General features: G+C 40.6%; 3 protein-coding genes across 4 annotated transcripts; 1 reads left to right on the top strand and 2 right to left on the bottom strand.

Moving 5' to 3' along the window:
* Positions 1-43,241: 43,241 nt before the first annotated feature.
* On the top strand, positions 43,242-83,589 carry pard6a (par-6 family cell polarity regulator alpha). Of its 2 annotated transcripts, none has more exons than XM_083917121.1 (6): positions 43,242-43,580; positions 54,399-54,621; positions 71,356-71,642; positions 73,957-74,082; positions 74,705-74,904; positions 77,282-83,589. In XM_083917121.1, the coding sequence occupies exons 1-6, from the start codon at positions 43,464-43,466 to the stop codon at positions 77,598-77,600; spliced, it is 1,272 nt and encodes a 423-aa protein (XP_083773247.1). In that variant the 5' UTR covers positions 43,242-43,463; the 3' UTR covers positions 77,601-83,589. The 2 variants fall into 2 exon arrangements, with proteins under 2 accessions (XP_083773247.1, XP_083773248.1); XM_083917122.1 differs by having other exon boundaries at positions 71,353-71,642.
* Positions 83,590-87,260: 3,671 nt separating this feature from the next.
* On the bottom strand, positions 87,261-92,057 carry spx (spexin hormone; the record flags this gene model as incomplete). Its single annotated transcript, XM_083916942.1, has 5 exons — positions 87,261-87,352; positions 90,499-90,576; positions 91,724-91,772; positions 91,859-91,933; positions 92,034-92,057. 5 exons carry the CDS (start codon positions 92,055-92,057, stop codon positions 87,261-87,263), a joined length of 318 nt encoding a protein of 105 aa, XP_083773068.1.
* A 21,669-nt stretch (positions 92,058-113,726) lies between these two features.
* gal (galanin/GMAP prepropeptide) lies at positions 113,727-122,066 on the bottom strand (the record flags this gene model as incomplete). The annotated part of the gene is made up of 6 exons (XM_083917001.1): positions 113,727-113,788; positions 114,615-114,686; positions 115,018-115,104; positions 118,707-118,778; positions 121,049-121,103; positions 121,986-122,066. The coding sequence occupies 6 exons, from the start codon at positions 122,064-122,066 to the stop codon at positions 113,727-113,729; spliced, it is 429 nt and encodes a 142-aa protein (XP_083773127.1).
* Between the last annotated feature and the right edge of the window lie 22,113 nt (positions 122,067-144,179).

Below are 144,179 nucleotides of genomic sequence, written 5' to 3'. Positions count from 1 at the left end.
GACGCTAACACTGGTGAATTAGCCGTGTCCTCCTCTCCGCCCTAGTCACCCCGATCTCCTCGCTGTAAACACTGGGAGCTGCTGGTCGTCCAAATCAACATCAATGCTGGCAAAACATCCTGGAACATACATCAGTCCTTCACAATAAAATAACATGCTTTAACAGCTCCAAAATATACCGTAAGTCTTAAAGTTATTTTTAATGTAAACCACCACCTGAGCTGCTCAGGCTGAGCGTCGCCCAAACATTCTTACTGCTTTATCAATGTCACTTATGTTTACTAATCTGACATGTAAATACTCGTGCACAAATATGAAATTTCACTTTTAGATTCTTAGAGTGTGTAAATAAGTTCTACTTCCACTTCTGTGCAGATCACCGAGTAATTCAAGCCATTTACCCTGGTTAAATGACACAGAAGGGCTTGTTTACTAGTGCTGTTATCGGAGAACGCTTCTGCGTTTGCCACCTTGAAGAACCAATATTGTTGTTGTGATGTCATGGTGAATTTTCGTATAGTGAATGAAATGAACCACTACAAAATGGCGTACACACTATATAGTGCACTACGTATATAATAGGGAACGATTTTTTTTCTCTCTTTTGTAAACTTTATTGAAACACATTCACCTCTCTACTTCCAGTCCATGGGTTTGTTGTTGGTGATGTTGAGCAAAAAATCCCTAATTGTTTTTTTTCTTTTTGCCTCCTGCAGCCTTCTTTTTGTGTGTGTGTGTGTGCGTGTGTGTGTGTGTGGGGGGGGGGGGGGGGGGGGTTGTCCTCTCCTCTCCTCTTGTCACATGTGTTTTATGATTATCCCAATGATTTGCCAGGAAACAGAGCTATGATCTAAAATAGTCAGTCCCCACATGTCGGCATGCAACCCATTTCCATCCCAATTCGCTTTGTCAGGACCTGTTGGCATCAATTTTTAAGGCACTGGGTAGCCCTGCACATCATACACATGACGCTCCACTACAGTCGCTGTTTTTAAACACGGGGAACATATGACTAACTTTGGGGATCCAAACAAACTATGTGGGTAGGTCAGTGTAGGAAAAAAATGTGGGTGGGTTTAAAATAAGTGCATTTGTAACATAACAACAGTGATGCACGGGACACATAGGAAATGTAGGGGACACGTGGTGTGGTCTCCAATGTGAAAGTTTGGTGTTTGTCTGACCCATCCACCACTCAGACCTCCTCCCTACATGGACTTTGTCATGCTAATCCTTGAGCACTTCCTCTGAGTGTCTGATATTGCCCTGTGTGTCTTATACTAACGCTCAAGGGTGCCTTGTTCATCTGTATCAAACACCCAGGGCCATGACAAAAGGGTGCTGTTGACGCCCTGGGAATAAGACGGGGCTGCTGCACATGTTAAATATGCAAGATAGAAATCAAATCTGACAGTTTGGGAGTTGTTGTATTTTTCCTCTCGGAAAGCTAGGCTAGCTAGCGGACACACAGAGATGGAGCTGATATCTTCGATTTCACACTGGGGAACACAGCAAACGTCTACTTCCCAGAGTGGGACTGAATAAACTGATTTGCCTTTAGCTTCAGCCCATAACAACTGAGCAGTATTAACTCTGGCTGTGTCAATGCAGTGTCACGCTGCTCCTTTAAAAGGATCCAGATAGTCGGGAGTGAGATGAAGCTAGACACCCTCTCTGTTATCTGGTTAGCTTTCTTCATACTTTTAGCCCAAACAAACTTATTTATATCCAGCCTATTGGATTATTTCACTCTCTATCAGAGACCCCAAAGAGCCAGAAGGACAGATGAGTCCATCCATTTAGAAGGTAATGGCCTTATGCTTGTTATGATTTGTTCTAGCAAAATAATACACACACACACACACACACACACACACATACACACACACACATACACACACATAAGAACACCATTACTGACTGTGCTATGCCCCTGGCGGTAAAAGCCATCGGCCTTTAGCCATTAATAGAGTTTTTATGGACCAGACCACCAACCAGAGATCTCTACTGACAAAATAACACACACACACTTCTCCCTTCTTTGTTTTCTCGTCTTCTTCCTCTCCCAGCCTCCCGTCCTCTTCCGCATTATCATCATCATCTTCATCATCCAGATCTCTTAATACCTCTCTTCCTCTCCTCACAGACCACATCCATTCTTGTAATGGTTTTAATCTGCACCTAGTTGGTTTTCTTTTTTTCATCCTCATCCGTATCCCCCTCCAGCCTTGATCAGCTCCACTCATCTCTTCCTTCATCCTCTTCCTCTTCCTCTTTTTGCACTCTTCCCTCAGGCTGTTTCCGGCCATAACCCAAAAGAAGGCATTTCAATCACACAATAATTCATGAGAGGACAAACTATAGCCTGAGAGTTTGCTGTGCTGTGCAGTGCTGTGGTCAAAGGCTACATATATAGCAAAGGTTAGTGCGACAGGGCTGCATATGCTGAAAAGGTTTAATAATTAATTACACATAATCAGGCTGTGAGTCAGTTGGTTCTCTTTTGTTGCAGCTGCGAATTACAATATGTGACGCAAAAAGAAACAGATGTAAAAGTTTGAGATGTGGAAATTAATGAACAAAAAAATCAGCACAGAAAACCTTTACAGACATGCTAACATCTCATCTGATCTCCTACTAATGTTTATAATGTTTACCATGATCACAATCCTACTTTAGCATGTAAGCGGTAAACACAAAGAACAGCTGAGGTTGTTTGGTCATATACCAAATTAAATTAATGAATGAACTCAGGTTCAGGAGCAGGGCCACTTTAATCACCTGATAATCCATTATATACCCCCTCAGCCCATTTAGTGCTGTTTGGTTCCGATTTCTCAACCCACCGACCATTCCCTTTTGAACTTTCATCCCGTTAAATCCATCAACGCTTTCCCTCATTGTCTCTGGCATCCTTCATCCCTCAAACATCGACCCCTCGCCTCATTCCCTAACCCCTTTTTTCCCTTCAAAGTCTGGTGGAGTTTGACATACCGTACACTCGGGTAAGAAGGAACCGAGACAGGATCCCCACACAGGCTCTCAAATCACCCGCGCTCCAGATTATTCTCTTGGACCAGAGCTTCCAGGCCCATCCCATCCCTCTCACATCTCATCCATATCTATTCAACTGAATATAAATATCCACATCATCACATTTCAATAAATGTTTAAACAATTCATTGTTGTGGCGTTGTCCTTGCTAGTGGCACTGTAAAGTATTGTGTGCTATATTTACTTCTAATCCATCCAGCTGTTGTTGAGATGTTACTGAAAACAAATGTGAACATTATGGTGGTGATAGAGGAGACAGCATGATTCATCCTGAGTGGAACATGAATCATGAATGTCCAAAATGTCAAAGCCATTCATTCAATTAAGTTCAATTGTTGTTGCAATGTTTCAATCTTGACCAAGTTACTGAACAGACCAACAAACACTTGACATTTCCAAAAATCCTCCTCTATGTAATACTGTAGCCTTTACACAAGCAGTAATTGTACTTCTTTAATTCGGTATGACCCTCAGGTGACACAACATTAACAGCACTATTATTTGTCCCATCTCTTGGCTTCATCAGGTCTCTTAAAGTGAAATGCCGGCATAAAATCATCCCAGGGTGTTTTTTGGCAAATACAGTCAACAAATAATCTATTGAGATCATTTTTTTCATGTATGAACTTTTAACAGAGATATCCCGGAGAGTTGCTAACAGTCGCTAACAGCCAGCCATGGCTAACACTGATTAGCTCGGAGCAGCAAGGTGAACACATTAAAATGGCTTTTTTAAACCACAAAATAATACCAAACGTCTGCAGGAGCATTATAAGAGTCCCTAGACATAAAACGAAGCACCAACGTAGGAACTAGCAGGACGCAAAGCTTTATAATGCATTATTAGGGCATTTATTGTGCTAATTCGCAATTCGCATGAACACACGATCAATAACATTCTGGTGGCATTCATGTTGACGTTAGCACACTCATATGAACCTTCCGCCCATTGGCATGACAATGACAACCAAGGTGACAGCTGTTCGATCTCTAAGTCAAGGTATCAATGACATTATGAGACTCATAAAGAGTGACACAGTTGATGGACTTCCCAGAATCCTGCAGTCAAAAAAGCACATAGAACAGTTACTCTCATTTTTGAAAGCCTGCTCAAACAACCTTGACATTTCTGTGCCAAATATAATTTACATTGTAAATAACACTCTTATTTCAAATAAGCAGTTACCAGAATCTCTGCCAAACCCTGGTTCTCCATATATACAGACGTTTCCTGATCTGGCCATCTTCTGCCATAGTTACAATGTCACAGCCAACCTTCTCTAGTTACATGCCCGACTAACCTGGACATCTTCTGCAAGCAGTGTATTGGACAGAATCACCTGCGGCTGAACATCAACAAGACCAGAGAGATGGTGACAGATTTCAGTAAGAAGAGGAACACGGCTTTCCAACATCTGTGCATTCCGGGAAAGGATGTGGAGGCGGTGGAGGATTACAAGTACCTGGGTGTTACCATCAACCACAGACTGGACTGGAGATGTAACACTGAAGCTGTTTACAAGAAGGGGATGAGCAGACTTTACTTCCTGAGGAAGCTGAGATCATTCAATGTGTGCAGCAAGATGTGGAGATCTTTTATCATTCTGTGGTGGCCAGTGTACTTTTCTTTGCTGTGGTTTGTTGGGGAAGCAGCATCGGAGCCAGCGACACCAACAGACTCAACAAACTGATCAGGAAGGCTGGCGCTGTGATTGGCTGCAAACAGGACACTCTGGAGGCTGTGGTGAGGAGAGGAGGACACTGAAAAAACTGTTATCCATCATGAATAATCCTCTCCACCCTCTCCAACTCACACTGGTCAGACAGCGGAGCACCTTCTCCAGAAGGCTGCTTCAGCTTTGCTGTCGTAGCAACAGATTCAGGAAATCTTTCCTGCCACAATCCATCACTGTGTATAATAACTCTCTCACCTCTGCCTGACAGAGAACCCTGCTCTCTCTACAGTTTTTTTTTGTTTTGTATATATTATTATTGTTATAGTATATTTTGCATATTTTGTTGTATATATTATTATTGTTTATTGTTTATAGCACACTGTGCACTGTATATATACACTATGTATATATTGGATTCTATTTATGTTATGTACAAAGTGTTTATTTGCTGACCCACTACTGCTGTTACAAAATCATTTCCCATTCTGGGATCATTAAAGTAATTCTATTCTATTCTATTATTCTATTCTATTGTGCAACATCCTTTTTCGCAACCAATAGTTTCCTGGCATATAATATGTTCATTCAGTTCTTGGCTACTGGTATGCACGTGTCCTAGAACATGTTATTGTGATTCGCTCAAGTGGACAACTGTTCAGACAGACATCATGACCTTTTTCCATTGCTACAGAGATATATGTGACCATATCTGTATCTACATGTCTACATACTGATTATGTCCCTACACATTCTTGAAGTTGCAAAGTAAAAAACTAAGTAATTGAGATAGATAGACTTTCACCCAGCCAAGCACTAGCCCTGTGAGCTCAAGTTGCTGTTGCTTACCAGTGTAGACTTGGATCAGTGCCTTTTACCGTCATACTTGTTCCCAGGTTTAATACTAGGTTTACATATTTTCCAGTCTGTTTTAAAACAATAATATAATAATAATAGCTCACTTAAACCTTAACACATTTTACTCCTGTACATACTGGACATTAAGAGATCCTTTCAAACGGCTCAAATGTACCAAAGAGACGGATCACAAAATATGTACAGTATATACTTACTTATCATAATAATAAACATAGAAAACGAGGGTGTACACCTCACCTATTTTCCCATCTTTCTAAGATATGAACTTGATTTCTTATTTTTATAGCTATTTTTCCCATTCTATATATTTATTTACAAGTTCCTTCCCTCTGGAGTTAATTAAAAGTTGAATATGGAGAATGAGCAGAACACCGCCATTTTGTGTCTCAAGTTTGTAGTTGCAACAACAGAAAATAATTCCAGCACTTGGGTTGCCATGTTCATTGCCCAGTACAGGATACAGGAGTCACTTTGAGCCTTGTTTGAAACCATCCCCTTCGGCAAATCACACCATCAAAACATGCATTGTGTTACCGTGACATGAAGTAAACATGAAAGTTATCTCACCGATCGTGGAGAAACGTAGCCCTATGGGCGTGCGCTTTAATGCCGTTGAACTCCTTTATCTCGGTCCATCGAGTGAATGCTTGACCTATATTGACTCTCGTTTTTGCCCTCCTCCGGTCACTCAGCTGCAGGATTGGAAAACTCCATTTCACCCAGTGCCAGCCTACAGTAGCTGTGTAAGCAGAACATGACAGAAAGTCATTGTCAAACCCGTCAAAAATGTTTTGATGGAAAAGCAATACTTAATACTCAATTGTCTAAAATAAAATATTTGACAGTTCTCTATTTTTCGGTCCATGGATTACAGTCTGAATGCTCCCAGGGGTCCCATCTCAGTATTGACACGCAGGGCCTTTAGTATGGCTCTTAGATGACTATAAAGAGAGGTGGACCAATAATTCAAGCCCCAGAGGCATTAAACAGGACTCTTGCTGGAACTGAGTCTCATGCTTTTAGGCACCTTATCCTAAGAATACATAAATCAGCTAATTACAATCAGCTGACTATGGCTGGACACAGTTTTGATCAACTGGGACTCACTTCCAGGCTTCCTTGTGTTCTTCCACAGTCTTTTTTCATCTTCTGTATCGTATTCCCTTTTTCTAAACCCTCTGCATTATTCATTTTCTAAACTCTACTTCCATTCATTGCTTTTATGTGGGGTGCTATGTAATGGTATGGGGAAGTTCCCCTATGCACCACAGCATTCTGTATATAACACAGGAAGCTCTGCTTCTTACCTCCAAAAGGGTTGTTTGTTTATTTGGAAGGAAGTGTGAGAAAGAGGAGGGAGACAAGGTGAGAAAGACAGGCAGTAGCAGGGCAGACAGAGGGGTCAGGGACATGGACATTATGATGATGGATGGGTTTGGCTGCGGGTCAAGGAGAATACAGTCCTGCTGCTGGTCAATAAAATGGAGTCATATTAGTGGACAGATAAACTGGATGAATTAAACAGGTGATATATTAGAAGAAAATGATTGAGGGTGAAGTGACAGTCATGACAATAGTCATCCCATGCATTTCAACATATACCTTAAAACAGACTTTGATGAGATGCATTCTGAAATTGATAATTAGAAATAAATAAATTAATAATTTTCTCAAAAAATCGAAATATCCACTTTTACCCAATGAATCTTTCTTGGCTAACAAAAGAAACCTCCAGGCATCCATGCAATGAGATGCACTGCATCTCTTTTGAAATGGTAATGTGAATGTAATTAATCAGCAATAACATAGTCAGTGTACAATTGATTCACACCGCAAAACAGGTACTCAATCAAACTGTGTCATATCCATAGTGTCAGAGGTGAACCACACTGACTATATAAGTAATGTTTTTTTCATTAAAAGACATATAATGATGTTAAAATAATGAAATAAAGATATTATGGTGACATACTGTATACCATTTTGATTTTCTTACTACAGTATTTTACATTATTTTCATTTGGCAGACACTTTTGTCATGATTGCCTCACAATTAGTGTATTCATCTCCATAGGAACAAAACGTGCTTGAACGATCACACAACCCCCCTTCTGCAAGCTCTGGCCTCGGACAAATGAACACAACCAATAAGATCCCTCTTCGAAGCCAACATTAGTGTTCACCTCTGTAGAAAGAAACGACTGAAGCATGTATTTTGGCCATAACTTCTACAATCTGATTTTTTGTCAGAAAGCCCTGAAGGCAAACTTCCCCCATATCTGTTTATGAATCATAACAAGGCTAACATTAGCTAAACAGCCTCTCTGTCTATGTCTGTCATGTATATGCTGTATATTTACATCAATAGTCTTCCTCATGACTTGGCAGTCCTGACATACATGATGTGCATTTAGAGGGAAAAATCAACAAGACAACAGCGGGATCTGTGCGCTGCCATGGCAGGGCTTTAGTCTTCAAAACCATAAAGAGGATCCCCAATGCATTAGTAGCTCATTTAAATCTTACCACAGGCCCAGGAGATGAGAAGCAGTGTCTTTTACAGCCTAAAATGCCCCTTTGTGTAGATAGGGGAAATGAGAAGCTACACCTGGATCCTATTAGAGAGTCTGATCAACTGTACGGTGGACTGACGTTAGAGTTGGACCAGTTAACCCGAATACACAGAGAACAGTAGTCCGTGCCCAGATTCTAGCAGTTTAAGTTGACATCACCACAGTCCCTGTGCGTCGCCGATCCAGTTGCTATTTTTTCTGACGCCCATGGTAAAGCTATGGTCTGCGGTCTCTAAGACAGATTTGAAACGCATGGCAAACGTATGCTAACATGTGTTCACATAGCCGTTTATCAGACCGGGGATAACAACAGTCATAAGCCAGTATTAGCACAGAGTAATGGGGGCTATTTATATAACATCTACCACTATAAAATACAAAAATGACCAGCATCTCATTAGTAGCCAATTCTGGTGTAGCCTTCTCCACCCGTCAAAGGAATCCCCGATGTTGACTCGTCTATGGTTCCTCTGTAGGTCACGTTTCAGCCTTTTCCTCGGCCCCCTTACTTTTTCTCTAACCTTCGGCGTGGGGCGAGCAGAGGCCGGGATTACGCAGAGCAGGTGAGATGAGGGGAGAGGAGAAGATTGGATGGAGGGTAGCTTTGCAGACCGGGTGGCTCGCATTGGTCAATTTATATGCAGGCCTACAGCTGATAGACTAAATGGATTTCTTTTGGTTCTTTTTGCTATTCATATTGTGTAGATCGGACTACAGGACCATAATCGGTGTATAAACGTTGTTAATAATAATTACCAATATTCCAAATTGTAGACCATAGCTTTAACATGCGACTGTGTGTTGACTGTGAAACAGCTTGAGATTCAAGGCGTTCATTTCCTATTTATACTGCAACAATAATTTCACTATAGTTTTAATGTATAAGAAAAAGTAAAATATGTCACAGACATGAACAAAATAGTTATATGTACTCAAAACTCAACACATTCGGTTTGTGTTTCATCTCTGTGGGCAGAGTTTCAACCTACTCTGGTCAAAACAAATATAAATGCTATTTTATAACGAAATGCAACATTCTATTATTTATGGTCATTACCCTAGGCAAAGAAAGATTTAAATGTAGAAAGGCAGCCACTCAGAGCAGCAACTGATCGCATGTGTGCAAGCTGCAGCAGTTATAATGAGGCAGATGCCACAGAGTATAAGGGCAGAGGAGATGGAGTGTGCTCTACCAGAATGACCTCTGTCACTGCAAGGAGGGCTGTCTCCTTATAGTATAGTAGTCCATAGTTTTCACTGTGTCTGCTTTACACTATTTATATCATTAGGGTAGTAAGGAAATATTATAGTGTGAATACCTGGGGTTCCTAGATAGCGTACAGTGGGAAGAACTCTGCAAAGTCAAGTTTTTTTGGGAGCAGCTCAGTGTACCATCAGCAGGTGAGAGAAGTCACTCTGATTGACAGTTCAGTCAGTGCACGAGAAGAGAAATAGAAGTGAGGAAAGTAAATAGACGGCTAAAGTCAAGAGGCTGTGAGATGGAAACATTATATCCAGTAAGGTTATTTTTTAGCTATTGAGCTCAAACACTTGGGGTTGTGTTGTTAGGGATGGGCGAGGGATGGCGAAAGGGATGAGCGAGTATGGCATTATCTGTATCTGTGTCTGTTTACCATATGAATGAATGATCTGTATCCGTACTCAGAGGCCTAACCCAGACCCCCCGGACGGGGGTCTAACCGGTATTTTATTGCAATTGATATGGGTTGATCAGAAACAGTTATATTTATTGCTGATTAGAAAACCATTTACAGAACAGCATCAGCATTGAGCTTCAGAGCCGCTCAGCTCAGGCAGGATGTGTGGCTGCTCCAGAGGAAATAAATGCCACATGTTTGGTGACAAACACACACACAGACACACACATGCGCGCTGCTAACGCACTGTGGGGCCTTGTTCACTCTTCTGTGATGACTGAGGATAGAGTCTGGGGCTGTTTCTCAATCCCCAACACCTCTTTGAAGCCAGTAATTAAAAAGAGACCTGGCATGCCAACATCCATGTGCCCTATCATCGCACCGCTGCAAGGGATCTGCAGGTCAGTGATCAGAGCATGACACGTAGAATAGCAAAATATCAACAAAACTTTCATTGTAGCAATATATCCACTGTGAACTTTTAAGTGTGGAAACATCAATTTCCTTAAACCTGATGCGCTCAGCTATTTCTACAGTAAAAACAACTCAATCTTTCATGTTTCTAATGGACTTTCCCCTTATCTCAACACATTAATGGACAACTACTCCCTCATATCTAACCATTAATGTATTCAGTTTCTTGCTGATTTTCAAATATATTAGCAAGTAGCTTTTGCCTAATTTAAATTGATCTATTTTTTGCCTAATTTGACCAAAGTGCAGAGGAAGGCGTAAACCAATCCTGGACAACCTGATTATCTGTGGTCATTTTATCTTTTAAGTCATCAATACAGGGCATTTTATCCCTGCCGTTATTGGTTAGAACGAGACAGCATGTTATGTTGTTATGTTGATGTCTGCAGTCCTCCCTATGCCCCAGCAGAACACATACTCACACACACACACACACATATACAAATTTCATATTCTCCATTGTGCCATAACGTGCACACACAAATACAAGCAATCCCAAACCAACTTTATAACTTATCTCTCCCCATTCAGCCACGTTAATGGAAGCAGACCGCAGATCCAGCACTGTCTTAAATCCCACAGTTAAGTTCTAACTGTTCACTAATGCTTCCCCCCAATTTACTAATGCTCCTTTGCCACAAAAGCCCACGAGTCAGCAACCCTCAACAGCCCCTTCCTCACACAGACACAAACACACGCGCATACACACACACACACATACACAGACAAAGAGGCCGCTAAGGCCCATTAAATGGCATTAGAGCCTCTTTCTGGCAGGTTATTCTGACTTCATGGCACCGCAGTAGCATTCCACAGTCACCCTGTAAGACTCTAAGTCTCACCGCACATTTCACTTCACAAACCATTGCTAATGCACTGGTCACAATATTACAAAATACTGTAGTCCGTCACCAGGAACTTTCTATGGCTCCCTGAATTTGTAATTCTGTTTTATCAAATTGTTCTTGAGTGTGTCACTGTATCTTTGGGTTTCTGAAGGCTACCATCAGACTATATTCAAATAGATTGCTTTTGTGCAGAGACATGACACTCTAAAGCCCCACTTGGAGATCGAAGAAGCTGCATAGAGAATTGCTGGTAGTAGCACTGAAAAATCTGTCTATCAAACTCTCGCCGAAGTCATCAGGAGAAGAGAGAAAACAACTTTTCCTTTAAGAAGAGCCTTCGGTGCCATTCTCTTATTTCAGTGTACTCTCCAGTCCTGATACAACTAATGCTTTGCAGTCTGTTGAATGGCTGGCTCATTCACAGTTCACAAAAGGTTGTGTCTATTCCACATATTAAAATGAGTGACCTCCTCGTAGGATGGGTCGATGGGTCACAAAACACAGGACTTTCACCTAGGGGATCTATGTTTTTGTCCCGGTAGTACTAAGTCCAACAACAACTTTTTTTTTGTTTCTAATCCTAACCAAGTCTTCTTGATGCCTAACCCTAACCATCACCTTTTGTTTCCTAAGCGTACAAAACAAAACGCACACTCATTACTTGTTGCACGATATCCTTAAAACATTTTAGATTAGAATATATTATGCTATTGCAGCATCTGCTAACCTCTTTAGGAGCCACCATTGTTGTTTTGAACGAGCAGTCGCGCCCTGTCTTATCATCACCCCCAGCTCCCCGCACACCTCTCAACTGCCAGTAGCTCCTTATATTTTCCCTTCATTTTCTGTAGAGTAAAAAGTCAGCCATATGGTCCATATTGGTCCAAATGCACCAAACATTCTTACCACCCAAATGTGCTATTACAGAGGTGTGGTGAATGATGAATGCCACTTGATCATTATTGTTTATTAGGATAGTTAACGCTCTCGAAGCCACTATATCAGGACTGGTGTTGATGCCCAGAAAACTGAAGAGATACCACCAGTATAAACAACTTCGGCAGGAGTGACATTGATGTGTTAAATAAATAGAATCTAAAAATGTATGTAGAAAATGTATGTGCATCATGAGAAATAATAAATATATATGCACCAGTGGGGGCTGCTGGTCTTTCAAGGAGGGGAAGCTAATTTTTCCGTCCTGCATCATAAATGTGTTTGTTTATTTATATATAAAGTCTACCCTTCTTTCCTTTTCAGGAAAATTATCTGTGACCTCGTTGTGCCAACTCGGCGTCTTTTCCAGGGACTTGACCAGTGTCCTCTCAATGCCCAGCAGAGCTAGGCTGCTTAAACGGCCTTGGCCCAGCTGGAGCTGCTGCGCCAGGCTACTGTGAAGTGTGAGAAGTTGAGCCAGTTACCTGTGATAAGTAGCTGATTCTGAACAAAAGATGAAGGCTTTCTAGCACGTATTTAGTCAATGAAATGTACACACAGCAATACATATTTCATCTGTATTAGGGGAAGCTGAGCTTCCCTTGCAGTCTTAGAGCAATCGCCACTATGCACAGAGGTGTAAACAGATTGTATAAACAGTAAGTGTGTAAGGTAAAGTGAAAGTGTAATGTTTCCTTGCCTTGGACAAACTATTTGGGGACTATGAAAACAAGATGGTCTTCTCTTATGTTGGTAAGAGTGTTTTTGACTACTCATAAAATGTTCTCTTACCTCAGAGAAGAGCAAAAATAAGAAAACATCTGTGAAACCCAAACGCCAAAAGTTACTTACAAAAAAGATCGTACGATCAAAAATAAGAGTCCGTTTGTTCGTATAGCACTTCTTGCATGATATCCATTATATCTAAAACGAGTTTAATATTTCACTAATAATTAAATATTGAATTCAAAATGTCAATTAGCTGGGCATACTGGGCAAAAATGGACACACATCTCTCAGTAAATAATAACAATCAATAAACAGCATTTTACATTAAAAAAAGGTTTAAATGGAAACCTGTGGGAATAACACAGCTGTGTAATTTTTCCTTGACTACTTTGAAACATACAGCTACAGTCATATCCTATAGGCTTATGTTTACATTGTATCAAAGCTTGTTTTATAGTATTGTGAGGACTGGACTAATTAATAGTCAGCAGAGCAGGGTTATATGTTGTTATTTTCCACAATTTCTTTTATGTTATGTTAATGTTAGCCTAATATTTACTTCTATTCAATCAATATTGTTTGATTATATATTGTTCTGTTCTGTATAGGTCTACTTATTTTTAAGTCTGTCCATCTTAGATAAGGCGATGGATCAAACTGTTTTGTTTACATTCAATGTCAATAATGATATACTGTACTTGACTCGATTTGAGGAGCATCAAATGTGGCATGTTGTTGACCAAATAAGTTTCACAGCTGGCTGACAGCAGAACATAGAGCGGCAGCTGAAAGACTGCATGTTTCTTTCACTGAAGCTCAACTTTATCACCGTCAAAGCATCTGATAGTAATTTTTTTCACAGGCTAAAATTTTAGCTACAAGGCCAGGATGTGGTGTATATGCATTTCTTGACAACTTGTAAACATTATGTCAAGAAAACACAGTATCTTTAGGTCAGAATACACAAGAGATTAAAGAAGGTAAAGAAAACCCCAAAATAGCGGGCAAGGGAGATATGAAAGGAAAGCAGAGAAAGGGAGTGAAAGTGAAAGAGAGAAATATCTCAGGGCACAATGGATGAGGAGATAGACTAAATAAGAGGAGGAGAGAGATTTGAGATAAATTATAGCACTAAAGGCCACCCTCTCTCCCACATACATCACATTTGGTGTGTGTGTGTCTGTGTGTGCGTGTGTGCGTGTGTGCGTGTGTGTGTGTGTGTGTGTGTGTGTGTGCGTGTGTTTTAATGGATAGGCCACAGGGCTTTGTCCCTTATTAGAGTCATTACAAGGACATCTCCAACACAGCTCTCTACAGAAATCTAAGCACATTATTTGGAATACAAACACATACACACATTGGCCTCTTGTTCACTCTACTTACAGAAGACAAATTGCAGCAAACTGTGCTTGAGAGTAAGTGATACGAAAGCTCTTAAGTAAACACAACTGCTCCTATACTGAAACACAACACAACACATGCGATTTGCAGTGGCCTGCTAATTCTGTGCAACCTTTGCATTGTAAAGTGCTTTTCATGTCAGTGAAATTATCACATCCCCCAGGACAGGAACATGGTGCCCTCAGTATTGTATAAACTTATTGAGTATGGGGTAAATGGAAAATGTTGCTGGCATGATACTGGACCCCAAATGGCTCCTAAATACTCTGCCATCGGTTCGAAATGCTTAGATTTGTTATTGATGAGCAGATTGGTACCTTGCAGTGTGTGTGTGTGTGTGTGTGTGTGTGTGTGTGTGTGTGTGTGTTCATGTGGCATGAAGTGTAGAGAGCTCAAATATTTAATCTGTGTGCTAACATGGAAGTGAAATGATGAGCATTCTTTTGTATGCAGAGGACAGTTTTACTTCCATTGTCCGAAGCCAACTGCAGCAGATGCTGTCTGATACTGTGTTTGTTTATTAAAAGAAAGAAAAAAATCAGAAATACTTCACATAAAATTTGGAAAACACAAGCCAAACTATGCATATAAACATCTCCATTTCTATATTGATGAACATTTGGATTTCATTAATGGTGTCAAGGTTTTGGTTTATTTAGTGCATAGGAGAAATCATTGGTAAAAGCAAAAATTTTAAATTATATGAGTTCCCAAACATGTTCTAAACTGTTTCAAGCTTGTGTGTCCTGTACTTGTTTATACTGTGGGCGTTAGGGGCCTTAAAATATCTCTATGTCTGAATAGGTGCAAAGAAGTGTCAAATAATATTTTCTGGGTACGCACAAATAAGCACCAAAATAAGCTATAGTGGGTGCCATGTGTTGGGAATCATGTGAGGCATGTATAGCTCAGCTATGGAATTGTTTACACAATATGGAAAGTAGATTGAGGTGGCAAATATTTTTCTGGGATGAAAAAATTCTTGATTCTTGATATCTGCACATGTTGGAGACAATATGTTTTCTGGTCATCCGTCTGTTCGCCCTTCTGTCCCATTCTTGTGAACCCGATATCTCAGGAACCTCCTGGAGAGCTTTCTTCAAATTCGGCACAAATGTCCACCTGGAATCAAGGCTCAATTAATTAGATGTTGGAGGTAAAGGTCAAGGTCACTGTGACTTCTCAAAACACAGTTTTGTCCATAACTAAAGAATTCCTATGCTAATTATGACATATCACAAACACACACACACACACACGTCTAATAGCATAAAATGATTAATGAGATGACATTTTATATCTACAGAAGGGAAGACATTTGGCCAGATACTGAATTGGTGGCAGTCATCTTTAAACTGTGGAGATTGTTTAGATCTTCTGTGCTGCCAGGTTGAAGCTGTGTATAAAAATACACATAATACCTTTCTTTAAATTACTTCAGTCTTCACTACATACTGTATATTATGTAAGTCTGGACAGTTTGGATGTAAACTGGAACTTGACTGGTTGGCGGAGGCATACAACCGCAACGTTGAAAAGTTTTTAATAATGAAAAGCTCAGTAGTGGTTTGTTTGAAGAATCTGCATTTGCTAAGGACAAAGGGCAGTGGGCTAACAATATATAGACTATGCCAAATTGCGTATTTCAACAATGATAAAAATGAATATGGCACAGAGAATTATGTTATGTTGTAAATATGCATGATGGTCAAAGACTGAGACGGCTGTTCACATGTGAAACATTTAAGTTAACAGGTTTTCATGAGAAGGCCTGGGAGTGGAGAAAATAGCTCTGGACCAGCATTGGTTATTACACGGAAGGTGTAAATGGAGAAAAAACATTGCACAGGTGCGGACTCACAAATCAACAATTTCGTCTTGCACGTTGTGTTCCATGTGCTCCTCGCCGAAGCCCAACTGCCCAGACGCCCTACGGTCTACTTCTGCTGTCATGGCGTTGGCATCAAGTTGAGGCCGACTTCTGCTGTGCCTATATTGCACTCCTGTGGTGGAATTACTGTGTAATGTGTTTCCTCGACAATGTCACCTAGGTTTGTAAGAGCCTAGGAACTCTCAAAGGTTTAGTCCAGTAATAGATTTCAATTCTTAGGTCCACAAGGGACAGAAGTGTATAATGACCCAAGAACAGCGACTGGAGCAGAGTTGGGGGAGAAAAAAACAATTATTTTCTCTTCCCCAGGTAATCAAACAATAGAATAGTTTCGATAAAATGCCTCGAACCTGTGGGAATTAATTTATCGCAGACAGGCAAACAATACAATAGCAAGTAAAAAATATCTAAATTGAAAACTTCATGACCCTGCTGGAAGTTTTCTAACATTGAGGAAGCTGGGTTAATCATTCAATCCCTAAAGACTGATTCACTGAATCAGATGTTATTTTTATAGCGTAATGAAATCAGTTGGTTACCACGACAATCCAGTAACAACATGGCTCCATAGAAAATGTTCTTTGAATGGGTCTGCTTGTGCGCACCAGCCATTGTAATGCAAAAAGCAATTTCTTTCCAGTTCCATTTTCATTTGATTGTGTACTCAAGGGTAGTTAACGGAAGAAGAGATTGTGGAGTGGATGAATCATCTGGATAGTCGGAGATTGTTTTGAGTGTGAGAGGAAAATGCTCAAATTCAGAGATAGTGAATCAGAAACTGATGGCTAGAAGGGGCTTGAATACAAAAACATGAATATCAATGTCAGCCATTAAAACCCATGAACCAAACAGAGACACAGAGGGGAAACATTATTATCTACCAATGTTGAATTGTTAGGGATGTTACCTCTGCATTTGGACCTAACTTTCTGATAAGGTTATAGTCAGGCCATAAGAGAGTAGGAGTTAATAGATTTACATTAGATTGAAAAGCAAATTTCATACTGACAATTATACACCCATGCGATTCCAACTTATAGGTAGGTTAGGTGGTCGATTTTATATGATGATGATCAGTATGTTTCCAACAGCTTGTGCTCTGTCTCTGTCACAGAACTTAAATAAGAGCTCATTGCCCCAGGTTTGTGTTTGGGCTTGATTTCCCCACCAGAAAGTGACTTGGGTTTGATTCCTGTTCAGTACGTGATGTAAAGTTCACATCTTGGCCGGATTCAGAGCACCAACTGGGGCGGCTGTGGCTCAGAGGTAGAACGGGTCGTACTCTATTCGAGAGATTGGTGGTTCGATGGTATGTTTGAATGGATGAATGTCTGTGTGAATGGGTGTATGTGACAAGTAGTGTGAAAGCACCTTGAGTAGTCAGAAGACTGGAAAGGTGCTATATTGAGAATGAACGACACAGCGGCCGGCCCCCGATATCATGGTATACACCATTTTGGCAGGGTCCCGCCAAACGCATTCTTTGTTTTTGCTGGCAGAGGTGAACTTATTCACCTTGCATTCACAGTGTTAATGGCTTTTGCCTAACAAGAACATTTACATCTAGCTCTGTCTCACACTCAGGGTGAAAGTAAGCAGGTAGTGGTGGGAAAGAAAATGATACTGTCTCTTTAAAAATGCACTTTCAGGATGACAACACACCTGCTAACGTCAAATTACCAGAAGCAACATGTTTTACCCAGTTTACAGTGCATGTAACTTGTTCTAAACTATATCTGAATTGTGACTGAAACTTCAGTGCAACGTTTCACTCGACAGACAGCGAGCGAGATAGCATTCGTACAGCTTCCACCATCCTGCGCCAACGTGTGCAGCTGGTATCCAGACTGCTTTGGTAAACAGAAGTTTGTTGCAAAGTCTCCCAATTAAAACAACATATACATGTTGATGTTTCAATATTCTGTTTTTATGTGTGCAGTGTTTCGCTGGACAGACAACAAGCCAGCAGCATGCGTACTGCTTAACCAGCTTGTGCCAACGTTCGCAACTGGTAATCAAAGTGTTTTAGCAGACAGATGTTTGTGTCTGAGATTTTCACACTAGTAGTGTGATAAAAAGTGCTTCAAGTTGTGATTCAAACTCTGTACTGTAGCACTCTCTGGTGCAGTGTTGCCCTGGCAACCAGTAGCCAGGGGTTCCAACATGGTGGATGGGCTCAGACCCCTCCCAAATTGTCACGTGTCTGCTCATCCTCAATAAGTACAAGTCCAACTGCATGGCAAACTGCTCTTTCCTTCACAATAAAGTCACTTATTTGAATTGTGGCCCTGAAGTCTAGGTATATGCTGTGTACGCTGCTAATATCCTATTTTTATCCATCCGGCATATGTGGCTTCACTTTTGTACAGTGGGTGGAAGTGGAGATGCCTCATCCATCTTTATAGTACCATTATGCTGGTGCAGTCATAGTGGCATTGAACTAACATGTGCAGCTGTCAAGCCTACTGTGACAACCAAATGCATGAAAAGAAAACAATCTGAAAATATACAAAAATACAGAACATACTGTATTATTGTGCTTGCATAACGCTAATTGAGTGAGTTACTGTAATCAGAGCACAGTGCTCCCATTAACCGAAGGAGGATTCTGTGTTTCTTTTTCCCAGGGGATCTAGTGTCTCCATCTGGACAAACAGGCCACCGAACCATCTGCTGCTGCTGCTGACCTGGGCAACCTGCTCTGTTAAAGGTGCAATAAAGATGACTATTGTGTCCCCACAGGCTGGCATATACCTAAAGGGAGCTGAGCGTTGTGGATCAATACCAGTGATTTAGCAAGTATTCGTTTAACTGCAGAAATATATCCTTATCTGATGTTTTGATGATGCTGGAGAAGAGCACAGTCTAACTGTCTGCATGAGTAGTTTACTCTACTAGTTTAGTAGAGTTTTGCCTATGATAATGTCACTAAATAATATTGTTTCCTTTCATTATAAATTGTATTTATGTTTGTTAGACAGAAAAGGTTAGGATTCCACAAAAATGCTAGACGGTTTTTAATTTGATACATAGAAAGTGTTGGGTTCAATTATTTTCTTCATGTTTGTGACATATTATACATATAAACATATTGAAACTATAGAGAAACTGCTGTTATGATGTCAAAATGTCTATCAAATCGTCAGTTTAGTGTCTCTTTTTGCTGTAAAGGATGGGCATCACTCAGAAAAAACAGACAAGACTTCTAGATCTCTAGATGTTCTGCAGCCGAGCAGCTGCTCATGCAGACTGTGTGGCCCAGCCGTAACACATCCAAAATACATGACACCGTGGTCAGTTCTGGTGATATTAACATCTTTGCAACCTTTAACTGTGTGTAGGTCTAACTTTTAAATCACTCACTAGAATAATAATCGGTGAATATATCAGCTTTAGTTCAATGTTTGAGCCTTTGCTTCAGTCTGTTATAATCTGTGGTGTATATGGTCTTGTAAAAACACTGGTCAGAGATTCTACATTTCATTATATACTGTATATAGAATTAACAGTGGACCATAATCACTTTAAATGTCCTGCTGCCGCCTTTGCCTCCACACAATCACTTGGATTACTGAATGTTGGCAACAGCCCTGGAAACTACCTTGATCAACATAATCAGCAGAAAGAATTGCAGAAAGAACACCGATATTTCCAGATTTGTAATTGAGAGAAAACAAATACATTTAAAGAGAAAACCAATTCACTTGTTTGGGAGAAACCAAGTATTCTAGCAATAGTTTTGCTAAAAGTCATGTCGAGAGCATTGATGGTATTCATTAATGTTCATGAAAACATACAATGTTAAAAATAATAAGTGTAAAATGCCTTGTCTTGTTCTGCATATGTAACAATGCTAAAAATGAAAATCCTTAGCTGAAGGGCAATGAATGTGAAGTCACGGGTCACACTTAGCCAGGCACAGGTCCTGACAGCCACGACCTCTGGCATCTGCTGTTGCTGGCAGAGAGACACTGACACTGTTCAGATCACTAACAGAGCATCGGCTAACTAAAAGGCGCACCAGTGAGCTGCTTTCACATGGGAACCCTCAGCCCTTGACCTTCATCATCTGTCGGGGAGTTCTAGGTTTCAGCTATCCTGTTTCAATGATAATATCCACTGTTGAGCAACAGAGTGGACCACACTGAAGGTAGCATCGGGAGGGTTCATCATGAATGTATTATCAGTGCAGGCTAAAAGAGACATGTCATGTTAATGGTTGACTGACGCTGCCATGAAAGTTAAGAAGAAGAGGATTTACCACCTACTATCATTAAAAGCTATTCTTGACCTTTTTGTCATGGAAATTGGACTCTCTTATCATAATCTTTTCAGTATTACATCCACAAAAGAGTACCGTTTTCCTTTTTAGGGCAGTGGACCGATGCCTCTACTCTTTTAAGCTCTAAAAATTAGGGCGGCACTAAATTACAAATCAGCTGATCATTAAAAGTTTCTTTTCCTCAGGGAAAGAACTGGTGATTGTCATGGCAATCAACCATGATATTAATATATCACAACTTTATACCGCAATTTTAATCTGCTTTACACTAAAAAAGAACACAGCAAAACAGTTTCTAGGATCAGTTAGTAGGATCATTATGCAAGACCTCATGTGCTGTGTGAAATTTTGGTGTAATGACGACTCACAAGGAAAGCTCAGACCATCGCTGTCCAATGTGGAAGGAGCATCAGTAAACAGTAACTTTCATTTGATTTTTAATTGATTTCAACGTTTCCAAGATGTTTTAAGAATAGTAGAAGTAGCAAAGACTTTCAACCAATAATGAAAAACTTTATTTATATTAAATGTTACAAAGTGTTTGACATCATTGATTGGATTAAAACATTGCCTGACTGCAATGATGCAAATAAATCAGGCAATTGAAAAATAATACTAAAACACTAAACAAAAAATCTTCACCATAAGGCGTGTTTCCATTAGCCCTGTAAAATAAAATAATGATAATAATAATCACAGTCTGGATTGTTATTGTGCCTTTCAAGGAGCAAAGGATTTTTTACATGAATGCAGAACAAGTAACAGGTGGGTGTGTTTGCCAGAAATGACAGTCCATATGCTGCGGTGAACAATCTGGTTTTGAGGAGTTGCAAATATCCATGGATGTGATCCATGAAAGTTAACTGCAGGAAGAGAGTTCCAGAGGGAAACTGTCAATAAAAAACATTTTTTCTAAAATTGTGAATTACCGCAACCAAGAGAAGTCCTTGAGAAAACAGTCATGAATGTGCACAAGAAATATTAGGCTGATGGGTCTGGTAGTATGTGAGATAAGCTGCGCACACTTACAGTTGGAGGGAGATAAAACAGATAAGACATGTTGGAAATAAAACAGTGTGATAGCATTAATCAAAAGCTGTATTGTATTTTATATTCTGATTTATTTTACAGATTAAGCTCTTATCAAACATAAAATAAAAAGAGTTCATCCTGTGAATGAATGCACAGCATGGACGTGCATTCTCACAGTAGGCCCCACCACTAGTGAGGCAAAAGCTTAAATATTACTTTGCATTGCTTTAGAAGTTGGTATTGAAAGACCATGTTTTCATTTGCTCTGCAGTGATTTTTACTTCTATAGTATCCATCTTGTCTAATGCAACACCATCCATTTTGATCTGAAACATGAGCCCCAGTGACACAAGCACTTAGCAAGCAGTACTTATTTGGCAGTACATTGTCAAGCATTGCAGAGGTTGTGAGTTCAAACCTCATCTACGAAGCAGGATTTGTGTTTAGCGAGGTAACTTCAGGGTTAACCTGCTCTGAAACTGTGATGTTGTGCCACAGACTGTATTATTTTATTGGGCTTATGTTTACAGATATCCTCCTACAAGAGCCGGGTTGATGAACTAATACTTGTTATAAGTGTAAGCTATGAAAGTAAGCCGACATTATTTTCCCAAAATCCCCAGGGTTGCAGCTGAAAGATTATGGCTAACATTTCCATACATGCATGTATAAAACCCCCTCCATTATACTATCTATATCTAAGTAAGACATGAGTTATTTTTTCGCCTGAATTATGTGTTTCACTTATTAGTACTATATTAGTCTAATTAATTATAGTTTGCAGTTTGCAGTTTGCAGTTTGCAGTTTGCAGTTTGCAGTTTGCAGTTTGCGGTTTGCGGTCTGCTCCGCTTATGTCTACATTGACAAACCCTTATAGTGATAACCAAAATATATCCTGGGTATGTTAAACTTGCTTGGTAGTACAGGCCTCTGGAGAAGTGTTTCTGTCAATTCCCCTTTGCTATACAATAAAATAATTGAAAGGATTACCTCATATGTGGCTTTTGAATCTAGTCTTTAAGGAGCTATACTCAACCTGAAATACTGGGGGAAAAATGGGTTGGCGTTGCCTCCACAAGGCTCTTACTCCAATATGTGAAATAACAATGTTTTTTTTGATGGACGGGCTATCAAAACAAACAACAGAGAAGCTTGGATTACAACACACAAAGAGGGAAAGTCTTTATTACTTAGTAGATATTTTTTTGCTGCTATATTACTGTTCTGAATGTTGAAGCAGCTCCTTTAAGGTAATACAAATGAACAAAGATAGTAAAATGAAAGGAATATTTTAATCTTGGGTACTCCTCAATAAAGGAATGAAGACACTTCCAAATCCTACATTTTCTGTTCCAACTCTTTGAGCCTCCAGTAAACAGCAAACATGAAAATGGAGATGAATCAGTAAAAAAGAAAATCGTTGCAGCGTTCCAGTCAGGATCAATGAGGTTATGGCTTCTTTGGTATCAATTAGTCCACTTAGTCATGTGGGTGAAGGCCATATAATACTGAGGCTGTTGACCCTGTGACTGCATGACGTCTGCCCACCACCACTGTGTGTGTTTATGCTTGTCTATCTTTTTAACAGTGGACCTTGGTATGGTGACACATTCACCAAGAGTGGGCCGGGGAGTCAGTTGGACATTTTGAAAGTCCATAGTTGGTCACACTTTATATCAGGGGTGGGGAAACCATGATGCTGGAGAGCCACTGTCCTGCATGTTTTAGGTTTCTCCCTGCTCTAACGCACCTGAGTCTCATGATTATTAAACCCCTGACAAGCTTCAGCTGCTTGATAACAACAGAGCATTAGAATCAAGTGTGTTGGAGCAGCAGAGAGAAACCTAAAACATGCAGGACAGTGGCCCTCCAGGAGCAGGGTTCCCCACCCATCATGCCTAAAACTCTCCAGAGAATTCACTTCAGTTTTAGCCAAGAGTGAACCTGCAGATGTGTTAGAGTTCATACTCAGCACTGCCCCTGCAGGCTGGGGAAAGACATGATGTCTCAACAATGTTTATTCAATCTCCTACGTAGTGTGAATGGTTTGCAGACCCAAACAGGCTTTCAGCCTATCAGGGTGTATTTAATAGTTTCCTTCTATCCAACCAATTATAATAAAATACAAATGATTCATTCTTACAATGGAAATAATAATACAAATTTATGAATATAGATTTGATGTCATTACAACCAGTACGCATGCCACCTCGTCACATACAGCCGTTTTGTCAGGACTCTTTGGCAACACTTGTCAATGTCCTGAGTGTCAAATATTGCCGCAGAAGGGTTTACAGTGTGGTGTGTTTGAAACCAAGGCACCTTTGTGCAACAGAATGAGTACTTGACGCCCTGAATGAGAATAAGGTGGTCATTATAATTGTTTATTAAAAAAGGTTGGACTCATAGCATAAATGCATTAGGACATAAAATTTATTCTACTGTCCAATTATGCCTGAACCCAAATCCTGAGATCGCAAGCAAATATTTAGCATGCCTACTGTATGAAGCCCATAACGCGGAACTAGTGCTGATTATCCAGGTATTTTTTAGCTGCGGAAGTTGAACTTTTTTGGTTTCATGCGCCACTTAGCAGCTTTAATAGGAATGAACAGGGCTACATCTCGAACGCTTCTTAATACATCCTTGTGTACAGTCCATAGCTTAGTGTGACCTGCACATCTACTTTTCAGACATGTCAGCACTGACTCTCCTGCACTTTGCCTCACGGGTTATTTGTTTTTTTCATACTTCATATCCCAAATCGGCCTTGAGTTTCACATCCATAGTAGTAAATACACACACACACACATGCTCTCTCTTTTTTTTGCACATACACACACACAGAGCATGCACACCCATGCCCCTGCGCCCCATGTATCACTCACTGGAGGCCCTGGAGCCTTGCTACAACTGAACCACTATCCAAACTGTCAAGAGGATGTGCGTATGCGTCTGTGCGTGTGTGTGTGTGTGTGTGTGTGTGTGTGTGTGTGTATGTGTGTGTGTGTGTGTGTGTGTGTGTGTGTGTGTGTGTGTGTGTGTGTGTGTGTGTGTGTGTGCTTGTGTGTGGGGTAGGGCTTGAGGGGGTCATTCAATTTTAATTTGAAATGGGATTTCTCCCTGTCTGCTCAGCAAAACAAAAGCAACAGAACAGAAAAAAAGACCTCAACTCAATTATGCTTCCACGGTCTTTATCGGGGGAGGGGAGAGTTATCATATTTCTTTGTCTGAATTTCATGTTGACTTTCGCAACAAAACTTATAAAAGTCTCACAACAGGGTGACAGCGTAGTTATTGAAGCAGTCCCAGATGTGGTGTAACAAGGATATTTCTCCTGTTTTCGGGGCGAAAAATGCAGAAAACAGATACATCTTGATATGAAATAGAATGTGAATATAGATGGGTAAAGATAATTCAAATGGGCTCAGGTTTCCAATAGACAGCAGAGAAAAGTCCCCGAACATCTAAAACTCTCTTCTGTGTTTTGGGATTAAAATGAAAGTTGCTGTTTCAGTAAGATGATAAAACGCATCTCATTTACCATTTTTAGGACACAGCAAATAAGATGATTTTCAATCTCCAAATATTATTTTCAGGCTGCAATCATGCCTAATGTGAATGCTTATTGGTGTCAAAAAAGTCTAAGACAGGATTTAAACCTTACTTCTTCACAATACTACTATGCTAATGACAATTTAGCCCGTTAACACCAGTAGTGTGATGTTGGACTCCTATTGAGCTGAAAGAACACAGCTGAACACAAAGACAATATCTGAAAATACAAACAGAGAAATCCAAACCACAGAGATTCAGTTAAGCTACAAAAGTTCTGACAGCTGAACACAGAAACTTTAAAAAAACGTCTTTCTGTCTGCTCTCCTGCTGCACAGACAAGAGTTGAGTCACAAACACAGCTTTTTTGTGGGGGGAAGGGGGGTTGTCGTGGGAGCTGAGTGACAGACACGGTTACGGAAAGGACGGAAAGTGTGGATTGAATGATATAATGCTGGATCTGCCTTTAGTAATGCAAATTAACTGAATTGTGTACATTAAAATAGCCATTAACCTATTTTTAAGTGTTGTCTCAGTCTCAGGACGTTGATCCGCTCAGTGTGTTGTCAGTCCGTTAAAGTTCACTGTAAAATTTTGATCGCCTAAAAATGTCTCCTTCAGCATTCAGATGCACTTACTAACCAAGCTAACCTTGGCTAGCTAGCACTAGCATAAACTGGTAACTTAAGGGGAAGTTTTATCCGCCTGTGTCACTACGGCGCATTCAGTACATGCAGCGTCCTCTGTTCCCCTGCCAGTTAAAGCCTGCAGTATGACTCCCGTTCGCCAGTTGACAATCTGCAAAGTTTCCTTTAGCATTTACTGTGACTTTGCATGTGAAAGATGACTGTTACCATAATTAGTGTTTGTGATGGCTTTTTGTGCATACTGAATATATACATTACAAGTTCAACATAAAAAGGAACAATGAATTAATAAACTTAACTTAGTGCAGGGCGGCATGGTGGTGTGGTAGTAAGCACTGTCACCACACAGCAAGAGGGTTCCTGGTTCTGGCTGGGGCCCTTCTGTGTGGAGTTTTTATGTTTTCCCCGTGTCTGAGTGGGTTTTCTCCGGGTTCTGCGGCTTCCTCCCACAGACCACGATAGGGACAAGCGGTTGGAGATTGATGGATCGATGGAACTTAGTGCAGTGCCTATGAAATGACAACGCTCATCCACAACTCTGCACTCTCATCCTCTCCGGTTTCAAGAAAACAAGATGGCGATGGCCCACATGACAAACTCAAGGCTTCAAAACAGTAGCCTACGGTGATGTCACAGTGACAATGTCCACTTACAGTCTATGCTCGCAGCATGCATTTGATTCATTATTTAATATGAAACACTATTTCAGTTTTTTTTACTATCCATTATGTCTTCTTATTTCATCATGACATACGATGAATACTACTGTCTGAGAAATAGAGCTCTTCATCTTACACTGTGTGAGACATTTATTCATCCTGGTACTCACCTTATTAAGACATACGAGCATCCTGGCACATGCTGACAGAAACAGGACCCTCTCAGCCACTGTGGGACTCATAATTTTAGATCTCATCTCATCTTATGATACTAACAAGACAAAGACAAAGAAAATGAATCTGCGAGTGAACGCAATTAACAAAAGTTTAGAGTACTTAAAGGCACAGTGAACCGGTCCATCCAGATAAAGTGTCACCTTCAGTGGCTTCTGCTCTGCAAGTCCCACTGACCCTGGGAGATGTGTTTTCTGGAGCATTAGCCACTGCTCAATAGTTTCGGTGGCAGCAGCTTGTAAATGAGCTCACTGAGATCCTAGGCTGCTTTCATATGTACAGGGTTTATAGTGAAGTGCATCTAGACACACATAGCAGCAGAAATACTATGATGGAGTAAGCAATTTCACCACCTTCTGTACAACTTTCACAACTCACAACGTGATAATGTTTTCTGTTCCGTCAGTGCTTCGCTCTGACCATACCATTTAAAACTCATTGGTTCCTCCACAGCTATAATCTGGGTTCAGTACAACAAACGCCACACATGATGAACAGGAAAGATTCAGGGCTCTGCTGAAAATATTCCGGGCTCATAAGCCACCTGTGATGGCAAACCAGACTCTTCCTCAATAGATAGCATGATAATAATAACAACAATTTAATAATTTAATATGGATAATCCCATTACAAATATGCCAGGAAATACATTATTGGATCTATCTATAACAACCCCAAAAAAGTAAGTCCCCGGGAACAGATAGGATGCCAGGTGAATGTGCAGAGCAGATTAAAACATTTTTAGTCATTTAAGTCATAGAGACCCAAGAAAAACCTTAATTTCAGTTGACAAAGCAAGCTTACCTCAAGGCTTTGCAGATTTGTCCAATATTAGTCTGGCTTACTTAGGTCAGGAATAACACCTGACATCTGAAACACCATCACCCTTCTGCTATCTCTCTTTTTCTATCTCAGCAATGCACCATTGCTGCATCTGGGGCTTAACGCTGTCCAAAACAACTGTGTTTTAGAGAAATACAGCCTGAAGCGGTTTTTTTACCCCTATACGAGAGTGTTAACGTGACTCTCCTGTATGGTGGTGTAGTGGTTAGCACTCTCCCCTCACAGCAAGAGGGTTACTAGTTCCAATGCGGCCTGGGGCCCTTCTGTGTGGGTTCTCTGCGGGTTCTACAGCTCCCTCCCACAGTCCAAAGACATGCACTAATTGATGACTCTAAATTGGTGTGAATGTGAGTGTGTCTCTGTTTGTCTCTATATGCCCTGCGATAGATTGTCCTCCTGTCCAGGGTGTACCCCGCCTCACGCCCGATGTCAGCTGGGATCGGCTCCACAGGCGTTTTTGTGTTAGCCTTATGACATTTTACATATAAGCAATAACAATAAGTAAGTACAAGTCAATGTCTTTAGTTTTGCAGGTATTTGGACTTACAGGGATAGTTTAGGCTTTTTTGAAGTTGTGTGGTACGAAGTGCTCATTGATAGTCAGTGCATTAGCTACAGTCGATGACGGTTAGCATACCGCCAGTTTGGATAAGCAGACAGGAGTACAGACAGGGAAGCTAAGCAATGTACTGCTGATGTGGGCAGCACTCTAAAATTTAGTTTGGAAAAAGGCAAACCTACAAAAATCCATTTCAGTTTAAATGTACAATGCATTTTGGGTCTTTTCACTGCTTTACCTTGGCATCAGACAGCCTGTTCCTTTCCACAGAAGTTTCCCCTCTCTCTCCTTTTTGGTCATTGAGTCTTACTCTGCAAAAGTTCTTCTTCTGTATAATCCGGCTCATGTCTTCTTAAATTATTTTTTTATTTTCCTTGTTTATTCCATAAACAGTAAAAGTATTAGTGGATGGGCGTCATAATACAGTGTGAAGCACGGTTGAATAAGTGCCTCATACAACCCCAGTTAAAAAGGCCGAACTATCCCTTTAAACAATGTTGTATGTACAAAAGTTTGATAATCTAAGGCTCAGGGGGCAAAAGTTTTTACAAATTACTTCGAGGACAAGAGGGTTAATACCTTTCATGGTAATCCACTCAATGTTGTAAAAAATATATATATATATATATCAACCTCATGGTTGTACGAGAGGAAAACCAAAGTCAGTGGGATCCATAGACTGGAAGCCATGAATGTCTGTAAAAGATATCCTGGCTAACCTCTTTGTATGGTGAATGCACCAACAAAACTGGTTTTATACCTTATAGAGATCATTTTAAAAAGCATATTCTGATAATCATAATCATGAATAAATAGAATAAAGACTTGAGTTATTGGCGGAAAAGATGAATTGGATAAAAGGGAATCAGATATTAGGGCCAACAGGTTTTGCTAAATGTTTTCAACTTAAACCGAATTTAACAGTGGGACAGCTTTAATCCAGGGCAATTTGCTGAACCTGGAGTGTTCAGACTTCAACCCATTTAATTGATTCATTTTACAATATATTGAGGAATAAGTGCGTATACGATTGAGTGCACTCCAGATGTCACAGAGCAGCTGAGCAAAGAGAGGAAGTGATGCTTGGAGCTACAGGATTGTGGGAGCTTTAAACAGTAGTGCCATGCAGCTCAGCTCATGGCTACAGGCTAGTTGTGGAGGAGGTCTTGGCTTCCACCAATGCAGATTTATCTTTAGACCAAGGCTTTGAACATTCACTGCCCACATTGTTTCACCACTGATCTGGATTTTTTTTTGTGCTTTCAAGGGCTCTGTAGCACCATGCAAACCCACTGTTACTGTTATAGCTGACCAGAAAGGGCAGGTGTGGAGCAATGTGGTCCAATGAAACATGTAATTATAGAAGTCGGAAATACAAGGCATGCAGTGGACTGGAGAACAATGATTATGTCTCATTACATTTTTCTCTTAGCTGTGGCTAAGATTCTCAAGTCATTTAATCGACTGTGACTTAGTGGTAGAGCGGGTCGTCCGCCATTTCAGAGATCGGTGGTTCGATCCCCACATCCCCTGGTCCACATGTCAAAGTGTCCTTGGGCAAGACACTGAACCCTAAATTGCTCCCCGTGCTGCGCATGGGTGTGTATGATTAGATTAGATGGTATGTAGATGTCCACTGCCATCAGTGTGAATGTCTGTGTGAATGGGTGAATGTGACAAACACTGTGAAAGCTCCTTAAGTAGTCAGAAGACTAGAAAAGTGCTAAAGTAAAAGTCCATTTACCATTTAATCGCACATAAATCATATGGAGGTGTTGGAGTTGGCATACAATGCACAGATCTTTGACATCAGGCCAGGTGCTGCTTTTGTTTTTGTTTTGTTTTTTTGTTTTTTAATTAAACAGCCTGTCTCATATCACAGCTGAATTTTTCAATATCTAACCAAGCAACCCGATCACTAGAAAAGACGTTGGGGTTATATGTTTCTGCAAACCACACACACGTTGAATCTCAACATTTAATCAAATCTTAATGTTTCTTAGCCGCTGCAACCTGTTCTCATTCCCTACCCTGTCACATTCCAACACTTTATGATGACAACATTGTGAATTCACACAACTATTATCATCACCTAGGTTTAGGCCGCAAAACTGCTTATTTACTTACTTACTATAATTATTTAATTAGTATTATTTATGTCTACTCCATACTACATGTTAGCAAAGCGGTACCTCTACGACATTGCCATTGTCAGAAAGATAAACACTCAGGAGTGCTCTTAAATGAGAGCTGAGCATAGATTCTGTTCCTACCTAAAGAAAAATGAAAAACATTGGTGAATATCAGCATCTCTGTCGTAACTGCATAACTTGGTTTCAAGAGGATTTTGTTCCCATATTCTAAACTATTGTTTAGTTCAACTGCTTGAAGGTGATTCGTTTGTATTCAGCCTTGTTTTGATATAGTCCATACATTTCATTGTTGTTGTTTTTTTGATAAAACCAAACAAATCACCAAAACCCAAAGAAAATGATGTAAAATTAACAATGTTTCAAATGTCAGAAAGAAATGACATTTCATCATATGATAAAATGATGTTAATTTAATAAAATCATTGTAATATATAAAAACTTGAGATACAACAGTGGAAGCAACTAATTACACTGGAATTTTGCAGAATACATTTTCCCCCTTTATTATCTCATCTCCCCATGGATTTATTTTGTTGGATCATCACTATTTTGCAGTTGCAAAGTTGCAGTCTGCAGTTGCTGACAGAATTTGATGATTAATTGAAACTGTACATGATTGGGACAAAAGTTTGGCAAGGGAAAACAGAGCATCCTGTCACATGCTGACAGAAACAGGACCCTCTCAGCCACCATGGGACCCTCAATTTTAGTTCTCATCTAATGATACTAAAAAGACAAAGAAAATGAATCTGCCAGTGAACGCAATTCACAGAAGTTTATGAGTACTTAAAGGCACAGTGAACCGGTCCATCCAGATAAAGTGTCACCCTGCTCTGCAAGTCCCACTGACCCTGTGAGCTGTGTTTTCTGGAGCATTAGCCACTGCTCAATAGTTTCAGCTGTTTGTGTTGTTTCACCGTTCTTTTTCTATTGTATTTCTTACTGAAAACAGAACACAAGGTCACGCCTCCTGACAATTGCAGCCTGGATTCCTGTTTGCAGCGAGAGATTGGAGAGCTTTTAGTATTCAGCAAAGTAAAAGGCTGCTAAATCAGAATGACAAGATGATTTGGTCAACACCAGGGGCTGTCTGGGGAGGGTGAGGCGGGCGCGGGGGGGGGGGGGGGGGGGTTGTCCTCTTCAGAATCAGCAGTTTACTTGTCATTTATTCTGTAGGGTTTCATTTGCCTCACCAAACACCATAATATTATTATTATTATTATTATTATTACATAATTGTAGATGTACTATACAGACCTCATAGACAGAGGTGTGACATGAAAAACAGAGACACACCTACATTACAGAGCAGTTTCTTTCTTTCATTCCTGTTTGTCTCCTCATGGTGGCACTGATGCTACATCATTGGTCACTGTGGAGGAGCTCTGGGCGCATGCTGCTCAGTGCTGCTCGTCTGTGTGTTGCTGCTGCCACGATGTGGATCAAAACAGTTAAAGCATAGAAGAGATGAAGGTTGCAATGATAATGATAATGTTGATGATGATCATAGCCAAGGATGATAACTATTATGTTGATGTTTAGTGGTAGTAATGCTGCTGATTTTGCCTGTGACGAGGATGGTGGTTGTGGTGGTGATATGATGATGGTGACGGTTGATTATGAAGCTGATTACAATGACAATGGTATTGATGTTGATGAACAATTTGATCATGTTGATGAGAAGCAAAAGAGCAGTTGTGTAAAATGTAATGAAATGCATTAGCTACATCTATCTCACTGCAATGACACTCACATGGACCACACTGACCAGCAGGTGTTGCCACAGAGCAGGGTGCAGCATTCAGAGACAAAGGTGTGGCCCAGGTCCCTAGAAGGACACTGCACATACAAAAGGTTTCTCTAGAACAGGGGTGCCCAATGCCGTTACTCTGCACTACCCTTACACACCTGATTCTAACGACTATCAAACCCGTGACAAGCTTCAGCTGATAATGAGCAGATTATTAGAATCAGGTGTGTAAGAGTAGCGAGAAACCTAAAACATGCATGACAGTAGCCCTCCAGGAGCAGGGTTGTACACCGCAGCTATGAATCTTAGGAAACTAGGATCAGCTTGTTGTTCTTTGTGTTCTGTGTTATTGTATTATTATTTTGTGGTAAATATAAAAATGTGTGGTCTGAGTAGCACTCTAGCAGTAGTAATAGAAGTTTAACAGTTAGAGTGGAGCATTGCGTAACAGTGGTGCCCGGATGCTGACACCATTTACATGTATTCTGAAATCATCCACCAGCCACCCACCGAAATGAATTATTTCCTCTAATTTAGAGACTCACATGGACAGTCTAAGTCTAACTGACACGGACGCGAAAACTATAGCTGCAGCTCGCCTGTGGACGGCGTGCAGCCTGGGCTCCATGTTCAGCCATCCATCTATGGGGCTCCATCCCACCACAAGGCTCTGCGAAGGGGCTCCGCTGAGGATTCACAGTCATTATAACTATAAATAACCACAGTATTGTATTGTTGTAATAAGATATTTTGACATCATGAGGGTGCTGTTTATTCACATTTAAGTCAGGCTGAAGCAGTGGGCCTGCTGTTCCTCTTGACATTCTTCAACAAAGACAATCATATGTGCTGTTTTTGCATATTCATAGTTATCTTGTCCTATTTCCTGTTTCCCTTGGAGAGAAATGATGCTCGTGGTCCACTTTGGCAAACTTTTGTCCCAATTTTAATGGAGACATCCCCAAATCATGTGCAGTATCAAATAATCATCAAATTATTTTTGCAACTGCAGCAACACAGAAAGTAGCGATGATCCAATAAAATGAATCCATGGGGAGATGAGATAATTACGGGGGGTGTATTCTGCAAAATTCTAGTGTAATAACTTACTTCCACTGTTGCATTTCAGTATTTTTCTATTAAATTATTGTATTTATTTATTTATTTATTCATCCTACATTACATTTCCTTTGGGTTTTGTTGGTTTCTGTTTGGTTTTAGCAAAAAAGACATATATGGAGTATATCAATACAAGGCTAAATACAAATGACTGATTGAATGGCATGGACACAAATATGACTGTTGGATTCAAGTGAAAAGGACAGAAACATGAAACTAAACTGACCAAATGTTCTATTAGTAAAGGAATATGGACTTGGTGGTGGAGACATTCATATCAAGACCAAAATTGTTTTCGCATATGAACTCCAGACAGAGTCCAGCGAATCAGGTATGGACATCATCTTTTCACAAATGTAGAACACAAAAGGAGACCATTTCAAGTGGCGAAACATCATCAATGATCATTTATTATCTATACCGTTTATTAGCTGAAGTAAATGGACACGGAACGCAGTTGCTTTTGTAATTTATGTGCTCAAAACTATATCTTGCCAGATAAAAAAAATACATTTTTATAATTTTCTGTTTATATTTGTGTTCCTCTCGTATTCCGTATTGTAATTTGAAATGATTTTCATAAACGTTGTGCTACTTTCTAAGTTGATATTTGTAACACACGTCTGGTTTCATTCTACTTTGTTTCACTGTGTGGTCGTGGTAGCCTTTTTGCTACGGACAGAAAGTCAGACGAGCTTGTCAACATTCCTGACTCCATGTTGTGACTGAATGGAATGTATCTGGATCACATGACCAGCTGCTGTGCTCAGGTGTAAAACGTAAATTGATTCATCTTAATACCTGCTTCTCAAAAGTGTAGCCACTGTACTATAAAAGTTGTGTGTGTGTGTGTGCGTTTGTGTGTGTGTGTGGGTAAGTGTGGTCTTGTAGTTGTGGTCATTAAAAAAAGTAACTGACACCACTCTGACAGCACTCTGGTGAAAAAGGATGGATGATAAAGCATGTTTCTGTATACTGAGGTTAGGGCTGTGTCATTTTGATGAACTTGTATTGAAGGTATGTACCGTGCTTTACTTTAGATTATGAACATGGAGTTTAAATGTATCTTAAGGCTGTCACTGCAATCATTCAATCATTTGGTGCAGGCAGACACACTGGTATGCAGATCCTACTGTGACAAGCCGACAAGGGGCCTAATTCACATCCTATTGTACTTCCGAACGTATGTGTATGTGAGGTGTGTGTGTTTGTGTGTGTGTGAGAGAGAGGCAAAGAGAGAGGGAGAGAGAGATCCACCCTGTATTGTTACACTGGAGCCAGAAATGAAAGAAGCCACCTGACACAGATAAAAACCTGTCCTTCAACGCCACCACCTGTCACACCCCGACACACACAAAACAAACCTACACCGACTGGAGGCCAGGACATACCACACATAACAGACATAAATGAGCCGGACATGATTTAACACACCTTGCAGCGAGAGGCGTGTGACTCACAGGGACTAAATAAAGTCTTCATTGAGACTTGCCTCGCTCAAGTATGTCAGGTATGGTCTTTGTAATGGAATGGTGGTTTCCATTTTGAGCAGTGACTGTAAATACCAGCTTCAGGGTGAAGAATTGTTGCACGGGAATAAAAATGAGATCAAACACGTCATATGAAAACACAAAATTAAAATAGCAGAGGCCATACACTTTGTAAAGGTTGGAAGAGAAGAGAAAATATATCAAAAGTAAAAAAGGAAGTTACCAACAAAAGAAGAGAAACAATTGAAATGTAAATCTAAATGTGAATCGGATGCTAAGAAACGAGAAGTGAAAAGAAGGGAAGAAGTTAAGACATGAGAAAAGATAAATTAAACGTACACTATGTAGTTTTCTATGGGTCTCACTTTAAAAAAAATGAAATGAAAAGATCGTAGGAGTTGTCTTTTTCGTGGGGGTGGCGACGCTTGAAAAAATGTACCCAGGGGTTCTCAGTCCTCTCTTTGTCCATGGAAGTCTATGGGGAAAAGTATTTTGGGGCCAATAATGTGACTGTTTGGCCACTATGTCAAATTGACTTTAAAGCATGAAGCAACCCCAGGGGCCTGATGACATATCTATGGATATATGGGCGATGTTTCCTGTTTGGCTTTCTGATGGAGGCCCTGACAGCTCAGTTCTCTTGTGTGCGTGTTACGCTGGACGTTAGAGCAACAAGAGGGGTTAAAGGTTATATGACGCCACAGACAGGCGACGGACACGGTCCATGACTCTTAATACAATGACAAATCTCTCTGTGTGTGAATAGTGTTGTAAATATGGGGCATAATGTAAGTACAATATTAAACAAAATATATAACCTAGCATAGGTATAGTGGTTTTTAGACATTTGAATGTGGAAATGTTAAAAAGGACAGAAGGAAGTAGAAATTTAAAAGAGAGATTAAACATGATTCATGGAGAAAGACTGAAATGAGAAATGAAAAAGAGGGAGGAAATGAGAAATAGAAAGGAAAAGAGAAGAAAACAGATGTAGAAAGGAGCATCAGATTAAAAGCAGTAACAGGTTGGCTCAGTAACTTGACTGGTCCACATAGCTGACATTCCTGTTCACATACACACTTCTCTCTAACTTTGTTTTACCCTCTCACTCTTACACCCCCAGAGGAAGGAGCAGGAAAGCAGAGGGATAGAGTTCAGGTGTGCGTCAGGTTTGAGTTAGCTGCTTTCCTGGGTGTGGCTGCAGGTTAGTATCACATACAGTACCTCTTTGTGTCATCACACAGTATAGAGCCACGTATTGGTGCTAGCAGTTGCTGCAGTCTTTGTGATTTGAGGTAGTAAGAACAGTGGTTACTCTATTTTAGAGCTGGCGGTATTATACATTTAAGACTGGATTAGTCTGCAAAGGGCAAAACTTTATTTTTCCAGAGGCAAAAACAAACTGTGGGCCCCTGATGTCCCTATTCCTCCAGCTCTCTGTGCATTGAGCATGCAACTTTAAAGGGCACAATGCCAATGTCAGTTTACCAGACATAGAAAGTCCTACTCAGTGTGTGACAGCAGGTGTATGTCTTCAGAGGCTCTGGAGAACCTAGAAATAGCTCTGAAGATGATGTAGTGATGCCATGAAGGTTATCTTTGCAGAAAGCCTGAGTTACAAACTAGAGGCGTGGAGATTGAAAGACGTGGATACTGAGCAGCCCGGTATAGTCTAATGAAAACAGAGGCTTCTATGGGTGCATCACGGAAATGAATCAGTGAATAATTGACATGTTTACACCAGTCCATTTCACACAATATGGTTCATACAATCAATAACAAAAAAAATAATAGGCTGAAGGTCAAGGCGTGTTTCTTCCCATCCTTAAGGTGACCAGATGAGAATGGATGGACATTCAGGACAGGTGGGTTAGGGTTGGGTGTGGCCTCCAGTTCATTAAGTGTCAACAAACAGTAACAGTTAAAATCAGCTAAGGCATGAATCCCGAAACTCAACATTAAATGGATTCTTTTTGTCCATTAACATGTCTGTGATTAGGAAAAATGAAACCCAATGACTGTAAGAAACAGTGTATAAATCCCTATCTGTTACATGAAATTCATTTTATCTGTATTCATTCTATCCGTTTGTGCGTCGTATATGTCAAATGACTCCTTTCCCTAGCCTATTCAGCCTCTCAGCCTATGCTGCTTCAACTTTGACCGTTCTTTAATCTGTCTCTTGTGGGGAGTTCTGGATTATGTGCTAGAGCACCATAGAACTGCAACATCCCTGGTTCAGTTTCAGTCAGGGACTGTAGTGCATGCTGTCTTTCCCTCGCTCTCTCTCTCTCTCTCTCTCTCTCCCTCTCTCTCTCTCCCTCCCCCACCTCTGTCTCACTCTCTCTCCCTCTCTCTCTCTGTTCCTGAAAAGACATGGTGATTGTGTATCAGCGCTGTGGACACCACAATCAAAGTTCCATCCACCTCCATTGTATTAGGGTGGAGGCAGTGGTGGGAGGAAACCCACTAGGACAAGGGGAGAACATGTAAACTCCACACAGAAAGGCTATGCCTGAACCAGGGATGAACCAAGGGCCCCTCTGGTGATAGAGTCAGTCAGAGATCTCAACCATGTCTTGTCTAGCTGACATGTGTTGTGAATGTTCAGATGATTTGGTGATCCCCTGGCCTTACTTCAGACACCACCATCAGACCAAAATGTGTCTGTACTGAGAACAAGAATTAACAACATCGATCAAGCAGAATTTACTGGTTACATTTTCAACACCCGATGACCTTCCCTCTATTATCCACCCCAAGACAAAACGTGAACATAGCGTGACCTCCATGATCTCTTTGGACTTTTGATCTTATAATCTGATGTCAAATTTGCTGAGCGCACTCCTGCTCTCTTAATGTAGTTAATTTAACTGAGGTTCAGGAACAAGACCATACCCCTCTCCTTTCACTAATTCCACCACTCACTGCTCACATTCAAACAACCCGCGTCTCATTAAAGCAACACCTGTGTCTCATTAACTCAACTACCTGTGCAACCATATATATATATTCGTGTCTTACCCACTCTCTCTCTCTCTCTTTTGTCTCAGTTTTCAAAACCCTCACCCCCGGAAATCCCGTTCTACTCCTCTCTTCCCCCCTTTTTAAGACTGCATCTCAGTAGTCCACAGTACAATGAGAGGCTTCTGGACATGAACCCGGGGGGTTGATGAATCAGCACACATCAAGGCATAACCTCACTCTGAGCCACGCTCAGGTGTGACATCCATACACTCCTCAAACCGCTTCGCGTCATTCATCCCCAACAATCGATCTATGTCCTTCATCGCCGACTATCGATCTATGTCCTTCATCCCCGACGATCGACCTACGTCCTTCATCCCCGATGATCGGCCAACGTCCTTCATCCCGACGATCGACCCACGTCCTTCATCCCCGATGATCGGCCAACGTCCTTCATCCCGACGATCGACCCACGTCCTTCATCCCAGACGTTCGACCCACGTCCTTCATCCTGAAGATACACCCACCGCCTTCATCCCCGACGTTCGACCCTAGTCCTTCATCCCCGACGTTCGACCCACTTCCTTTATCCCCGACGATCGACCCACGTCCTTCATCCCGACGATCGACCCATGGCCTTCATGCCCGATGATCGACCCACGTCCTTCATCCCGAAGATCGACCCATGGCCTTCATGCCCAATGATCGACCCACGTCCTTCATCCCGACGATCGACCCACGTCCTTCATCCCGACTATCGACCAACATCCTTCATCCCCCACGATCGACCCACGTTCTTTATCCGGACGATCGACCCTCATCCATCCCTGGCGTTCAACTCCGTGCTTCATCCCTGTTGTCGACCCTCTCTTCATTCCCTTGACCCCACTCTTCATCCCACCTAAACGCACCCTCGCCCCACCTTCTTGCATTCCCCGGCTATTCCAATTAAACTTCTCCAACATCGTCATCCATTTTACTCACTGAGATAAAGAGAACATGGTAAATGGTAAGCATATTTAAGTTTTGTAGTGCTTTAGGGAGAAGGAACATGAGCTTCTAGTATTAGCATGATGCTAGCTCTAAACTGCTGGATGATACAAGTTTGTAGGAGGCAGTAGGGGGTAATTTGAGCCAAAAGGCCTGGGCTGGTTGAGCCAATAATACTATTATTGGTATTATTTTACATAATTCTACATGGCATTCTTACATTTTATCACCAAGATGATGTTACATTTTTAATTTTAGACCAAAAACCATCATGCAAGCTGGTTAGTCACAGTGTGAATTGATAAAAAATAGGGAATATTAATCAGTATTTTCCCAAAATGCTATCATCACCTTGCATAGCATATAGAGAAGTGCCTACAAAATGCCTTTGACTTTAACTGACTAGCTTCAAACTACTTTAAGCTTCCCTGGCACAGTTAACTATGTGGTTCAACTTATCATCTTCCAAAACTCACCTCACCCCTGAGTGGGGGCAAGTTAAGCCAAAAGACCACTTTTTCGGATAAGGCTAACTTATTTACTTAAACAGTTTATTTTAGCGCAAAAGTAATGATTCTCTAGCCTCTTGATACCATCCTGATCTCGCAAGCTCCAATGTATTTTCAGGTGAACAATCAGTGTTGGTTTTCAGGCGAGTTTAAGTGTGACGCAACGCATTTTTAGACAGTGGTAGCTCTAACTCTGTCAACATGTAGATACTTTAGTTGGAGATGTAAAAACTGGCTCAACTCCGCTCTCCCCTACACCACTACTCTAAGACAATATCTCAAACTATCAGTAGCATCTTTATATCATCTGAGATATTTCATTTTCATATTAATGTGCAAAAACTACAAATGTCCAAATGAGGAGAAACATTCCCTCCCGTTTTCTTCAGATTCCAGCTGTCAGAGGAATATCCAGACATCACAGTAAAAACCATGTGACTCAATACTGAGCCTGAGTCATCTTTTTTGTCATTTCTAATTTTGCACATGTGCACTCCCACACACACACACACATATATACATGCCGTGTGTGTATGTGTGTAAGCATCAAAGTTTTGGCTGGCTGAATGAGATCACGCTGTCAATCCAAGTCCTCCCTTTTCCCACTCTCTTCACATTCCTACATTCCACCATCACCGAGAGAGGAGGAGAAGGAGGAGGAGGAAGGGTTAGAGGAGGATAGGAAAGGGGTAGCAGAGACATACGAGGAGTGGAGGGAGAGCAAAGAAAAGAAGAGGGAAAGAGTGTTAAGAAGAGAAGATGTGCAGGCAGAAAGGGGAAGGAGTTCAATAGAAGACCTGAGAGTGTGTGATTTAAAAAAAAAAACATTTTAAGGTTCTGCTCTCTCTCTCTCTCTCTCTCTCCCATTTTCTATGGAATGCATCCTTATCTGGAAGGCTTACATGTTGTTGGTAATTACAGCTCTTACATAAGAATGAAGGGGTCCATGGTACACTCACACACACACACACACACACTGGCCCCAGTACGGGCTGGTACTGAAAATGATTAGGACGGGTTTGTACAGGGTATAAATCTGGAGGAGTGGGGGAGGAGTAAAAACTGAGCAGGAGAAAGAAAAGAGAGGTGAAAAGCTCAAATCAGAAACACACGACCGAAACTGTGTTCCGTCCTAAAGCGTTTCCACACATCATGGTGAATCTTCTTCACATTAAATTCTTATAACGCGAGTGCAGATGATAGCAGTCTGACGTGATCTGAAGATATCCTTTCATCAGTGTGCTACAGAGAGGGAGAAATGTTAGTTTGTTCAGTGCGATCGATTGTGATTTCCCCACGCCTTGTGGAGAACAGTAGAGCATTGTTCGTCATTTCATATTTGACTAAAGCAGTATGTGTCCCATCTGACAGTTTGCCGTCTCTGTTATCGCACTGACGAAATCTGAGAGAGCAGGAAGACGTGACATGAGCCAGAGGACCAAGGCGATGGCATGTATCACCGCCCTGCATGCCATCAGAAGACAACAGCTGTGTAACACCACTTGGAATAGCATGAATGTAACTATAGGCTAGTACAACAGGCCACTTGAGTTAAGCCTTTCACAGAGGACTAGTATTAACCGTGCTCCTGTGATTTGCTGTAATTGCAGAGGTTGTCTGTGGTCTTAATCCTGTGTATATCAGCAAGAATTCCTTCACTTAACTTCTGTGGAGTGTAAGGGCTGCTGTGGGAATGATGACTATTTCTGTCGGTAAAAAAACAACACTCAGAAAGTGAGGCAGATGTTTTGATTCAGTTGTCTCGGGAGACAATCTTTGGGATTTGGTGAATACATTTGACCAAAAGACAGACATATTGGCTTAATTCCTCGGCCTCAAGGTAATTCTAGTCAAATGAGACGTAGACTTTAAAGCAAAGGTTCAACATGTTGGGAAATATGCATACTCACTTTGTTTCAGAAAGTGAGATGTTCAGATAAAAATTTGTCTCATGTCTTTTGTGTGTTAAGTACTGATATGGAGTCAGGACCTAGTTAGCCTAGCTTAGCATAAAGACTGGACATGGGGTACAGAAGCAGGTCAATAAGTGAGCTTTAAGCTAGCCTAAAGATCACTATTTGACCAGATGCATCTTATTTATTTACTTTTAACAGAGAAAAAATGTTGCGTCATGGTGTGAATATTTATTGGCGGATAACAGCTGGGCACTGTGAATGTGTGCAGCTTCCTGGAGTTAGCTCACCAGCAGGTTTGGTACCATTGTGTCTTTGCAGTAAACAGCCATGTTGGAAGACACTGAGGTCAAGACCTTTGTAATTTTCCCAAGAAAATTACTGCATTCCCCATGCTTGGGATTGTCCCATTTCCCGAGGTGGGAAATTGTTCTTCTGGCCTTTTCTCTATGTGCATGAGCTTTACGTCATAATGTGGAAACAGCACGGAAGCTACAAGGTATACGTGTTGTATTTTATTGCTCAGAACATTTAAACATATTAGTGATTTTGTCACAGACTTGTTGCGACACCTGTACATTCCCTCAAACCGCTAACATATTAATTTACCTGACTAATTATCAGGGTTAATGCTAAATGACTTTACTAACTAATCTAGTCAGTCTTGACTTTGTGGATGGTAAAAAATAGTCACGACCTATTACCAAATCACAAATAACATGAGAAGACACTTATATGCAACATATGAATTTTTTAAAAAGTTTATAAGCATGTAAAACACACTAACTTGGTAAGCCGTGACCAAAGCACAAAGTAACCAAGTTGTTAAAGCCCCTAGACACCCACACAGGTGTTTTCAGTTAACTGGTTGATTAGACCTCTTCTCAGGACTGTGTGGGTGTGTCTACTGGGAATGATTGACATCTTCCTGAGTCTCCTGTTAGGTTTGTTTCACCTGTTAAGGCGGGACAAAGTACACCTTTATCATTCTTTACACAATTACATTTATGACTTCATAAATCCCCACCAAATTCTCATCAAAGCCCTGCCCACCTTCAACTAATCAGCCAGAATAACTGAAAACACCTGTGTGGGTGTTCAGGGGGTTTAAGACTTGTGGGGCACAACATTTTCCAATTATTCTGACATCACATGAATGCAGCAAATTTCATTGAAGTGCACAGAATCAGAATCAGGTTTATTGCCAAGTAATTTGCATTACAAGAAATGTTCCTTGATTTGACGGTGCTTACAAGGAAACAGACATAAACATAGGCATAAAAATAAACCTAAGCATAATAAACTATTAACCATAAAAATAAAAAGTATATACACATGTATTTAATCAAGTAGTGCATGAGGTGGTGTGCAGTTACAGTGTCCAGTGATGGCAACGCATATGTGAGTTGTAGGTCCATAAGTTCCGACTATCACGATGCACTCATGACAAGTTTATTTGCATAGTCCAATATTATATATGTTGTGTCCAACTATGTCAAAATCAACCCGGCCAGCTCTCTCAGAAGACAAAAAACAATCATCATGAGGTCGAAGTTGGCCGGTATGTGGGGTAAGGGTCAGGAGAAAGGTCAGGGGAGCCAGAGCAGTCAGCATCACAGGAGATGGTGCACTGCACAAAGGAAGAATGCTGTCGGTGGGATCCATGTACATAATGGCTTTAGTATAGAGCATTTGCCCCGCTTCACTACTGTTGTCCTGCTCAAGTAGCCACCATCACCTGAAACCAAAACCGAAGTGCTTTAAGATGCAGCGTAGGCTACTAAAAAGGCTGTTTGACATCAGACTGTGGCGACCATTGTTTTCATAACTGAACTGGGTGTGAACTTTACAGGATTACGCACCACAATGACGGTGACAACTAGGTGCAGTGGAGTGACACAAACACAGACACAGATGTTTGAGGATGAAATGTATGTTGCAGTACATTACAGAAAGAGAGCAGAGGAAGTAGGCTATGTTTACTCTTGCTAATGTAACAAAGTTTTAGTAAAATATAGTAGTAGGCTAGTCTTGCCATCCGTGTGAATGGAAACTATGTGAACAGAAATGGGTGGATTGCTGTTTTGTTCAGTTATGGCTATGGTTGTAAAATTCTGCTCGGGACCTGTGAAACGCAGAGGACGGCCCTAGGCTATTAGAAGTAGCATTAGCATTACCAATGTAAACAGTATCACCGTGTGTCCAAGAGTACCACAGAGGGGTGTATGCTGGTGGTAGTGGCGGCGTCACAACAGCAGCCTGTTGTGCTGACATTACTCCAGCAGCGTCACGTCCCGCCCCCTCTGTTGTGTCCTCCTGTGCAGTCAGGTTGGAGGAGGAGGACGGGTTACACTGGCACCGCCACACATCCCATTCTGGATTTACCGGACTCCACCTGTCGCGAGCGCTGTGTTTGCTTTTTTCTGTCCGTGTCGTAGGAGAATAACAACAGCGCGCTGTGACACCGGACGGCACGAGGCACAGACAGGAGCGAGCCCCGGCTGTTGTTTAGGAATATAGGGGAACTGACAATTAACAAACAGGTGAAATGACCGCTACGGCTCTCCTCGCCTGCTTTGTGTCGTGAATGATTTTGTCGCGTACCCGGGGACGGAGGAGGAAACAACAACCGTAAATCCGGTGGATGGTTTTATCCGCAGTGCCTCAGCCAACCAGCCAACCGGGGAGCAGAATGTCAAGGCACCAGCAGCACCGGACGCCGTTAAAACTCACCGACAACGTGGTGGAGGTCAAGAGCAAAGTGAGTGGGGGGCTAATGTGGATGTTTGACCGGTAATGTCAGAGGCAATGAGAGGGTCCGGGGTCTGGTTTACGCTACCGCTCTGCCGGTGCACTGACAACACCGACATAACCTTCTGCTGTCGGTCAGATAACACGATACGTGATGTTCCCGTTCGTTCTCCAACACACAGGCTACGTTTCACCGTTCAGCAACTGTTAAATCCGGGGGACATTTTCTGTGGGCTATAGGCTACACGAAAAGCGAATATGGTGCAGCTGACAGGCGGCCTGGGTGAGCCTACGGCCGCTCCGTTTATTCCGCATTTATCCCGTCGTGTCCCCCCTCTGTGTCAAAGCACCGACTGTTGTATTCAGCCTCCGCAGTCTCCTCCTCTCTACACTGTTTCAGTGCCCCTCTGTCTGTCTCTCCAGTTCTATTCAATTAGTTCACTTGTCATTAGTCACTCCCAATAGCTGCTGTACCGGGCTACTTTTAGTGGGCTAACATTAAGTTTATGCTATACTTTTGTAATCATCATTTTGTAGTCTGTTTTGTCCAAGCCAGTTGTCATCACCATTATAGGTTTGAAAACGGAATCATGCACATTACTTGAATCCACGGGAGACAATTTAAAAAAAAAAAAAAAAAACTTGCAACTTTGCACATTGTCTCCGCTGTAGTTTGAGGTTTGTCAGCCCTCGGGGCCCCACTGGCCTGGGGCCTCGATTGTATCCCCGCCCTGCCTGCTGGCAAGCTGCGCCTCTGATTGTAGCTACAATCAGGCGATGGTTTTGGAGTAGGCTAATGGGAGGCTATTCAATTATTTCCATTTGGGATTATTTTAATTTACCACTATTTGAGAAAATAAGTGGTATCTTTTAACTTGTAAGATGCATTTGTAACATTTAAAACATGGATAAGTATAAAAGATAACTGTGTTATCATTAACATAGTTTACGTTTACATATAATATCAAAGTGATTCTCACTTAAATCATGATAGGCAAAATGTTATCCGCAGTCAGCATTGGGAATCTTTATCTCAGTAATTTTATTTTCATTTGTTCTGATGTGCCTTGGAGATCCACAGAGTCACACAGTCAATGGCCCTCATTTATCAAACGAACGTACGGCAGAAAAACGTGCGTATGACCATTTCCTGGCAAACGTCGGCATTTATCAATTTGGACGTGAGCGGGAGCTATGATCAAATCTCACGTCAGGTCTGAGATCTTGTACGCAAATTTGAGCCTGTGTATTTGCGGTGCAGCACAGCAAAATCTGGCTGAAAATAATGAACAAACCTCAGCTGTCATTAAGCATAAGCAGTCACATATTAAGAACAGTTAAAAACAGATTCTTAAAACAAATGAAAAAATTAAATAAAGCAATTGATTCTACTCATGTGCGTCTGAAGGCACCATCCATGAATGATTACGCATTCATCAATCGCAAAAACTACCACTCGATAAATGTACAGGTGATTTGTGATGCCAAGCTATCAAGATTGATAAATGAGGCCCATTGTGTCCATATGTTTTTTGGCAATACCCCCCCCCCTCTTGAGACCACCTACCAGCAATAAGTACAGTATATAGAGTACTTAGAGCAGCAGCATTAAAATACTTGTTACAGACACATGCATTAATAATGTGTGGGAGGAATCACAACAAGCAGGCCTTACTGTAACTTTTGAGTCAGTCAATGACTTTTCCACTACTGTTAATGGACGTGAATAAATATGGTCAGCAAGTGTGCAGGATTTGTAGTTAGGAAGCTCAAACTTTAACTATATAGGAAGGCTATATTTAGAACATTTTAATCTGAAAACCGAAGTGTGGCTTAAAATCACATTTGTTATTTCTGTGGTGATATATAAAAGATGGAAGAGGCTCCTCATTTAAGCCCAAAATAATGATCAAACTTGTACTTAGATGTAACTCTGTGTAGCTGCCGTCTCTAAACAAGAATACATTCATATGTGGCTGTCAAGAGACAACCCACATGACGGAAGAGTGGATAATTTCTCTGTCATTGACATTCTCTCAATGTATTGCTCTTGCCATGTGCCATATTGAAAGTGAAGTGGTGGTAGGGCTGGGAGTGTCTCTTAGGTCTGTAGGATCACAAATTAGTTTCAGCCAAAAGTAATGGAGGCCTTTGTTTACATTGTCATACAGCTGTTGTACTATTCTTAATAGATATGTAAATTTCCAGAAATCATGCAGACGACAGTGATTGTGAAACAAATCAATGATCTGATTCAGATTCTCAACACTTGGATGATTGCCATTCGAGTGCAAAATTGTCAGGATTTAAAGGGAATTTCTTCCTCAGTAACCACTTCACTAAGCCATGGAGTGACAGCAGGAACATGCAAACATAACACACACACAAACGTTCACACAGTCAGACCTTCACACACAGTCTGTTAGGGTCCCTCTCAAATGTGTGTAGAATCTGAATTGCCAACGTTCTCCCTCTCTCTCTCTTAAGCCATATCTAAATCTGCGTTCTTGCGTTCTGTGTTCTGGTGGACTTGTGAAATGTCATCAGTCGCAGCCCAAGTACTGCTCCAAGTCAGTAGTCCGCATCTCACCAAGTACAGTCCAAGTGCCCGGATGTGACTTGCTCCGCCCCATTTGTCGAGGATGCATCAGAGGTGACTTGTCTGGACTTCAGACAGCCAGGTATCCCAGAATGCATTTCACATTAATGGCCGCACGGCATCCTCTTGTCCTCTAAAGAGTGGACTTTCGAGTCGAACTTGCCAAGTCTGAACTACTAAGCCTACAAGTCCGAACTTGGAATACTTGGTTTTGAGAAACGGCTTTAGTCTCTCTTCCGTTCTCTCGCACACTCTCACTCTCTCACTCTCTCTTTCTTTCTGTCAAATACATCACATGACTGGGCTGGTTCTTTATCAGAAACAGTATTGGCAAAGTTAAATATATATGGTACAATATATGGTACATTTTCACGTCCAACAAACAAATACAGATAGTGCTGCGACCAGCTAGGAGGACTATGCACATCTGCACGCTTTGGATCTGCTGGGTAACAAACATTAGCTGCCTGTCCATGGAGCTAACGTTAGCGATCTGAAACTAAGTTATAGTTTGGGCATCCTGAACCAGGTGTCAGTCAGATCCAGACTCAGATGAGGAATATGCTGTGCACTAAAATCAGTGTCTAGCAGACGTATCAGAATGGTAAGTGTAGTTAGCATCTTTTACTAGTTTTTGTTGTTTGTTAGAGGCCATAAACAGAAGATTTAGCATTCCATCTGGTTTGTTGTAGCCATTACAGAACAAGTAAAATACGCCCAGATCCGCCCGATACCCATCCTTGGGATTCGTCTCTGCTTATTTTGTTTTATATTGTGAATGTGTCCAATGACATTTAAGATAGAAGAAACCTATTCACTGGAATATGGTCTGGCTGCCCGGGTTAACACTCTGGGATAGGGGCAAAACACCCTGTGCTGTTTGTATTTCTGCAAACCAATCACAATCATCTTAAAACATGAAATACATGAAAAAAGATCTTAGACTTTAGAACACGCTATACAAACATTTTGAACCGTGGTAAGGATATTATATTGCAAGAGACAGTAGTAAGTTGTGTTTGTTTGTTTGACTAATACTGTAAAAAAAATGTGCACAATGCACTCACCCTTTGAGAAGTGTCCTGTCTCAGTTTCTGTTTGTGGGTGTTTGGTGTGTTTCATATGTGTGTCAGCATGGATGCAGTTATAAGGCTGAACACTGTTATAATTATTTTATTATTATATTCCTCCACCATTTTCAAGCCAATTTTGAGTTGTCATGAAATTATGTGATTGAAAGAGAGCATGTCTTTGGTGAAAATAGCTTTCCTGCAGCACACAGTCATAGTTACAGTGTTGAACATAAAAACCTATTTCACTCATTGTTAGGCAACAAGTCAGGCTGTCATGTGCCTGATTATTTTCACTGCTTGAGGTTGTATGTTATTATAGCAGCATCTTACACTAGTGATTCATATGAATGTTTTTATCATAATCTGAATTATAAAGGTTGCTACTGTTCCATTGTGGTATTTATAATGGCTCCATTCACTCGTGTACACTAAGGCACATAAACACTGTGACTTAAGGCAATCGTTCTGTTAAGCCATTTACATAATTACATAAACCCTGTAATAATCCATTCACCCTTAGAGTGAAGTATTTCTGGAGTTTTAAATACCAGTATTCATCCCCAAAAACAACATGTTTTCTCTGTGGTACAATCACACCTTGCCAAAGCAGTTATGAGCATGTATCTGCGCTAATATCAAATCGTGTTGTCGATCCCCAAAGGCCTCTCATCACTTTTTAATAATTAACTAACAAACAATTTCTACAGTAACTGCTAATAAACAAGTCCTCCAATGGATGGATCCCACTTTCTATCTAGGCATTTCTGGATGAGGATTGATGAGGTTTGGTTTGGCAGAGATCAGTGTTTTAGACTGAAGCGGTTTAAAATGGAGCTGTGTAAGTCACATATCCATGATGTACCTTTAAGAATGTTGTGTATTTTAAAGAGCATGATGCACGAGAATGGATCACTATTGAGGCATGTGAAAATGTTAAACACTTTAAGGGTGCTGTAAGTTGTAGGTTGTATGTGGAGAACACACACTGTCTCCAAACACCAGACATTTCATCAGCTGAAAGGACGAACCAGCAAACGTCTCAGACCTGGGGGTGAAGTTACACTTTTAAGTGTTTTTCACAAAGCATTACATTAGTTCACGCAGAGCATGGAGGCATAAGTGATGAGCATCAGCTGTTTGATTCATGCTTCACAATCAGTAGCTCTTTCGTCAGCTGCTTGGCGTACGAGCTGACTGTCAGATCCAATCATATAAATACAGGTGCAGAGTGTGGCCATTATAACCTGACACCTCTTATTGTTACCGTTTGGGACTACAGCTCCACCCACCACCACAGCCTCTCCCTTATGTGACCAGCATTGGTTTTTTTTTTATTTAACCAAGCTGAACCTTTTCCACCAAATATAATTGTAACCATTTGGGATTAGTCAACTATTTGATTGACTGTAAGTGCATTTAACCTGTTAAGCTCTCGCCATATTTTCAGGGAAAAAACATCCAAAAAGACATACCCAAAGTTAATGAAGGATTGCTCCACAAGAATAAGGTTCATATGCATGTTCTTGGTGTCTAGGCGCATCTAGGGAGTTCAGAGAATACACCCCCAGTGTCAAAAATAATCTTTCTGTTTACATGTCTGAGTAAATTGGAATAAACCAAAGGAGAAATGTGAAATTTCTATCATCGCCAGTATATTTTCCTTTTTTGATTGAGGATAACACCATGCTAACAATGATTCTGCTGAAATCTCCACCGTGTCCTTCTCAGCATGGTGAATTTTCTTTGCCAAGGTGGAAAGAAACACCGACTAACACACTCTAACACTCACTAATACTCTGTAGCACTCACTAAAACTTACTGACAACAACAACAGACCTATGTGCACCTTTCTTTCACTGCTCGTAAAAGCTGCCTGCCATGTGATTGGGTAAGGGTCTAAGTATGGATTTGACCTCAGCTGGGTATTGTAGTCTTCATAATGTTTGGTATCATTCGACTCAGTTGCTTCTCCCCTTTCATGGGACTACAAACATGGCTGAGCCACTGCTGGATTAACAATAGTCATTAGAGTCACAATCATTAATTTCTTTGTGTCCCACCTTTTAAGTGCATTTATGGTTAGAAATCTGTTGAAATTTGTTTATAAGCAAGTATACTTGAGACCCTAATGTCATGATCTACTGTATTGTCACAAGTATTCCAACATAATTACATCCAAATGAGGTATGCAACAAGGCTCACCTACATCATATTAATTCTCTGTACCAGTCTCGTAAAACTGCATGCTGACGCAGCACTGGAGTATGGTCTGACTGCGTGAGTTAACTTTTGGGGATAGGGGGAAAACGCTCAGGGATGTTTGTTATTCTTCCACTCACAATCATCTTGGGTGGCGCTAAGCCCCGTATGCAGTGACAGTGCCCTTGTAAAATAGATAGTGGTAGGGAATGTCGCCACAGACAAGGATATTGTAATACTGGGCAAAAAGGCAAGTAAAAGTTCTTTAATTTGTGGGTCTGATGATCAATCACCATTGTTTTAACTCACTCTTTAAAAGATAGTTACTTAGTAGACAATTAACTAGATGAAAATCATACACAGTACAATGAAAGAAAGTGTGAGGCTTGGCTCAGACTGGCCCTAAAATGCCCTGAGTGAGTCCATCAGTGCATGCTTCAGTAAAGCATGTACTTTTCTTTTTTAGAAAGACATACAAGTTCTTAGAGATGTACCCTACTCACATTGTAAAGTAACTGTTGAGACAAACTGTATTTGATTTTGTGAAGTAGTATTAAATTGAAAATGTCATGGGCAAGATGAATTATCAGTCCCATGCTTTTGGATCAGCCATTCGTATCAGTGTTCTCTCAATGTTGTTGTAAAGTGTTGTGAAACTATGGGCCCTAGAGGCCTGTAAGTGAGCAGGGTCTCATCCAGCCCAATACTGCAACAGGTGGTTTCATGGATGGAACATGTTCAACCAGAGAGGAAGGCCTAACCAGTGAGTTCACTATATTCTTTGTAGACTCTCACAGCTGATTTTCCACCGCTGCTTTTGAACAGTCCCTTGCACGCTGCCTTACATTGTCAGTGATGTCTGTCAAAATGTTAGAACATTATAAATAGTTTCTCAACAATTAGTCATTTATCAACAAAAAAGAAAATCTATACTGATAATGGATTAATCATAATGCCAAACAACCTCTGGGTAATGCTTTGCAAATGTCAGGACTTGTCGTCTTATTATAGTATTGGGCTGCAGAGAATTATATCAGGCATTATTCAGTATTTTCTGACATTTAAAGACAAAACAATAAATCAGGATAATATGGATATGGATGCATTTAATGAATACATATCATTTCAATATAATGCATTGATAATGAAAATGCAGCCCTATTTCATAAATATGATTCCAATATGGGTTTTTTTAACCTTTCTTCTCACTTTGTCATGGTATTGGAATTTGGTTCAGTTGTTTCCTGTTTTATTTTGTAGTTCTCTGCTCTTGTGCCATGTCCTGTTTCACTTCCTGTGGTCCTGTTTGTCTTCCCTTCTACACCTGTTTTGTATATACCTTCGTCAGCGTGCCTGTTGCCTGTCCTTCTGTGATCAGTCCCATCTCTATATGCACACCCTTTGCCCATTTTGTACCTTGACAGCTTGTCATCAATGTATCCCATGTTGAAGCTTTACTTGATCCTTGTGCATGTATCACGCTAGAAGTGTTTCATATCGGTCGACCTATTGAAAATAAGCACCAGGAGAAAAACCTTTTAAATTTAATTTTTTTTTTATTTTAAACTTAACCTTCCTCTGATTTTAATCACCTCAGTTTTCAAGTAAGAAATGTCAGCACAACCATGGAAAACGCTCAAATATATAAATGTAAACAATGAAAATTAAAATCACAATTCACACTTAATTATCTCTTTACATTAAGGTGCAAAAATAAAGAATATGTAACAAATGCTAGACAATGGTTGATAAGTGTTATAAAAATGTGCAAAGTGTTAAATGTAAACATAGAGACACCTGAGACCTGAGCAGAGCTATTTGGTGGATTCTTGACTGTATTGATTGTTGTAGGAGATTGTTATGGGGAGGGAAGGATTGAATCATGACAGGGTTCACAAGTTCACAAGCTGATTGATCTTCTGGTGCATAAAATGTTTTGCCCAGTGGTAGAGGTCTGCATCTTGGTCTGCTCCCTCAGCAGGCCCTGCTTGTGACTGGCCTTGGTCCTCATACATGATCTCAGACACTGCTCTCATTTTAATGGCCCCTACCTTCTATGGTCTGATGTATTAGACTTTGATCCTAGGGTCCATGAAGGTAGTCATGTCAAGAAGGCAAGGATTTGTGTCATTCACAGCATATTTCTCATCAAGATAGGTATTTTCCTATTCAGCTCTTTTGTGAGTCCCTCACCTAATTTCCCCTCGGGGATAAATAAAGTTATCTATCTATCTTTATCTTAAGCAAATTATAGCGGGAAAGGTGGAGCACAGGCTCAATGCAAGAGGCCATCACATATGACTCCGCAGAAGGGGAGTCTGGGAACTCCAGGGGTCTCATTTATAAAGCTTGCTGCGCACAAAAACCTTGCGTAGTCAGGCAGAAATGTGTGGTAAAATGTGCGGTGGAAAACGTTGGTATTTATAGAAAAATGATTTGCAGAGAAGCGTGCGCATCTATCACCTGTGCATAGAGCCACGCAAATTTTTTCTAACTTGGGAATCAGCGACACTCGATGGAAACACCATGAAATACAACGAGAGTCAACAGAGAAAAACACACACATTAACTTTAAAATAATTGGCAGCAAATGTATTTCACACTGTATAAAGCCTAAGAGAAAGAAGATAAAGAAGTTGAGGTTGTGGATAGGCTATACTAATATAGGACTATACTGTTGGCACGCAGTTAAGATGCAGTTTGAATTAATTATTATTATGTAATTAATTATTATATATTATCAAGTCTGCATGTTTTTAATAACATGTTTAATTGCATTTTATAATTGCATATGTCGGCAGGTGTGTCAGTTTGGCCGAAGTTGTGAAAAAGTTTTGTGCAAAGTTATGGCTTACAATTATGAATAGAAAATGTATTTCATTAGATACAATACTTTTTTTTAATTTAGGAAATGATTAAATTCATCATGAAATTAAAAATTTGATCATGCTGAGATAGAAAGTAGTTGATGTGCGGAACTCGTGTCGCAAATAATGCTCTTGAATATCAACCTTTATTTCTTTTATCACTTTATATATACTGTATAAACACATTAAGCTCTGCGATATTATTCCCATTTTTTAAATAGTTTATGCTAAACTTCCTTACAGATAATAACGGTGGAGTTAACTTGATTCACAGCTGCGGTTACATGTTGCCACTCGCTTGGTTTATATTTATTTGAAATGCCTCTACTGAGGCTTCCAAACAACAGCTTTTTGTGGTGCCCAACCCCCGTAAAGCATCTCCATTTCCTTAAAGAAGCTTGCCTTTTCCGCCTTCTTCTGTGTCATTTTCCTCACGTCAGTCAATGTAACGTCCTCATTAAGATAGCTCCATATTCATGAGCTATTTAGCATATGCCATTTATGGTAGAGAGTGGGAGAAAAAGTGGGCGGAGATCACTCCCGCACAAATCACAGCAGGTGGGAATTTATTGGTATTTACAGTATAAAGGAACTATTGCGTGAAAACGTGCGCTGCACAGTTTTATAAATTAAAAAGAGACAAATTTTGCACTGCACATTCATGGTTTTGTGGTAACGCAATGTTTTGGGGAGGATTCTACAAACAGTTTTATAAATGATGCCCTAGAAGAGGAGTTAAGGACTCATTGCACTGACTCAAGGAGGTCAATGTCCTGCCATGATGGGATCAGGTGCCTGTTGTTTTTGTTAGAAGACAGAACTTTACTGATGGCCCTTTGTTGCTCTAGGACCCTTGCCACCATCTTTTGTCTTGAGCCCCACCTGGTTAGTGATTCTGTGAGCAGCTGGTGTGTGGGAAGATGGAGATGTGCCTGTGCTTTAGAGAGGTCACTCTATTTTTTTCCACGAGTAAGAAAAGACAGAAACCACTTTCTTACATGCACCAACGGCCCTGTCCACTCTACCCTTTACTATGGCACCTGCAGAAAAACAACACCAGCGTAAAAAACTGCTAATAGATAAGGTTGAGTCATGTCAGTGTGTAAATCTGCTTTAATAGATAATGATAACAATAATTATATAATCTTACAAATTATTGGCTTAATAAATCAACATAGGAACAAACATGGATGACAAGCATTAAAATAACAGTGCCACACCAGTAGCAGAGTGCAAACAAAGGCCAAAACACTGCAGCCGTGTCCAGTTGTTTAGTGAACTCGCCTTCATTACATTTGGCCCACTGTCTGTGGTGATGCACACCATTTTGTCTTCAATCAGACTCCAGGACAACAGTGCTTCCTTCAAGCCTTCTGCTATTACTTCATCTGGTTTTCAAAGCTCATTCATGGTCTATGAAAGAACGGTCAAGCTAATGTATGGCTCAGAAGTACACGGGGGTTGTTGCAAAGACAATATTTCCCGTTGCACAGATTCTTTGCACATCAAGTACAGCTTGGGAATGGCGGTCTTAGGAAAGGTTTCTTTCAGCCTGGAAGACCATAGCATGGGTCAAGCACGTGGATGGGATGGTTATAACCAGGCTTCTCAAGAGTGCTGAGCGGAAGCTTGTCATTAGCTATGTGATATGCCACTGCCTCAGTTATGAATTTGTATCGTTGAGTTGCTTTGTCGTAAGGCACTGATGCCGAGTGCCTCTACATGGTGGTCTGCTGCTTGTGCGGTATTGCAGCTCCAGATGTTGTTGGACTTTGTTGACGGATATGGCTGTACTAAGTTTGTTGTATTACCAGTCTTGTTGAGGACGGCAGCCTTGCATAGTTTGCAGACAACAATGGCCGGACTAAGGTCAGACTTAAAAAAATCCAAAATACTGCCATACTTCTTCGATGTTAGTTAGTGGTGGTAGCAGCCAGACACACATTTAGAACATCATGATTAAATGTACACTGTAAACAGTGATTGCAATGTGGTTTGTTTCAGCTGTGAGTGTATTAAATTACCATCCTTAACTGAGAAATATCTGCAGGGGAAACTCATTTGATGTTTGTATTCATTGTCTCCTTCAGTTTGAGGCAGAATACCGTCGCTTCGCTCTAAAGAGGAATGGCCCTGGTGGCTTTCAGGAGTTCTACCGCCTCCTCCAGACCATCCATCGCATCCCTGGTGTCGATGTGCTGCTGGGATACGCCGACGTCCACGGAGACCTCCTTCCAATTAACAATGACGACAACTTCCACAAAGCTGTCTCGTTAGCCATTCCGCTGCTCCGCATTATTATCACCAAGAAAGGTAAGATGACCGGGGACAGACTGAGCGATAGCGAGGACTTTTATCATGAGAATGAAAGGTGGGAGAAAGTTGGTGCCTCTCTGTTTCAGTCTTAACCCGTACATCTCTTTTCTCTTTACCACTCACTGGAACTCATAGAACAGCTTGGGGGGATGAAAACACAATTTTCTCAATGCTAGGCAGCTCTACTTGTTGGCTAGCTTGCTTTGAAAAATTGTCTGCCTGTGTGTGTATGTGTGTGTGCGCGTTTGTGTGTTTGTGTGTGTGTACGAGAGGCTGTGCACAGCTGCAGGTCCTTGTTCTCCACATCAAACGTGTTTTATTCTTTAAACACAACACCACCTGATGATTGTCTGCCCTCCTGTTTTCATGCAGCTCTCCCTGTGGGCAGATTCTGTTGTCTCTTTTTTCTTTCTGGAGCATGTCTACTTCATTAGACACTGCTGTCAAGGCTGAGGTTTGATCGAGACACTGTCAGACATTGCAAACGCATGACTTAAGAGCTTGTCATATCTAGTGTTGCAGAAGACAGTCAGAGGGATAAATCCTTATTCTGTTGCCCAGTTGAGACAGGACTGCAGAAACCGTTATTTTGTGAACTTATTGGCTTAAAATACATCGGCTTAAAAATTGTGCTTGACAGCTCATTGTTGACATCAATCTGCTGATGAAGACTGTGATGGTTGAAATTCAGCAAATAAATGGACCCTGAGTCTTCTCTTAAATGGTACAGTACCCAGTAAGACACGCAGAAACCAGAAAATGAATTAGTAACAGAAGATTAACCGTGTTTCTTTTCAAACCACACTTCATAGTGGTCTGTGCTAACTGACACCGTGGCTTGTGGTTATGATTTTACGCTAAGTGAATGCTGATCGGGGATAGTGTGGTAGTTTACATAATGAGGAAAGGAAACTTTCTGAATGTGCCAGTCTCAAGCCGTGTCTTGACCATTGACGTCACGCTCACAGGCCAAAAGTGTTTATACGCTTCAGCTTGTATTTACAAGACACAACTGAAATGCGAGCCTGACGGAGCTAGTGCAGACAACTGAGATATTAAAATGAGAGTGTATCTGTTGTGTTAGGCGTGAAGAAAAATGCTTCTGAGATGCCTGTTGTTCAAGACACTAAGTTAGATTTAGATAGAATGTGAAATTTCTTTTGGTCTCAGATCTGTGCATCAGAACCAAAGTAAAGGTTAATCTCTAAAGCCCTATTCGGATGGGATAAGTTTTACATGAGGACGTGAGGTATGGTAAGTTTTATCCCAGGTTTAGTGCTGTCCAAATGCGTCATGTCAGTGATTATTCTGGAGAATGTCAGTAAAAGTTATGCCGATTTTTACCTTAGGTCAAACGGTCCGGAAAAAATACCTCAGGTGAAACTAAATCCCGTCCGAATACGATCCCCTGTAAACTGTATGCAGATATTCCGTCATATCCTGTTTTTTTATTTAGCACGGAGGCGCTTGAAGAAGCACTCAGTCTCATCTGCAGTCAAAATAGAATATCATATATTACCATTTTGCGACCGTTACCAACCATGGCAATAATAAATTGATTGACATATTCCAATATAAACAGTGTCTATTAAAAAAAATCATTCATGAAGCATTGTTCATTGTTGTTGTTGTTGTTGTTGTAGTTGTTGTTGTTGTTGTTGTTATAAAGAAATAGGCCCTCCTGGCCGGTGGAACGTTGCTATGGAACGTACTATCTTGATGTGATTTAGCCTGTTGCTGCATTGTTAGCTTAGCTGAGCATAGCCTAGCGTTAGCATAGCTTGTAGACATCGTGAAGCTTCTTCAACTGAATAAAGAGCACGGAGAAACACTAAATTGCATTGCTAGCTCAATCATGTTCTTACTAAGGTAGCTGCAGATTAATTTTTTTTTTTCTGTGGACAGATTTAGCTACTGCGTCCATGAACATGATGTGTTAGCTTAAGCTAAAGATAACACTCTGTCAACGCTGTGTCAGCGACGCACCGGCAAAGCTGATTGACATTTCCGATAACAGAGATCATTTTTAGAAATAAGGCAAGGCAAGGCAGCTTTATTTGTATAGCACTTTTCATACACAAGGCAGACTCAAAGTGCTTCACAGCACAACATGTCATGAATTAAAATGCATTACAGAAAGACAAAGAGAGACAATAATAAAAACAGTGCGGACGTTAAAAGTGCAAAGGTTTAGCAGAAAGCTAAGGTGAACATAAAAGTTTTAATAAGTATAACCAATCACTTAAAAATATGTTGAAATCTTCTGCAAGTTTAAGTTAAAGTCCCTATACTGTATAAAAAGATAAAAGAGGAGTGATATAGAATTGTGGCAAGGAATTGGACATCACAGCCGTGGTATACAGGAATTATTCCGCAGCTAACAACCATTCAGATTGCTTGATTTGAGACATTATTTTATAAAATATATTAGAAATCAGGGAGCAACGTAGTACGCACAGGGAGCTACGTATGGAACATAGGTTTAGTTAAATAATCCTGCTATTATTTAGCACTCAGAAATACTGAGTTGGATTTAATAAATTAAATAAATTAAATAATTCATAATCACAAATGAGTTCTGTGGCACTTCAAGGATGTTTCTCTTAGCTGGGAAAAAACAAACTTCTCTTCCAATCTTCCTATCATACTTAGTCCTTCCATCATGTAATATTTGATTTGTTGTGCTGATGCATTGTTGTCCCTCAGCACACCTTCTCTTGCTGTGTGTCTGTATCTTGCATAATTCATGATGTAATGGCGCTAATCTGCTGTTTAGCAGGCCGCTATTGTTGCTACAGAATCACAGACAGCTGCTGGTTTAATCAGATTAACTCAGTGGTCTGGGAGAGAGAGGAAGAGAACTAGAGAAACCAAGATGTTTAAGATAAAGAGACTGAGGACAGAGAACAGGAGGAAATCAACATTTGCACATTTGCTTTAACATCAGGGCCTTTCATTTTATGTTGCAAGCTCAACAGCTAAAAACATGGAGAAATGCTTTAGAAGTCCATCAAATCTTAAACGGTACAATCTCATGAACACACACACACACACATACACACACACACACACACACACACACACACACACACACACACACACACACAATCACACACACAGTTCTATTAGGAATAATGGAATAATTTAATCTCCATTGTGCTTCAGGAGCTAGCCTGCACCTCATTTGAAAGGATTAGGTCATTAGTTAGCAAACTAAAAACTGACGCAATCACTTTATCTTTCATCCCTAAAGTGTAATCCTGTTCATACGCCACATCCACGTGATTGGAGAGACCCATGCAGCTGAAGAATATAACTCATGCAGCAGGATGTTCTCTCTTGGTCACTGGTGTTTCAGCCAACGTGAAGAGATTGATGTAGTGTGATAAATGATGATACCAGTTTGAAAGTTAACAGCTTTTAGATCGACCTCTGTCATCGTAAATTATTCATAGAAGAATTATAATATCTTTATTATATAGTGTCTCTGTTATGATATTGCACAGTGTTTCCCCTAGGATGGAGATAAAGCGCTTGTGCGGGGGAAAAAAAACGTGGGCCTGCAGGGCGCGCCTACAAGGAAAGACTCTTTTGACATAAGTACATACAGTACTTTTGTGCACCCTGGAAAGTAAAACATGTGACTTGACAAACAAGCGGTTATGCGTGACCCTTATCACCCAGTGTTAATTTTGACAGTCATTTTAAATTTAGTCATAATCTCTTAGATGGAAAAAAAAAAAAAAACAGGTACTTCAACAAACTCTTATTTAAGTGTTTTTTATCAGCATTAGTTCAAATATTTTAGTTTGCTGTTACGTTACTGTGCGATACAGCAGCCAGAGCACCATGTCCTAAGAGCACCTGGCGAGTGTCAGCGGTAAAATAAGTTTGAGTACATTGTTTTGGATTTTACTAACTGGCAGCGAGCGACGCAGTTGAAGTGTTATTCCCATAGTGTGTGTTGAAAGCACTGCAATAGATGCAGAACAGCTGATTCATTAAGTTGAAATGATGAATTTTACTCTAAAACCTGAATAAATGTTGTAGCTCAACAGGCCTGACATAGGCTCGGAGGAAATGAGTGTCACTGTCTGCGTGTGTCTGATTGGGAGCTTTGGACAGACGACGGCCCTTTGAAGTGAGGGCGCTGCGTAGGAGTCCGCCGTGCATGAGACATGAACCTGTTACCTATGAATAAGTGTGGTCAGAACATCATAGAGATGCGATAGATTGTTTGCTGTTAGGGCAAAGATGGTACCAAGTTCCTCCTGTAAAAAATATTTTTTTAAATTGATAAATAATAATGATGGGGCTACACGGTGGTGTAGTGGTTAGCACTGTCGCCTCACAGCAAGAAGGTCACAGGTTCGCATCCCGACCTCGGCCTTTCTGTGCGGAGTTTGCATGTTCTCCCCGTGTCTGCGTGGGTTTTCTCCGGGTACTCCGGTTTCCTCCCACAATCCAAAGACATGCATGTGTTAGGTTAATTGATGCGTCTGAAATTGCCCGTAGGTGTGAATGGTTGTCTGTCTCTGTTCGTCTCTATGTGCCCTGTGATAGACTGGCGTCCTGTCCAGGGTGTACCCCGCCTTACGCCCGATGTCAGCTGGGATCGGCTCCAGCACCCCCGCGACCCCGACCCCGGGATAAGCGGTTGAAGATGAATGAATGAATGAATAAATAATCATTTACAATTAAAATCATTCAACAGTGGCAATCAAATTCCTGGAGAGGCGCACCTCCGCTGCTGGATGCATTTGGGGGAAACACTGGCACTGTTTTAGGACTTCATCCTGTGTTAAGTACTGTATATGTAGATTTATGAGGTTATGAAAGCTTACTGACTGCAACTCCATTATCCTTTGTGCCTCCTTGTAAAGCAGTACACTGGGTTTATTTTTTATTCTTCTTTCAATGTGTGGCCCTATCCCTTCCTCCGTCTTTAAATTCACATTACTTTCCTTCATTCGCTGTAACCTATACGCAGGTTGTCTTTTGTTTTTTGCACTTATTTTTTGCACTTGTTTTTTGTGTGTGTGTGTGTGTGTGTGTGTGTGTGTGTGTGTGTGTGTGTGTGTGTGTGTGTGTGTGTGTGTGTGTGTGTGTGTGTGTGTGTGTGTGTGTGTGTGTGTGTGTGTGTGTGTGTGTGTGTGTGTGTGTGTGTGTGTGTGTGTGTGTGTGTGTGTGTGTGTGTGTGTGTGTGTGTGTGTGTGTGTGTGTGTGTGTGTGTGTGGTAGAGGCCCATCTGGTGTTGTAAGCCATTAGCCACTGAGTGGGATTATCTTACTCTAAAAGACTTCATCAATCATATCAGCTCCACTCACTGCCACCACTGTGTGTGTGTGTGCGTGCATGTGTGTTTATGCGCTCAATGTAAAAAGGTCTGAAAGGATTACATAGAGGAGGTTGACGTCTAATTCAGTATGTGAATTACATCCATCTGCATCAGTACTGCAGTGGTAGCCCGTACACAGCCTCATCCTGTATTACAGTGGTAGCCATGGTAACAATTCTGCAAGAGTGCCACAGTTATAGTTGTGATATCAGCTCCAGATTAGCATTACAGTGGAAGCCAGGGCTACAGCTTGCAGGAGTAACACAACAGTGGTAGTTTTGCAAGTAGATATTGGGGTAACAGTCCAATAATCCATAAAAATATTACAGTTGTAGTACTCCTGCAGAACTGTTACCATGGTTACCGCTGTATGGTAACAATACAGTTTGAACATTACAGCTATAACAATGGTAACAGTCCAGCAGTCGTACTTCTGTGGTACTTTAGCAGGTGGAATTGCAATATCTAGAACCCCAAATATGAATTTGAAAACACAGGCCATGGCTCTCAGCAGGAAACCGGTGGATGGCTTACTCCAGGTAGGGAATGAGTCCTTACCCCAAGTGAAGGAGTTCAAGTACCTCGGGATCATGTTCACGATTGAGGGGACGATGGAACGTGAGTTTGGCCAGAGAGTCGGAGCAGCTGCGGCGGTGTTGCAGTTGCTCTACCGCACCGTTGTGATGAAAAGAAAGCCGAGCCAGAAGGCAAAGCTCTCGATCTACTGGTCAATCTTCGTTCCTACCCTCACCTATAATCATGAAAGCTGGGTCATGACCGAAAGAACGGTCGCGGGTACTAGAGCCGCTGCTCCTTTGCGTTGAAAGGAGCCAGTTGAGGTGGTTCTGGCATTTGGTAAGGATGCCCCCTGGGCGCCTCCCTAGAGAGGTGTTCCAGACACGTCCAGCTGGGAGGAGACCTCTGGGAAGACCCAGTTAGAGCTGGTTAATGTGGCCCAGGAAAGGGAAGTTTGGGGTCCCCTGCTAGAGCTGCTGCCCCCGCGACCCGACCCCGGATAAGCGGCTGAAGATGAGATGAGATGAGATAATACTTATCAGTTACATTTTGATGCAACTTTCCTTCTGACTGACTGAGTAGCAAGATTACTAAGGGCAGTGGTAGTTAGCATTAACTTATGGTTTATCTTGCTGATATAATTGTTTATGTGATTTATTTATGAAGTCAATAAGTGAAACAACTTTCCTGGATATCCCCGTTATAGTCTGTTTGTAAGGCTGAAGATGAATCTGCATACTCAAACTAATGTCTGGTGAAATAATCCATGACATGATGTTGAAGCTGCTAAAGTATTTTTAGTCAGAACAGTTCTCAGCAGGTGAGCCAATGGCAGGCTAATGCGGCATCCTGTTGGGGAAAGGTACAGAGTGTGTGTGTGTGTGTGTGTGTGTGTGTGTGTGTGTGTGTGTGTGTGTGTGTGTGTGTGTGTGTGTGTGTGTGTGTGTGTGTGTGTGTGTGTGTGTGTGTGTGTGTGTGTGTGTGTGTGTGTGTGTGTGTGTGTGTGTGTGTGTGTGTGTGTGTGTGTGTGTGTGTGTGTGTGTGTGTGTGTGTGTGTGTGTGTGTGTGTGTGTGTGTGTGTGTGTGTGTGTGCGCGTGCGAAGGAAATGAAAGATTAAGAAAAGGGAGAAATTGGAAAAGAGCAGGTGTAGAGAGAGAACTAAAAAAAAGAGAAAAGGATGACGAAAAGGGGAGTCGGCGGGGGGGGGGGGGTTATCTTCTTCTTGCCAGAGGGCGCCACATAAATGACTTTCCAGAAATAACACCAACACAGACACACACAAATACACACACAGGATGCTGCCACAGTTGCTGACGTGTGTATCTATAAATGTATATAGGAATGTATTTCTATAATATTCCAACTGTAAGTGGCAAAGCTCCTCTGACTGAAATCTCAAAGCCATAGACGGAGGGGTGGCTATAGACGGCTGAAAATATCTATGTACTACATGATGAGAGGAAGAGGGAATCAAATATTTATACACAAGCAGCGAGATGCAGGGATGGAGGGAAGAAGAGAGAAAGACAGAGAGAGTCTGAGAGCTGGAGAGGAAGAGGTTTTCTCTGCCTTCTGTCTTGAATCCCTGCCATCACAATTATCCATCTAATGAGCTGAAATTAGTCAAATTGGAATGAAGCGATACAGTAGGACTTGGGACATAAGGAAGGAGGGTAAATGTTTGTGGTTGCTCTGCCACAGAATATGCACACTGCTCAGACTGGAAAAGCAGGAAAGAGATCGCTATGTAGTGGAGGAACTGATGCTGAACGCAAGCCTGAACTAAAGTGGAAGAGAAATTCTACTTCAGTTACGCACCAGTCTTCCTAAAATGCAAAGCGTGGGGAATATTTATGCATGTAACTGCAATGCATAATTAATAAACTGAGGTATTCTTGAAAGAACTACTTAAAGTAACACTTAACTTACTGTAATTAAAATAACAGCAACACTAATGTAATGTATAAGGCAACTAGAGAATCATTAATCCATTTTAAGTTAGGAATAATACCTGTTAGGGCTGCAAATAATGATAATAATTAGTATTATATTATTATTATAGATTCTATATATTATTTGACCAACAGTCCAAAATTCAAATATATTCTGTTAACTGTAATACTCAACAATAGACATGCATCAGATCCTGATATTTGAGAAGTTGGAAACAGAAAATAACCAGTCCAGTTGTTTTTGACTGAAATTGCTTTGCGGATAACGATGACCTGGACGAATGAGAACATTCACAGGCTGAAACAGAAAATGTTGAATTAATCGAAATGGTTGCTTATTAACTGATCAATTAATTGATTAATCCATGCAGCTCTAATACCTGATGGATTCTACGTCATATCAGGTTCATTTGTACCTTTTCCTCTCTGATTCCATGGCGCATTACAGTCATACATCAATGAACACCAATAGAGATCTATGGCATCTGTGAAAAACATCCATGGTTGTTTAGTGATTTGATATTTTGAGTTGAGATACTAATTGATGTATTATTGAATGATACAATGAATCCAAATATATACCACAAAAAATAAATGAAAGCAGAAGGATTCACCCCAACAAGTCAGTTTTGGCAGCAGTCTAAGCATTGAGTCGTCATGCGTAGATCACTATCATATCTGTGCATCTGTACACATTAATGTTACTATGAACAAAAATCACTGCAAAAGTGGATCATAATGCCCTCATACAATTGTGCCTCATCCTTCATATTTCAATCAAGAATAGTTTCCTTTTCTAGGAAGAATTAGGTATGTTATATATTATTAAATATTATGTATATGTAGTTTTAATTACGTTTATGTGAAACTGGGATGAGGTTTTATAGCTGACAGGGGAAAATGTGTCACAGAGATAACATATTTCTTTGGTAACAGTAGAGACTGTAGTGTTTTACATGAATGAGTGATACCAGCTGTTTTTTAAGTATTGATGCCATCATCTGACTGTCATACTGACTGTAGTGGAGTCCAAAGACAGAGAATGAAGTAAAAAGGCAGGACGCTCACTGTTCTTCTTGTTGCAGAGCCCAAAGAGAAGCTAGTGAAGGGTCATATTACCATAGTTCTCCCCGTACAGCAGAGAGAAGCCGTCAGTTGGCAACTGTATTATCTGCGGTTCACGCAGATAATACAGGTTGCTGAAGGAGAATTAAAAAGCTCTCTGTCCTGGTTCTCACGGTGGAGAACTCACACCACAAGACGTGTGGCTCATATCAAGCAATCGTATTGGTTCATGGTTAATAGCATGGTTAATTGAGAAAAAAACGAACCAACGGACTGATAGCCAAACAAAGTTCGCTAGTTAGCTAAAAACACGCTAACATTACAAAATGGATCCATTTAAGGTTAACTTCGACCTTCTTGGTGGATTAACTATGGAGGAGCGGATTGAGCAGTGCCCATCACCTTAAAAAAAAATCAACATCAACTTAAGTGTGTATATAGAATATTTTCACCTCTACACCTTTCCGTCGGACAGCCTACTACGACGGAGATTTGACGCAATTTTCTATCTCAATCGGTTAGTTTGTTTGTGTTATTGTGTGACTCTGGTGAATCCAAACGCTTAGAGCAAAACACAAAGCCCTGCAGCACAAGGATGATCAAGCTTGAGATTTTTTTTGAAGAGGGGTATGCAAAGGATTAAATGACATACTGTATGTCCTTTACCCTTTCCATGTAAAGGGAAGCTTGACATTGCTACAGTTGTTGCTGTCATTGTGAGTAAGTGGTAAAGGTTAATACGTTGTACCTCGCCCTTGGAGCATGGTGTGTTTTCTTTGTTTCATGCCGTGCCCTCTCTGTCTTTCTCCATTGTACACACACCCATTGTAGACTTTCACTGGATTAAGCCATATGGTAGCCTATTGGGCTCCAGATGGTGGCCACTACAGAGTGAGGCCAGTGTTACACACGCACGCACACACGCACACACGCACACACACGCACACACGCACACACACGCACACACAGACATCGACACAGATACAGACATACAAGCTTATGACAGCTGCAGGTCACAGACACATGATGCATCTGGGACAAATATAAGACAGACAAACACAGAGACTGATGATAACATGATAACGTCCAAATAATATTTTGTGAATGTTATTAGTTTATCATCCATTGTGTAAGTCACTCTTTAAATATCTTTCTTAACTGAAGCTACTTAGACATTTGAGCCATTTAGTCCAGGAGTCAACTTCACTAATGTTAAGAGCACCTGGATAATATAGTTCTCTTTTTTTTAAGATAACCACCGGTCGCCCCAATATAGTTCATTTTAAGTCATTTCCCTGCTTTCTCCTATAATAATAAGCTGTGTGATGAATGGTCACAGCGTACAATCCAGTGAGACAGTCAGTGGATAAGTCAGTCAGTGAATCAGCCTAACAGTTAAGTCACTGACCTTTGATGTGAACTGGCCCTTTGCAGGTGAGTCTACAATTATTTTGAAATACAGGTCAGACAGTCAGTCAGTCATCAAACTAGTGAGTAAAGCAGTCAGTCAGTATATAGAGTACAACACAATATATTCCAGGCACTAGTTTCTAGGTATTTATTGTTCTCAATGTCTACCAGGGAACAGTCTTCATATCAATAAACTGAGCCCCAACAGTGTAACAAAGAACCATTTCATTATGTTTACTTTAATATTCTTTGAGCTTATGAAATAGAGATCTTTATTAACATTATAAATATAAATGATCAAACTGTTTGGGTCCACAGTGCATAAATATACAACTGAATGTGGGGCTACACACATGCATGCACAAACACACACCTTCTAATATTTGTATCTTTATGAAAGTGATCCATTGTTAGTAATCATAAGCTGAACGTAACAACTCTACCTTATTTATTTTAGCCCTTACTACAACCTAATTTAAAACGCAATTTATTATCAACACAGCAGCTCCTTGAATATTCGAAGACCAGCAAGATTGACTTTACTCCAAGAACTCAACTGTGAAGGTTCAAACCCATGTATGTATACTGTACATCTATAAAATCTTATTTAATTGCATTTTACTCTGTAAACATACAGTATTGAGTTTCAGATAAAACACATGGATTTGACCGTACACTACATGGAAAGACATACAAATCTTATAGGTCCATGTACTGAATAATGCTCATGTTATAGTCTTTACACATTTAGTAATACCCCATCCCTTATCTTTGCCAGCTTATACTTTCCAAGGATTGCAGGCGGCTGGAGTCGATGCAATTGGGCGAGAGGCGGTGTACACCCTGAACAGATCACAGGGCTGACACACTGAAACAGACAACCCTTCAAACTCCCATTCACAATCACATTCATACATTAACCTTGAGAAAGAAAAAATGTTTTGTTTTAGACTACACCTTTGTCATAAACCTTTCCCAGATTAGACCAGCGTACAGTTCAACAATACTTTAGGATTTACAGGATTATAATATTCATCAGATATCAGATATCGCTGCATATAAGACAGGGCTGGTCTCATATTGGGAAAGAAAGCCTATAATATGGCTCTGTCAATCTGTGGGTGTGTGTGTGTGTGTGTGTGTGCGTGAGAAAGAGAGAGTTTAGAGGGGGCTTAGCAGTGTCTGTGCCTCCAGGCTTTAGTCTGGTCCTTTCTGCTGAGGTTCTGTGTCTTTGTCTGTCTCCCTTGTCAGGAAACACACACAATCTCTCAATGGAGACAGTGTGTGTGTGCGTGTGTGTGTGCGTGTGTGTGTGCACGCATGTGTGTTCATTAGCGTGTTCGCTCTTACATTAATGTTGCTCTATGTCGGTCGATACTGCCTCTCAGAGAGAAACCTAATGGAGGTACGCACAAATGTGCAGTGAAAGAAACAGTTTGTGTTTGTGTGTGTGTGTGTGAAAGAATGTTGTATGAGGAATGCAGCAGATCAGGTATTTGTCTCCAGCAGAGAGGCTGCCTCCACTTTCTTTGCTCGTCTTCTTTTCCAACTTAATAAAAGCCCAGTATGAGACTTTGCAATTAATTTGTGTGTGTCTGTGTGTCTGTATGTCTGTGTGTCTGTGTCTGTGTCTGTGTGTCTGTTTGTTTTAGCTTTATTAACATGTTTTTTATTGACCTTTCTCATTTATTGTGACAACGACCCAACAAACTGTGGAGAGCCACACAAAGGACAGAAACATACATATTCCTGAGCATGATGTCACAGAAAGCCATAAATGGATAAAGCCCCAAATCAAAGATTGCTTATATTAAGGCCTCTGTCTGCTTCACAAGTCTAACAGCAAAGAAGTGCAATTTCTCCAAATCCAGGCCCTATAGAGGAGCCATCCTTATGTACATTAGTGTCATGTTGCCCATCGTGTCAAAATGAAACTATTATTAGCTATACACAATATATATAATTGAACTATTATTGGCGGAGATATTGTTTGTCAAATGTCAGAAAGGAGATCTGTAATAAGTTTATAGTACTCATATCAAAAGAGAGTTTACCAAGTGAGTCACAGATCACATAACAAAGTACAAAAAGACCAACAGCAAACACTGAGCACACAAAAGACATCGAAATAGAATGTATAAGGACTTTTCTTTTGCACAATTGAAATTGCTAGATGTCTGTTTTAGTCTCATGTATGACATGTGAGTCTGATCCTTAGTAAATAGATGATGTAATGACATGTTCTTAATCTTCCCTTCAGCATTCTAAAAATGCGGTCGTACAAGTGCTGATAGAATGTAGCCCAGCTTGCCACATTGCTGGCGTACTGTAATTAAGAGCCCTCTGTTCAAGTGTCAGGAACACAGCACAAACACCACAGACTCTCTCAGTTAGGTATTCCCACTGTTTTCAATGAAGACCATACAGTTTGACTCTTGGTGGGGGTCAAAGGGTGAAACATTTAGATCCTCAACATACTTTACTACTGCAATCCAAGCATGTCTTGTATTTTTATATTTGAAATATCTCCCGTGTTCAGGATGCTTGGTAGTTTTGTGTCTCCTTGTCGTTTGTTATTCCAATAGTAATCTTTTTAGATTTATTTTCCTCTGTAAACTGTTCTTCAAAATGTTTAATCAGGTTATTTGTTAACGGGGAGACCTGCTCCTGATTCTTGAGTAACAAATGCCCAGAATAAAAAAACAAAAACAAAACAGGCAATGCAAACCTGGAGGGACCCTGGATGTTCCCTCTCTCACAGCAGTCAGTGTTCATCTAAAGGCTAGATGAACAGTGACTCACCTGAGGGAGCAAACATCTCCTTCAGTGCTTTTCATGAGCAGAAAGTAGGCATCCTGCACTTTTGGTCACACCCCAATCAATGACAACACAGCAGGTCTTCTCCCTCAGCTGGCACAGGCAGATGGTATGCAAATAGTTTGCAAAGGTTTGCAAAGGCTGAAAAGCAGGCTAATAACTGACAGGTTGGTTTGTTTGGGTCGGGATTCATAGCAACACAGGAAAACAGCCGACAGATCTGTCCGCGCTGTTGTTGATGCCTAATAAAAATAGTGTCATTGCCTATTTTAAGCATGCAATGACAATGAGTGTTAGATCTTGGGCACACACTGTTAAGTTTTAACAGTCAATTAATACGAGGATGATGATAGAAACAATTCAGTGGAAAAAAGTATCGCACAGTCATTTAAATGTACGCTATTTCAGTCAAAGTCTGATTGTATTTCATGCTGCAAAAGGTTGCACCCACAGGGTTTATACCTGGTCTTGAGATAAGTCAGTTGTAACTTGGAATAGTTAGCAGCATACAGACTGTCACTTTGGTCAGTTCAGACGCTCGTGTGCTCCTTACTCTTTAATATCGTTAAAATTGCTAACAATACACTGTCCGTACTTGAGTTATAAGCTACTGCCAAGTTTGTGTCACTTTTTCTCTCCTTTTACGTTAACTGTGGAGCTCCACCTACCCGCTGCTGTCAATCAAACACAATGTTTGTGAAATATCCATTTTTTTTCTCTGGTTCTCCATTATAGCATTGCCGCAAAATTATAAATGATTAGTGACATAATAATGTATCAACATAGTCATGCTGTCGTTCAAACCGTAGTTTGTTGGTTGTAAGTTGGGTGTAACCGACGTAAAGTCCATTCCAAAGACTGGTCATAACAAAGATCAACTTAGCACTTAGTACCAGGCTTAGTAAAGACCAGCTGGTCCATCCGACTCCAGGTTTGTCCCAAACTTCAATATGTTTTGATGATGTGATAACGGGGCTGTTTACGCCTGCCTCTGTTTAGATGGTCTTTGCCTTTAGATGTGTATGTTGCCTTTTGAGAAACACAAGAAGGGTTGACTTTTTCAGAAACCAAAGCATGTGCAAAGATTGGTTATCACAACAGCCACATAAAGTAAGGTGTAGTTCCACCATGAGCTTTAGCTAAAAATCATCATCTTTGTGCAGAGAATGTCATGTGATGGTACATGTGTCTGTATGCACTCAGCAATTAGTAACCAGTGCAGTTTCCCCGTCAAAATCCTCTTTTCAACCCTGCGTGCGTCAAATGTAACATGCATGTACAGCCAGATATCAGTGTATGATTGGATCACATCTGAGTAACTTCGAATGGAATAACCCTTTAACCCTTTCAATCTGACCCCTATCATCCCTGTCAATTGAGCACACAGCAGTGCTTAAAGATGATCCCAGAACAGTAAAGGCTGTCACTCGTGGTTCCCTGCTAGTAATAATCCACAGTAGGTCCGCCTGTGTATGATGAATGCACACACAGCGATAGAGGCAAGCAGATACCTCATCTAAGGAGACCAAAGAATTGTCTGCTGCTGAACAACAACCATGGGATTATGGATTGAGATACAATCTGTTAGTGTTTAATCTGCTTCAGGAGTCTAAACCCCTCCACAGTTCGCTCAGACACAAAGATTTCTTGAAATCTTCTGCAATCCTTAGAGGAGGAAAGTTTGTGAGGACTGCAGTCTTAGTTAAAGTCCCAGCACAGGGAGGGTGACACAAAAACCCAATTCTAATAGTGTCGTGAAAATATAATTGAAGGTTTTTTATGTGAATCAACGACTAACATACAATAGTTTGATTTATTTTTCCCTTGTCATAATATACATTGAATCCTCTGCCCGAACAGTCAAAAACCCAAAGGAAACCAAATATTTACAGCCTTTATTGACCTCAACTACAGAGAACAGAAGGCCTTTATTTGAAACATGCATATTTAAGAGAGTTAAGTTATATGTTTTCTGATCTGCTTCTGATTCATTTTGCTGTCTTTTTTTACTTCCTTGTTTTGATCAATTCAGTTCAATTTCCACCGAGTCAAGTCCTACATCAATCTGTTTTTAGTCAACAATTTCTTTCCAATCGCTTCCACTTTGGCTTTTTATTTTCCGGTAGCTAATGTCAATTAAAGTGAACACACCCTGTAGAGCTGTTCCACATTGAAAGCCTTCCAGCGGCTTTTCATTTGAACCAAAAAGGGAAGGGAATATTAAGCATCACTGACTCATTGGTTAGTAGTAGGAGCAACTTGAACTAATAAGTGAACAGAGACAGTATTTCTGTTAGAAATGTTCGAGCAGACTGAGAAAAACATCACTCTTTTGTTGTGCTGATTAAATTAGTGCGGTTGAAATGTTCCTTACCATGTGAGTCATGAGAGAACAGACAACCCCACCCCAATTTAATGTTATTTTATCAGTTATTACTTATTGATTTTGTTTTGTATTTATTTCTGGTAATTTGTTCTTGAATGTGGCTATTAGTATACAAAGTGATTCATGCTTTTATCAAAAATAATCCATGGATTAGTACTGAAAAAACAAAAGTCACTTATTAGTATTATACTTATATTAATATTAGTAAGCAGCATTGATACAAGTACAAAATGTAAGTTTGATGTATCTGAATGACTAGTTTTACTCAATGTAGTTTCACTCTTAGTTATGTTTTAAAACAGCGTAAGTTTTTAGCAGTAATTGTAGTAGTAGTAATAGTTTTACTGATGAAGTGATTTTTACTGATGAAATTTGAGCAGTAGTCACTAAAGTGTTTTTAGAAGTTGGAGTTGGGGATTTTGTGTTAGGGGAAGAAGTCAGGAAGATTCACATATTGAATATCCTATCCTTCTGGTCATCTAATATGTTTTCAGTGAAGTCATGCTGTCAGCTGGTCACTGGTGAAGCTGCGCAGGCAGGGATATGGAAAAATAAACCAAAGAAAGAAAAAGGAAAGAAATGTACGCGCATGGTGAAGTGTGAAATTTGAAAATGATGTAAATATATAAATATCCGCTGGCACATACGCTAAGAGTAATGGATCCAGATATGAAATTTGACACAGAGAATAATATTTTTGGATGGAATGTTGTTAATGTTTCTCCAAACAAAAATGAAGAAAAACATTCAAGTGGTCTGTTTGACTTGATTAGATTAGGTAGATAAACCTGTGATGTGTGTGAATGAGTCCAGGCTCTCTTTACTGCTCCTCATGTCCACCTCTCCCACACCTCCATATGAACGGGCCCAGGACTCACCCAATCTGCAGCTGCCCACAGCCACAGAGCTCATTCTCATCAGCACTTCCACTACCACCGTTTCTTTAGTTGAACTTTTACTGCAATACGTTTCAACTACTGTATGTTATTCTAGATTTGTGCAGCTCAAACACTGTGGTCATCATCATGACTAAATATGAATGTAAGATAGCATAGGTTCAAGATTCTAGTGTCTCATTTTTCACTACTCTATAAAACTATATTTACTATCTACTACCTCTTCCATGGGCACTGAATTGTGGCATTTACAGTTGAAATGTTCCTTTAAATTCAATGTAAAATTGTAAATGGTTTAATATATATGATTAAATGTTCTCTCCTTCTTTCTGTGTGTCTTCCTTTAGAAGATGAACCTGTAGTTTTTGCCACCAACTCCCTCCAGAGGCGTAAAAAGGGGATGGGCTTGACGGGACTGCGCACCGCCAGCTTAGGCTCCACCCACTCGAAGAACAAACCGGGCCTTATGATCGGCCTGCCGCAGAACTTCAGGCAGATCTCATCCATCATTGATGTGGACATCTTACCTGAGACACACCGACGCGTACGACTCCACAAGCACGGTACCCACAAACCCCTGGGCTTTTACATCCGTGACGGGGTGAGCGTGCGGGTGACACCCCAGGGCGTAGAGAAGGTGAGATCAGCTATTCCATTTTATTTCGATAGCCTGCCACCTTTCTTGTTATATTTCAGCCAATAACATACGAAATAAACAATTTGCACTTTAAGAAGAGAACAGGGAAGAGCAGCATATGTAGTTTTCATCTTGTCATCTTTTTAATGGAGGAGGATTTTTGAAGGCATTTTATTTTATGGATGTCATTGGAGAAGATTGTCTGTCTTGAATCACACCACTGACCCTGATACTAGAACTGATTTACTGAACACATTTTAAGGCTGTATTCAGTTAAAAGTGGTCTTTGTCTTACCTACACCATACATACATAAATTGGACGGTCAAATAAGCGCAGTTTTTCATTTAAGGCAGCTGTCACTTTGAGACTGTAATCCATGCCTTCATCACGTCTCAGCTGGATTACTATAACGCACTTTATTTTGGAGTTTGCTAATTTTCCCCTGCATGTCTCCAGTTGGTTTAGAACGCCGCTGCTCGCTTTTTAACTGGAACACGTCAGAGTGAACACATAACACCCGTTCTGGCCTCCCTCCACTGGCTGCCTGTGCACCTTAGAGTTCATTTTTCTCGCCCCACCTTTCTTCTCTCAGCTGCTTCATCCCCACGCTCCTGCTCGGTGCCTCGGGTCAGCTGATCCGCTGCTCCTGGAGGTACCGACGTCTAAGCGAAAGCTCAGAGGGGACAGAGCCTTCTCTCTTTCCCTACCTTTGCAAATTAGACAAACCCCTTGACTGTCCATTATTTAAAACTAGTCTGAAAACTCTGGTCTAATCTTGGCTCTCGACCCTGCATGATACTCCTGTTTCAGTGTTTTTATTTATTTTTTTATTGTTTTCACTGTCTTTTCCACTGTTTTTATTGTTTTTTTTTTCGTGTTTTCTGCTTATGATTATTCATGTACAGCACTTTGTTTCAGCAGTGGTTGTTTTTAAAGTGCTAGAATTAGGATTAAAATCAACTCCTGTGCTATAAATATGCTGTCAGTTACAATTTCATCCTGACATTCATACATATTTTAATACTGCCATAAAGACCACATGACATGAGCATTGTTGTCCGAAGCATTGTGGAGACATCTCTGAGCAGGGGAAGGGAATGAACTGTCACAGTGGGCGGGCGCCATCATTTTGAAATGGAAACTTAAAGACTGGACGTAGAGCAGGGCATCCAGCCAAATTTAACTGGGTAAGAAGGTCAAGGTGCTGACCAAGAAATGATACATCTCTTAAGAAGAGTTCCTCTGTCTCTTCTGCCTTTACTGCAAACAACATGAAGCAGTTCATTTTGGTGCATCAGAAAACAAGATTAACAATAACTGTTATTAAACTAATAATTGCTTAATAATTCACCACAATATAATGATCAATAAGGCCGTGCCAGGCATGTGTTTTTCTCCACAGTGTATGTTCATACAGTATATGTAATGATCGAGCCCTTTACTGGAGTTATATTTGATTATTTCAAGTCCTTGAAAGAGACTCGATTGATGTGAAAATGCTGAAAGTGAAGCTCAATCCACGATCCTGTTTATTCTTTTATTGGTTTATTGGACAGTGCATACAGTATGCAAGTGTTCAATTATTGAGACTGGAACTTTAAAAGGGATTGTAATCGTGAATAAGCATGCAGGAAAATATCAATCACATCTTTCTCCTACATCCTAAGGTAATTATCACATGCCACACAGAAGCATAAAGACAGCATGTTAAGCAATAAATGGGGGATAATAATAATATAAGAAATATGTCATCATCAATTATGACTCATTGACAAAACACCATAGACTAGATTAGCTCATACCTCTAAAAGTTTTTTAAATGAACATGATGAAAGTAATAAATGTGCATTTGTGGGCAGCTGTGGCTTAGTGGTAGAGTGGGTTGTCCTCCATTCGAGAGATTGGCAGTTCGATCCCTAGCTCCCCCGGTCCACATGTCGAAGTGTCCTTGGGCAAGACACTGAACCCCGAATTGCTCCCCGTGCTGCGCATGGGTGTGTAAATGTGGTGTGAATGGTTAGATTAGATGGTTTGTAGATGTCCACTGCCATCAGTGTGAATGTCTGTGTGAACGGGTGAATGTGGCAAGTAGTGTGAAAGCACCTTGAGTAGTCAGAAGACTAGAAAGGTGCTATATAAGTACAAGTCCATTTACCATTTGTATACCAGACAAAATATATTTTTTAAAAGTTCATGATCGTCATCATATAATAATATGACACGTATTTGGACCCGTTGTCTGCTGTGTGTGTCATAGATTTGCTGTAGATATATGGATGTAACATTCAGTGTTTCTCCTCCGTCCTCCTGCAGGTCCCAGGGGTGTTCATCTCCCGTCTGGTACGTGGAGGGCTAGCAGAAAGCACGGGGCTGCTGGGAGTTAATGACGAGATCCTCGAGGTCAACGGCATCGACGTAGCAGGGAAATCTTTGGATCAGGTAAATGAATCCTTGCGGAGGCCTGCAGAGACATTTGAGAGGATTCTTTTTTTGTTTTTCCTCAAGATTACCAAAAGCTGATCTATTCTTGTGAAACCAGCTCAGCTCAGTATACAGCAATACATCGTTTTTTCGTTATCAGTCCAGTTACTTTAAACCTAAGCTGAAAAAAGGTTTTGTTTCATAATTTAACAATTCAAAAAAACCTTCAGCATTGACCCAAAGCTGATTTAATGATGATCCTAAGAAAAGGGATTTCAAACACTTATTAAAGCTAATCCCAACTGTATTTTCCTTGTAAATTACGACGGTAGATTTACTCGATTTTATGTTCAAATCCTAGATTTTTGACATAAAATGTGGTGGATTGGAGGTGCAGTAATGTTTGTGAGTGAGACTAGCGCCATTACCCCAACGCTTTCGATGCCATCTCTGATTTTTCATATCAGTTACAGCATTGTGACGAAATTATTGAAACGGGTGGAAACCAGTGGAATTGTTTTTGCTGCATAGTTTATATAAGGGTTCTGTGATCTCAATACAATATCAGAAACACATAAACATATAAGAACAGACTGTGTTTCTCTTACGTCAGAGCTAAGACGTCCATCTGTCATTTCAGGTTACAGACATGATGGTGGCCAACAGTCACAACCTCATTGTGACTGTCAAACCAGCTAACCAGAGGAACAACGTGGTGCACCGCGGCAGTAAAACCTCAATGGGCAACTTTGGCTCTGTGGGCTCAGCCGGATCTGCAGGCTCCGCTCTGTCACATGACTCACCAAGCCCCGCTTCTCAGAGCAACCCCATTACTGCGAGGTATGACATGGACATAAGCAAAGGGCCTGCTTTTTGCACTGAAGCTGCTGATTTAAAAATACTGTGTGTTGTACGAGGATCAAAACATCGTCATGGAGATAATGTGTGTTTAGCATTTTAATGAACCTTCCACGGTTCAGGAATGACAAAGTGTCCCCATTGTTCCACTTTAATTTCAACTATGTACCTTATTCCCACCACAGCTGATGAATATTTGGTACAAAAGATGAGCATCAGACTTTGCATTCATAAGCAGCTGTTCATTAGTTTCTAGATAGGGGCTACAACTAAAAACAGTGTGGCTCATGACAACCAATCAGAATGGATGATGGAGCGGTTGTGTTGGCTCAGTCTTTGTGTAAAAAGCTTTGGTTGGTTTGGTAAATATCATCTTTAGTGAAGAATGAAAAGAAGGTCTCTGCATTCAGTATTTGAATGCATCAGTTCAAGTTGTGGCAATATAACGAGGCTGGGACATTTTAACTGACAACTGGCATAAAGCAACACAATACTTTAAATCAATCAATCGAATTTAAACCTATACAAACACTAGATCAAAGGGAAATCACACATTACAACTAAGTGTACTGTGAAAGGCAGTTGGAAGATGACTTGAGCTGGGAGGTGGTGCCATTAATTATGCAAAAACATTACACGTGACCTTATTCAATAACCATGACTGCCATTCCCCAGCGTGAATTTAGCTCACTGGCACACACTCACGTCCGCCAACTTTATAACCAGAAACAGCAACTAAAGTGTCATTTTAACATGAAGAACATCCTCCATTGTAGGAACATGGATTGTGCAGGCATAGCATGATTTTCTTTGGATTTAAGAGTGTCCATTGACATTTTATCAATATCCACCTGCCCTGAGTGCAATAATTTGAAGTCAAAACTTGGCCTACTGCTACAATGTTGCAATCGAACACCACAAGCTGACGAAGGAGAATGGATCGAGAGAGTTATTGTTTACTCGCACAGGAAGGGAGATGAACATTATAGACAAGTGGAGGGGCTTGACTTGGGTGAAGCTAGACCTCCTCCAGTGTATTTGACACTTCCTATTCTCTCCCTCTCCCTTATATGTTTATAGTGGGAGGTCAGGGTTACAGCTTTAGGTCATAAGGTGTTTTATCAAATGCATTCTGCACATTCCCACTGATATAAAGGTGAATGTGATGCAACAAAACAAAGCAACGACTCTTGATCGACTCACTCAATCAATGGCTGCAAACATGTGGGTGTATTTGGAGTGTCAGCAGAAAGATATTGGAATACAGACACATTTGATACAGTTGAGTCAGCATTAACACAAGTTGTAATGAATTGAGGAGCAGTGTTCCCAATTAAACCAACTGAAATCTCCTTGGAAACACTTCCAGGTAACTATTAGGCTTCACAATCCTCCAGCTGTTGGTCCTCTGTGATATTAGACTAGGCTACACCATTCAGACACTCCTAATGACATCTGCGGATATAGGGACTGATGGTAACAAACTGTTTTGTTACTGGCCAGAACACATCATTGTAGCACATGAACTAAACTGATTGTAGGCTATCTTGAGAGTAAACATTTTGACATTTAAAAATTGTTAATGATCAGGCCCAGGCACTGTGTGGGGTTTCTCTTTCCCACATGTAGCGCCCAAGGTAGCGGCGCGCACCGCTCAGATTTGCCTCTCTGCCACTGCGCTCAAAGTTCAAATCAGTTGAACATTGACCTTGTTGCCCGCTGACCTTTCAAAAGCGCAACCAACGAGATAGAAGCTTCGAGTGTGACGTTGACGTATCCTAGGCAACCAGAGAGCGACATCAGGCCGGTTAGAAAGATGAAGGAAAAACGTACTGTTGGTGTGTCCAAGTTTCCCGAACAATTTAACGTTACATTAAAGTCGTATCACGATCTGGGAAGAAAACGTAATGATGGAGGTTTATAAGCATCACACCAGGTTTGTGAATAGGCAGTTCACGGTTGTTTTAATGCTAACGTTGGTTTAGCCATTTACTGGGTCTCTGCGCCCAACCTCGCGGTGAGCCCAGCACAAAACGGTTATCATGTGAAGGCCCCTTTAGACATTTCTGAGATGAAATGGTCTTTGTTCTAAGAGGCTGGCAGGATAAACTCCGTTTGATGCCCGGTCCGATCGAATAAGACATTAGCGCTCTCACTTACAGCTCCTCTGGGTAATGCCTAGATCATTTCAGGTTTGCAGTGCATGTATGAAAGGGGCTTTAGAGACCAGCTGGTGAACATAGTGGAGCATTTGGCAGCTAAAGAGACAGCCATGAGTTATCAGAGAGAGAATATTGGATTGACATTCAACAAACTTTTCTATAATCATTATTTGCCATGTCATTTGTTGTTACCACAGCAACAGCATTGCGGAGGGCGACAGCGATGAAGACGATGACGATGGCGACCTCATTCTGGAGAATGACTGCCTAACACCCTACGACTCCAACCGGGTAACCAACAGTAACAATACTAACCTCAACAGAGACTCACCTAGCAACAGGTCGCACAACTCTACCGTGGTTAGGCCCCTCCCACAGAGCATCTCATTGCCCAATAGCGTCGGAGCATCCCTGAATGACAGCTCCATGATGTCAAATCACAACGGAAACCCCGCCCACACATCAAGTAGCAGTCAAGAGAGCATGAGAGAGGACGGCAACATAATAACACTGTAACCCGGACAACACTTACAGTCAGGACTATGGAATGGTACAACCACTGAATGCTGTAACTATGACAACTAGAGATGACTGTGCTCCCAGAAGCACCTTTTCTTTTAAAGGGTTGTCCCGTCGATTCATTGATAGTTTCTCTCCTTAAAGCGGACGGACCTCTGAAAGCAGGGCAGACGCTTCTGCTAGCTTCTGCTAGCTTCTGCTAGCTTCTGCTCCAGCCTCGGTGGATTGTGGGTTGTTTACAATCTACAGGCATACCAACACTGGCTTTTTCCATGTCCGCCATGAGGCCGAGGTAATGCATAGAGCTGAACTGTCAGGCTCAAAACAATAATGTATAGTCTCCTGGGGAAAAAGGATTTAACTGCTCAATGTAGACTTAGAGGGAGCAACAAGGTGGAGAAATAATTGTAAATGCTCCCGTAAAAGCCATAAGTCAGTTTGATGTCAACAATGTTAAAGAAATCATTTCTAAAACAAAATTGCTTGTGAAGTACTACCAAACCTACAAACCATCAGTTGGACCGATCAGAAACATCACTATTAAATGCAGGATAGCCGACTTGTTCACTACGCAAAGACAACGACAGAACAAGTGAAACACTAAGGGCTCTATTTTCTTGGCAGCACAACGACCAGTGCAAGCAGCGCTCTTTGCCCACGTCTGTTACCAGAGCAAAGTCACTCTGCTGCCAGTCTGGGGGGTTTTCATCAACAACAGCAAAGTGAATACACACTAGTAATGGAATTATCTTTTAAAACTCTTAACTACTCCTTGATTTCCAACCAGTCGATGCATTTATATTAAACTGTAAAAATGAATGTGCGATGTGGTTAAAGCAGGAATGTCAGTAAATCCATCTGCATGGATCTAGAAATAAATATGAGTGATTCTCTTACTTCTTCAGTACGACTTGTCCACAGCGTTCTTTCTTCAGGTCGTTAAATCCCTGCAGACACGTGAAGGCAGCAGGACACACGTTGGAGTGTAACTCAGACTGTTTCAGACTGTATGTAATTGGCTCAGAGCATATTTTTTAATCAGCACATGCTCTAATCTATATTCCACTTCAGCCATCCTGTTTGCACTTTGTGCTGCTAGTGCTGCACACACATAAACCAAAACGCACAGTCTGAGCGCCCAACTCCTACAGCTCTGCACTGGTTGTTGCACTTGCAGCATTAGAATAATGCCCTAATTGTATTTACACAAAATACAGTCAAGACAGAATAAACTGGTTGGAACTACGTAGTTAAAAGTGAGATGACTGGGATCTGATGATATCTGCAATACTTTTTACATTTTTATTTTTCAGTTTATTTTTTTTCCCCCACTAAATCAGTTATACATAATCATGATTCATCTCATTGGTTTAATGCAAGGCTTACATGTTTATATATATATATATTTTGAAATGTGTAAAAATAAAATAAACTCTCATTACTTTTGAAAGTGGTCAGTACTAGGATATTGTTAGGTGCCTTTACAGTCTGGCATCACTAATATGGAAAACATAACTACTGTGAATCCTATATACTGTATCATTATTCTGATTATTCAAATCATTTTAACAGTTCTCCTGAAAACAGGGAGGAGATTGAAAGGTGTGTTAAATGGGTGGTGTAGGTACACGGGGACTGTTTGGTGGGATTTTCATTCTGAATTTAAGTATTGAAGGAGCAGAGACATCAGCTCCCTCAAACTATACTCAACTCACTCAAACTATAATCACACATACACATGCGTATGAACGCAAAGACACTATTAACCATGAGAGTTCCAAATGAAGAAATTCCTGTCATGTTTGAACAGTCAGAAGGCTGCACGAGTTATACTGGGTCATATAAACCTGTGTGGTGTGTGTGTGTGTGTGTGTGTGTGGTGTGAGGCCCTATCTTTGTTGTTGGAGCTCTGGGGGTATTGCCTTACAGTGAGCAATGTTGGCCGGCTCTTTCTTTACTGTCTCACATTCTGCTTCTAATTACACCATAATATTTTTGGCCTGACTGTCAAACTGAATCGATGTCACAATTATGTTTACAAAATAATATCAGCCATATAATGTGCAACAGAGGATGTGCAAATGATCAGAAACCCTCTCTCCGTCATCGTGGCCGTTGTTTTTTCCAGCGTGTTTACAACAAGCTTACGGTTGTTTGCTTTAGTTTTCTATTCAACATGAATAAAAGTCACAACACACTGATGGCAGTATGCAGTATCCTGCTCAGAACAGTCCCTGCTGTCTGCAGCAGGAAGAGGAAACCCTGTTTTTGGTCTATTTTGAGTTTGAGTCAATAAAAACCTTTTGGACATAGAAGTCATTGAATACACTGACAGAAGTGAGACTTTAAACCAGTTCAAATTCTTCAGCTAAAGTGGGATTTGTCATTTTAAAGTCATAGCATTTTTTATTTTTACGTACATTTAAGTACAGACTAACTTACCAGTTTGAGAAACAACTGACCAATCAGAGATTTGTCGGAGAGATTACATCATCAGACAACAAATGAATCGTGCGAAAACATCTGCACACTCATTTGTATCCGACAAAATATGACATTCTGTTTAACAGTGACCAGCTGGTGACCATGGCGGTCAAGTTTAGGCAACAAAAGATGACGGAGAAGATTATTAAAAAACGTAATCTTCGTACCTCTGGGACCAGAACATCAGTCCATCGGGTGAAAATGCAGAGTTTTCAGACCCAAGAACCACCCGACCCTCCTCCCTATGAGGATTTTGACGCTCTAATACTACATCCTGTTTCCTTCTTGGCTCCAAAAGTAATTTCTACAGTAAAAATATATGTGGAATACATAGGAAATACGGTGCATTATTGTTTCAGAGGTATACGTACAAACCGCGAATGAGGACAGCCTGGACATACAGACAGGAAAACGGCAACAAAAATGTGAAGGCATCGAAAAGATGAGGATCAGCGCATTTCTGTAATCGTTGGTTGGCTTGTGAGGGTGTGAAGCAGTTTGTGAGATGCTGATCCAAAGCGATCCACAACACCTACAGGAAAAAAAGACCTGATTTCATATAAGAAATAGGAGCTACAACCTTTCGTGAGTTTCATGATGCCCAAAATTTACCCTCTACTCTCCAACCTTTGTCTCGCAGGGGCTGATGTGTGGAGGACTTGGGTCTAGTGAGTACACGGTCAACCCCAATATGTGACAGCTGCCACTGTTTAGTTCCCGGTTGTCACACATTCCCCATATATTTCATGGCTAAACCATAAAATGACACATAAATGCATTGCCAATTGATTGTGTATTGTCCTGTAGCAGACAGAGGATTTCTGTGCGTACAGCGACTCCCGCTGCGGCATCGCTCAGTTCAAATTACAATAAAAATGTAGATGCAGCTCCCCTGGAAAGCAGAAGTAGATGTAGCATCTCCAAGCAAGCCCTTGCTCATTATCATTGAAATGAGGTACTGAGGTAGGAAAGTAAACCGTTAACACTAAGTTCATTATTATTATTATTATTATTATTATTATTATTTGGTCAGTTTGATACACACTGTCCTGCTGAACATGTGCTGCGAGCAAACAGCTGGGGGATGTATCGTCCGGGTCAACGGATGTCTTTTTGCTGACCTGGATGTATTTTGTCAAAAGTTTGATGTCAACAACTCCACCCACGCAAAACACAGTCGCATTGTTTTTCATTCGAATGTGTGTCACTGTAAAATGTAAATGTAAATGTAAGATTATGAAACAAGGGCGATTTTCATTACCTGGGAGAAGTTTTTATGGAAGAGAACATTTTATAATATGTATAAAATATGGAGAGTATTTTTCTTATTCTTGTACTTTAAAATTGTATATGAGAGGAGACGGGGGACTGAGATGACCTGTGTGCGTGTGTGCATGTGTGTGTGTGTGTGTGCGTGTGTGTGTGTGTGGCAGGTGGTTGTTGAACGTGTTGCATGCACACAGTGCTCTAGCTTAATAAAAGATGAAGGAGGACAGGTGTTTCCATGTTTAGGTTCAACTTCATTAGTAATGGACGCATGCCTAAATGTCCCATGTTAGTGAAGGAAATCCTGGAATCTCCCCTAAAATGAAGAACCATTTTCACTTTCCAGTTCCTGTTAGGTGCTCATCATGGTGTATCCTCGCTGATGTACCATCGACAGTTTGTGTCCTTACCAACAAGCACTGGGTTTGAAATCATGGAGAGGAGCGCTGAGCTCCCACTGGTGATCGAAGGGCGAATACTGAGCAACCGAAACAGAAACTAAGGGGGCGAACAGGACCTGACCCACTGTGTGGCAGTGTTCAAGGTCAATGTGTTTGGTAACGTGCACCACTAATGTACAATATGAACTGACATGACCGTCGTTACCTGTAATGTTTCAGTTGATATGGTGCTAACATGATGCTCTTTATCTAACCTGTGTGTAGTGAGGTAATCTAACTTGCGGAGGGAGGTATACAGTAGGTCTCCACGGATCTTCTTTTTTTTCGAGCAGGCTAATGGGGACAATAGTCTTACCCAGAGTCAGCTGAAACATCAGTGTATCACGTCTGTTTGTTCTAGCTTGGCGCAAAGAATAGAAGCAGGTAGAAACTGTTAGCGTAGCCTAGCTTCTACTCTGTCTCACTCCAGAACTGTCAGATTTATACATATTTACTTTTCTGAATAAAGATAGGAATCTATAACAAAAAAAAAGGTTCAGGAGTCGTTAGTTCTGAGCTTTTTCTAAACCAACCACAGTCGTGTTTCTAAAAGCACAATATTGTGAGATTTGTACTCAAAGGAACTTATTTTTTGGTTGTTATGACATAGTTTCAGTTTCCACACTAGTCCAATATATATGTCTGATTTGGAAGCAGCTTAATTATTGATTGAAAAATTGAATGTCAAGAATATATTGTGGAAAACTGACCGTGGATCTGCCATAAATGATCCAATCGTGTCGAGAGCCCCTCAGCCTTTCGTCAACTCTTTGGGGCAACTTTGATTTGGTGACTGGTACAGGAATCTACCCGTAACCTATTTGCTAACACATGGATTTATTCTTTCAGGGTGCCCTGCACACTGTTTTTAAATATTCAGTGGTTTGCCCAGATATTCCTGGTGTTTTAAACGATCCAAAAATGTGTGGTTTGGTAAGAACCTGCAAAGGCAACAAACCTAATAGGAAGTTTTAGGGATCTAGGCTAGCAGTTTGCCCCTGCTTCCAGTCTTTGTGCTAAGCTAGGCTAAACACATCCCGGACGTATCTCTGTACTGGAGGAGCAGCAACAGAGTCGCCAGACAAAAACATTGGCATTGTACCAACACTTTAAACACACGATTAACATTGTGAATTCAAACTGTAACGATTAATGTTACTCAGGCCTAGACATGAAAACTATCACCTGACTTCCAGAGCACTTGCTGTCAGTTGAAAGCCCGGTGCGTGTCATACAGACGCTAGAAGTGTGCAGAAACGTGCAATGCCAACAGTTTTTTGCGGTTGTGACAGAGACTCCTCTGACTCTGTGGAAGAAAGATCCAAGTGCAGTATGGAGCTCCAGCCAATGTGCCAATGTCTCCCTCCGAAACTACACTGGACGGGCGTGTGACTCAGCAGAAAACAGCCAATCTGTGCTTGTGTTAGTCATGTCGCAAAACCCTTCGATGTCACTGTTTAACTCTGTGTGTAGCCCGTTTAAGATCATGATGATGATGATGATGATGGTCGTGTGGTTAGCCAACAACAACAACAAAAAAAAAAAAGGATGTCCTCCCCTGACTGTCCGAGCTTTTGGAAACCAAAGGAAGTGCCTTTCTGAGTAAGGATCCTTGTGTGTCATGTGTGTGCTGCTCAGTGCGCAGGTGAAGCCCCGCGCCGCAGCAGCGTGTGTCAGAGGACGGAGGACAGCAGGATGTACCTGCCCGATAACAGACACGTGCGTGGTAACGTGTAAGCGGCGCTGAACACACAGCTGGTTTCTATAGGAGTCTGTAACTAAACTGTGAATGTCATTTGGAGATCAAATATGATGATTATCAAAAATAAAGTATTATTAAAAGGCATTACGTGTTCACTTCCTCTTTTCTTTTGACTTAAGCAGAGCTTTTTTTTTCCTTTTTTCTTTCATCCGGTAACATTCTTTCCATCCTTTCTTTTGGTTTTTCTTTCTCTCTCTCATTCCTATCTTCTCGTTTCCTTACTTTTCTCTCTCATCATCCCTCCATCTGTCTTTCTGATTATGTATAACCTCTGCTTAAATTCCTCCTTTGTCTTTCACTCCTGTTCTGTCTTTCACCCTTTTGTCTTGAGTTTTGGATCTTCCCTTCTTTTATTTCTATAACTTAATCCCCTCCTGTTTTTTCTTCTATTTATCCCCTTTTAACCAGTGTCATTTATTCCCTACCATCCTTCCCTTTTCCCCTCATCCCTCCTTTCTTACATTCATTTCACCTCTCGTTTCGTTAATTTCCTCTCCATTCTCTTTATGGCAATTATATCTTTCTTTTTCTTTCTTTCTTTCTTCTTTGGATGCCTTTCCTCCATTTTTCTTGCTTTCCATCCATTCTTTCATGCTGTCCTCTGTCGACAGAGGAAGTATCGGCACTTCTTCTCCTTACAAAAACACGACAGGACACTACACAGGTACAAAGTAGCATCACATCTGTGTGCGGTCACACGTGCATTGGGGGTGAAACAGATGTTCATGTACATCCCTGTAACCAGAAAGCAGCACAGCAGCACAAATGTGGTGTATGTTTGTCCCTAAGGGCATACAGTCAGTGCTCAGGGTAAACGTAGTGTAAAGTTCACACCTCGCTCTCCCTCTCAGTGAAAAAAGGAAGAAATGTCTAAACTGATTCCAGCAGCGGCACGGTGAAATGTGCGGGGTTGGTGTGTGCGGAAATGGGATCCGTCTAAACAGAGGTGATATCCATTACAGGATTAACTTAACCAAGCACCGCTGCTGTTGGTTTAACTGAGGCTAATAGAGGCTGTTTATATGGCTGGAGGAAATGGGCCTTTGAGTGGTGGAGGTTGTGGAGAGGACAGAGAGAGAAACAGAGAGGCCGCGGTGTTCAGGTGGAGGTTCTCTGGCTCCAGTCGGAGCAGCTTATCAAGCTACAGCTGCAAAATGGATTCATTCATACAGGAAGGAGTTCACCACCAAGTGGATTTTACCGCTCTTTAACTACAACTCCCCATTTGCTTCATTGCTCCTTAAATTCTGCAGTCATAAATATGTGTATTACAAAGTACATACACTACACTTTATGTAGAAACTGTGAATGAGAAGAGCCTTGCTTTGGTTTCCACCAGCTCCTCAGGGTATTAGCTGCCGTTTAATGTCCGTCACATTTAGTTATTGTTTGATTTATTTGATGTTAGCTTTATTTTGATTTGATTTATGTTTCAATGCTTATTGTCACTCTGATCCTTCCCCATCTTTGTATTGAAACTGTTGCACAATAATTTCCCTCGGGATAAATAAAGCTCCTTGAATCTTGAATCTTGAATTAATGCTCCTACACTACTGTGTGTTCACCAGCTGGTCATCACAACGAGCGACACCTTTCACATTAGTTAGTTGATCCATAGTTATATTCCGTTTTTGGGGGGGCTTTTATTTCCTTTTTATTAGAGCAGCTGAAGAGTGAGAGGAAAGGGTGGAGAGAGAGAGGGGCCCAGTAAAATAGAGGCAGGGCGCCCGATCCACTGCCGTAAGTGCAGCCTTAACTGGAAGTGGTAATGCCACACTGTGCAGGAGATGTCCTGCATTCACGAAACAAAAGTGCACTTTGATGATAAAGTAAAACATAAAATGTACTCAAGGTATCAAAAATAAAAGCGCTCATCACAATCAGGGGTATAAGCAAATGGGTTTTCACACAAAGGACCTGGACTCGGTGTTTGGTGCAGAACGGTCACAATAAAGAAGATTTTTCAGTACATAACAGAAATGTATTCATGCTAAAAAAAATGTATTTCAAAAGGAAAATAGCTGTACAGTGTAACAAAAATGATGATGATAATGATGAGTGTTCACAGTATAAAGAACATAAGGAAGTGGTGCAATACGGATTTTAAATCATATTTCATTATTAGGCCACTTTCCTTACTATCCATATGAATATCAGAACTGCAAGACAGCGTGTAAGCAGAATATTTGCATTTCGGAGTAAAATGCGTGTGAGCTGGAAGCTGCTGCTGCTGCTGCCACAACCACACCACCTACAGGTTAACTTGTGACATGCTACAGACTTGTTCCGCATCTCATCATCTGTACATCTGCTGAGTTTGATTACCATCAAAATGTTATGTTGAGGAGTATGGTGGTGCTTCACTAGCTGGCCACTAGGTGGAGCTATTGGTTCCATGTTTGTTTATGCTATGAATGCTGAGAGAACTTGTTTACCGAGTTTATTTTTATTAAAGTCAACAGAAATATCATGTTTTAATGATATTGTAGCGCCCCCTGTGGGTAGAAATGCATGACAAAAGTTATGGCCCATTTCAGGCATTCAAAAATATGGTGAAAATGTACAAACAGTAAGTGCTAAATAAACCATGTCTGGTGAAAATGAGGTAAAATATCTGCTAAAAGAAGCAAAACTACAGATATCAGTTAAATGTGGAGTAAAAAGTAGATTTGCCCCAGAGTGTGAAGTGTAAAGTATGAAATGTAAATATTTAAGTACCTGAAACTATAATGAAGTACAGATGAGTAAATGTACTTATTTGCAGTAAACCACTGTTTGTATGTCCTTGTGTTCCTCTGCTCTGTTGAGGCTCCATCTGGGATTTAATCAGAAGTGCTTTGTGTCAATCATCAAAGGGACAAAGAACTGACAGGAACCTTGGATTTGTTTACAATAACATTCAGATTATATTCATCAGTTTGCCTTTAGCACTGACAGCCACAGTATAGTATACCAATCTGTGTGCCTTCACATCACACAAATCCTGGAAACTACACTAATATTTATCAATCATTTCAACATTAGTTTTCATTTTCCAAATGATATATGTTGTATATGTTATATTTTAATATATGTTTAGGCATTTTTAAAATATTTCTCATTTATAAAAAGCTTTTCATTGTGTCATTTATCACACTTACCGCATAATCACATCTGGTTGATTACTCTTTCGAATGATTTACTGCACTGATTAAATATTGTTTTCTCATGCAACACTCTGCTCAGTCAGCAGTCCCACACAGTATGAGTATGATTATAAGAGCATCTGCCTTTTCCATGAAATCCAACATTTACTATGGACTGCTGCCCTCTGGTGGCCAAGAGGACACACTGCATCCAGAAAGATCAAGACACAAAAGATGTGAAGACCATCTTCCATCATTTATTCAGAGCATTTGATCTTTTTCTGTTGCTTTATATACAGCTAGACGAGTGTACACATATATGTTATTCATGCATGACAAATACAAACACAACACTTCACTGAGGAAACGTGAGGAAAGCTGAGAGAAATATTGAAATATTCCTATACTATTACACCATAACCAGAGCTTCCGTGAACACGTGCTGAGGGTCTGGTTGGGTTGTAGTATCACTTGTGTCCCTGCCACTCAATAGAAAGTGGACTGCTGTGATATAAACTGTGTTATTGTGGACATGTTTTCAGTGATCTGTCCGTTTATGTGTGGAACGTCTCAGTGTGTCTCATCTCTCCTGGAGGTAGTGGATGAGGACTTTCTCTGAGCTCACAATGTGACCGGATTTACTGAAGTCCTGGGACTGCTGCCTCTGGATGCCTGCACATGCATACACACACGCACGCACACACACACACACACACACACACACACACACACACACAGACACACACACACACACACACGCACACAAGAGGGAGTTCCATATCAACAATAAAGCACAAACCTGATATTATCATTCCCATCAGTTTACTCTTTTTAAATGAAATGTACATACCACAAACTGATATTTGGAATTTGTAAATATAAATACATACGTGGTTTTTCATACATTCATCTTCAACCACTTCTCCGGGTCGCGGGGGCAGCAGCTTTAGCAGGGGACCCCAAACTTCCCTTTCCCGGGCCACATTAACCAGCTCTAACTGGGGGATCCCGAGGTGTTCCCAGGCCAGTGTGGAGATATAATCTCTCCACCTAGTCCTGGGTCTTCCTCGAGGCCTCCTCCCAGCTGGACGTACCTGGAACACCTCCCTAGGGAGGCGCCCAGGGGGCATCCTTACTAGGTGCCAAAAACCACCTACACTGGCTCCTTTCAACGAAAAGAAGCAGCGGCTCTACTCCGAGTTCCTCATTGATGGCTAAACTTCTCACCCTATCTCTAAGGGAGACTCCAGCCACCCTCCTGAGGAAACCCATTTCGGCCGCTTGTACCCGCAACCTCGTTCTTTGGGTCATAGGTGAGGGTAGGAACGAAGATTGACAGGTAGATCCAGAGCTTTGCCTTCCGGCTCAGGTCTCTTTTCGTCACAACGGTGCGGTAGAGCGACTGCAACACCGCCCCGCTGCTCTGATGTTCCGGCCAAACTCACGTTCCAATGTCCCCTCAATCGTGAACAAGACCCCGAGGTACTTGAACTCCTTCACTTGAGGTAAGGACTCATTCTCTACCTGGAGTAAGCAATCCATCGGTTTCCTACTGAGAGCCATGGCCTCAGATTTAGAGATGCTGATCCTCATCCCAGCCGTTTCACACTCGGCTGCGAACTGATCCAGCGAGTGCTGAAGGTCACTGACCGATGATGCCATCAGGACCACGTCATCTGTAAGAAGAAAAGATGAGATCCCCAGTCCACCAAACTGCAACCCCTCCCCACCACGACTACAACTCTGTATCTTGTCCATGAAAATCACAAACAGGATTGGTGACAAAGCGCACCGCTGGTGAGGGCCAACCCCCACCGGGAACCAATCCGACTTGCTGCAGAGGATCTGTACAAAGCTCTCAATTTGGGTGTACAGAGATTGGATGGCCCACAGAAGTGACCCCCTTACTCCATACACCTGCAGCACCTCCCACAGTATCTCCCGAGGGACCCGGTCATATGCCTTCTCCAGATCCACAAAACACATGTGGACTGGATGGGCATACTCCCAGGCCCCCTCCAGGATCCTTGCGAGAGTGAAGAGCAGGTCCATTGTTCAACGTCCAGGACGGAATCCGCATTTTTTTTCTTCAATCTGAGTTTCACTACAGGGCGTACTCTCCTTTCCAGCACCTTGGAGTAGACTTTACCAGGCTCACACCCTCTGGTCTGCCACTCCTTTGGCTCTGTCCCAGACTTCCATGCAATGTTGAAGAGACTTGTTCACCAAGACAGCCCCTCACAGACCAAAGCATTCAGCATTTATGGACGAATCTCATCAATTCCCTTGGGCTTTGCCACTGTGGAGTTGTTTGACTACCTCATTGACAATGATCCCCCATCAGCCTCCAGCTCTGCCTCTACCATAGAGGGCATGTTAGTCAGATGGAGATCCTCAAAGGGCTCCTTCCAACGCCCGATTACCTCATCAGTTGAGGACAGTAGCATCCCCTGCTTACTGTAAACAGCTTGGACAGTTCCCCATTTTCCCCTCCTGAGGTGCCAAATGATTTTCCAGAAACACCTTGGTGCCGCCCGAAAGTCCTTCTCCATGACTTCTCCGAACGGCAAAGGCTGTAGCCCTTCTGGCCTGTCAGGCAGAGTCCTGAAGGAGTCCTTCCGGGATAACATATCCCAGAATTGGACAGCTTCCCTGACCATCAGTGTCCACCACGGTGTTCGAGGGTAACAGCCCTTTGAGGCACCTAAGAGCTTGAGGCCACAGCTCACCGCTGCAGCTTCAGCAATGGAAGCTTTGAACATTTCCCACTCAGGTTCAATGCCCCCAATCTTCACAGAGATGCCAGAAAAGCTCCGCCGAAGGTGTGAAGATCTGTCGGACAGGGGCCTCCTCCAGATGTTCCGAGTTCACCTTCATGGGCTTACCATTTGGGCTTACCAGGTCTGTCCTGAATCTTCCCCCCTCCTCATCACCAGATGGTGATCAGTTGACAGCTCTGCTCCTCTCTTCACCCGAGTGTCCAAAACATATGGCCTCAGATCAGATGACATGATCACTAAATCGATCATTGACCTTTGGCCTACGGTGCTTTGGAACCATGTATACGTATAAGCACCCTTATGTTTGAACAAGGTGTGTGTTATAGATCATTCATGACTAGCACATAGATCTAATAACAGACCACCACTCAGATTTAGAACAGGGAGGCCGTTCCTCCCAATCACTCCTCTCCAGGTGTCTCCATCGTTGCTCACGTGGGTGTTGAAGTCTCCTAGCAGAACTACGGAGTCCCCTACTGGAGGCCCATGCAAGGGTTAGAGGGTTACCATATTAAACTACCTGCATCAATAATCTTTGTCCACTAGGGGTGAAATGACTTTAAAACAGACAGACTAACAAGTATTTATCAAACATATTCAACTACCAGCAGAAACATGAATCTGATTCATCTGATGAATATCATTCTCTCTTTCAACTCTGTTTTTGGTCTCCACCAGCTCCTGAGGGAAATCTCTGTCTCTTTAGCTGCTAAATGCTCCCCTATGTTCACCAGCTAGTCTCTGACTGTGTCTGTGTGCTCTTTGCTGCATAGCAGGTAATGTAGAGTGAGTTAAAAAAAGCTTTTTCACTGAAAACACCTGCTAGTGCTGCTGCTAGTGAGTGCTGAGACTGAATCGAACAGTAAATGTGTTGCAAAATCAGACAGTGAGCTAAAATATAGCTGCAGAGTTTGATACTAACTCTCTGTGGGTTTGTCCCCAGTAGCTTAATTTGTAATGTGAAAAAAGAAATACAGCTATTAGGAAACAATTGGAGTGTGAAATGATGGGCTGAGATGACGTAAAGTGGTACTTTACCTCTGAGCACGGCGTACCAGCCCTGCAGACCCTGTTTCAGAACACTGTTGTCATCCTCCAACACAAACCTCCTGCCATCTGAAGTCAACAGGAGCAGAAACAGGGTTAAAGTAATATGTCACTGTGCTGACATTGCATTGATATTAAATTGTACTTTTATTGACTTATCTGAAACACTAATCCTGTTAGTGATTTGTTTGTTACCATCACAGTTTGTGATACACCTGATCAATTCTTCTGGTTTCAATGACACATGTTTTAGGGTTCCAGAGAGGGCGAAGCAATATAGTGCTATTGTTGCATAATTACAAATAAATAAGCAAGAAACCAACCACTCAGCCACCAGCCCCCCTATGGGGAGACCATTTTAACAGCTTCTATAACAGTAGTATTCGCTCTTTTTAGTTTTAATTAAAGTCTGGAGTCCCCCAAGGAATTATGTTAAGCCCCTTGTTGTTTCTGGTCTACATAAATGACATGAAAGAGGCATGTAAATGTGACCTGTTCCTACACACAGATGACTCAGCTCTGGGGGTTGTTGACAAAAACTTGGCCCAGCTCCAGGAATGGCTCAGCAAACAGCAGACTAACATCAGTGTTTGTCTGTCTGATAATAAGCTCTCATTACACCTTGGGAAAACAATCAATCCTGTTTGGCTCTAAACTCAGATTAAACAAAGCTAAGGATTTCAAACATGAAACATCTGTCAATTACTTGAATTGTACACTTGACAGCACTGCAGAGGGGTGCAGGTATGTCCCTGAAAGTGGTAGGTAAAGTGGACCATGAACAAAATTCGTGGCTAGAAAGTGTTTTCAGATAGGGAAAGTCTGAAACTTGTGGCATTCAACATAATTCAATACCAACTGTTTTTGGAGATGTAATGCGTTAATGCCTAATGTGAATACACACACACACACACACACACACACACACACACACACACACACACACACACACACACACACACACACACACACACACACACACACACACACACACACACACACACACACACACACACACACACACACACACACACACACACATCTTTGACATCTAACTACAAGGACCACACTAAACTTTTTTATTTTTATACTTGATGTTCTTTTACAATGTGCATGCACACTGGTGTTGCAATCATTTAATATCTATGTTTCAATCAATTGTCAAATAAATCAAATTTTAAAAAAAATTAAAAAGTGACTTTGTGGTTAAACTCACGTTTGCCCTTTAAGTACATCATGGACTGAGGACCCCAGTGGATGTTCAGCTGAGGGGATCGAAAGAATGCTCTGGTTAAAGTGTGTGATGCAGGAAACCAATGGAAAACGTGAGTGGACAACTGTTGAGTTTTACCTTTTGTGCATGACAGGACTCTACGAACAGGGAGATGACTAATGTACATGTCCAGACAACTGTGGCGTTTATCTTCTGGAACAAGAACAAGCAAACAACACAAATCATCTTGGTCACACTCTCCCCTGCTCTGGCTCCACTGTGGTGGAATGAGCCGAGTCATGACATATCCTACCCACCTCTTCAGACTACAGTACATCTCAACAACCCTGGCTGCTGCCTACTTTTGTCTCATGTCTTAAACAAAAGAAGAATCTCTAAGCCCTTGAACTGTGGCAGTGAACATACTTTTACTTGTTTGTTTTGAAGGCATACACTGGTTTTAGATTATAATGAGCTCCTGCTCCTAAAACCATTATTGTAAGTCACAAAAGTAAAGAAAGAAGAAATATAAGAAGAAATATACAGCAGCTGCATCTGACAGTACATGCACACAGCATGTGGATGTGCACATAGACTGAGAACAGAACAAGATAGCATAAGAATCAGTAAGAATGAGAAGAATTATTAAAAGAACTGATGTTCCAACTGGACATATACAGTATATACTATAAAGCTGTATTTCTTGAATAACACAGCTGAATTATATATTTTATAATAGTGTCCAAACCTATTTAAATAACATACTGTAAGTAGACAAAATATTAGTATAACACAACACCAACTCGAACCGTGTTTTATATTAAGGCCTGACCGATATAGTCACTATGCCGACATAGTGAATTTCGATCTGAAGTGAAAATAGACCTTTTCGATGTGGATTTGACACCGATTTTGCACAGATATGAGATTTGTTCAGGAAAGCAGCCTTCTGAGTACAAGTACGATTCCCATTTTACAGTACATTATGTGACCAATTATACAGAAAATGAACAATAACTAAATATACATTAAAAAGCTACTGTGTGTTCAGTTTTAGGCAATTGTTGACCATTTTAATGAAGAAAAAAGAAAAAAATAGCGATATGACACTATTTCAAAATCACCTAAAGCATTATTTTCTGAATAGAAAACATAATTGCTGATACAACTGATATTGATATGTCTGTGACAAGCCAATAATGGCCAGTGATATCAGTAAAGTGATAAATCAGCCTGGCTCAAGTTTTAATAGATTAAAAAATGATGTTACTAAGGACACAACATGATGATAACTGGTGTCTATTTACTGCTCACTATAGAGTGAACTATAGTGTCAATCATATTGGAAGTAGCTAGTGTGTGTAGATGCCTCTAAATCAACATTAATAATAAAGTGCCTGTTATAAGCCAACTGATCTGACCTCAAATCTATTTTTGGTTTGTTTATCTATCTTGTTGCATTACTTTGTTTAGTTAAGTCATTCACAAAAAAATATATTTTATTTATTTTATTTTCTCACGTTTGAAATAAAAAAAACCTAACCAAACCTATTTTACTGCCATCATGTACATGTTTACAACTGGGACAATGATGGTGTTTTTCTTTATGCTTATAATAATAATTGTTGTTGTAGTTATCATTATTATGGTATTTTAATTTCTTCTTTTTTTTATTTCACTAAATATATCTTAAAATGTCAGATTCTGTTTAAATTGCCTTGTATTTCTTTACTGTTTTGAAAAGCACTTGTTGCATCACACCAGTGTGAAAACATTAGTTTCTTTCGACTGTTTCTCAGGGAAGTTTGTAGCTATCTATATTACATGTAAAAATAATGAATCAATAAAGAAATGATAGATTCATTACTAAATGACTTGAGTTACTGTGTGTAAGAGGGAAAAAGGGCAAATTCAAGTTAAGTTGAACATTTTAGGAGTATTAGTATCAGTATTTTAGTCACTGATTTGTTTACAAATACATTTATTTATCTCTGTAATAAGTGTGTCATGAGTAGTTATTAAGGATCAATAACTGAACAAATATTCATCCTTTTCTACAGCAAAGTGGTCACTTTTACAAATTCAACCAAAGATTGTCATATCATTCCATGAAAATAACTACAAAACTGCAATAAAAGTTAGAAAAAGCCAAAACCCACTTACCATATCTGCTGCAGCAGCCGGTCCAGTCCCAGCATGTGTGTGTGATTCAGACCAGTGTTCCAGGCTGCTTATATCCCCAATCAGCAGCAGCAGCAGCGGGTTCGATCCTGCTCCCTGTGAGGCCTGGCAGGACTCCTGTTTACTAGAACTTAAAAAACAGCACAAAATAACAGGCTGACGTCACGACCGTGATCTGAAGTGAGGAACATCAATAGTATGGACCTGCTGTGTGATTCCTACAAGTGCTTGGTTTTGTGTTTGTGTGAGTGATGTTGTCCCAGTGAGTAACAAACAGAGGTATTTCATGTTTCGGCTGTTTTTATTTCCATTAGTGGTTTCCCAGTATCAGGAACTGACCTCATTTCTGACAGCTCTTACAGCTGAGCATCACTTATTATCTTCAAAACAGCCATCATCATCCACTCTCTCTATATATATTCTAATAAACTGGACTTGGTACATAGATGGGTTATTTAAGGGATCTCTGTCTGTCCATATTTCTCTCTTGCATATCTTGAGAACGATCTGATACTTCACGCTTGGCGGGTTTATTGGTACCCAAGGATGTCGTGACAAATTTGGTGCAGTTTCACCAGATGGTGGCACTATAACAACAAACTTTTACAAAAATATGTTTCTTTCCTGGATTCTGTGGGTCCAGACAAATCTACCCATTAAAGCCACACACACATTTACCTCAGAAGCAATTATCTGCCTTTTGCATTGTTTACCAATCTGGTTTTTTAGTACTACTCCTAGAATTTTGAGCAACCAATCACCAAATATTTTCTCTTAACCAAAACAAAAATTGGGGATTTTTGATCTTTCATACAGTTATGGTATAGCTGGTCCTCAAAGTTTTCTCCAATGCTGTGGGCGGGGCTGACAAAAAATGTCATATCTCCTGAACGTTCTGTGCTATTACAACCACATTTGGTGGACACGTCACACATATGTTGTCTGAGTGGCCAGACACATCTGGTAGTGTGGCTGATAGGTGGCATCATCATACCATGTACTGTATGTACACATGGCTGTCCCAGGAAGAATTCATCCAACGGACTTCACACTTGGCTGGTGCATTGCTGAGGACACAAAGAAGTGCGATGTCGACTGTGAAGTCGATCAGATGAGTGGTTCTGGAGAATACTGCAATCAGCCATGCTTCGACTGGGCACGCGCTCCCAACAGGCACGCCAATTCGACAACCCTGCTATCAGCAATACTGCGGGCCAAGCAATCGGCCCACTCCGAATTGCCACTGCACTAGTATTTGAATGAATTCACATTGCTGGATCCATTAGTGGGCATTGGAACAAATATTTGCTGCTGGACCCATATTAATCCAAGGAATATTCACCTTGTGAGCATAATAAACTCTCATAATTAAGGCTTTAAAGCCAGATTTTGATATGGGACCAGCTACCACAGAGAACTCCAGGAACACTTACAGTCGCCACTTCTTCCCACTTTACAAAAGTTAAGCCAAAATATCCCGGATACGGACTGAGCAGGACTTCTTAAGATAAGCAAACATAGGTGGAACTCAACAGTGTGCGCATGCTGCTGCAGTGAGTCTGAATTCATCCACTGTAAATATTAACATAGGATTTAGTGATGAAAAATGAGTGGACCTAACTCAGTTTTTATCAACCTGTTATTAACACTAATTGTTGGGTACTTTGGGGTACTCCTTCTGTTGCACAGCTGAGCTGAGAGCTGACATTTGCCTTGACAGAACCAGTTAGTGGAGGTCTGAGTGACACGATCACTGTCTTCAGTGTCTTGGTGAATAAACATAGATGAAGTTACCATTGAGGGCACTGAGGTAATGACATCTCAAAGATTTTCAACCTTTACAATTCCAAACAATCAAAAACACTTGGTTGACATTTAATAGGCTGATTGCAGTATAGAGTCTTTAAAAGAGACCTTCATGTTGAGAAATAAAATGAATGCAAGATAAAACTGAATTAATACAATATGAAACATCCAAACAATTAAATGATATTCTTGTTGTCAGGTCAGGTTTTCTGATAGAAGACTTGAACTTATGACATTAGAAGTTCTAAAATTTGACCCCAATCAGATGAGTCAGATGTGCTGATCACACACATGGAGTTGCCTATCCCACCTCAGCTCTATGAAATATCCTCTTTAAATTAAGATTCTCTACCTCCCGTACCCTTAAAGACAGTGGCCAGTGAAACACCTGTTGTCTTTTACATTGATTTTATTTTGAATCCTGTTCAGCCTATGAATATTTATTTTTTTCAAAGCTCATTCAAAAGTAAATAAATAAATAAATAAACTTTACAATCCACAATTGGACAACACGTAACAATTGCAACAACAGTAGATTTGACTACTGACTAAATTCATTAAATAAGTTAGAGAAAAGTTAAAGCTTGGTCAGTGCATTTTGTGATTTCTAAAGAACAGAAAAGGCAGTGACTTATAACATTGTTTTTAGTACAAACCACTGGAACTGTCCACTCATATCTTCACATACAGAATCCAACATTTAACAACACAAATAATAGCATATTAAAAATAACACACCTATGAACTCAACTTTGTATATGTTTGGCTGGTATTAACATTAAAACAATAATATTGGAAATTCACTCCACCCAGGAGCTTTCTAAAAATAGTATAGAAACACTTAAAAACACCCTGTTAATAAACTGATAAAATGATATATCCTTGTTAGTTTTTCTTGGATCTTAATCAGGTGAAGTATGACCCAGAGATGTCTCAACAGAGTCATTCCAAAGTGTCAGTATGCATTTTACTTGAACATGGCCTTGACAATCTGTGTCAGACATTGTCCGAACTCCTCCAGGATCATGTGCTCAGCCTGGGTGGAGCTCTGGGCCTCCTGCTCAGCCTCCTCCGCCTGGGACATCAGGCAGCCGCACACAGCCTCCACTACAGCAGGGGTTATCACTGATACAGGCCATCTGAACACACACACACACAGAGAGACACACACGCGCACACACTTACATGAGTGGTAAGCCCATTCCTCTGGAGATAACACTTAAGATAAATAGTCACTCACATCAACCCATATGTGTATGATACATACACATGGATGCCACATGTGGGCTTGTGAGAAGCATCACAGCCACCACCATCTTGGTTCAGGGTTCAGACCCATTCTGACCAGAGTCTACGTAAAGACTAGTAGAAAAAGACAGACTTTTGAGCTGCTTTTGGATGTTCTAATGAAAGAAATTACCGTAAGCAACTTAGCAATGAAAGCTCTATGGTTTGCATAAAAAATGCTGTCTCGTCCATCATGGTATTACATCATGTCCTGTGTCACTTCTCACTTGTGTTTTTCGAACCAGAAATACTCATCAGGGATTCTTCCTTGTGGTTAGCACAGTTGCATCACAGCAAGAGGGTTCCTGGTTCCAATTTGCGTGTTTGCGTGGGTTCTACGTGGGTTTTCTCCGGGTTCTCCGGCTTCCTCCCACAGTCCAAAGACGTGCACATGTTAGGTTAATTGAAGACTCTAAATTGCCCGTAGGTGTGAATGGTTGTCTGTCTCTGTGTGTCTCTATGTGCCCTGCAATAGACTGGCGTCATGTCCAGGATGTACCCAGCCTTACGCCCGATGTCAGCTGGGATCGGCTCCAGCCCCCCCGCGACCCCGTTGGGGACAAGACATTGGAGATGGATGGATGGATTCTTCCTGTTCATCGATCTTGTGATGTGTTACCCCCGATCAGTCTGGCTGGTCACTCATGTAGTGTGAGAACAACTTTGAGACCCGATTACAAAACAGAAGGTTGTGTAAAGTGAACAGTACAGCCATCTGACCACTCCGATAGCTGTGTAGTGTGAAGTTTGCTTAAAGCAGCCATGTTAAAGTTGACTGACTCACTTGTTCTTAACACTGACTGTCTTCCCTTTGAGGCCCAGTTCTGAGCTGTCGTCATAGTTTCTACAGCCAACACATTTACAGCCGGAGGTACACATGATGTTGGCCTGCACACACACACACAGCAGTATAACTCACTCTAGAAAATCTGCCTAAAATGGTTCATTTCATACAAACAATTGCATGTGATTAGTGGTCATTAGTTCCAAAGAAATGTATTTAACCAAAATAAGTCTCCTTTGACCTTACACTGACAAGAAAAGAAATACAAGCATGGTGTAAAAATGTATTGAAATGAATTAACATTACCAGGAGATATTAAATAGAAATAAAAAAAGACAGGAATGCTGAATGAGTTGTTTGAAAACCTGCCTATTCTGTATGCTTCACTTTATATTTTTAAATTATGCATAAATTCTCTGGACAATTCATTCTCTGCTAGGTGAAAAAAGCAGCAATGACCAAAATAAATGCTGAAGCCTGAGAGAGAACTTTTGCTGCAGCGCCCTGTATTACACTGTCGGCCAAACAAATACAAGTAAGAATTCACACAATACTGCCTCAAAGGAGAATAAAGCACTGTGTGAGTAGGTCTCAACCACACTCTATGATTTTTTTTTTTATGATTTACTCACACCCAACAATTCTCCCAAGAGCAAACTGCAAATCCCAAAACAGCAACTTGAAAACCAAACGTAGAAAGAGACCGAATACTCGCTCATATTTTAAGTGTCTCCAGTCCGATTTTGATCGCACAGCTGTTAGGTAGGCTAGGTTGTTTCTTTACATTTATTTTAGGGAAATCTCTATAGAAGCTTCAAACGTTAAAAAAAGACATTCAGTACTGCCTTACTGCTGTCTGTCTTAATGCGCCCTAAGGCTCTGCCACACTGGATTCAGCATTCAGCTATTTTAGTTGCCCCCTTTTTTTTTTTTCTACAAACCTCATAGCACTCGCAGTAGTTCTTAAGGCACCCGGAGCGTTTACAGTTGCAGCCTTTGTTGTGCCAACCTTTGACCTCTCCTGACTTCCCACCAGCAATCTTAGACCTGAAGGCATCTGGGTTACGACCTAAACATGACTGCATAATGACAACAGCAGTAATGCTTACATAGAGGTGACATGACCAATTAAACTGTTGGTCACAGACAGACACAGACACAGACACACGCGCGCGCGCGCACACACACACACACACAGACACAGACACAGACACGCGCGCGCGCGCACACACACACACACACACACACACACACACACACACACACACACACACACACACACACACACACACACACACACACACACACACACACACACACACACACACACACACACACACACACACACACACACACACACACACACACACACACACACACACACACACACACACACACACACACACCTATCATTGCAATATTACACTTACATCATATGCTGCGACATATCAACATTGTACAGTTTTAGGTCACTTTCTTGTTTGTTATTGATTGTCTTTGTTAGGGGTGTGACAAGATATCGTCCCAAGAGATCTGCGAGAGAGCGATATGAAAATGTGACAATATTTCTTGAGGTTAAGTTTTCTCGCGATATCAATATGTAAGTGGCTAAACTGTAACAGAGTAAAAGAAGAAACGGACATTATGAAACTTCTGTAAGAAGATAGTGCCGCCAGCACTGTAACATAAAAATGTAACACGTGAGCCCCACAGCTTCTTTGACATCAGGCTACAAGTTAAAGGTTGAGTGTTGGCCACCTGACGAACCTGTTCAAAAGAAATATAAGCCTATGGCAGCAGAAAATGCGGGTGTGGGTGGATAATAAGAAGCAAAATAATCTGTTCTGTGAGATGAGCGAGTGGTTGTCACGGTGCTTCTAAACACGCTCTCTGTGTGTCGTCCCGTCCTTGTGAATTCAATATCTTGTATCGTGTCTCGTGTATCGTGTCTCGTGTATCGTCTCGTGAGCTGAGGGTCTCGTCACACCACTAGCCTTTGTATATAGTTTTGATTTGACTTTACTTGCTGTAAGAGCCAAATATAGTCAGCACACATCTTTTGTGGTCACTCCTGGGTATTGGGTCACGTGGTGTTGGTGGCGGTAGCAATAGGAATATCAGCTGTTCGCCAGTTTAGTTTTGTGACTGCTGCTTTTGGTATGCCTTTTGGACACTTTAGGAAACTTTTGTACGTGCTTGAAACATTTTGGAAACTTTTTGGGTGCTGTTACTTTGTTTGTTTTGCCTTTTTTTCCTGCAAATCAAACTACAAAACACATTCATTGGAATGATTAACAGCCAGGGGGTCAGGAAGGCAAATATTGTATTTTTTACTCCATTACATATATATGATAACTTTAGTAGAATTGCAGAATCAGACCTATAATAATAATAATAATAATAATAATAATAATAATAAACTGATGTATTATGATGGATAAAGCTACCTAGCAGTATAAAGTAATCATCATTCGGGTGATGATTGTGTTGTCATGTGGTGGCAATGCTTAAGCCTCTGTGAAGTTAAAGTCAATCAATACAAAGTGACAAAAACAAAGGTGTGTGTTTAAGACACAGCAGAGAGTGAGAGAGAACATGTTTCCAGTAACAGTGCTGATGAATCAGATCCGCTGAAAGTGCCAGTCCCTTGCTGAAACACCAATTAGATCCAATCAATGGTGTCAGCCCTACTTACTGTCTTACTGTGTACCAGCACAACTCCAAAGTGTTTCAACTCACACAGCGATCATCTACCTGTTTCACTTCTTATCCTCTTATCCTTATATCTAATACTTATTGTGTAATTGAAACATTATTTTTTCTTTAACATATAAAACTTACACTAGCAGGTTTTTCACAAAGCCTTTTTTTATTTTGGGAAAGACGCTGGTGAGTCATTTATTGAACACCATTCACTGAAAGCTGTCACAGTGTACTGATTATCCCTGTTATTATTATATTATTACATAGTGAGGAGTATTACTTTTACATTAGTTGATCGACAAACTGGAGACAGCAGTTCATTAAACTTGGAATTAGTGGGAGTAGACATAAAGTAATGATATTACTAAGAAATTTATTTTTGTATGTATATATGTAATGACTTTCTAGAGACTTAATGTGAAGCACTTCAGTAAACTCACGTACACATTTGTTTACGATGTGAACACCAGAAACCACTGCAAACCTGAATGGCCTTGTGGCGCTTTGTTTCATGCTCTGCATTGTTGTGGCAGTTAGAGCAGTCACAGCGGCTGCACATCACTCCATTAGCAAAACACTCGCAGTAGCTGAAAGACACAAACATCCATATTAAATCATAGATACAAAACAAGTAAAAAACTAACTAACTACATCAAATAACACACAAGATGTAAGTAAGATGTAAGTAAGATGTGTGTGTGTGTGTGTGTGTGTGTGTGTGTGTGTGTGTGTGTGTGTGTGTGTGCGTGTGTGTGTGTGTGTGTGTGCGTGTGTGTTTACACGTCTTCTGCTTCTCTTCAGTTTATGAGAAATGGTGAGTGAATTTGAGAGACAAATGGATATATAAAGTTGAAGGTATAATATTAAGCAGTACTAAACTAAAGACGTGAATGACAGTTCCTCTAATTTGCACAACGTGTCACAGAAATAAGATCTGATATCATACAGTTATCAGTGATTCCACTTTTATTCTATTTTACAGCCACAAAACCTTGGTTTGGTCAGTAAAAAAAGGACAAAGGATGTTTGCTTCGTGCCTAATAAGGGCAAATCTTTCAAAATTTCTTTAGAAAATAAGTTAATATTTTGTGGTAATATGTATTTATGGTCATCTGTGTGTTACACAACAAATGAAGCACAAACACAGAGAAGATTCTCCGAGTGCTGTTGGATCTTGGCAGCCTCACCAACATACTCAAAAACTATTCATCCCCCTGCAAGGTTTCCTGTCTGCAGTCTCAACACCCACTCAGTCACTTCGTAGACACAGGGAATTTGTTTTGCCCACAAAAAGGAACAAAAAACATGAACATTCCTTCATTTTTCATGCCTTTAAATTGTTTTATAAATGACTAATTTATTGCCTTTTTATTCCCCATGCTTTTAAACTGGTTAATTGTTTTATATTATCTTAAATCCTGCCATACAGGAAGTAGATGGTCTACTCACAGTTTGAGGCACTGGGACCTGGTGCAGTGGCAGGGTTTCCTGGACTTTGATTCAGACGAAGGTCCAGCAGCTCTGCGGGGGTAAAAAGAAAGAAAATCAGGGTTCCCGCCCTTTTTAAGAAATCATTTTCTAGGACCTTTCCTGGATATTTCTTGCAAATACAGGACAGCACTTGCTCACGAAGGGTCATATAATTTATCAGTTTGACATATTTAACCTGCTTGCGGCTCCATAAAATCTTGACTTGATGCAAAAAAGACTGCTGCAAGTCCGTGACACTTCATGTCTGTAAACCCTCTTTGAAGTGTCGTAGCCCACAGCTTATCCTACCAACAGTGGAGTTTCTAACTAAATACAGACATGCAGGTTACGCAGGCGCATGAGGGGTTAAAATACCATCAATATTTTCCAGGAACATATAGATTATTTCCAGGATATTTAACATCAGTAATGAGCTTTTGACATGTTGCTTGAAAACCATAATGCGGCCTGGAGATGCATACTTTTTTTAATATTCAGGACAATGTAGACAGATATTGCCTCATCAACATTTTCATGTTCTTGTAAATTAAGTTGATTTTAAAAAGGAAGCCAATTTATACTTGTCTCCTTTGCAAATGATATGTGATTCAGGCCTTGGGAACTTTGTTGCACCTTATACCCCCTCTCCCTCCCCACTTTGACAAAAAAGGTAAATCATCGGAGTGGTTTGAGAAGTTTAAAAAATACAGTTTTTCACTATTAAACTCTGCTTGGCATATGCTTAAAGCTTCAGTCGGGAAGTCTGGCAGATGGGGTTGACTCCATCCGCAGCTCTGTGCTTGTCAGTGCGCGTGTACCAGATTCCTGTGAACGCGCTCCTGTCTTCTTTCATCAATAAACAGCATGGAGTACATGCAACATGGAGGTAGGCTGGCTAATTTATTCATAGATAGCAATTGCTAAAGACATGTAGCGTATGCCTAGCTTGAGGATTGTGCCTGTGATATTGCAGTCAGCCCTGCACTGAGTGGACAGGATGACACAGCCACTGTGGATTTTTGCAAAACAAACAACAGGCGCTACCTGCACGTAGAGGCAAGTTTTTTTTTACTAAAGCCGGAGGATTTATGTTGTTCTGTCGGAGGAAAAGTGTCGGCTTCAGTGAATATGATCAAAACTGTTGCCGACTGCACGTTTAAGACACTTTGCATACAAGTTTTTGTTTTACTTTGTTATTAAATATATATGCAGTACATTTACTGTATATGTGGAGGCAACAATCACATTTTGGCTTCAGTTCCACAATTCCTACCGTGCTGGAGGTTCCTGAGGCTGCATGTTGGTTGTCTGATCGCTGAACTCATACAGAGGACAAGCTGCCTGGTGGTACTGGGGAAGCTATTAATGAACAAATTATTTAATACATAAATATCTTTCACTCAATAAATTAATAAATCTAGTTATAATTTCAGACATGGTAAAGATGGAGATGGGGTCGATGAACTGAAGTCTGCAAATGTCCCACAGAGAGAGTTGACTTCTGCGTAAATATTGAATAAACTTTCTTACCTGGATGGGTGTCCCCAACATACACGCATCTGGCAAACACAAAGGGAAGGAGGATTACGAAACATCCAATTCAGTGAGCTCATGCAAAAATCTCAAAAGGGGTGCAATTACAGGTAAATATAAATTAACTTCAGCTATCTCTGTACAATAAGTATTATACACCTGTCATATTCATAAACAGCACATTTATGTTACAGACTTATTATTCTATTATCCCAGCCTCTTTTTTGTCTTAAATTCAGGACAAGCAAGCGCATCTTCCAGTATTCATTTGTTGTTTTCATTTAATCTGAGGTAGGAATTTCTTCTCTGTGATGTTTCTGTTAAGGTGGAGGGTCTCAGGCAAGAGACACACAAACCATGGTCTTTCCTCTTTGGTTACCTATTCGTAGATGTATGTGACAATATTTCATATCCATCATAAAATTAACAGAGATTAACATAGTCCTCACCGTTCCCTTGAGCAAGGCCATCATCTCTGTGTGTTGGTGCAGATTTCAGGGTAAGGAACACAGGTACTGGCTCACAGGTGTTAGCCAGCACAACCTGTCCATCCTCTCTCATATTACACACCATCTACACAGATGAGAAAAAGTGGTTGATCATTTTCTCTTCCTCTTTCAGCAGTTTTCTTTGCTCATAGGCTACCTCCTCTTTTTTTCCTCTTTCTTAAATGCAGTTTCTTACATTATCATCTTTATGCGCGTCTATTTTCATGAAGGTCAGGGGAAAAGGGGGGACCGTGCTCTCATCTAACAACAGAAAACATTTACCCTGGCCCCGTTTGGGAACGAGGAAGTCCCCAGGGCAGTTATTGTGGGACAATGAAGCTTTTGTCATACATTTTTGCAGGTCAGTGAACAGTAGCTTTGCCTGGTAATAAGCCACGACAAGTTTTCACCTCAATTTATTGGCTATAGTCCAACATGAAGCTTATTTACTTTATATTATATTTAGTTTATATTGTTTTAGAGGTGTCACCAACTGCAAATTGTCATAGTCGAATCTGATTTGTCACGTGTTGCCTAAAGTCGACTAATCATCAAATCAATTTTTTTTTCTGCTCACAAAAAACCCTCTGATCCGGGGTGGCGAGCCAGGGACATGACGCAGACAGCGGTGAGTCCAGCTCTGCGTGGTCACGTGTGTCAGGCAGAGGGTTACTGAGAGATGTGATTTCTGATTTCTTATAGGGGCATCTTATTAAAGTTATTTGTTGTTACAACACAAATGTGTATTGTTTGTATTTTTCTTTGACAAAAGCTGACGGTATATATGGAACTATTGTTTCACTTTCACAGCGCTGTGTCAGACTGTGTTCGATTGAGCGTCTATGATAAAAAAACACAAATGGGCAAATATTCAAATGAACTGATGCTGATGATTAAACAGTAGCAAACTTTTGTATTTCTGACGCCCAGATAGATTTAAAGCCCAGCCAAGATGCGCTCTGACGGTGCCGGATCCTGGGTAGTAAAACTTAGTCTACAAGGGGGAGGGGGTTATTCCTGCACACTAAGGAGACAGATTAAAAGCACATGAGTTATTTTCACATTTTTAGCAACAGTGATTTTTAGTAGACTTATATTTATACCCAAATAGGCTATTTATCATGGTTTATTGGGAGAAAACAAGCATTCAGCACCCCCAGAGCTAGAATGAAATAATCCATTGTTACATAACCACATTTTGCGCATTTTTCGACGAATCGAATATGAGATTGGCAGTCGAATCAGGCTCCTCGGAGCGAATCATCGAATAGTCGACTATTCGGGGTCATCCCTATATTGTTTATAGAAATAAAAGGAATCAGAATAACCTAAACATTATGAGATCTTTCTCATGCTAAATTAATTGAAAAAAATTCTGTTTTCCCTAGAACTAGAACTTACAGGCTGTGTGATGTGGGTTGAAAAATCATTCAATCCATCCGGAAATTGCTGATGGTCCATGGCCTGTGGTACACAGATGCTGGTGAAAGGGGCATGTAAGTCTCCCTGAAAGCACATAAGATACACACATAAAGATGAATGAGCAATGTATGAACTCTTTATTAATCCATGAAAAAAGTTAAATGACTCTCAATACTCACTGGCATCATGCTGCAGAGAATGGGTTCATTAGTAAACCAAGGAGCAGAAACTGAGCTGTGATGGCTGCTGTCGGGTGTATCAGGCACAGGGCTACGGAAACTCAAGTCACTTTAGCATTCTAAAGACATCATTTCCCTCCTACATAGGTCTCTACATCCTCCACGTCATTAAATCTTATATTGTTGCTGCCCCTGCAACACTGGTATAATTTTAAAATGGGATTATACTAGGGTCTGTTCATTTACTTGATTTTGACTAAGTTTAAAGCAGTTAGGGACTATGAGTGGGATTGCTATGTGATAATAGCATATTTCAAACTATTCTGATGGCAAGTGAAACAATCCCAGTGAGGAGTGGTGAATTTATGATGCAGTGTTTCAGCCCACTCATCTCAGTGACACTGTGTCATTCTTAGTACTGCCACCAGAAGGTGCAAAAGTAAAGATAATTGCAGTTTAAAAGTTGCTGATATCATTTGTTGTAGATGATGTTTACTGGTACCTGCCATTTTGTGTAACATATTTAGTTAAGGACACCAAAATGCTACAGTAGAAATACTTACCCAGTGAGGCGGTGATACTGACTGGATTGGGGCTCCAGGAAGTAGTCTGGATAAGTCAGCTGACACTGAGGGGACTTGCATGGACAGTGGAACCTGTAATTAATGAAATAATCTTAGTCCAGGTGAAATTGACATCCATGGTTTAGATTTGTATCAACGCATAAACAATATATAAACATATGGTGAGGTTTGGAGATGTGTACAACAGTAGGCAACAGTGATTTTTTGGTATGAATTAATTAATTTAAAAATGTTTAATGAATAAATAAACCATATACCTTAATGTGAGAGGGTCCACCATTCCTGGCTGGATAGTATGCTGGTGAGGATGAGGTACTACCCCGAGCACACTGCCATCTGAAGGGGGCCCTGCCCATACAGGAATCCCAGCAGGGCCAGGGTGGACACTAGTGTCCTGCTGAGCACTCTCTTTTGAAGAATGGTCATCAAGGTCTAAATATCCCGGCTGGTTTTGTGTTGTGTCCAGATCTGCCATAGAGCTATTCATCTCTCCAGCATGGAAGGCACGTTTTAATAATAGATTAAATGTTAGTCAGGAGTTTTACACCAAGTCACTGAACTGTTAATAAAAAGTTGATAGAGACCTAACGTTTCACTAGGGTTAATTTAATATCAGTATCACTGTACCATCTCTGATTTTTAAATGGTTAGTATGGGTTTTAATGCAAGATCATGTCGGAGTCTAATGGTATCATAATGTTACCTTTCATTAACCATGCATATAAAATGACTATGGCTATAACTAAACCATCCCTTGTTCCTTATTGGTTAAACCTATAATAAATTATCCACAGCCGTCATTGCCAGACTAACGTTAATGGTGTTGAATAAGCTAACTTAAACAATATTAGACCTACAATTCTACGGCGTTTATTTTATTTTCTAAACTTGCTTTTTGCGCTAACGTTACATTAGCTAACTTGACTAAGTTAGTTGGCATTTAACGCTATCTATACAAGCTAACAGTTCGTTTACTTTGTTCTGTAACCGTTAACGTTAGCTAGAAAAAAATATAAACTTAGCCAAATGTCACAGTTGGCTTGTTGGTGACTCACTGAATTAATTCAAAAGGAATAACTTAAGCTAAGGGGCGGCAACAACAGAAGAGTCAGGTTTACGTTACCAACGTTAGTGACGTTTGTGCCGTCTGGAGTGGGAGTGACCTACGTTAACTGCTAATTAACGTTAACGTTAACGATGGGTTACATGGGAGATGCTAACTAACTGCGGTTTCGGACTTTTCAGTTATGCCGCGCTCGTTTTGTCACGCATGTAAAATAATATGACAGAAATGTCAGAACTAAACAATTCAAATGTTTAAAGTTCACCTTTTACTACCGACGCGTGACGTTCTGATGGATCTGACGAGGAGAATAACCGTTGTTGGCATGAACCAAAGAGGGTGCTTTCAAGTACGAGCAGAAGTGTCGAAATTATGACAACTACTTAGTGAAGCGGGAAGTGTCCATTCATAATAGTGTGCAGAAAAATGAATAAGAAACCTAAACCTGTACGAGACAGTACAGAGTTATATCAACCAACACAAACATTTATATATGCAGATAGTTAAAAAGAAAAAGAGACTAGGTCTATAGGAGAAAGAGTATCCCACTATGGCAGTTTTTATTGGACTTAATTATTTGTAACTGACAGTGGGCAATATTAGATATTTCACTATGTACAAACATGTATTTTCACATTTGTGTTGTATGAGGTAATATCCACAAAATTAAAGAGCAATTGAACCTACTCTGTAAACACGTATTTTAATTTCACATAAGAAGTGTATACATATATATTTATTTTTTTACAAATGTGAATAGTTTCACCAAAACAATATTGCATAGATTCTTTCCTGGGCTTTTCATAAACAGTAGCCTGAGTCTGACTTGAACCTTGGCCAGTGCTAATGACTTTGATCACGGCGGACATGCACTACCAGTCGAGCCACCAGAGCACCCAACTGAAATTAAAACATTTTAGAGGGGGATACATTTTGTGGCAGACCAGAAATGCTGTATGGCAGAATTTGTATTGCACACTAACTTTTGCTCAGAAACAAGAGACATAAAGGACGGGCTGAAATTTTAGCAAAATAAAACACTTAAAAATACCCCATATTACTGCCTGTGAATGTTCTCATTTGTCCAGGTCATCGTTATCCCCAAAGCGATTTCAGTCAAAAGCAACTGGACTTGGTTATTTGTCTAGGAAGACGTTTCACCTCTCATCCAAGAGGCTTCATCAGTTCATGTACGCATCTGACCAGGCTGGGACTGGTCCAACTAACTGGTGTGGTGATCCAGGTATTTAACCTCTCACAAGGCCGATGATGTCACTGAAACCTTTTGTGCTCCAATTGTCAACCACTGTCGTTAGAGTGACAGTCGTTGGTGGGAAGTTGGTTTCGACTTCATTAGTGCTCTATTGAGTCTGAACAACCTCACAGTTGTCCTTTGAGGTTAGATTGTTGAATCTCCTGGGAAGGGATGAAAGGGCAGCATTGTAAATTGGAGATAAGTAGTGTCTCAGCCCTCCTCCTCTGTTAAGTGATGGTTTCTCTACTTTTACATAGATGGCTTCATATTACTGTGCTTTAGATCATTTTCTGTCATTTTTCAAAAACAATAGGTAGTAGATGGGGGAGAGAAAGGGGACAACATTCAGCATGTGGCTGAAGTATAACTCGTGCTTTGGTCGATGCTAACGACTTTGATCATAGATAGATAGATAGACATTATTTTGTTGCAGCAATCTGGTACAACTGAATATGAGGTCAGAGAATGTGCAAGAATTAACAGATCTGATTTTTATTTATTTATTTATTTGTTACTTTCATGAAAATGCCTATTCATTACATTGTACACACAATGATACATTCAATTCACATTTACAAACATTTAAACATTGACATGAATGGAAAGGAGCAGATAAGAAGAATACAATTCTTATATGTGTCCGCCCCTTTTCAACATAAAGCATAAAGATTTCCCCCACCCTCGCACAGTTATCACCAAATTAAATACTTAACCTATAGAACAGTTTATACAATATGTACATCAACCTACTTGTCAAGTTTATATGATTCAATATGTTTAGTTAAATACAATCTTTTAAATTGAAAAATATTATCAAATATTAATAATAAACTTTTGAATCCATCCTCCTGGGAATTCCACAGTTTTACACCTTTAACAGATGAGCACATTTGTTTTAATGTTGTTTGTGCACGCTGATGTTTAAAGTCAAACTTCCTCCTATGATTTGCATTCTCTGACGTAAAAATAAAACAACTTTTGTATGTCCTCTGGTAGAATTCTGTAGTGTGGTAGTCCAGGTGAGTGACTGAGGCTCTGACGGAGGTTTAGGAATTGAAAAGTCTTATTGCCGTGGGACGGAAGGATTTCCTGTAACGTTTTGCCAGGAAAGAGGAAATGTCTTCATATTCACAAAGGTTATTAGTCATGAGCATGAGTCATACCTGCCTGTAATAGGGAAGGTTTTCATCGCCACCGTACCGACCCGAATTGTTGGGTCTATATAAATCATAAATAAGTCATAGAGTGTGGTCTTTACCTAGTTTGTAAAGTGTCCTGAGATAACTTTTGCTATGATTTGGAACTATAAATCTATAGAAGAATCTATAGAAGAAGAATGAGCTGTAACACCTGGCAAAATACTAAATATTGCTGCTTTTTTAATGTTCTGAATTTCCAGTACAGTGCATTCTTCTCCTTGACATATGGATTTGATCAATTCAGCTTGTAGCCTAAATAAGAAGTTATTATAGTAAAGTTATTATAATGTTATAATATTTACAGTTAACGACATGACATTTTTTCAACAAATCAACAGAGAGATGTTATCAGTCAGGTCTATCATCACAGAAACACACATGAAGCACTTATCTAATTAAAGTATTTTTGTCTTTTTTGGTGTTTTAGTTCTATTAACTGGTTTTGTTTCTCTTCTATCTACATCTGGATTTCTACAGCAGCACCCCCTCAGACACCGACACAGGTTAATTGAACGACAGCTGCTATTTTTGAATGCAGCCAGGGCAAGGGGCTTTCTTCCTTGTTCTATCCAACCGTTTAACACATAAAATAATGGCACTCATGAGAGATTTCAGCACACAGACATTAACATAGATGTGTTTCATATTCAGAAGCTCCAAACAGACCAAAACAATAGAAGAATCTGTTTAAATTCAGTCCAGATGAGGAGTAGTTTCAGAGGCATCCAGCAGCAAGGCGAGGCAAATGTATTTATGAGGCACAATTTAGCAACACAGAAATTCATAGTGCTTTACATAAAGCTTTAAAGTGACATTTGAAACAGTCATTACAGAGAATAGAAAAGAAATACATGCTGAAATGGAACAGGACAATAAAAGTTACAGAGCAATAAATGAATGAAAATATTTGATTTAAACAGCAGAACAAAGAACATTTAGCAGGTGTTAGAGGGAATCTAGATCCTGGAGCTTCTTGAGCCTCCTGGGTTTGTGATGTGTTGTATTTTCTTGTTTTTTGAAGCACAATCCAGATGCCGAGGAGGTTATTTTTGTTGCGAGAGTCCTCATCTCTTCTGGCTTGAAGACGCAAGGAATGAGGTAGACCAGTTCCTTCTTTAACGTCCACCGGAGGGGGGCGTTGAGTCTGTCTTTTGTTCTCATGCCATCAGCCATCCAGTCCTCAGCGTATGAAGTAAGCCCAGTATGCCTAACTCTCCCATCATGCCTCTGTAACTCTCACAGGGTCAAACCAAACCTGGGCCACCCCAGACCTCTTTCATGTGTTTACTTAGGTCAATTGAACCCTTACCTCCATCCTAGTGCTTCCCAACCCTCAGTACAGGGTTTCAAAGGGAAAACATTAAACAGAGGTCAGGGCTTTTAAACGGATGTATTAGTACAAAATGTCCCTATTCTCGATTGTGGATCTCAAACCATTTTTTGGTCTCTGTTCTGGAGCAAATAGCAGAGGGCAGGATTCAACTTCTGTTTTTAGACATAAACTTATATTTCTGGTCTGAAACTTCACTAGACTCCTTTATTTCAGTCACATATCATGTACATGTTTAGATTCTTGTGGGTGTGTGTGACGGCCCAGAGCCTGTTACTTGTATACTAGTGCTTTGCTCCTTGTGCTTGCAGGTACAGAGCTGTGCTGATTAGATAACTGGGAGCACCTGGCCAGTCCTCCCAGCCTATTTAACCCCGGCTTACAGAGACCAGAAGCCCCTCTTCTTGCTTGCCTTCCCTTCAAGATGACCTCCTTGTTTAGTTTGTCCTTTGTTAGCCACTGACAACATGCACCACATATTCTCCAGTGCGAGCTGGGTCTGTCTGATGTTCCTGCCTGGTTTTCGTTGCCACCGTACTCTACGGGGGAATTGTTGGGTCTATGTAAATCATAAATAAGTCATAAAGTGTGGTCTTTACCTAATTTGTAAAGTCTCCTGAAATAACTTTTGTTATGATTTGGCCCTATAAATAAAATTGAATTGAATTGAATTCATACACCCTTATACACCCCTGATTCTCACTTACACACCTCATCGTTTCCACATTTCGTTTAATAAATGTTACATTTTGCTTATATTAAGTTGTGTGCATCTCCTACCCTTGTTATGGGCTTCGAGCCCATGTGTGAAAGGTAACGTAAAAGTTAGGACTTGTATGTGTTTTCAGAGGAAAACATTCATCGGTTTTGCCTTAAAAAACTTAAAAAATGTCTTGTTTTCATCTTTTTGTCACCAAATATGGTTCCGGAAAAGCTTCCAAGGAGTGTCATACTGGATGATAATATCTACTATTAAATATGTAAAGGACCCTTACACTCTGAGACAAACTGTTTCCTCAGCCTCCTGAAAAGTCTGTTCTGTATGACCTTTTTTGTTTTTTGAAATAAAAAAATTTAATCAAATCAATTTACTGGAATAACAATTTGTGTGACTGAAGAGACTCGCTGCTCTTTATTGGCTCTAAACTCTATTTTTTGGCCATAAACCTGTGTTTCCTGTTATAGTTCAACATTAGTGTTAACCATAACTGACACTTAAGAACAGAGAGTGTGATGTTTTTTTGGCCACTTGGAGGCAGAAGAACTTCACAACAACCTGAAAAAAATAGACAAGCATTTTCTGGCAAGCTCATGAAGACAACTTGACTATACCGGTTAATGAATATGCTGTGGAAGTTCCGCTCCCTAAGGGGGGAGCAGTGAGTTTTTACTTGAGGCGTCTTTAAAGTGAGGGCATGACAGTTCAACTAAAATATATACACATGTCATGATGTGATGCATCCCCAATATTCATTACTTTGGATCTAAAATAAACAGATCTCAAAATAATTCTTTTGAAAACAAAATGGTAAACTGGTTTATGGAAGCTTAAATCTTTTTGATGTTGCAGATTTCAGTTCATGCCGTAGTCGTTTCACCCATCCACAACCCTTTCTTATGTGAACTTACTTCCTTGTTTCTTCCTGTGATAATTACTACGGCCACTAGGGGGCACCACCTAACAACAAAGCTGCTTGCACAAACAAATAACTGCTTGCACAAACTGTATACAGCTGTCTTTTGTCCGGGTTATTTAACTCCTTTTTGAGCTTTAATGGAATTCAGGATGTCCTCAAATAGTTTGTGATATTTGTCAGAGAAAAATGTGAAGTGATTGATGGTTACACGTCAAAAAAGGTCTAACTTCTTCAAGGTGTGCCGCAAGGATCTATTCTTTGCCCATTACTTTTTTGAAATTGACGTTGCTGCCCTGCCTACATATTGCATAGATATCGTTTTTGATGTTCTAGATAATATTCCTTTTCGAACCTGATGATAAACCCAAAGTGTGAAGAGAATCTACGGTAATTTCAAGTACATCATAATATTCAAATGTCAACAACGCATAAAATTAAAGATAATATCGTAACATACTGTAAGTACTCATGTTTCATGTTTTCAAACAAAAGTGCTATATCCAGGACTATTCTCCATTAATGGAATAGCAAAGATAATCTTGTTGTTGTTGGTGCTCCTTCTCTAAACAGACCAATAAAGTAACTTGTACCACCTCACTGTTGAATTTAGACATTTTACAGCATAATAAACAAGGTAAAGCATACTTGTTTTGTGTTTTTGCTCAATTGCAGCTGAAATCTAAATGATTAGCATTGTGACTGATGCAACAAACAAAATTCAATTTGCCCATAGAGTCAAGTGCCATTTATTATTTTTTTTATTTCACTCCATTCTCTTAAATCAGATGATAGTATATTAAGATGATAATACAGTGTTGGTTTCTGATTACCAAGATCCACCAACAGTCAGCAGACACTCACTGACCTTTGGTGGATAAAAAGTTTTATTTACACAAGGACAGCAAGATCAGATATTTGTATTTGGGGACAATATATCTCAAAGAGTTAAATCAGATCTCTGGTAGCAGGACAAATCCAGCATCAGCATGTGAGTGTGGCTATGGTGACATTAAGGGCAGTGAGAGCCTAGACAGCAGAAACATAGACTTTTGGAGATGGAGATGAACTGCAGAGAGGCAGAAATGTTAGGGATTGGCCAGTTCGTCTGATGTCACAGAGGAAGGCAGGCTGTCCAAGGCTCCCATCTCTGTACACACACACACACACACACACACACGGAGAGAGCATAATTACACAAAATCCTCAAATATATCATATACTTCCAAACCTATCAATATCTACCAAACGTGGCAATATTTACTGTATATACTGTATATATACCTGTTTATATATATACATTTGATATTTGTGCCTATAGATGGCAGTTAGTCGGTCAGTCTAACAGCTCTGATTTTACACATAATAGGCAGATTGTATTTTTCTGAGCTCATTAATGCAAAGGGCATAAGTGTGTAAAGGGCATCAGTGTGTTTTGCTTTGTTCATGTTTGTTTTCTTTGCTGCCTTGCTTGATATACACTGGAGATCAAAATTAGAGAACAAATTATTAATACTTGATTTAAACCCCATAGCGAATCTCTGGAAAATCTTTGTCAACAAAGTAATGTGTAAGAAACCCACTACAGTTAGTGAACTGTGGAAGAGACTGAGTCAGAACGGACCAAGATCAAACCAGAGCAAGTCATTTAAAGCTGTGGCCTCTACACTTCCTGTTCATTTTTAATCCTATAGCCCTAAGAAGTTTAAATCTTCTCTTTTGACATAATGGTTACTTATTTTGCTCACTGTTTTTTTTTCACAAAATAAAGGTTTTTGTTGAAGTGCCATGGTTATTTAAATAGAACATGCTAGTACAGCATTGGTATAGCCACAGTAGATATTCTATATAATTCTGAACAATAAAAAATCTACTCTTGATGTCTTTTTTCCCTTAACACTCTGTGGGCTGAATACTGTAGCAGGGCCGCAGTCTTCTGACATCGGTCCTCACTACAACAGAGACGACGAGCCTACCTTTAAGCTTTAGATACGACAGGAAGTCAATGACAGTGTGGATGATGTCTCCATCTGCTATTCTCAGGGCACCTGTTGAGGCAAAGCAACAAAGTGCATCCAGCTATCACGACATCTGAAGTCAAAAGTGCACTGTAATGTTTGACAGGAGCTGTTGGGAAAATTAATACCTCCGATACCAAGATGTCTTCATACAAGGAAGTTAAAGCATCTTAAAATTGTCTTCAACATTTGACAACAGCCGACATGTGAGCTGAACCACACTCAACCAAACAACATTTCTGAAAATCTAGCCCCTGCAGAGGTTGCTAGGGTGTCACTAACAAAGTGACAGAGTTTTAACAACAGATAGAGGAAGAGCATCCTGTTTCTGTGTGTTTCTGTGAGTGTGAGACAGACAGACCTGTTCTGAAGTCCTCCTCCTGGCCCATGTCCCTCTTGCCAGCCAGACCCGGCTTGTCTCCTAGTGTCCTGTGTCCATCTATTCCATCTGGACAATGAGGAGTGATCACAATCCATACAGTTATACAAACTGCAGACGGGTCAACTGAACATTTGATTCCAATGGTTTGCAGCCCTAAGCTCAATTCACTTAAAATGCTGAAAACTTCAACTGCAGTTCGACTTGATAAAAGTATCGCAGTTGTTCAAGTTAAAGCTCTTTTTTCACGCTTCATTTTTCAAGCTGCTCCAGGTTTTTCCATATTTCTGCTGTGGATGAAATTCTTTTTAACTTAGCTTGGACTGGAAATATCTCTTGACAAAAGAACATCGATTTGAGTTTACCAAACTTGAACTATTGCGTCATACTTTAACATAACAGCACACACATTTCCTAAATATCCCACTGTTTCAGAAGCATTGTACATTAGACACCCATACATACACAGTGTGCGCATGGCACGCGTCTAACTAATTCTGTAAGAAGAAGATCTAAAGGACATTGTTGTACACTTGTTTAATTCAGCATGGTATTTGGTTTGTAATTGTTTGATTCAATTTCCAAACTTTTACGGACCACCTGCAGGGCTTGGCTCATGGAATTGCAGTAACATATATTTGACCAACAGAAGCACACATCTAAAACTGGATGGACTGCAGTTTTAACACACAAGGAATTGCATTAAAATAATAAGGATGGAATTCAAATGAATAAAAAAATGGACAAGCAAAGTGATCATCAGCTCTCACCCTGTGACTCTACGGATAGTGAGATAGTTAAAAGTCCCCATGAGTTCAACAATTATACTTTTTAAAAAAAAGCATAGTCAAGGACGTTTCCTGATCGTCATCTCTGTGTCCAAACAACGATGGGAACCGAAATGTCCTTGCTGAATTTGTACATTGTGAGCAACATTTAAAATCTTAATTATTTGCTATTCATGCCTATATTTATTTTATTTTGTATTGTTACATCTTTATACAAATAACTAATATGTATTTGTCTTGCGCAAAAACAAAGCAGGGAGATGGCAGACCTGAATATAAAATATAAAGCTTCAGCTTGTCTTTTTCATCATGCAACAGACATGAAATGGCTCCAAAACAGGATTTAAAGATTCTTAGACCTGTGACTCTCCTTTATAATGTGATATACTCCAAACTGGGACTCACATACAATCTTCAGTCTGTTTGCTAAAATTCATAAAAATTTACATTCACGGAAATCTCTAACTTCCCTGTTTTCTTTGACTTTGCAGCGTTACTCACCAGTCTTCTTTCAAATATGTGTCCTTATCACTTTTTAAGTTCACACACTTGTGACTTGGTACACAGCTTTTCATTATGAGTGTTTAATGTGGTTAAAGAAGAGGGCATTAAGTGGCTGCGAGTGTTTGACTCATCTTGTGGGCTTCCTCATTAACTAAAGTAGTGCTTGAGCTGCTGCCCCCTGGTCTGTGTGTGTGTGTGTGTGTGTGTGTGTGTGTGTGTGTGTGTGTGTGTGTGTGTGTGTGTGTGTGTGTGTGTGTGTGTGTGTGTGTGTGTGTGTGTTAGTGTGTGTGTGTGTGTGTGTGTGTGTGTGTGTGTGTGTGTGTGTGTGTGTGTGTGTGTGTGTGTGTGTGTGTGTTGAAGCCAATTAAAATGCATGACATTGGAGTGAACACAAGGAGGGGGAAATAATGTGTTTTAATGGTTTTGTGTTTCAAGTATATACTGCTCCTCCTGTCTCTATGGTCTCCTTTGGTCTTTACATTTAATATTATAAAGTATATCCATCCATGCCACATGTTTTATTATGAGAATTATTATGTAGTATGTCTGTAGCACATAAACTAATGGTTTTAACATGCCCATTCAAAAAACACTTCTTGTCAATGTCAATTAGGATGTTTTTCTCACATTCTTATAACGCAAAATTACAGCATCGCCAATTAAAATACCACTTCTAAATAGTAGTGAAAAATTCACTCCAGTTTTACAATTACTATCTGTTTTTGTTTCCGTGCTGTGGTGAAGAATATTTCAGGCATTTCGAAATAGCTAAATTAAGCATTAAAACGTCCTTTCAGCATCAAAATGAACCAACAGAAGCTGACGTACACACATTAGTTATGCAGTGAGCTTGCATACCCCACACACTTGTGAGCGCAGGTAAAAAGGTTGCTGACCATGTACGAAGTGCTATAAGTCCAAGACAGTATTTAGCTTTGCACAAAGACTTGGAGCAGAAAAGCTAGCTCCATGTAAACAGTCTTATTTACTTCTTATACCTTATTAAACGTGTTTAAAGGTGCTGTACTTAAAAAGAAAGACGCCTCTGCACTCAAGGTGGGGATCCATTTGATGTATATGAAGTTGATGGACCCCATTCATTTCTACGGAGAGCCCATTGCACATTGGATTCAGCCTAGCAAGTTGACTGACTGTTACCAGCATATCTGAATTTGCATAAACGCGACTGGACCTCATCCTTTGAACCAGGGTCGCATCAATCAAGCAGTCAGACTAGGCTGCGCTGTTCAAATATGAATCAAATTATTCCATGGCATATTTATTGCTTTAAATGTCTTCAGAAACACATTTTAGTGTACCGTTCACTAATACAATTTGTATTTTGTGACCCAGCTGCCATGTTCAATACATTTGATCCAAAACTGCTGCCCTGCCGGAGCAGACCGCTCTCGAAACTACGATCAGTTATTCTTTTTATCTGTAAAATGAGAACATTTGTGACCCCGCCGCCATGTTGAAAATAGTCAAGCCAAGGGTTCCAACTTGTCTTTCCGTTAGTTTGACCGACTTGGTGGATCACCACCATTACATGCACTAACATGCACGCGTGGCCAGACTGGCCAACAAAACACTACCATTAATATCAAGTACAGCTCCATTAAAATGAGAAATATAAGAGCATGACATAAAGGTCGAAATTACTAAATTACAAGCTACATGATATAATGCCATATCATGTTGATAGAAGGTGGACGTGAGCTGCTAGTACCTGCTCAGTTAGGCTTTCCTGGACCAGCAGTATCTCATAGTGGTCACACAAAGTCGAAACTCATATTGCTCTTCTACTCTGGGTAAAAAGTAACAAGCATGTTTCCAAAAATCCTCAGCTGTTTTCTATATGAATGGTTTGAAATAGCTCCGAGGTCAATTTCTGGATTTTTTTTCAGTATATAACGTAACCACACGCAACCCAATGACCAAAAAGCCATCATGTTTATGAGATATCATAATTTCTGTTAATTATGAAACCTCCTTTTCAATTTTCATGGAAACAAAAATCCCGTATCAACACTAAAGAATCAACTCAGCTAATAAGTGACAATTTAATCCAGTGTACTGGCTGGTAATGAGAAGTTTTTCTGCTCCTCCAATTCTATCGACATGACGTAAACGCAGTGTAGTCCCACTTTGCCACGCCCTTCTTTACCTGACAGACACTCATAGGAGATCAATATGAATTTGCTTTGCTTATAGCACAAAGAGAAATACAAGGTTTGGATGCATAAGCACAGACAGCAGTAGGATGACAGACGTCTTTCCTTTATGAGCGACAGAAGCAGCTAAGAGGCGGGATGTTTGGACAGAGCAATTCCTGGCCTGACACCAAGGCCCTGCAGCGGCCGTATGTTTCTATCTTACATTGAGTGACCAGCTCGTCTCTGCCTCTGGCACTGGGAGAATCCTTTATCTGAATTAGGTGATCAATACGACCTGAAACACAGGATGAGGCAGGAGCAACCTTTACCTGGGCTTCACACACACACACACACACACACACACAAAGGGGCCCCACAAATTGCTGAGAACACACACACACGTCGATACCCAGTGTTGACGATAATGACTCTATCTCTTTAAATTATAATAAATGCGCTGACACAGTGGAGACAGTGTGCAAGTACAGAAGAAAGAAGAAACAGAACAACATTGATTCACAGAAGATGAGCTTGTTGTAAGCCGTGTTACATATGGGCAAAATTTTCAAAAAGTTCAGGTGATCCTTAAAAACCCTGCAAGCAGTTTAAAGAGATTTTTGGTTAAAGTTTGTCATTTTGGGAGATGTTGAATTTCTTTCCGGACTAAGGCAGGTTGATTAACTCGGCCGACCGTCGCCTTAGTTTTTTGTGACTGCTGAAACAGTTCGAAATTGTTAATTTGTTTTTTTCAACATCGGGTTTGTAATATTTCTTTCTTGCCGCTGGCTGAATTGTGATTACACTAAAACTGTACAGTACACTGCTATCTGCTTGTGTTGTTTAGTCCGACATCTTGAACACACACAATCTCAACAACCTCGCGTGAGTCTGTGACGTTACATGAGACTACGGTGTCCCTTAGGGGACTGTCAGAATGTTACACGGTTGTGTAGTTATTGCGCTAAATGGCTAATTAGCATCTTGAATCTACCCTGTTGGTCTTCCTGCAGTAGCAGCACTGGTCATCGGCTGTAGTCTTTGGGCAAGACATAGACAACATGAGCGTACGCAACAGTCAGCGTTCGTCCCCACTAGTTCCTTGAAGTCGGCTTGGAGTGTCCCTCTCTTTCCTGTCCATTAAATGTGAAGCTACAGCCAGCAGTCGGTTAGATTAGCTTAGGAAAAAAGACTGAAAATGGGGAAACGGCTAGCCTAGAGGAGTCTGGAGTTTATTCCTGTCCAAAGGAATAAATCCCTGCGCCAACATGTCTTTTTTTTGGATGGACACAACAGAGAGAATGGATATGAACTTGTGGTGGACAGACACGAGCCGGGGTTGATGCTAATGTTGGTCTGTGTTTCCTGTAGGTGTGAAAGCTTTGTAAGGTGAAAATATGTAAATGTGAACAGAAAATATCTTTCCGCCAGCGTCGTTTATGTTATTAATCCCGCATGTGCCTCTCTCCTGCGTGATCTGCTGTGACTTTGATCGTAACTCTGCTAAAGGCAATATCGCCACACTAAGTTGCCTCAAAACATTGTCAATGCATCAATTTTATACAATTTCTATGTTTTTAAGCTTGATACAGGATAAGTGCCTTCCAAGCCCCATTTATTGTACTGATCTTTTTTTAAAAAGCATCATGCATCCCTCCTGGCTCTCCCTTTGGTAAAGGCATTCGTTATTTCATCCCTAAAAGGTGGTAAAATTGTTGTTTCATATGATTTATCACGAAACCCTCCAAACTTTCTTCCATCTACTAATAGGCAGTTAGGTGCTAAATGGTTTTAGCTACTGACATTTGACCACGGCCTGGATTTTAAATTATGTGAATCTTTTGTGTTTGAACAGATCGAAACAACTCAACACCAGATGCTGCCTGAGCACACAGAGGCACAATGATGCAGCCATAGAACCATTACATTTTAACAGCAGCACATGGACGTGAGTGTTAAAAAATCAGGTGAGTCATTTCTACAAACACTGGTCAAGAGGTCAGCACTCCAATAACACTGACAGCCAAGATAGTATTATGAACAATGACGGTTATTCAGTGCTCATAGCAGGTTAGTAAAGATAATCGAAGTACACCGAGCCCGTACGACTGGACAGTGGTATCTGCCTGATGTCCATTATACTGCTCTGACATAAGCTTTCAAAAAAAAAGGTTAGAAAAGATGTGAAAAAAAGTAACTTGATCTCAAATATGACGAGGGCCAAACATTCCCCAATATTAACCAAAATAATACAACATTAGGTTAATCATTAAACAAGGACGGTGTGTTAGGAACACTGTTAATTATGTTTCATGACAGAGAAATGTTTTGAATATGTTGGAAGCACAGGTGATTGATGATTGATGGTGATTGTTTTCAACTGTGATGTCCCAAAATACATTTCCAGGTGTGTCGAAGTGAGATTTGGGGGTAACGCGTGTGTGTGTGTGTGTGTGTGTGTGTGTGTGTGTGTGTGTGTGTGTGTGTGTGTGTGTGTGTGTGTGTGTGTGTGTGTGCGTGTGTGTGTGTGTGTGTGTGTGTGTGTGTGTGTGTGCAGTCTGTACTTACGGGGACCTAACAGGTAGCCTGCACTGTTCAGTGTCCAACCACGTTTCTCCTTCCCCTGCAAGGTCCACAAACACACAATGATCAGATGAAGGACAAAAAAACACGTTTACTCTTGTGTTTTTAATGAAAAAGTATATAAAATATTTTCATATTCAGTGTACATTTGAAGATGAATTAAAGTAATAAATGAACTCCTCCTCTATCTCTTTTACACTTTGCATGTAGCCTACCATTGTTCTGCCACACCTTTTACAGACATCTCCACACACACAAACACACACATACACTGGTTAAAGCCAGAGTGTGTATTATTCTAGACTAACCACGATCCCTGGCAAAGGTATTCAGATTTCAGTTTATTTTATTGTCCTAGGTTTTGGTGTATTCTTCTGCCTACTTCTGACATCTTTGCACCAGTAAACCTGGTTCTGGTGGCAAGTTAAACAGAATAACATCACATTACAACATCCATGCCATTGACCAGTTCAGAGAAACCACTGAATGTAGGCTCCACTTTGTACTTCTAGCACCTATACATTCATTTTTGGGGCCCAAACATGTGACAAACGGATGGATTTGCCTCTTTACACTGTACAATCACAACTGTGCTGACATACACTGTGGATATATCAAGCACATATACACACCTATTTCTCTGTCATACAGTTTACCGCACAAACCACTATATAACCAATCTACAGCATTTTGATATTTATACCTACAAACCTTGTGGTATTTCCCTCTTAATATTCCATCATTTTTTCTCTTGAATCTCAAATATTTTATATCTAGGCGTTTTTTATATTGTTATATAGTCAATTTGTCTCGTTTAAATTGTTGTTTTTTTAATATCTCTGAATAAGTTAGTATCTGATTGTAAACGCAACACACACTCAAACAATAAATCTGTGTGGAATCTTGAATTTGAACAGCTTACCGCAATGACCAAGCCGATGGTCTCAGAGAGAGTTGCGCAAAGGATGAGCGACGCGCAAAAAATCCCAAAGCACCTCTGCATCTGAGGGACAGGAGAACATAACGCATCGGCATCAACAGAGAAGGATTTGGACGAACATCACCAGAGAACACAACTTTCTCCTGCACCATGAGTCGAACTTTCCCAGAGAATAAAAAGAAAGAAACTAAAGGAGTAACTTACCTTTGATGTGATCTGTTCCACTCTGAAGTCAGCAGCAGGACTTGTTTGTTGTGTGTTCGTGTGCGTGTGCGTGCGTGTGTGTGCGTAAAGCTCAGTGGTTCGGATGAAATGAGGACTCCATCCACCTTTTATGTCATTCGGGTCCGGCCCCGCTGCTGTCAGCCCGCGTCAGCAGCCCCCTCCCGCAGACTGGAGGGCAGGTCACGAACACGACGTATAATGAAATTCAATAATATCTTATAATATGCCATCATCCGATTTTTCTGTGTCGCCCTCGGAGACATGGGATTGAATTTAAAAAGGGGGGTAAGTAGGTCTGCGCCATTCTTCTGTCCTAATGTGATATGTGACTTTAGTCCAGCTTCATGTGGATCCTCATTAAAACATGTTCTTCGGGGCGGACGGTGCACACCGGTTAGAGCAGCCCCCCGTATGTAAAGAGGTTGAAGGTCCTCGGCCGCCGGTTCGACTCCGACTTGCGCCCCTTTGCTGCATGTCTCCCCCTCTCTCTCCCACCCCATTTCCCGTCTGTCCTATACAATAAAGCCTTGAAATCTGCCAAAAAAATATAGTTCTTGTCAGTGAGCATCACAGATTCTATGGCTTGTTTTGTTGCTTTCATTTGCTTTGATGTAGATTTTATTGAGCATTTGATATAACATGTTCTAAATGACAGTTTGATAACATCATTTTAAACGATACTTGATACCTCTTTTGATACCAAAATTTGGCAAATAATAACATATTGGACACAATGCTGGTGCAGAAAAAGTCCCTGAACACATACCAACACAGGTTATTTTCCCTATTGCTTTATCTGTGCAGCCTTGGGTTGAAAATCTGATTGTTTATCTGCTTTTTTTATTCCTTCAGTACTCTCAAATTACCAATAGATACTATCAGGTGTGGATATCGTATTGTTTTGAAACATGGTATTTGAAAGTATTGAGTAGTTTTGACAACCCTAAAAGTGTAATTCCAGCGCAAAATCATCCCATGGTCTTTTTTCTGTACTTACATACTGTACATCAAATATGCCATCGAGACAGTTTGTGTATATGTGTGTGTGTGTGTGTGTGTGTGTGTGTGTGTGTGTGTGTGTGTGTGTGTGTGTGTGTGTGTGTGTGTGTGTGTGTGTGTGTGTGTGTATGAACTATTAACAGAGAAATCCTGGAGAGTCGCTAACAGCTAGTTAATAGTTGTGTCACGATAAAAAAAACTGTCTCCATGGTTTATTTGATGAGTTTAAGTGCCGAAAAAGACCATGGGATGATTCTGCACTGGAATTACACTTTAACTTCAACAGTTGTAACAGTAGACCAATAGTAATGCTCTATAACAACAATGGGAAATAATAGCAAAACCCTATGGCTATCGTAGGCCTAAAGTTACACATGTCTAAGTCCAGGGCAAGTGGTTTACAAAGAAAGGCCTGCAGATTCAGGACCATCAAAGCCCATGGAGATCCATTTTTGGCTTGTCTCGTACAGGTAGACACACATTTCAGAAAGAATAAATATGTAGCTGGAGCCCCTGGCTTCAGTTTTCTCTCTTTTTTAAAATGAAGATCCAACTCTATGAAAGTGACCCATGCAGCCAACACTTCAGTAGATCATGGACAGAACAGACTGAGGGAGCCCATGTGAGCCCAGATGGTCAATGGATGGAGGCTGTGGTTCAGCACCATGGACAGAGTCCAAGCTATTTCTCCATGAAAGGGGCCTGAAGCTGTGCCATCCACTGCTCTATACATAACAACACTCCATAGTGGATTCCATAGTGAGCAGTACATTTCACTGACACATGTAGTGTCCCATGACGTTCATTTTCACATCTATAAAATCCAAACCCGTGGGAAATGTATTTATTATTGTATTTTATTTAACAGGGACAGTGAATATTAATAAACATTTCTGTAAATATACCAGATTAAGCCAGAAGGCTACTTTTCATTTGCAGTCCCTGGTCAGATGTAACAATAGGTCCCCTAAAAGGCAAATAACAAGAAGGGTTAAAAAAAACAAAAAACACATTAACTAAGATAAGAACAACACTTTCTGATAAAACATTAATCATATGTAACTACATATCCTGTAAGTATTCAATAGTTTAAGGCATAAAATACATAAAGTATGCAGGACAAACAGGAGTCAGTGTCAGACAAATACAAATAGAGGAAAGAAGCGTACACTCGATGGACGCAACATGTTTGGTTCCATTGTAGGAGCCTTTGAGGGCAGAGAATGAATTTCACATTCAAACAAAATTAGAGAAAAAAAAAAGACACAGAGAGCCAGTATAGTGCAATATAGTGATTTCAAGAGACTGGTCTCCTAAAAGTACACACCTGTACAACTAAACTGCATTCTTAATTAATGTTTATAAGAGATGTTCTTTCTCCTGGATTAGAAATGTTTCTGATGTATTATAACATTGGCAAAGAAGCAGAGCGTGGATGGACCTGAAGCTTACATTCAATGATTCCTCCTGTGACAGCTCCCACCTGTCACTCAAAGCTGCCACACCCTTAATTATGAAGAGCTTTAAGCCTTGATCAAATTTAAACAACAATCAATTTTAATCTTGTAGGTTGGATTTTGGATTTTTTTAACTAACAGGAGAGAGAAAGTAATGGTGAATGAAGTTCTATCTGGTCAGCGTTACAGCTCCACAGGCTTCCCACAAGGATTTGTACGTTCACCGCTTCTGTTTACACAAACATGTGCAAGAGCAAATATCAAAATAGGACAATTATTAAGTATGCAGATGATTCTGTGATTGTGAGTCTGCTCCAGAAAAATCAAAGAGGCCGTGGCCCTATAGTTGATGACTTTGTGCATTGGTGTGAAGAGTCACATCTTGAACTTAGTATATCCAAAACAAAGGATATGTTCATTGAGTTTAGAAAACAAACCCACACACACACACGATGCCACAACCATAAAGGGTCAGTCAGTAGAATCTGTGGAATCCTACAAATACCTTGGGACTGTTACTGATTTTAGACTGAACTTTGTAGCTGTGTGTAAAAAAGGACAACATCGTTTGCACTGTTATAGAAATCTGTCCTCTTTTCATATCGACAAAACCATGATGACGCTCTTTTATAATGATCTCACTGAATCCATTTTACCCCTTTCTTTGGTGTCATTGTTCGGAAGCCTCACTGTGAAGAAGAGGAACTCCTTGAACCAAATAGTGAAATGGTCAGGTGAGCTGATGGAGGAGTCCAAGCTGAACCCCTCGTCCCTGTATACCAAACAGTTACAGTGATTAGTTATAGGTCGGTTTGTTTTTAATCTCATCGTTTTATTCTCATTTTACAGAACAGTTTTTTATTTATTTTATTTACTTTCTAAACTTTATAGTATGTAGGAATATTTTTCATTATTTGTTTTTATTTCATACTTTCATTTTATGGATTGCAGCACTTTGTCGATTCTAATCTGTTCCTTGTTTTATGCTTTATGTCTTGTTATTATTGTTCATATGGTGATGGATGTCTCCACTCTTGATTGCGAAACTAGTTTACCCTTGGGTATCAATAAAGTAGCCTGAACCTGAAGCTGAAACAGGTGAGTTGTAAAAAGTCAACCCCATACAGTTGTCATGAATGGAGAAATCAGCTACAGTATAGAGACCATAAACCTTTTTTGCTATGCTGTAAACATGCTTATTGCTTTTTTAAGATTATTGTCCTTTTTTTTCTATATTAGTCCAGCTGAAGAGTGACAGGACAGAAGGAAGAGAGAGGAGGAGACACGCCGCAAAGGGCCACAGGTTGAATTCAAACGGGCCACTGCCAAGGTCTGAGCCTATAAATGGCGCACACTCTTCCTGGTGAGCTAAAGACCCCAATGAGCTACTGTGATCTGGACAAACCCTTTTAAAGTGAAGAATAATTGTGTTATTTCAGATACATCTACAAGGGCTTCTCAGCCCTGTTAACTGCTATTTGATGAGATGATCCTCTAAATACCTGTGAGAAGATTTCTGTTGGGATTTTAATTTGGTATGATTTAATAAACCTTTCATTTTTGCAATGTAAGTGAACCATACAACAGCAGCTTCCTCGTCCTTTAGCAGGACTGAAAAGCATCATCACGATTACACTGTGGCGCATACAGACTAAAATGAAACAATGTTTCATCTCAGTGAGGCTCCAGTAGAGCCTACTGGTGAAGCTTTCAGATTCCCTGGACACCACGTTTGGAGCTAATCTGGCCATGATACTAATAATCCATTTTAATAACATTCTGTTATTTTTTGGTCCTCAGGCACATCTCTGCAAAGCAAACACACAACACATTCACACACAATTACCTAGCCCTTGAAATGAGGCAAATTATGGGGTGCTTCAATGGGTCCTAGCAGAGGCCCAATAAGCACAATCAACTGTACATTAGGACACATCGCTGTAACTGAGGGAAAAAGGTTGTCCAGATGGACCCGTTAGGCGAAGTTGAATGGCATGTGTTAATTGACAGTGGAAATGTGAGAAGAGGTAACAGTGCTGAGAGCGATGCCTGTGGGTTATCCTGAGTAACCCGGACATTGTTTTCTGGAAATAAATCATTTTCAAAGCAGTGGAGTAGATATAAATATCACTAGAGAGCAGTGGAAAGTGTGTTTTTTGTGATGCGTGTACACTGATCTGTTTTGAGAGTGTAGAGTTTTGAGATTGAAGTTGTTTTTTGTGTAAATAAAATGCTTAATTTTCTTTTTAACAGCAGCATTGTAACTTATCTGATCGTTAACACAATGATCCTTTTGAAAATGACAAGAGAATCGTGCCTTAACTCCCTGATGGACCCTAAAGTTTGCAAGAAAGAGGCGATTGAAGACCTGGTTGAACGGGATGGTTCTTAAGTATTCACAATTAATTAGAAAAATATATGAAACAAGAAAATATTGAATTTGAGTCAGCTAATCTGCTTCATCAGCACTGTGAGGACGTGGTGAGATAATGTTTGATTGACAGTGCTGGTTAGATAAACAAACCCCAAATCATCCACAATCAGACACTACCATCAGACAGATTCCATTTCAAATGTTGCTTTATTGGGATTCCAACATCAGTGAGAGGAATACAGACAAAAACACAAATACAGAAATCTTGTGATGACTGTGGTCCAACAGACTGAGTTTGCCACTAACATGGCTAAAAACCTGAATTTGTAGAGACAGGATCAGTTAGAGCTCTCTGACCAACTTAGAACTTGGACTGGATGGTAGGCTTCATATGTAAGCCTGTGTCAAGTTTCAGCTTGAGTTTCCATTGTTTCCAGCTCTGCATGTGCGCTAATCAGAAAGAGAGATCAAAACTCCCACTATATTTGTATGTCGATAGGTGCCTGACATATTTAATAAGTAGAGCTAATGCATCCCCATTATTCAATAAGATTTGATTGACAGTGCTGGCTAAATAAAGAAATATTACCTAGCCTGGTATCACCAGACGGATTTGCAAATGTGTATTAGACTGGAACCTCTCAGTTCATTTTAGATTTCCAAAGGGCACTATCAATGGTTCAGAAAAAAAAATGCTTCTGGATGCAATTTAATATTGACAGAGTGCAACGAGTCATAGGCAGAACTCCAGTGCATTCGGTAATCGACTTGTATCAACTGCCTCTCAACATGTAAAACAGTCTTTTTTAATAAACTCTGGGTTCCCTAAATAAGTTGTTGGTGCTTCGTTTTATGTGTAAGGGCTGTTACCATGCTACTGCAGAGGTTTGGTGTTATTTTGAGCAGTGTTAGTGGTTAAAAAAGCCATTTTAGAAGGTTCAGCGCTCTGAGCTACTCAGTGTTAGCCATGTCTGGCTGTTAGCGACTGTTCGGGATTTCTCTGTTAATAGTCGATCAATGAAAATAAACTGTCTCGATAGTGTATATTCATGCAAAAAAGACCACGCGATGCTTTGAGCCGGAATTACACTTTAATCCATGGATATATAGATAGATAGATAGATAGATAGATAACAGCCTTCAGTAACAGTAACATTGAACTGTTTTGTTTTTTTCATAGTTACATTCAAACCCATTCAGAAGCCCAGAGCAAGAAAAACACACATTTGTTAAACATGTTTGTTAGAGGACAACGGATATATTAGATTTTACATCATCCCTGCGGTGGTCCAAATAAACGCTTGTTAGCGGAGAAGTCATTTCATACTTCATACTCTCCCCCCTCACTCTGTGCTGACACACTTCACACACTGACCTGCGGAGTGGCCCCAACCTGCCTGTGTGGATTTACTGTTACTGACTGTAATGATGGTCATTGGTATCAGAGATGATGGTGGGCATTACCACAGAGTCAGGGCGCCTGATGAGGAAGCAGAGACACAGGGAGACACAATACAAAGATGTCAGGCCCGGGCAGGAAAGAGGACTCAGATGCGGAGGTTCGCAGATCGAAACTGAATTTATTTCTTGAAGTCAAGAACGTGGCACAGAGCCAAAAAGGCCACAAACAAAAAATCACTCCGCACAGGAGGAACAAACAAATATCGATGATTACAGAACAAAGTACAAAAAAAAGTTGCTCCTTCCAGGAGGAAAAAACAACGGAGAGAAGAGCAATCAAAGAGGTTAAACTTACTATGAGCAAACAGGGAATACAAACACCTGAGTGTGGAAACAAAGATCTCAATGGCATGAACAAGGCTGTGGAAAAGCGCTGAAAAACATTCGACACGAGGTACAAAATAATCAGGCACAGAACAGGGGAAAAGACACAGACTTTATACAGATGAGGGAAGGGGAACCACAGGTGGAAACAACCGGGAATCAGGGAATGACGTCAGACCGGTGACACAAGAGGAAGAGCAAGTGACCTGGAACGAGAGGAGAATTATCTTTCAAAATAAAACAGGAAATTCACAAGACAAAAACCCAAAGACAGGACAGACCTCACCGTGGCGTGACGAAAGAGAAATAGAATGGAATGTAACATGGCAAACAAGAGGCGAAAGAACAGAAAAAAAGGGAGTGAAATGAGAACAAAGAAGAGAGAGCAGAATAGGTGTAAGAGAGATGAGAGGATGATGAAAGATAGAGCTGGTAGTAATTCACTGTTGGTTCAACATCATTCCATCCATTGTTGATATAAACAATCATTTGTGTAGATTTAGAAATGGAAGCAATGCCGCACTGCCGAAATTCAAGCTTGGTACACTTCTTCTACGTTTCTTCTCCTAATCTGTGGCTTTTGTGGTGACTGGGAAGAGAGTTGCCACAGTGTCTAAGCGAAAAGTCCAGACACACCAACTCAACATCAACCAGGCCGTCTGTTGCGTCGCCTCACTCTCTGTGTGGTGCTCCAAAAATGGCACTTGACCACACCACAAAGACCGTGTGCAAGTGAACATGAACACTATTACAGACTGTTTCTGCTAAGGAGCTCAATGGCAAAAAATAAAGCTTACCTGATGTTACAAGTGTATTCGTTGTTGTACTGTTTGGCTGTAATGTAGAGAAAGTTTATGACCTGGTCGACATTTTTTTCCTGCTTCAAAATGGACTAAGCACCATCAAGGTGTTGCTGTGATTGGATATAGACCCTGTTTTGTTGTTGTGATCTGTCGTTGGTCTATAGAGAGGCGCAGTCCCTCCCCTCCCGGTGGAGGAAAAATATGTGTGAACGAGGAGAGGCAAATTATTTTTTTGATCTTGTCTGAATTGCCCCATGAATTACGCATAGTCTACGATGTTGGCCAATTTACAAGATGATTTTATTTGTCGTAAAACTGTTGAAGCAAGGCTATGAAAATACGTAATTAGAAAGAATACTCCCCCGCCAACACGTTTATTTGTTCTAGCCTCTTGACTTTAATCATTTGTTTACGTACCTCACTTACGTTTCTCTTTTTTGGTACTGATTTGTTTAAGCTGAACTTCCGATCAGTTCAATCAATTCAATATGCTGAGATGGCCGAAAAAACGCTGATGGGGGCCGACGGTGTGACTCTCACTGACATTCCAACTTTGACTGTCGGCGTGGTGTGTCAGGGCCTTAAGGGCAGGGCAGGTCAAGACCAGCACGTAAATGGTACTTTTTTTTTCATTTGTTTGTTTGTAACACACACGAAAACTTCGGCAGAGATTTCCAAGAGCAGAGACTGAAAGACCCAAAATACAAATTCAGACTTTTATAAACTGACTTACAACAATCAGTACTGCATTCATCAAATCCATGCCTGTTCAACAGACATGGTGGTGAGAACCAAAAGAAAGTATTAAGGTCAAAGCTACACACAGTATATAGCACTGAAATGAAAGTTGAGACCGTATCGGGCTGTCATTAAAATGCAAACATTGTTTTAAATATGAAATGAACTGTTACAGGTTTTCGTTTCAATTTACTCTTAGTTTTTAGTTTAAAAATACTTTCTGTGTAATTATTACAGATACATACACTTGCGTTTCATGTGTTGAGGCTCTGCAGGACATCGGAGTAAACAGACTTCTCCATCATGTTCCTGGAAAAGTCTTTAGACACTGAGTGCTCTGTGACGGATTGTGCATAAAGGGATGCACCTGTTCAGACACAATGCCAAGGTACCGTGGCCATTTGACTGATGCTCAGCTGAAGAGGTGAGTCTGTGCCAAGAAGCTACTCTCCACACCATTAAAGTCAGCAGCCTGCAGCTCCAACACTCAGATTAATCTCTAGATTCTGTACACCAGACTCTGATCCCATCGTCGACATGTCAAAAGAAAGAGACATAATGTGTCACATCAGATAATGTTTTTGATCTTGTTGTGACGGTAATGTGTCCACCGATGACTCATCACTGCAATGGAACCTTCCCAGAAAGCATTATTTTGATCATCAAAGATGTTGAGGTTAACAATGGGCTAACTGATGAAGTCTTCAACATTTGAGACAATGCTCCCAGTGGCTCCCAGACTTGTGTGTGTGTGTGTGTGTGTGTGTGTGTGTGTGTGGGGGGGGGGGGGGGGGGGGGGGGTCGGCCATCTTATTGGCCACACCAGTCAGAGACCCTTGGGGTCATCTCTAAAGTGTAATTCTGGCGCAAAATCACCCAGAAGACCCATGGTCTTTTTCGGCACTTACATACATCGAATGAGACATCCAGACATTTATTTCGTATAAAAACTATTACAGTCCCAGTGCACACGCACTGACGAGAACTCGATTGGAGAGTACGGAGGAGCTCGGTGGTAGAGGGGAAGGGGCATGAAAGTTGTAAACATTCGAAATTTCAGTCAACTCGATCTGCCAGACTGCAGCTTTAATGCAGATATTCGGGGAAAGTTGCTAAGAGCTGGACGTGGCTAACACTGATTAGCTCAGGGCAGTATGGTGAAGGCATTAAAATGTCTTTTTTAACCACTAATACTGCTCAAAATAACATCAAACATCTGCAGTAGCATGGTTAGAGTCCCTACACATTTGAGTTTATTAAAAGAGCATTTTAAAAGACTTACCTACTGGCCCCTGTACCAGCTCCTCTCATAGTAAAGTCCATTCAAGTCGATTACCAAAGTCAATCCAAAAGGAAGGAGCCCATTGGTGCTTTGTTTTCTGTGTAAGTGCTGAAAAAGACCATGGGAGGATTTTACGCCGGAATTACTTTAAGAAACACAGCAGTTTCTGAGCTTTTTTTCACCAGGATGGAAACATTAGATGACCATTTCACTTTATTTGCGAAACTGATTTCCAGGAACCTAAAACTGTTCACTTGTCCCACCTAGGAATGGGAAGTGGTAAGATGTTATTGCTATTGATTGTCATTATCAATTCTGCTTTTTTCTTTATCAATTCCCTTCTTGATTCCTGGTCAATTTTCTGTTTGGAAAAAATAGTAGGCCTGCACATGTTTTCAGTGTCACACGACTGTTTCATTATCTGAGTGTAGATCAAATGAGAAAATATTAACAGCTTTCTTTTTCATTTAGGTTTTCAGTTTTCTAAAGAAAAAATCTACCAAGCCTACCTACCATTACAATTACAGCTTCTTACTTGTTCTCTTGCACGCAAACTTCACAACAGACTCTCTCCATGTCTGGGGTTAAATGCTGAACTGAAATCCCCACACACTATTCTGATATAGGCGTTGTTATTTTCTGGCACGGACTATCAAGCCAAACTTCACATCACCTATACCATGTGTCGCTAAGGAAACCTTTGACCGTCTGATTTATGTTGAGCCACACGATTACAGGAGCTCCCTGTTAAGAGGCTGCTCAATGTACATCATAGCTGCATTAGGAAATGTCACAACGAATAATTATCTAAAAGGGTTCATAGTCTTGCATTCATTTGATCCTTTGACTTACATTTCAATCGTTGCTTTGGCCTTTCATTTCTTGCTCAGCCAAACTGAGAACTATCTTATAACGCACCACATCATGAGGTGAGCCTTATGTTGATGGGTTTGACTGAATCTCTATCTTCCTGGATGCTGCATCATTGTGGAGCTGAATAGATTAAGTTACAATCGGTCGGAGTGTTGTGTTCGTGCTCTGAACCTGATCATCCTGCTCTGCTTTGCCTCAGTTTTGTTCTACTGCTGTCAATACAGACCACTGTGGAGGTCTGAATTGGGTTAGAGTGACAGATATGAATAGATCATGTACACTGTAAACTATTCACCTTTCTGGATCCATGTCTTCAAATAAGGTTTGGTTTTTCTTAGTGTGTGAGAAATTAATCCTCCACATAAAGGATCAGGAGGTCCAGAAGATGTCCAGGAACTTGTCATTTTTATTTTTATTTGACCTTATTTTTATTCCATTGCATTGTATGGTATTCAGTTGTCCCAAATTGCTGCAACAAAATAATTTCCCTTCTGGGATGAATATAGTAATTATCTATCTATCTATCTATCTATCTATCTATCTATCTATCTATCTATCTATCTATCTATCTATCTATCTATCTATCTATCTATCTATCTATCTATCTGTGTATACAGAGAAAAACTGTGTTTTTGTCTTTTGAGATCTGAGTGTGCACCGATATCTCCTTAGTGAGGGGTCTCTAATGAGGCGATATTTTGTGCAATAGCTGACATGGCCAAAATAGTGCTGATTCTAACCGCGTACAGACTGTTTACATGTTTATTTACATTTACTCTACCATGCTGCGGAACGATCTATGTACCATTATAGCCTTTTGGTTATTCACTTTTTTCGGGCTTCTGATTGGCCAACAGGCTTTCATTTAGGGTTAAGGTTAGGGTTGTTTCGCTGCCTGTTGGTTTGGCATGATCTTGAGCGCTTCTATGTGTAATTGCGTTTTTATTTAGTCAGAGCTTGTATGACCAGGATTTTTTTGTGAGAACGAAGGATTGTAAAACACAGTTTACAAAAAGACCTGTGTACATATGGACTGGTCCTTCATTATTCAAATTTGAAGTAATGGTTTTTCTGTATTATTGAAATTCCAAACTAAATTCAGAATATTTCTCAGCTCACTGGAGCTGGTAGGTTTCCAGAGGCTCAGTTTGGGTTTGTTCTTGCAGACTTCAGCCAAGTACATGACTAATAATTAGTAAGGGACTGTGTTTGAGAGGAGAGGGCACTTTATCAGCATGAAGTAGACGTCATTAAATACACCGTAATGTTGAAGATGAGGTGCTACAGGTGAAAAAGAAAAAAATGAACTAATAGATATCACCATGAAACCTCCACAGATGATTACTGACATTAAGACTTGTATAACACGCTTTTTGAGAAATGTTATGTCTAAGTATGCAAAAAGGCATTATCTTGTGAAATATGCACTCATTTGCATACATTTCCAGAACAGAAATGTGAAAATTGTAAAAAGTCAGGTTCCAAACATTTGTTTCATTTGGTTTATATATAAGCACCAAAGGGCTTTACAGAGGGAATTTTGGATATCTCTTTTTGATTTCTCTATAAATAAGAACATACTGGCAACAGCCTTTAAAAAAATGCCATCTTTCTAGGATAAAATGTGGTATATATCAGGATGTGAATAATAATAATAAATACATGAACAAACCCTTCTCTTAAAACCTTCAGAATATAGAAAGGGATGAAACTGGAATGTTTGGTGTATGTAAGTGCAAGTCTGAGGAAAAACTCATTTTGAGAGTTGTAAAATTCCATTTTGCAAGCCGCTGCAGGTGAATATGTGAACAAAATATCAACTAATAGATATCCCCAGGGAACACCCTCAGTTGATTACTTGCATTAAAACAATTATTTTTTATTTTCTGCAGACGCAAACAGACAAAGTAAGTAAAATAAACATCTAAATGTGTATTTGAATGATTTTCTTTCCACTAGTCCGAAAGAAGTTATGTTGGAAGGAAACTAACTCATAATCTCCAAATTGACCAAATGATTCTTTTGCCTGAGGTGTCTCCCCTTAAGTTCAGGAAGAAGGAAACTGAGGAAACGCCAATTTATTGGGAATTCAGGGAAGAGGGCCAGAGTTTCATTTACTTTCATATCTGTCTGTGCTGTTCTCCGCATCAAAGGAGACCCAGCAGCCGCCGAGCAGAACACACCTCTGTTCTTTGAGAAGGAACAGAGGTCTTGCTGAGAAGAAGGAGAATAGGATGTTACTAGCTGAGCTATTTCGGCGTCATTGACGGATCCAGGAAAAGGTAGCTGGAGAGATGGCCACAATAGGCCAGCCTCAGCAGGACACAGAGACACGCAGCAGAGAGCGTGTCAGTCTCAAAATGGGATTTCATCACGCATTCGGATATCTCAGGTTACTTAAAGGGAAATTACATAAGAGGACTAACAGACAGGTAAACTACAATAAGAAAATTCGGTTTTGTTAGGATTTTGTTTTAAACATAGACTGTATAAAAAATGGGCCTATATACCCGTCAGGGTCCGTTCTCTCAACTTCATCCAATTGTACTCGCCTCTGGGAGTCGCCATCTTGTCAGACTTTGACGCAGCTTCTTTTCCTCTTACCAAAAAAGGGCATGTATGTGACGTTGGGGGGGAGGGAGATACGTCCATCTGACTGACGTTTACCTACGAGGCGAAGTCAGGGCCAGAGGCTAGCTGTCACTCAAGAGGCCAAGCTCCTAACTATTCATAAACTTTAACCTCCAATAAAATAAAATCAGCCTGGTCCAAAAAAATGTTGTCATGGAGATATGACCTAAACATGCATACTAGAATGTTTTTTGTACCAGGCCTTAAACAGGTTTAATGATGCTGTGAAAACGGCCTGTTTAACATGGGGGTCAATGAGAAACTGCTCTATTGTGCAAACTGCTCCTAGTGGACACTCAGAGAACTGCAGTTGTTGTCACTTCCGTATTTGATCAATCAGGAAGTTGCTGTGGTGGGGGCTTGGTTTTAAATTAAACTTAAACTTTTCAACTCCCCCTCTAGCCCCAGCGTTTCCAAGTGGTATGACTGTTGGTGCCACAATGACGTCCGGAAAGGAAACACACTAACCAAACAAACAAGCAAATTGATCCAGTAGGCATAAACATTGTTCGTATAACTTTATCTTTAGCTACGTGGCTTACCCCAAGCAGCCAAAGCAAAAAACAAACCTCAAGAATTCCAATTTGAACCAGAAATCCTGATCTTTGCTATGATAAAGGCAAAGTAAAGCACATGGTAGTATTAATACATAACTATGCACATTCAATTTCTTACTGATTTAGCTTTGAAGAAAGAACAGAAAGAACTCATCACTCCTCCTCTTCCTCAATCCACGGGGCTCTTTTTCTTTTGTCGGGTAACATTAGATTTTCCATAGTTACATCTGGCTCTTCCACTGTCCCCCATTTAAACTATCCTGGAATAGCTACTGTTAGCTATTTTGTTGAGATAACGCCTAGCTAAATGCTCTCACCTTTGTTTGTTTTTCTAAACTGGAGGTTCTGACTCACTGTTTTGTGTTCTGACTAATTTTTAGTGATGTTATCGTGTTCTTAAATCTCAGATATTAAGTACAAAGGTATTCTTACAGATGAAGAAGAATTGTGTAAAACTACAAATACCAAAATCCAATTAACGTTTTTTTTTTCTTTTTCGAATAAGAAAGCTGAGGGTGACACATAGGGAAGGTTTCCTCAGGTTATACAGCTCTAACGCCTAGATTCAACCTCTTGCTCGGTCATTGTGATTATTTTTGCAGTAAATGAGGAAGCCTGAGTAGCTGTTGGTCGATTATGTTCCTTGTGCTTCCCTGCCGGTCGAAAGCATCGCTCTCTCAATCACTCACCTACACGCATCATTAGCATTTAGAGAGGCTGGGATCATCCTGGGATCCACACCAACACACACACTTCAAATCCATCAGAGGTCTTAAGACTCTCAAAGTCACACACAAAAGCAGAAACACAGCAGAAATTTCAGATTAAAATTCTATTTCTGTTGGATGACGAGCATCTGTCCCTGAGCAGTTTCATTCTGTGTGACCAGAGGCCATATCAGGACTAGTTCTTCATTCATCTTCATCTTCTTTGTGTCCTTGAAACCAACTACTCGTTCTTCATCTCCTTAATATGGAAATGCACAGCTGCAACAAGAGATAAAAACTGTTTGTGTGTATTATAAGAAAGGTGTCCTGTTACAGTAATGAGTCATAAAGAGATATTTTTGTGAGATTCAAGGTTCACTCTTCGTGTTGCAGTAAACTTCACGCTCCAGTCCTTGTTTCCTCAGTCATCGCTCAGTTCTGTATTCCATTTGCAACATTTTGCCTCATGAAAGGTCTCATTAGCAGGAAAGTTTCATTTTTCCAAACAGGATCCAATCCACATTCCGTGGTGCCACGCTATTCCAATTGGATTTCTACAAATGCGTCTCAGTCCGAACACTTGGATCGTATTTCAAAGTAAAACTGCTGTTACCTGAGGATTTAAGTATATTACACTTGAATCTGAATGGTCAATCACAAGACTGTTGCTATGTAAAACAGTTGCTAAGGACACACTTCTGGCAGACCTCGTCCATCGGTCCACAGAAGAATTCAATATAATGTCAAACAACAAAACATTAACTTTTCGTTACTCTACATTACTTTTTATATATTTGCAGAGCAATACACTTTGGATTTATAGTTAATGACTGGACCATAGATATTGATTTATTTGTTTTAATACCCAAAGATAATATCAAAGAAAAAGAAGAAATATGCTATATACAGTGAATACAGTCAAAAAATCTAAGCATCCCTATGGTAACAAGGTTAGCCTATATAAAATATCAGGTTATTTGGAGAGGAGGAAACACTCCAGTTTGATCAGTGAACTCTCTTTCAGCTAATGGTCATCGCAATCAAACTAAACTAAATATCAAGTAATGTTACGTTGTATTTGATCACAGAGCTAATCGTCTGTCCTCTCCACTAAACCCAGCAGATGACGAGCACCACTCTGTCATCTCCTGCTATTAACAATACGTGCAAATTACACTTAATCACTCGTCATTTAGGTCATCTTCAAATGGAGCCGTACGCCAGCCATCTAAGCACATTACATTGTGACACGACAATTATGTGTTATTTGGGAAGAGCCAGTGTAATGGGTGTTGCTCTTTGTGGGAACATCTCTCTCAGCTTCTTATGATCTTTACTGTCTAATATGCTGTCTTTGTTCTTCCTTTACGTAAACCCAAAAGGACGGCTGTGATTTATAAGAAATTAGTTTGAAAGATAAGTCAAACTTAGTTACTAATCCACATGGTATCTACTTCTGCCACAGCTAACAGTGTGTAATCCTCAAATGCTAGTGTGGAATATCTGGGATATTAAGAATTCTTGATTGGTTCAACACTCTCTCCTTTCCCCCCCAACGTCGGTCATGTTTTGCCATGGACCAATCAGAATTAGTCACGACCACTAATTTAGTTCTGTATAACAACCAACAACGTTCATTAGGTGACTCATACACCCACACACACACACACACACATGCAATATGGTCAGTCACTTTGTCTTATTTAGGGTGTCCTTGATTTGTTCGACCTTCACAACCTTTTCTTTTTTTAAAGTAATGTGTTATGTGTTGCATGTATCCCCATCGTCAACACTTTTCATACATGTTCATACTTTAATTGACAATATGTGCTGTTGTTATTAAAGCTTTGATTGTTGAATAGAACTTGTACTGTGTGAAAATCGTTAGACTCAGGTGTGTTAGAGCAGGGAGAAACCTGAAACAGTGGTCCTCCAGGAGCAGGATTGGGCAGCCCTGCATTAGACCCTACCTGTAGGTGAGGTCCAATTCAACTTACCAGGGTGACGAAACTCAGGCGGGAAAAAAATGGCAACCAGGTCGCAAACTTGACAAATTACAGCACACAAAAATGTGTTCCTGAGAACATTTTGTGCAAGAAATTGGCAATACCAGCAGAGAGAGCAGAGAGAATGCAGAAAAAAGAACTGTCAAAGCTCATTGGTGAAGTGGGTCTGTGTGTACTCTACCAATCCAAGTTTCTCTTATGTAATCCTAATTGCAGTCAGCGTCAGTATGTTGTACCATCAAAACTTGATGTAATTAACACAGGGGGACTGTTGAGTGTAACCCTTTCAAAATATGATTTCCTGGTCCAAACGCTCCTACCCTTTAATCAGACAACAGGGGCCGAACCTGTGAACAATAACGATCACTTCTTTCTTCAGTGAGACACCTTTTCACCGATAAGAAAGTGGTAAAATGACATTTACGTTGTTGTTGCTGCTGTTGTTGTTGTCGTTTTGGTAAAGTTGTTGTTGTTTTACTCAGATCTGTTCAAATAGCTGTGAACACTGCACACTGAACACAGCACTGCGGCACTGTAGAAATCGGACTGGCTTGGGCCCTGAAATCGTAACGTGACTCTCGCTTGATGAATTTCGTTCTGCCTTGCTTCCGCCTTGACTACCTCCATCTGGCGAGAGCCATGTTACCGAAATCGTATTTTGAAAGGGCATTAATAAACAATGGGATAACGTCATAGCAGTGATTAGAGCGGCAACAATTAGTCTATAAGTTAATTAACAAAAATTAAGTGTGTGTGTGTGTGTGTGTGTGTGTGTGTGTGTGTGTGTGTGTGTGTGTGTGTTATGATTTCAAATATGACTTGCTTAAGAAATATTTCTCAAATGTTAAAATCTGTTGCATTTCCTTCAGCAAACATTGTAAAAATTGAACATTTTGGGGTTTTGGTACTTTAAAGCCGACAAATGAAGACATTTGATGAGGTCACGTTGGACTCTTGGACATAGTGATGGTCTGTTCACTGAAAAAATAATTGACAAATGAATCAAATATGAAAATAATGATTAGCTGCAGCCGTAGCACCTACATGTGTGTGAGATAATATCCATTAAGGCAGATATATAGATGCTCATGTTTATGTTTGTGTATGTGTGTTTGTCTCACACTCCAGTCTCTTGATGCTCAACCAATGACTCTAACAGAACAAACAGCATCCTCTGCTGGTCTAAATCCATCCCTGAACTCTGAAACCAAATGTCTGTAGAGCTCAGCTCAGTGGTTCTGTGACGTCAGCTGGTCATTTCATGCAGTACATTAGACAGAATACTGTGTTTGGATGGCGCTGTCCCGTCAGTAGTAATGACAAAATAGTATTAAAAACAAACTATAAAATGTGTGGTGGAGGAAGTATTCAGATCATTTTCATATGTAAAAGTACAACTACCATACTGTGAAAATACTCTACAAGTTAAAATCCTGCATTCAAAACCTTACTTAAGTAAAGGTATTTAAGTGCCAATAGCTAAATGTACGTAAAGTAAAAGTATCATTGTGAATTAGTGTGTATGTTGCATTTTCTTGCTCAAGATGTTTACTAAATGAAATGACAAGCAAAAATCATGAAATGCGTACTGATTCCTCGCGACATGACTTAAGAAATGATATGTTATTCTCACGCCATTTGTCCACCAGGCTGATGTTTACGGTTGCGCTCCTCCATATGCTGTTTGGTGGTTTATTCTACAGCAATGCATCATATGCTATAAGATCATCATGTGTTTGCAGCTTGGCTGTTGTGAGAAACCACTTATCTCTAAAAAGGCTTTTTAAAGCATTTCATGTGCTTTAGAAATAGAGAACTTTCTCACCACATATAGGAAGGGACACTTTCAAACATTCAAAATCAACACATCTGGAGATATATGGTTTTCACTGGTCGTAAAGTAACTAAAGCTGTCAGATGACTGGACTGGAGTAGAATTTACCTTTGAGATGGAGTAGAAGTATAAAGTAGCAGAAAATGAAAAAACAGATAATAATACAGCACTAGAGCAGAAATACTTAGTTACATTCCGCCTCTGGTCAAAGCTGAGATTTCTGTGTATTGTATGTGTGGATTCATGATGGTGGGAATGATGATGATGCTACATGGATTTGGTATCAGATCTGAAACGTTCTGCTTTTGAATTGTATCTGATGAGCACACATTTGAATATTGTATCTGAGTGGACTGATAACATGATCACTAGTCTCTATGGGATCACTACTGTTGTGGGAATTTTGGATATTTGTAATTCATAATCATAGTTTTGTCAGGTCAGACACAGTTCAGTGTCTCCTCTGTCTCACATTCTTAATGGATAATGCAAATAACTAACTCATGATGATATTTTGGCACATTTGTGCATCTGTACCCTGTGTTAGAGACCTTGTGATGAGAGAGGTTCAGAATGTTCAGAATTGTAATGTCTAAGGCATGTTTTTGTTTGGTCTAAAGACGTCACCCAACCAAGGCTATTCGCGTACTGTCCCTCTCCCTAAAAGACTGTGCGAGATTTGGCAAATCGTCATTCCCTGCTAGACTCTAACTTGTGAGGATGTGGGGATGAACGTATTTTTGTCTGCAGAAGAAAATGCTTTGGCAAAATAAACCACGGAGAAAAAGCTGATCCTGTTTGTTGATCTTTATTGAAGAATCCATTTCCACAACAATTTGGCGTCCCTGGGTGGGCACCCGGAGTGAGAGGCACAGGCTGGACAGGACTGACGGTGAAACCTGTGCACAGTGGAGTGAAGCTCCTTCCTCAACCTCGCCACAAATTCAGCTGAGAAGTGGGGGCCTAACGTCCAACAGCAGGAGTGTCCTCTCACTGCTGGTGCCTACTGAACTCGGTGGAGGATCTCTTCAATAATCTCCGGTGAGTTTATTTTTGTTGGTGACGTCTAGGACAGGGTAAGAGTCCCTGAGCCGCAAATGGTTCGAGTCCATTTGTTTTTTTTTGTAGACGTCTAGAGGACGAGGGTGCCACTCCCTCTTTGCAAATGGTTTGAGTCTATTTGTGTGTTTGTTGACGTCTAGAGGACGTCTAGAGGATGAGTGTGCCGTCCCTCTTCCGCAAATGGTTCGAGTCCATTTGTTTGGTGGTTGACGTCTAGAGGATGTCCGGAGGACGAGGGTGAGAGTCCCTCTTCCGCAAATGGTTCGAGTCCATTTGTTTGTTTGTTGACGTCCAGAGGACGAGGGTTACCAGCCCCTCTTCCGCAAATGGTTCGAGTCCATTTGTTTGTGTGTTGACGTCCACTAGGGCCCTAGAAGACGAGGGTGCGGGACCCTCCTCTGCAGGAAGTTCGAGTCTTTCTGTTTTTTGACGTACAGTGTATGTGCGAGGGCCGGCCAGCAGTCTGATCAGCTGCTCTCTTTTCAGTTCGAGTCTGATTAGTAGTACTGGTTTGTGAAAACGTTGTCTCACAGTTCGAGTCTGTTTGAGGTGAATTACAGCAACGTTTCCGGTTAGCTCATGAGCAAAGTAAGAGGTGATTCCGGACAGTATGGTAGATAGTTTGTTGTAAGTCTATATGTGCATTGTTCCCATGTGCGTCTCTTTTTTCTCTTTCCCTCTCTACCCCATCTTTGTGTGTGTGCGTTCATGTTCGAAAGCTGTGGAAAGAGGAGAGTGTGTAAAGGCTTTGTTTTAGCTCAAGGTCACATCAACGGTACTATCCTCCCTTTCCTTCGCGCTGAGGAAAGAGGGAGCATAAGATAATATAGGGAGAGATTGTTTTTACGGCAATAAATAACTAGAAACAAAGTAAAGTAATTCAGTCTGTAGGGTGAAAACTCCGCTTGTGAAAAGCAACAATTAATAAGGTAACGTTACTGTCGAAAATAAATAAATATATATCTGTAAAAAATCTGTAACCCATAGATATATATGTAGATCCATAAACTGGATTCTAGAAAATCTTTGAACGGGTAAAAACGGGTAAATCACTGACTGACCCACTTTTATCAAGGATGTTTGCATTGGAATGAATGTTGCAGGCCTGTGTGTGTGCGTATGTGTGTGCGTTCATTTAAGACATGTTTTGACTGACCAGATGACCAATTGAGATAATGTATGTGCCTTGGCAAAATGCTATCAGCATGTTGAGCAGCTGGCTTTCATGGTTCCGAGTAGAAAAGGTTAATATGACTCAGCTGTGATCCAAATTTAGAAAAAAAAAGCAAAATAGAATTTTTATATACATGCTGTAAATCAAACAAATGAAGTTTTGCGGACGGTATCATTTTGACAATTGAAATTCAAAAGTTGGGTGTGGCTTTAAAGGCCAATCGCCATTTTTGAACAGTGGCGCAGAAGAAAATCGGAAATAGGTGTGGTTGTGCTATCAATCGCCATTTTGTAGTTGGGGCGCAGTTGAAATTTAGGTATTGGGCGTGGCTTGGAGGCCCGCCATTTTAAAACCTGATCGCCATTTTGAATCAAACGTTGTGTAGTTTGAATTCTTGGTACACGTCACTTTTGCCAGGAGTGGTTTGGCAGACCGCCAGACAGGAGGGGGGTGCAACAGACAGCACCAGCTGAGAGGGACTAGCAGTTAGCTATAGGCCCTAGTAGCATAGCTACCAGAAAGGCTAAGCTAAGTTGTTAGCATTTACGATTGATTGCACCTATTACCATAGACTAGTTTAGCATAACTAGCATAGCTTATGCTAAGCTAATTAGCATTGAGCAAAGAACCTAGCATATCAATTTAGACTGTGGGTTTTACTATAGACTAGCTTAGCATAACTAGCATAGCTAATGCTAGGCTAATTAGCATTGAGAAAAATAGCATATCAAAATTAGACTGTGGGTATTGCCAAATTAAGTTAGCATTACCAATATAGCTAAAGCTAAACTAGCTAGCATTAAAGCTAAAGAGTTTAGCGTTTCAATTGATTTCAATATCACTAAAGACGAGCTTAGCATAACCAAGGTAAGCTAGGCCCAAACTTACTACCAGTGAAACATAGAAATAGCATCCTCAGAGAAACAATGGAGCACATAATTGACATGTCAGTGCGACTCTACACAGACCTAAACTAAGCGAGATGGGGCCAACTCAAAGCAAACGCGTCGAAGGCGTAGCCCTAAGCCCAAATCTCCAGTACATGAACAAAACTACGGTGAATCTTGCGTTGACCAATTCAAATTTTGAGCCATTGAGTGCGGTTTTCCCAATACAGGCAATTTTGGTCTCAGACAATTGGATTCTGAAAAGTAACCTCAGACAGAAGGCAGCAGACAGGCAGGGAAAGGGTAACCTCTCCTCCCCCTCCTTCTTCTCTGTGTCTTAAACTAGATGCGACCCTCGACCTCAACTCGGCTCCTCCACCAGGCTGGCTCCCCAACCAGCCAACCAGAAGCAGGCTCAGCAGGCTCAGCAGGCTCAGCCCCAGATCCAAGAGGCTGCCCAGCCTGCACCATAACCGCACCAACCATTCTACCCCCTCGACGACCTGGCTGCACTGGGGCCGGCCACCACGACAGGCAGATCCAGGGGAAGAGGCAGAGGACTCGGCCCCCGGCGATCGCGATCATCTACACAACTCCCCCACCTACGTGCACGAGCTGGCTCCCACTACACCAGGAGCAAAAACCTGAACAGCGTGACGAACATGAAAAAACTGTTCCCCTGTTCCCCTGTTCTCCAAGGTCAAGGATGGAGGACAGAAATATGCAGCAGAGCTCCTGACTTTTTGTCAGCATTTCCGAAGAGACAATCACCACAGAGGTCG

The sequence above is a fragment of the Echiichthys vipera genome, assembly GCF_963691815.1.
Source record: "Echiichthys vipera genome assembly, chromosome: 7".
Classification (NCBI taxonomy): Eukaryota; Metazoa; Chordata; class Actinopteri; order Perciformes; family Trachinidae; genus Echiichthys; species Echiichthys vipera.
This window is presented reverse-complemented; position numbering and strand designations above follow the sequence as displayed.

Coding starts and splice junctions, on each gene's coding strand:
- pard6a (XM_083917122.1), top strand. CDS start 43,464: ATGGTTTTATCCGCAGTGCCTCAGCCAACCAGCCAACCGGGGAGCAGA. Junction 43,581..54,398: donor TGGTGGAGGTCAAGAGCAAA/GTGAGTGGGGGG, acceptor TGTCTCCTTCAG/TTTGAGGCAGAATACCGTCG. Junction 74,905..77,281: donor AGCAACCCCATTACTGCGAG/GTATGACATGGA, acceptor TTGTTACCACAG/CAACAGCATTGCGGAGGGCG.